The 144,179-nt window shown below is 41.3% G+C and overlaps 2 protein-coding genes and 1 long non-coding RNA gene across 3 annotated transcripts; 2 read left to right on the top strand and 1 right to left on the bottom strand.

Annotated features, from left to right (window-relative positions):
- Nucleotides 1-42,029: 42,029 nt before the first annotated feature.
- On the bottom strand, nucleotides 42,030-125,805 carry ZNF831 (zinc finger protein 831). Its single transcript, XM_058174776.1, has 7 exons — nucleotides 125,750-125,805; nucleotides 107,016-107,140; nucleotides 60,051-64,166; nucleotides 58,957-59,090; nucleotides 51,777-51,937; nucleotides 46,252-46,334; nucleotides 42,030-45,482 (listed from the first exon to the last, which is right to left on the bottom strand). Exons 3-7 carry the CDS (start codon nucleotides 64,128-64,130, stop codon nucleotides 44,865-44,867), a joined length of 5,076 nt encoding a protein of 1,691 aa, XP_058030759.1. The 5' UTR covers nucleotides 64,131-64,166; nucleotides 107,016-107,140; nucleotides 125,750-125,805; the 3' UTR covers nucleotides 42,030-44,864.
- Nucleotides 63,575-73,834, top strand: LOC131194139 (uncharacterized). The gene is made up of 3 exons (XR_009154111.1): nucleotides 63,575-63,710; nucleotides 63,815-63,883; nucleotides 73,620-73,834. It is a non-coding gene; the product is annotated as an uncharacterized LOC131194139 (long non-coding RNA).
- A 2,870-nt stretch (nucleotides 125,806-128,675) lies between the features above and the next one.
- Nucleotides 128,676-142,887, top strand: LOC131194134 (androgen-induced gene 1 protein-like). Its single transcript, XM_058174789.1, has 6 exons — nucleotides 128,676-129,057; nucleotides 130,638-130,781; nucleotides 136,665-136,766; nucleotides 137,799-137,914; nucleotides 139,022-139,173; nucleotides 141,617-142,887. The coding sequence occupies exons 1-6, from the start codon at nucleotides 128,890-128,892 to the stop codon at nucleotides 141,640-141,642; spliced, it is 708 nt and encodes a 235-aa protein (XP_058030772.1). The 5' UTR covers nucleotides 128,676-128,889; the 3' UTR covers nucleotides 141,643-142,887.
- The last annotated feature ends 1,292 nt before the right edge of the window (nucleotides 142,888-144,179 follow it).

Genomic DNA, 144,179 nt, shown 5'->3' with positions numbered 1-144,179 from the left:
GCCCTGCCCATGCCCAGCTGACCCGCGTGATCGTCAGAGGCTTTTTTTTTTTTACTTTTAAAAGCAAAAGTACTTTTCTCCAACCTCTTTGGCCGAATAGGTTGTTAAAAAAATGCTTTTAAAAGTAAAAAAAAAAATTGCACGCCACAGCTGATCACATACCACCACCCCCACATGTGCTGTTCTACTTACCCCATGCCTCCTTTTGGCGTGCACTGCACGCGCACTTTGCATTTGGTAGTAAACCGGTTCAGATTTCACCACTGCTTCAAGTGCATATTAACAGCAAGAGTTCGTTCTCCTACAGTCAGTGAAAACAATAACAAATCTGACAATTATACAAACAAGATTCCAGGAATGCTGCTTTATTGTTCTAGGATATAATTACAGAATCCTGAAGCCTGCTAGAGTATCCATCTACCCTCTCTTACGCTAAAGATCATCAATGTCTTCTCCTTTCCTAGGTCTGAACTGTCATTTATTTTTTCTTAACAGTTCTTGATGATTCCTTCATCAAGGTTATCTCTGTATTCCCCTACACTAGTATCTAGAAGATTCATATCTTGTTTTCAATTAAATGTTTATTTCCCTCACAAACACCTGTTAGTGATCTGAAGATAGTTATAGCCTGGCCAATCCTGCTGGTTATTTCTGCTTCTGACTTCTACCAGCAACTCAAGAAATCTAAACTGCTTTAGATGGGTTCTGTTGAAGAAGAAAGCAGACTGTTATCCATCAATTGACAAAACTTTGTTTTCTTAGCATTAATTTTCAAGTCATATGAATCAGCAATGTATGAGATATCATGCACAATTACTAGTGGTCTCCGTATCATTGTCTGCAAATATAGCCTCATCATTGACAAACATAAAATTGGCTGCATAGTAAGATTCTTAAACTGTTTCAACTCCTACCCTCAAAACGACGCTATAGAGCACTGCACACCAGAACAACTAGACACAAGAACAGTTTTTTCCCGAAGACCATCACTCTGCTAAACAAATAATTCCCTCAACACTGTCAGACTATTTACTGAATCTGCACTACTATTAATCGTTTCATAGTTCCCATCACCAATCTCTTTCCACCTATGACTGTATGACTATAACTTGTTGCTGGCAATCCTTATGATTTACATTGATATATTGATCATCAATTGTGTTGTAAATGTTGTACCTTGATGAACGTATCTTTTCTTTTATGTACACTGAGAGCATATGCACCAAGACAAATTCCTTGTGTGTCCAATCACACTTGGCCAATAAAAAAAATAATATTCTATTCTATTCATATTGCTAGATTCCTTGCCTGCCATCAAAAACTTTCCTTATTATAGTATCAACTGTGACCTTGAATAGCAGGAATGAGATCACACAATCTTGCCTAATTCAGTTCAAACTAGAAATATCTCTAATTATTTAGGGCTTTAAATGTCTTCCCCTAAATAAAAACTACCTTATAGGACCACCAGTGTCAAGGTCTTACTTGTAAGCAGCTATCCACATTCTCCTTTAACTGTTGTTTCCAAAGACATCTCAAAAATAGCTCCATGTACAGCATACTGCAAAGATCCAAAAGGATGTAACTTTTACTGTGCTAGGGCAAGCAAGACTGACTTCATCAAGAAGCATATATTTGGCACATCAATTTAAAGCACTCTTTGCTCCAGGTAAACTCTAGGTACACAACTGTAACCAAACTGTACCTCCAGAGTGCAGATCTGCTGTTCTATTCAAAACTGGTAGAAATCCTATGCGCAAGTCTGCCTGCTTCCTGATAGGATACCTTTTTCTTGCCTGGATCATTTCACTGTTTGAATCATCATCAAGACAGTTACTGCCATCAGAGAATGATTTACAACAACTCAACTATTTCTCTGATAATAAACAAAAAAGAGATATACAGCTACAAGTGAGCACATATCACTAACAACCCAATTTGCTGAGGATTTCTTCCAGGATTTTATCCAATTATGAAATGAAGTGGGAAATAAGAGTTAGGCTTACAAAGGACTAAAACAGACACATAATGGAGAAAATTCAACCAAATCTACACTCCATTACATTTTGGCCACTCTCCTGTCACTATAAACTGAACAGTTCACATTAGTAACCCAGAGTGGAAACAGTACGGCGAAATGGCTTGGGCGAGGCTGAAACCAAAAAAATCATAGCCTGAAGGTTTTCTAGCCCTGAAATAACAGGTAAGGTTGAAATACTAAGATAAATGAAGTAAGATTTAGCTAAGATAATTGCTGATACCATTGCACAGCCCATCATCCGGTTTCTTTCGAAACCCACACCAATTCTCTTTATTTATTTATTTAGGCTTAAAAAACTTGGAACTCCGTCGCCTTCGACAAGACCTAAGCTTAACTCACAGAATCATCTATTGTAATGTCCTTCCTGTTAAAGACTACTTCAGCTTTAATTGCAATAATACTAGAGCAACTAATAGATTTAAACTTAATGTCAGCCGCTTTAATCTAGATCGCAGAAAATATGACTTCTGTTGGAATACTTTACCTGACTCTGTGGTCTCTTCCCATAATCCTAAAAGTTTTATCCAAAAACTTTCTACTATTGATCTCACCCCATTCCTAAGAGGACCATAAGGGGCATGCATAAGCGCACAAACGTGCCTACCATTCCTGTCCTATTGTTTTTTCTCTTCTTCTTCCTATATATATATGCTTATACCTCCTTATATTTACTCATATATGTGTTTATATACTATATAATTTTTTCTTATGATACCTACATATATCGTTGTGACAAAATAAATAAATAAATAAAATAAAATAAATTTGTTAATTGGTTGCAACAGTTGCTGAATATTAAATACATACATTGTCCTAATTATCATAGTGCTTCCAAAAGCCATTACGTAAGAAAATATGAGCTAGTCTTAATACTGAAATTAAGGAGAGGAATGCCACTCTGATATCATTATGGTAACACGTTGACTAATTCAGCAAAGCCGTTGCAGTTTATTTGAGGTGAGTGGTATTTTTAGTGAGCCAAGAAGCAAACACATTAGAGAAATCCATTAAACCAGCATCACACTGAATAAATAATCTTCGTAATTTTGCTCCAGGAAACATACACAGGACTGTCCAAAAGCAATATAAGTAATCTATCAAAGCATTCAAAATATAACAATCTCTAAAGCCATTTAAACTCACTGAGGTGGTCTATACAGAAGGATAAGAAAACCTCAGGACATGGTCTAGACAGTCTCCTACTACAATCTCTTGGAAGTGTATCAGTTCTACTTTAGTTCTACTTTAGTATAAGCTGAAAGTTATGGGGTGTAGTGGGAGGGAGAACTTTCCTAACACAGGAAGAGCAGTTCAAAATGGAGCCAATGATATTCACTGAAGGTGCTCCAGTACAGGCCAGACAGGCTTTTAGATTCCTACCATGAGCAAGGGGATTAAACTGTGTTCCCCATTCCAAGATAGCTAAGTCCAGCTGGGTACGATGGAATTGATTCCCAATTCATTGTAGAACAGAATTAAAATGATTATTTTAGAATTATTGAGAATTGGGCAACATGCAAATTAAATGGACAGGATACTGAGGAGGCTGAATGCGACCACATGTTTATTGGACCTGTGTCCCTCCTGGTTGGTACTGGCCACACAGGTGGTTACGCGAGGCTGGCTCCTGGGAATTATCAACGCTTCCTTAATGGAGGGTGTCTTTCCTACTGCCTTGAAAGAGGCGGTGGTGAGGCCCCTCCTTAAGAAGCCCTCCCTGGACCCGGCTATTATGGCAAATTATCATCCCGTCTCCAACCTTCGCTTTGTGGCGAAGGTTGTTGAGAGTGTGGTGGCATATCAGCTTCCCCGGTACCTGGATGAAACTGTCTATCTGGACCCGTTCCAGCCCGGCTTCAGGCCTGGGTACAGCACGGAGACGACTTTGGTCGCAATGGTTGATGATCTCTGGAGGTCTCGGGACAGGGGTTGTTCCTCTGTCCTGGTCCTATTAGATCTCTCAGCGGCTTTTGATACCATCGACCATGGTATCCTGCTGCGGCGGTTGGGGGGTTTGGGAGTGGGGGGCACCGTTTTTCAGTGGTTCTCCTCCTATCTCTCTGACTGATCGCCGACGGTGTTGGCAGGGAGGCAGAGATCGACCTCAAGGCACCTCATATGTGGGGTGCCGCAGGGGTCGGTTCTCTTGCCTCTCCTGTTCAACATCTATATGAAGCCACTGGGCGAGATTATCCGTGGTTTTGGGGTGGAACACCATCTGTACGCTGATGACACTCAGCTGTACATTTCCACCCCTAACCACCCCAATGAAGCCGTCGACGTGATGTCCCGGTGTCTGGAAGCCGTGCGGGTCTGGATGGGGAAGAACAAGCTTCAACTCAACCCATCCAAGACAGAGTGGCTATGGATGCCGGCATCCCGGTACAGCCAGCTTACACCATCGCTGACTGTTGAGGGCGAATCATTGGCCCCCCGGGGGAGCATTCTCCTGGACGATTGGCTGTCCTTAGAAGAACATATGACGGCCATCGCCAGGGGAGCTTTTTATCAGGTCTGCCTGATTCGCCAGTTGCGTCCCTTTCTTGACCGGGATTCCCTTCGTACGGTCACTCATGCCCTTGTCACTTCCCGCCTGGACTACTGCAATGCTCTCTACATGGGGCTCCCCTTGAAGAGCACCAGGAAGCTCCAACTGGTCCAGAATGCGGCTGCGCGGGTAATAGAAGGGGCACCGCAATGCTCCCATATAACACTGCTCCTGCGCAGCCTGCACTGGTTGCCGGTGGTCTTCTCGGTGCAATTCAAGGTGGTGGTCATCACCTTTAAAGCGCTCCATGGCACAGGACCGGGTTACTTACAGGACCGCCTACTGCCACCTATAGCCTCCCATCGGCCTGTGAGCTCCCATAGGGAGGGCCTCCTCAGGGTGCCGTCAGTCAAACAATGCCGACTGGCGGCCCCCAGGGGGAGGGCCTTCTCTGTGGGGGCTCCAGCCCTATGGAATGAGTTGCCTCCGGGGTTGCGTCAACTCCCCGACTTCCGGTCCTTTAAACGCAAGCTCAAGACTTTCTTATTTCACCATGCGGGGCTAGCTTGATGGAATTTTAAGGGGGTTTTAGGATTGTTTTATTTTAGTTTTAAATCTTAATTGGCCATTTTATAATTAGATTTTTAATATGTTTTTAATTTGTCTACGTGTTTGTTGTTTTTACTTGGCTGTGCACCGCCCTGAGTCCTTCGGGAGAAGGGCAGTATAAAAATATAATAAATAAATAAATAAATAAATAAATAAATAAATAAATAAATAAATAAATAAATAAATAAATAAATACAGGTATTGCTCGATGTTAAGGGTTGTCTGGGTTCACAACCAAGGTTGTGGACTGTTGAGCAGAGTACCTTACGCATGAAAACAACTGAGACTGGTTGTATACAATAACAGTCACTTGCAGACAAACTGGGGTTCGATATTCTTTTACTTTTAGGGAAACAGGCAAAGTCATAGTCCAAAAACAATTCCAGGTCATACACATATAAAGCCAGTCTTTTTACCAAACATAGACTTGCACAACAAACAAGGTCTTGTTTCAGTTTGGCAAAACACAGTTCAATACACAACAGTCAGTATCTTGAGGAATCAGTAACTAGCCATGATCAAGCAACGATCATAAAGCTTGTCATCAGCATGTCATCATGTTACAGTACTGTAGCGTCCCTGCAGATTCCAACAAGCCATAATTTAGTAGCCCTTTTATACATTGGCTACAGAGCTCAACCAATCAGGATGCTTGCACGATGCAGCACAGCCTTAAAGCAATATCATGCCTTTCTACAAATATACATAGTTATTTTATATATTGCCTGGCCAACTAGTTAGGCAAATAACAATTTCCTGACACTCGACTTACCAACTTTCATTTAATCACCATTTGAAGTTACAACAGCACTCAAAAACTGACTTATAACAAGTCCTCATGCTTATGACCACTGCAGCATCCCTATGGTTACATGATAAAAATTTGGATACTTGGCAACTGGCATGTATTTACGATGGTTACAGCATGCAATCTTCTTGGCTAGCTTTCCACAAGCAAAGATAATGGGGGAAACCAGATTGGTTAATAACCATGTGATTCCCTTAAGTTTAGTGATTTATTTAATAACCATAGAATGTGACTCCCTTAACAACTGCTTTGCTTAGCAAAGAAAATTCTGGTCCCAACTGTAATTATAAATCGAGGATTACCTGTAGTAATAATAGTAGTAATATTACCAGCAATAATGCTACTCCATCAGCAAACCAGCTGCCAGTGTTATACTTATTCTAAAGTTCTTCAGACTTCATGGTTTTTAATATCCTATTTCAAAATATAATACTGATTATTTCATCTATTTCAACATCCACTCAAAAGACCACAAGTTTCTACTTTAAAGCCCTATATAATGGAACCCATCGTCAAAGTTTCAGCCTTGTTAAGAGAATTATGGACATATAAGTTTTATAAAAATGCTACCAGGACTAACAGGAATTGAGATGAATGTACTATCCACTCCTCCACATTAATTTCTGTCCTGTTTTAGCGAGTGTGGCCATAAAAATGGTCCCGGGTAACACACTGCCTAAAGAGATCGCATTTAAGGGCAACATCAAGAATGATTAAAGATTTCAGAAAGAACCAAAAAAACCACTGGTAAATAGATAACCCAATATAGTATAACAAATAACATAGCTACTTGACTATGGGAAGTTTTTTTATGCACCCACCCACCCCCAAAAATCCCTATCTGTTTAAAGCTAAACTATTATCTCTGGAGTACACGGTAGCTCAGGGGCTAGGACGTTGAGCTTGTCGATTGAAAGGTTGGCAGCTGGACAGTTCAAATCCCTAGTGCTGCTGTGTAACGGGGTGAGCTCCCGTTACTTGTCCCAGCTTCTGCCAACCTAGCAGTTTCGAAAGCATGCAAAAATGCAAGTAGAAAAAATAGGGACCACCTTTGGTGGGAAGGTAACAGCGTTCCATGCACCTTTGGCATTGAGTCATGCCGGCCACATGACCATGGAGACGTCTTCAGACAGCGCTGGCTCTTTGGCTTTGAAACGGAGATGAGCACCGCCCCCTAGAGTCGGCAACGACTAGCACGTATGTGCGAGGGGAACCTTTAACTTTTATTATCTCTGGGGTCTATAAACATAGCTTTGGCATTTGTATACCATGCTTCCCATGTGAACACAAGCAACGGTGGTAGAACATTTACCAATTAATTCAGGACTGCAGTTTTCACATTGTTCAAAGTCACTGTTTTAGAAGAACAAGGGAAAAAAGACACAGTGGAGTTGTATCCACATGTATATCTGCCCATGCGAAAAGATCAACTCAAGCAAGAGAGTGAGATAGTCCAAGAAGTCACCTATCACCAAAACACTAGTTCAACAGCAAACATTACATTTGTACAACACACTGAAACACTAAGCCAGTTTATTTTAGCCTATCTTGTCATGTAAACTCAGAAAACTGATTTATTGTGTGTTTGTTAACTCTATATAAGCATGCCATGTGAACTCAAGCAAATTTAAAAATGCAAGCTGGAGAGAAAAAGCAAACATAGATGCCCCTCAGGTATATGAAAATGGCCAGAGAAATAAATTGCTTATTTGAAAACATGCAATTATTCATATATTTATGTCAGACATCATAAGATAATGCAAATAATATAATTGCAGAATTTATGTGACGATACTTTGATATCATCATGGCTTCCTACAAAACCTATATTAAGCATAGCAAAATCATCCCTCAGCCCCACTTGAAAGCTTTGATGTTGTGATCTTTAAAACAAATATGCTCATCAAATAAGCAATGCATCATTGCACTAAACCTCCCATTTTGCCCCGAAGTCCTTTTTGAGACTTCTAACAGGTTATGTACCTTTAATCAAAAGCTTCCTGTTTCCATCTTTGGTCTGTTTCTTGACTTTCTATTCAACCCTAGCAGGGTAATTAGACAGGAATTCCCAACTCAGAATGCCATTATTTTATAGTTATTCTGTAATTGTCCCTATTACCAGCTGTGCATAGATGAATCCAATGCAAATAATGGAAGAAAAAAATAAATATGAGTAATTATCATTTGAGAAATGGAGATCATTCAATAATGTGGTATTGTAGTCCTTTGAAGATTATTTAGAATAGAATAGAATTTTATTGGCCAAGTGTGATTGGACACACAAGGAATTTGTCTTGGTGCATATGCTCTCAGTGTACATAAAAGAAAAGATACGTTCATCAAGGTACAACATTTACAACACAATTGATGGTCAATATATCAATATAAATCATAAGGATTGCCAGCAACAAGTTATAGTCATACAGTCATAAGTGGAAAGAGATTGGTGATGGGAACTATGAGACGATTAATAGTAGTACAGATTCAGTAAATAGTCTGACAGTGTTGATGGAATTATTTGTTTAGCAGAGTGATGGCCTTCGGGAAAAAACTGTTCTTGGGTCTAGTTGTTCTGGTGTGCAGTGCTCTATAGCGTCGTTTTGAGGGTAGGAGTTGAAACAGTTTATGTCCAGGATGCGAGTGATCTGCAAATATTTTCACGGCCCTCTATTTGATTCGTGCAGTATACAGATCCTCAATGGAAGGCAGGTTGGTAGCAATTATTTTTTCTGCAGTTCTAATTATCCTCTGAAGTCTGTGTCTTTCTTGTTGGGTTGCAGAACCAAACCAGACAGTTATAGAGGTGCAAATGACAGACTCAATAATTCCTCTGTAGAACTGAATCAGCAGCTCCTTGGGCCGTTTGAGCTTACTGAGTTGGCGCAGAAAGAACATTCTTTGTTGTCCTTTTTTAATGATGTTTTTGATGTTAGCTGACCATTTGAGATCTTGCGATATGATAGAACCTAGAAATGTGAACGTTTCTACTGTTGATACTGTGTTGTCAAATATTGTGAGAGGTGGAAGTATGGAAGGGTTTCTCCTAAAGTCTACCACCATTTCTACGGTTTTGAGTGTGTTCAGTTCCAGATTGTTTTGGTTGCACCACAAGGCTAGTCGTTCGACCTCTCGTCTATATGCGGATTCGTCATTGTCTCGAATGAGACCAATCACTGTTGTGTCATCTGCGAACTTCAGTAGCTTAACAGATGGATCATTAGAGATGCAGTCATTGGTATACAGAGAGAAGAGAAGTGGGGAGAGCAAACAGCCTTGGGGGGGCCCTGTGCTAATTGTACAGGTATTTGATGTGATCTTGCTTAGCTTTATTTATTTATTATTTATTATTTAGACTTTTATACCGCCCTTCTCCCGAAGGACTCAGGGCGGTGTACAGCCAAATTAAAAATATACAATATACAATATTAAAACAACAAATTAAAATAACATATTATATAATGGCCGAAAAATGTAAAAGTTTAAATGTAAAACCATCAACCTGCTGCTTCCTGTTTGTTAGGAAGCTTGTGATCCACTTACAAGTCTGTTCCGGTACCTGTAGCTGGTTTAGCTTAGTTAGAAGAATGTCTGGAATGATGGTATTGAATGCTGAACTAAAGTCTACAAAAAGGACCCTTGCATAGGTCTTTGGAGACTCAAGATGTTGTATGATGTAGTGCAGAGCCATATTAACAGCATCATCTGTTGATCTATTTGCTCGGTATGCAAATTGCAAGGGGTCTAACAGCGGATCCGTGATGGTTTTCAGGTAGGAAAGCACTAGCTTTTCAAAGGTTTTCATGACTACAGATGTTAAAGCAACTGGTCTGTAGTCATTCAGTTCCTTGATGGTGGGCTTCTTCGGCACTGGGATGATGGTAGAGCGTTTGAAGCAAGAAGGAACATAACACATCTCTAGTGATTTATTGAAAATATGGGTGAAGATGGGGGCCAATTGGTCAGCACAGACTTTTAAGCAAGAAGGAGTTATCTTGTCTGGGCCTGGAGCTTTTCCTGGCTTTTGTCTGTGAAATAGGTCCTGCACTTCCTTTTCTGTGATCACTAGGGGTTGTGAACCCAATGAAATGGGGTCAGTTGTAGGAGGCTTGGCTGTTGTTGGTGTGTCTGAGATGGGGGTTGTGGAGATAGGTGGCTTTAGTTTCCTTTCAAACCTGCAGTAAAACTCATTCAGGTCATCTGCCAGTTGTTGATTACCTTCAGCCTGGGAAGGAGGTTTGCCATAGCCGGTGATATTTTTAAGAGTTTTCCACATGTTTGCTGGTTCATTTGCTGAAAACTGATTCTTTAGCTTTTCAGAGTAGCTTCTTTTTGCTGCTCTGATCTCCCTTGTTAGTGCATTTCTGGCCTGATTGTACAGCATTTTATCACCTTTTCTGTAGGCTTCCTCTTTGGAATGTCGTAGCTGCTTAAGTTTAGGTGTAAACCAAGGTTTGTTGTTACTGTGTATTCGCAAGTTCCTTGTAGGTACACATAGGTCTTCACAGAAGCTGACATATGATGTTACAGTATCTGTGAGTTCATCCAGGTCTGCAGAAGTATCTTTAAAAATATTCCAATCAGTGCAGTCAAAACATGCCTGTAGCTTTAATTTTGATTCCTCCGTCCAGGTCTTCACTGATTTAATTATTGGTTTTGTGGCTTTAAGTCTTTGCCTGTAAGCAGGTACAAGGTGAATCATGCAATGATCAGAGTGTCCTACAGCTGCACGTGGTAAAGACCGATAGGCATCTTTTAGTGTTGTGTAGCAATGGTCTAGAGTATTCTTGCCTCTGGTGGGACAATTGACATGCTGAAAGTATTTTGGTAGCTCTTTCCTTAAGTTTGCCTTGTTTAGATCTCCCAAAACATGGCCAGTGAATCAGCCTCCATGATTTGGTCAGCTAGAGTTTGTAATGCCTTGTTTACATAGGCTTGTGGTGGGACATAAACAGCAATTAGAAGAAATGAGGAAAATTCACGAGGCAAATAGTAAGGTTTGCAGTTGATAATTAGAGTCTCTAAATTGTTGTCACAGAATTTGTAAATTATATTAAAATCTTGACACCAGTTTCTATTAATATATAGGCATAAGCCTCCTCCTTTCTTTTTACCAGATGTTTCTGGAATCCTGTCTGATCGTTCAATCTGAAACCTGGAATGTTCAGGCTGCTATTTTCAATTGATTCATTTAACCAGGTTTCAGAGAAGCATAGGACTGCTGAATTGCGAAAATCAGAATAGTATTTGTTTAAGAGGAGTATTTCATCCATCTTATTTGCAAGTGAGCGTATATTTGTTAGGAAAATTGAAGGCAGAGGAGTTTTAATGCGATTTCTTAGCCTGATTAAGATCCCAGATCGCTTACCTCTCTTCCTTCGTTTCGTTTTTTTAGTAATCCATGGCTCCGTGGGAATTGCCTCCTCCTGTGTTAGAATCTCCTCCGTGTTTGTAAAGACAGGCGGGGGTGAGATTAAAGAAAGCTGCTCCTTAAAGAAATGTTCCTTAATTTTTAGCAGATGGTTATTTACACCATATTTACACCATACAGTAACAGTAACAGAGTTGGAAGGGACCTTAGAAGTCATCTAGACCAACCCCCTGCTCATGCAGGAGACCTATACTAGGGATTGGAACTACTGAACTGCCGACCTTTCTGATCGACAATCTCAGTGTCTTAGTCACTGAGCCATGTAGTTAAAATTTTTCTTTTATCCTAGTCCTTCTAATTACTGTACTATCTATGCTGCCTTTTTATTGCAGACCAGATTGGTTCACTTAATATCCCTTTTCACTGGCATGATATGTCCCACACCACGGAAATTTTTCATAAGCATGACTCTGTGCTCTTTTCAAAACTACAACAGTTGATCTTCCCAATCAAGAAAATTAATTTCCTTCTTTGGTCCTATTGCCAAAGGGGTTTTGTTTTTGTTCCGAGGAAAGTACAAGGGAGGCAAAAGGATTTCTTTTCCTACAGTTGCAAACATAGTACAAAGGTGGATAGTTAGCAAAAGCTAAGCTAAACTTCCTTAACCTTAGGGTGAATAGACGAAGTTCCAACATTGCATGTGGTCTTCAGTGGTCCCCAGTTTTTGCAGATTACAAAACAAAAATAGTGGAATGATTTCCCACAATATGAAGTCAGGAAACACATACAAAAGGGAAAGGAAAAAAAATGGGTGTCAGTGAGGGATAGGGGGTCAAAAAAGCTAAGAGGCAGCCATAACCATATGATCAAACTACCCTTCATGACAAAAGTAAAAAAGGGAAAACTGTTTGATTTCATGGTTGAGAGTGCCATTTTGGCTGCCCTTTGTCTCTCTGGGAAAAAAACTCCCACCTTTTATGTAAGTCCAATAAATAACAGAAAATCCTGGCAAGCACTTGCCTCTGACTTAGCTATCCATACTTAGTACCAGAGGTGAAATCTAAAAATTTTCCCTACTGGTTCTGTGGGCGTGGCTTGGTGGTCAGATGACTGGGTGGGCATGGCCAATAACAATAAATAATAAAAATAATAAACAAAGTATACAAAACAATAAGAGGTACCAAAAACCAACTTTCACACTTTACACACACACAACACAACACAACTGACTCACACACAATGTAAAAGCAGCTGCATTTCACCCAAAATGGTCCCTGCAACAAGCAGGAACCTCACACTTTCATACTTTACACACACACAACACAACTGACTCACACACACACACACAAATGCCACATACAGCTTTGTGAGATTTTGTGTGTTTGTGTAGTGAAACGCTACAGAAATACACCAAATCTCAGAAAGCTGCACAAATATTTTATTTTATTATTTTATTTATTTATTTTTTTAGATCAGGGGTCTCCAACCTTAGTAACTTTAAGGTTTGTGGACTTCAACTCCCAAAGTTCCTCAGCCAGCAAAGCAGTCAGTCAGTTGCAAGCTGATGCAACTGATTACAGTAGCTGAAGTAAAGCATGGCTTGCCAGCCCGAAAGGAGCAGTAATTATAGGTAAGTGAGGAGGGGGCATTGGGTGGGCATGGGTGGGGGCTCTTGTAAGTGGGGGCTGTTAAAAATGATTTTAAAAGCCTGTGAGATCAGGAAACTCATCTGAGATCGCCAGAGGAAAAAAGATTTTAAAAGCTCCTCTGACGATCTCAGCTAAAGTTCCCTCATAGCAGCCCAGAACCTCTTAAAATAATTGTTTTAACAAGCTCTTTGGCTGAAGAGCTTGTAGAAAACATGTTTTAAAGGTTCTGGTGATGAGGAACTCATCTGGGATTGCCAGAGGAGCCTTTTAAAGCCTTGTTTTTACAACCTCTTCAGTCGAAGAGGTTGTTAAAAAAAAGAGTTTAAAGGCTCTGCCGATCTCAGCTGAGCCACGGGATCCTCAAAGGCTTTTTTTTTTACTTTTAAAGACACGTTTTCGGCTGAAAAAAAACTGCTTTTAAAAGTTAAAAAAAAAATCCTCTGCTAATGGTGTGGCTCAGCAGAGGCAGGGGGCGGGGCCAGGGATTTTTGCTACCGGTCCTCTGACTCATCTGCCACAATCGCTACCGGATCGGGCGAGCCAGTCTGAACCAAGAGCATTTCACCCCTGCTTAGCACTGTTATTGTGCCATCACCTTCCGAGAAATGTCAGTGTTGTTCATGTTCATCAAAGGATGATCTGCACTTACCAGTAATTAATCTGAAGCCATCTAGGTTTGAAAGATTACAACTCCCATCAGGGGGATCCATGGAGGGAAATGTCCCAAAACCAAGATGGTTCCACAACATATAAAAAAAAGAGTGGGCATTGATCATATAACTTTATTTTTTTAACACCTCCCTATGGCCAGCCCTGATTCCTATCATCCTAACCAGCACAGCTATGCTCATGGATAAAGAATAGAGGTGTAGTTCTGATGCAACTATGATAAAACTACCTGAGAATAATATACTTTGCTGCCTGGAATTGCCAACTTCCGCCTTCCCCCCAAGAGATATTGAAATAGAAACCCATGTCAGAATCATAAAACTGACCCAGACAATTGCTGCAATGCAACTTTTTTATCCTTGAATTAACAGAAAAATACTTAAATATAAATTGCATGGCATGTGGCTGAATTTTATCATCCTTCAACCACAAGGTTTGTTCTTTCCTCCCGATTTACTTATTAAATCCAATTTATATGGTCATCCATCTATCCCAAGATATGCTGGGTGGCAAACAAAACAAACAAAACAAAACTTTCCATTAAATCAAAACAAAAACAAAAAAGTAAAGGTCCAATAAAAACTTCACTAATGATATAAACCCATATTAGAACCCTCATCTCTAAAATTCTGGCCTCAATGTGTGGAGGAAGACCCAGGTCTTCACTGTTGTATTTCAGGAGGAGAGGAGGCTATTCCATAAGACAAGTGACAGAGAAGACACCGTTCCTGGAACCCATGTGGGTTTTTTTCCTATCAAAGCAACCAGGACTACCCAAATATGGGAGGGAGCATACTCTTTCCCTTTCACCTTTCAGCCCCAATCCAAGGAGCCCTCACAGGCAGTTGCTTTCACAACAAACTATTTTGTGTTAAATTTATATTTACTGACAAAGAAATAAATCCCAGAAGGGTATGGCTAGCTGATGAGAACTAAATAGCTTGAAATAGATCTATCGATCTATCGATCTATCGATCTATCGATCTATCTATTTATCTATGTAGGTCTTTGGTTATTCGGGTTTTCTCCCGCGTAAAATTGGAAGTGTCTTGGCGACGTTTCGACGAAGTCTCATTCATCATCTTCAGGCTGGTGTTTACAGCTTCGTGCTTCTAGTAGCAATATGTGATCACAGCTGTTTCTTCCTTTTAACTGCTAGTGGGGGTTTGAACTGATTGGTTGAGAGCTTGGCTGTGTTCTGATTGGGTGGAGGTGTGTTCTGATTGGTTAGGGGTTTGGCTGTGCCCTGATTGGATGGTGGGGTTGGCTGTGCTTTGATTGGCTGGGGCTGTGTTCTGTTTGAGTGGGTGGGGCTTGGTTGTGCTCAGGTTAGTCTGAGTTGCAGGGGGATTTGAGTTGGTGAACTGCATTGCTGTTGTTTGGCTTCACTTTCGTGGTCGTGCTACATCTTCATGGTGGGTGTCAGTCTGCTGCATGTATGGATTGGAGGGGTTTGAAATGATGCTAATGATGCAGCTGCGGTCTGGCTTCATTATCGGCGTGGGTTTGAGTCTGCTTTCCACGTGGATGTGTGGTGGTGACATGCTAAGTGGCACTCGTGAGTGTGGGTCTTGCGTCATTCTTCATGTTCTTTCTTCGTCATGTTTTTGTTCTTTCTTCATTGTCATGTTCATTTTTCATCGAAACGTCACCAAGACACTTCCAATTTTACGCGGGAGAAAACCCGAATAACCAAAGACCTACATACAAACACCTTCTAGGACCCATTCTCTTTTTAATTTACATAAATGACCTTTGCAATCATATTACATGCAGCTGCGTCCTCTTCGCTGATGACGTAAAACTATTTTAACACCATCGACAATACTCCTGCCTTACAAAGCAATCTTGATTATGTGTCAGATTGGTTGAACAATTGGCAACTTCAAATCTCAACCAACAAATGCTCTGTCTTACACATTGGCAACAAAAATCAGAACACCAAACACAAGCTGGGCAGATACAATCTTGTAGATGACCCTCACTCTGTCAAGGACCTAGAAGTACTGATTTCAAAAGATCTAAGCCCCAGAGCTCACTGTAACAGCATTGCCAAAAAGGCATTAAGAGTTATTAACCTAATTTTATGAAGCTCCTTCTCCGGTAACATTGTACTGCAAACTAGGGCATACAAAACCTTTGCCAGTCCAGTTCTCGAATACAACTCATCTACCTGGAATCCACACTGCATATTGGACATCAATACAATTGAGTGAGTCCAGAGGTATTTCACGAGAAGAGTACTCCACTCCTCTACTCACAAACGAATACCTTATGCCACCAGGCTTGAAATTTTAGGCCTGGACAATCTAGAAATACGCCGCCTATGTCTGACCTAAGCTTAGTACACAAAATTGACTGCTAGAACATCCTACCTGTCAATGACTACTTCAACTTCAATCGCAATAATACATGGGCAAACAATAGATACAAATTCAAAGTAAACCACTCCAAACTCAATTGCAGAAAATACGACTTCAGCAACAGAGTGGTCAATGCCTGGAATGCATTATCTGACTCTGTTGTTACATCCTCAAAACCCCAAAATTTTAACCTTAAACTGTCTACCATGGACCTCACCCCATTCCTAAGAGGTCTGTAAGGGGGCGTGCATAAGCCCACCAGCATGCCTACTGTCCCTGTCCTACTGTTTCCATTTATTCATACTCATTTTTTTTTTATTTGAATTTATATCCCGCCCTTCTCCAAAGACTCAGGGCGGCTTACAATATATTAAGCAATAGTCTTCATCCATTTGTATATTATATATAAAGTCAACTTAATTGCCCCCAACAATCTGGGTCCTCATTTTACCTACCTTATAAAGGATGGAAGGCTGAGTCAACCTTGGGCCTGGTGGGACTTGAACTTGCAGTAATTGCAAGCAGCTGTGTTAATAACAGACAGACTTAGTCTGTTGAGCCACCAGAGGCCCAATTTCTTGTGTTTATACTTATATCTTTATATGTCATATTTATAGCTTTACTTGTTTTCTCATACATGCTTGACAAAATAAATAAATAAGTATTTTTAATTCTAAAAGGACGTAACGGTAAAGAATGCAATGACGAAGCAGTTAAAACAAACCTCTTTAACACATTCTTTGGCTCAGTCTTTGTTAACAGCAATGGTTCATGCCCAACATTCCCTACTCGTGCCAATAATGACTACAACCCTCTAACACAAATAGATTTCACAGAAGATAATGTTGAAGAGGCACTACCTAGACTGAAACCATCTCTATCTATTGGACCTGACTATGTATGGACTATGTGCATACTTCTTAATAAAGCTTTCCACTGACTCAGCTTTATTATATAGTCATAGATCCCTGAATTGTCAGATGAGGTGTGCATATCTTCAATAAATCACTAGAGATGTGCTATGTTCCTTCTTGCTTCAAACACTCTACCATCATCCCGGTGCCGAAGAAGCCCACTATCAAGGAACTGAATGACTACAGACCAATTGCTTTAACATCTGTAGTCCTGAAAGCCTTTGAAAGGCTAGTGCTTTCCTACTTGAAAACTATCATGGATCCGCTGTTAGACCCCTTGCAATTTGCATACCGAGCAAATAGATCAATAGATGTTAATATGGCTCTGCACTACATCCTACAACATCTTAAATCTCCAAAGACCTATGCAAGGGTCCTCTTTGTAGACTTTAGTTCAGCATTCAATAAAATCATTCCAGACACTCTTCTAACCAAGCTAAACCAGCTACAAGTACCTGAACAGACTTGTAAGTGGATCACAAGCTTCCTAACAAACAGGAAGCAGCAGGTGAAGCTAAGCGGGATCACTTTAGATACACTTTAGAAGTGTGCTCTCCCCACTTCTCTTCTCTCTGTATACCAATGACTGCATCTCCAACGATCCATCTGTTAAACTACTGAAGTTCGCAAATGACACAACAGTGATTAGTCTCATTCGAGACAATGACGAATCCGCATATAGACGTGAGGTCGAACGACTAGCCTTGTGGTGCAACCAAAACAATCTGGAACTGAACACACTCAAAACTGTAGAAATGGTGGTAGACTTTAGGAGAAACCCTTCCATACTTCCACCTCTCACAATACTTGACAACAGTAGAAACCTTCAAATTTCTAGGTTCTAAAAAGATCTAAAATGGACAGTTAACATCAAAAACATCATCAAAAAAGGACAGCAAAGACTGTTCTTTCTGCGCCAATGCAGAAAACTCAAACTGCCCAAGGAGCTACTGATCCAGTTTTACAGAGGAATTACTGAGTCTGTCATTTGCACCTCTATAACTGTCTGGTTTGGTTCTGCAACCCAACAAGAAAGGCACAAACTTCAGAGGATAATTAGAACTGCAGAAAAAATAATTGCTACCAACCTGCCTTCCATTGAGGACCTGTATACTGCACGAATCAAGAAGAGAGCCGTGAAAATATTTGCAGATCACTCGCATCCTGGACATAAACTGTTTCAACTCCTACCCTCAAAACGACGCTATAGAGCATTGCACACCAGAATAACTAGACACAAGAACAGTTTTTTCCCGAAGGCCATCACTCTGCTAAACAAATAATTCCCGCAACACTGTCAAACTATTTACTAAATCTGCACTACTATTAATCTTCTCATCGTTCCCATCACCAATCTCTTTCCACTTATGACTGTATGACTGTAACTTTTTGTTGCTATCATTAAGGGTTAAATTGCAACCTATGACCATCATTTGTGTTGTAAATGTTATACCTTTGATGAAGGTATTTTTTTTTTCCTTTTATGTACACTGAGAGCATATGCACCAAAATAAATTCCTTGTGTGTCCAGTCACACTTGGCCAATAAATTCTATTCTATTCTATTCTATTCAAACAGTAGTAGTTATCATGTCAAACAAAAACATTAAACTGGTTTGTATTAAAAATAGGATCATGGGTAACAGCTATAAAAACTGTTGTGACAAATGAGTCACAAAGGTGAACAATTAAAAAATATCCATAGGAAAATTAACAAAATCAGAATACTGTTCTTCTGAAACAGATCAGAACACAAAGTATTCAAGAGATACTGCAGAGCAAAGTGCTTCTCATTGAAGCAATCACATCCCCTGGGTGATCTGGTGGGGCTGCTGGAAAGGCTTTTCCAGTTCCATCTGTACGTGCAGTTTAGACAAAATTCTAGGACCGCAGATGATGTGAAACAGATTCCATAAACACACAGGTGGAGACAATTAGAGGCAGCTTCCAAAGCAGCCCTGCCAAGTTTTCTGAATTACTTTTAGTCCTAATTTGGACAGTTTAACTTACTTACACAGCTTCAGGGGTGAAATGCTCCCGGTTCAGACTGGATTGCCAGATCATCAGAGGGTTGGTTTTGTTTTTTTTTACTTTTAAAGTCATTTTTTCTTCAGCCGAAAAAATGCTTTTAAAAGTAAAAAAAAAGCCTGTAATTGCACGGCTCAGTTGGGATCGTCAGAGCCTTTTAAAAGCATTTTTTCTACAACCTCTTCGGTTGAGGAGGCTGTAAAAATGCTTTTAAAAGGCTCTGGCAATCCCAGTTGAGTTGCCTGATCATCAGAGGCTTTTTTTTCTTTTAAAGGCAAAAAAATGCTTTCAAAAGAAAAGAAAAGCCTCTGATGATCAGGTAATTCAGCTGCGATTGTCAGAGCCTTTTAAAAGCATTTTTTACAACCTCCTTGGCTGAAGAGGTTGTGGAAAAAATGCTTTTAAAAGTAAAAAAAAGAAGTTGGCCATACCCACCCAGTCACATTACCCCACAACCACCAAGCCACGCCCAGAGAACCGGTAGTAACAAATTTTACATTTCACCCCTGCACAACTTTATTTACAAGTGGCATTGAGAAGGTGAAAATGAACATTGGACTTACCTGAGCGTTCTTTCTATATGCGCTGTAGGAGAGTCCAAGCATGGGTTCAATTGTTGTAATTACTATGGCCATGCCTCTTCCTCCCGACCGAGCCTCAGTTTTTCAATGAAGACATGGATCTGGAGAGGATGCAGCCAACCCGAAGAAAGCAACTACTCCTGGACCCCGGACCGTTCCAGAATCAGGGTGGGATTGGTCTCTCCTGTAGCACACGTAGAAGGAACGTTCAGGAAAGTTCAACGTTCATTCTCCTGTGCGCTGCTTGGAGAGTCAAAGCATGGGATATACCCAAGCTAAATTGTTGTAAAGCAGAAAACAGATTGGTCCAGGGTCCCCTCGGCCGGCAGAACCTGCTTTAACACACACCGTCCAAATGCTGCCTCAGCTGAGGCAAAAATATCTAATTTGTAATTCCTTATTTTTATTTAATTTATTTATTTAATCATATTTACATACCGCCCTATCTCCCGAGGGACTCATGAATGGTGAAGGGGAAGACCAGGTAGCCACCCTGCAAATCTCCTCAATTGGCCAGCATGCATGTGCATGTTGGAACCCAGAAGAACAGCTGGTGATGGCACATGTGCCCACAGAGAGGGCTCTGCATGCCGCATTTGGCACACATGCCATAGGTTCACCATCACAAACCTATATTATTTCAGACAAGTGGTTGTCCAATCTCTTCTTAAAAACTTCCAGTGTGGGAGATTTATACCTTGTAGAGGCTAGTCAATTCACTGATTGATTGTTCTGTTAGGAAATTTCTCCTTAGTTCTAAGTTGCTTTTCTCCTTGATTAGTTTCCATCCATTGCTTCTTGTCATGCCTTCAGGTGCTTTGGAGAATAGCTTGACTCCCTCTTCTTTGTGGCAGCCCGCCAGATATTGGAACACTGCTATCATGTCATCACTAGTCCTTCTTTTCATTAAACAAGCTATACCTAATTCCAGCAACCTTTTTTTATATATTTTAGCTCCAGCTCCTACAGCTAAACATACGAGCCCTGAGTTACATATGCAGTATTTGACTATTGTCTTAGATCATATTACTCATACATATTCATTCAATATAGCTAGTTACTACTGAGCCAAAATTTCTGTTGCTAAGCAAGAGAGTTATTGAGTTTTACACCATTTTACGATCTTTCTTGCCACAGTAGCTAAGTGAATAACTGCAGTTGTTAAATTAGTAATATGATTGTTAACTGAATCTGGCTTTCCTATTGACTTTGCTTGTCAGAAGGTAGCAAAATGTATTCAGATGACCCTGGACACTGCAATCATGATAAACCCATGCCAGTTGTCAAGCATCTGAATTTGATCATGTGACCATGGAAATGCTACAATGATCATAAGTATGAAATAGTCATAGGTCACTTTTTTCAGTGCCTTTGTAACTTCACTAAACATGGTCACTAAACATGGTTGTAAGTCAAGGACTACCGGGTCTAGGACTTTTCGCCTCGAACTTTTGACGCTGCCTGTTTCTCCATGAGGGTTTCGCCCACATGTCCTTCTCAAAGCATATGCAATCCTGGTGGAGAAACAGGCACCACCAAAAGTTTGAGGCGAAAAGTCCCATTCCGGGACTACCTGTATGGTAGCATCACCATCTTCTCTTCTTCTCAGTGCACTCAGCAGAAACATTATTCTGTAGTCTCAAAATGCATTGACTTACATGACAGCCATTACCTAGTAGATACCAGCCATCATTTGCACACAACCTGATTCAATGCTTTCAAGGAACTGACCCTTCGATCATATATGCACATAGAGAAGGGAGCACAGGATGTGGTTCTTTTTATTTATAAATTAGCTGTGTTTTTGATCATTGTTTTTTGGTTTGTTTCTTTCTGTAATTTCCACTTTATTTGTCAGTCTCATTCTTGTATCTTCAACTGGACTCTTTGAAATAGGAGATAAGCTCTTTCGGGAATGGTGACCTCAATCCCCTTTCTTTCCTGTACATTGTTCCATAGATTACACATGATATAAATAAAACAAAGTAGCTTATTTTTCATTGAGGCTCTTCATATCAGAGATACAATAATAATTTTTATAGTTTTTCTTTCAGTTGTTATAGTTGGCAAATGCTTTTTTCTTAATCCTTTAAACTTCCTACTTTGTTCCTGGATCAAATATCTGCTCTTCCCTTCCTCCCCACAATTATTTCTCCTTTGAATTTACTTCATCTGAAATTTCCATCTTGTTAATCCCACATTCAACTTCAGTGCAATTACGTTTATGCAATCTCTCTACCAGTTTAATCTTAAATGTGCTGGCAGTCAAAATCACAGGAGAAAGCTTGGCACATCAGTTCTACAAATTATTATTTACCTCAGTGATAAGATGCTAATTTTCTTGGACATAGAATATCTAACCAAAAGGGACTTTGTGTGGACTTCTAAGACTGATATTTTTCCAAGCTCGAGATAGGACAACCCAGATTTTTCAGAAGACTCCAGAACAGAATAGTCATAGAATATACCCACCTCTGACTTTCTTCTTGCAATGCCCTAGGTCAGCACCTTCTTTTTCATTCATTCTTTTATGTCTGATGAAATCAGCAGCCCAGGAGATCTGTGGAAAACACAAAGCACTGATTCGGTTTATTGTCTTGAATGAAAAATATGGATCCATTTGATCATTTCAGGGTTTTTAAAGACACTGAGTGGTCTGGAATTGCATGTGGCTGTAAGCCTTCTCCCTTTTTTCTTGTCCCTGCCTCCTCCTCCTCCAGAGATAAGAGGCAATGTGAAAATAGAAATATCTTATTTTTTTATTTTATTTATTATATCTAATTAATATAGCTATGCATATCCTTTACATACATATATATATATATAATGATATGTTTTTCTTTTTTTTACTATGACAATGTTTATGTATTGTTAAGTTCGGGCAATGAAGAGGCAGGAGACTGATAGATCGTTCTCCGTATGGGTTCGAATTTCCCGGCTGGGAGCTCCTCTCCAGCAGATTGGAGCGTTGCCGAAGTATTAGAAGGAATTGAGATCGAAGCGAGCTGCGTGAAAGCGAGGTTTCTTTATTTTTCAGGAAGGCGAATCCAGCAAGCGCAAGGACAGCGTTCCTGGGTGAGCTGACAACCATATACAGTAAGTGTACATTTCTTATACTCTTTTTCCCTTTACATTTCTTTGTTTTGGGAGTACTTGATGGGATTTCCCTTTGTGTGTGTGCTTGCTAAGTTTTCTGTGTTTTGTCTTTCTGATTATGTTAATGTGGGTGGGTTTCGTGTTCGGGCGTGCGTTCCGGCTTTCTAACGATTTGATTTCCTTAAGTGTTCTCCCTTCCGTTAGTTGTTTTCCATATGCTTTGACTGAAGTTAATCTATTCAGGTTTGTGATTGAATCTTGTCCTGATCTATTCCCTTATTTGGTCGGCTATGTCTGTGTGACCTAATTATTTCCTTTCCTGTATTTCTTGGTATTGTCTTTAAATAGCCTTGAGGTTTGTGGGTTTTTCCCTGGCCAGATTTAATTCTGAGCCAGTGTCTTTTGTTATTATGATGTGCCCTTTGCTTGGTTTCCTTTTGCTCAACACTGCCTGGGTGAAGTTCCCTTCCTACAATCCTTCATTTTTTTTTATTTTTTTTTTAATCTTGGCATTCCTCCTTCTCTCCTGTGCTCATTTGGTTGCTATCTGAGTATACCTGGTATTCTTGGTCAATTTGTATCATCATAAGGGCTGCTTGATGTTTCCCTGTGTTTGGTCTAGATGAATTTGGTTTGCAACTCCTTAAGCAGCTAAGGCATAGGGGAATACAGTAACAGAGACAGCACATGAGAGCTCCTAGTACATAGATAATGATTATGCCTGTCAGGACAATTTTTAGCCAAGAGAAGTCTGGCTGCCAGGAGAAGAGCCACGAGAGGTCAAAGGCTGGCTGGTTGTGGCCAATATCTTGGGTCAGCTCTTTTAGGTGGTCAATGTCTTTATTTACGCTTTCTGCGTTTTCTTCTAATTCAAAGCAGCAAAGCCCTCTGAATTCTTGGCAGCCATGATTGTGCTTTAATAGCAGAAAATCAATCGCCGCCCGATTCTCAAGGGTTGCCTCTCTGACTTGTCTTAGTTCTCTATTTAGGGCATCTAAGGCATGGGAGGTCGAATTTAGGCCTTTCACTAGGGTACATGCCAAGCTGTTCAAGTTTCTTGAATTTCGGACTGCCAGTCCTGGCACTCCCACTAGCGATACAGCCAATGAAACATATTCTGCTTTTGTGAGTAGGGACACATGTGAATCACAATCTGGGTCTAGGGTGTGAAATGCTCTCCTGTGTCGTCTCTGTATGGATGACAGTAACATGGTTAGCTTTCCTAGAGTACAAGGCCCTCCTGTTGAATTTGCTGGTAGGTATGAATAGGCTTGTAACCCACACAATATAAACCAACCATGAGGTAGCCTCAGGTAGCTATAAGAAAATGGAACAAGTTCCGTGTGATTGCATCTTAGTTCTGTGTTATTTAGGTTGATGCAATTTCCATTGCCCTTCTTGCTACATCCAAAAACCTCAAAGCACCAGGAGGAGGTGGAGACAGCAGCTATATGAAGAGTGTACATGCCTAGTTCCTTTGATGAGGAGACATTTCCCCAATCATAAATGGTTGAATATGTCATTGTGATAGGAATGTGTCTGAGCTTAGTGTCATTGAGTATAGCTTGAGGTCTAATTGCTACTCCCATTAGGCATGTTTTTAAGATATCTGTCACTGAGTTACCCCCTGATAGGCAAAATTCTGTGGTGTTGAGTATCTCTCTTGCTAGATATTCCCAGATGTTTCCCTTTTCTGGGATGAGGTTTGGTTCAAGGAATGCTGTTATCTGGGTTACAGTTAGCAATATACAATATAGGTTACATATAGTGTTAATAACTGGTTTTTTTCCCTCCCATTATATAGTTAAATCCTCCCCCCTCCCCTCTCTTTTTTTTTTTTTTTTTCTTTTCTTTTCCTCTAAATATTACAAACTTGGATTAAAAGAAAGACAAACAAACGACAACAATATATATAAGAAGAAAGGTGATGGTGGAGACAGTCCGGGTTATATATTTTTCTTCTTCTTCTTATTCAGTGGTGTTGTTAGAAAATGTTTCCAAAGTCCATTCTTTTGTCTCTGGATGTTTCTTCAATTTAATCGGTGGGATAGCTGGGCTGTTGTCCACAACTGCAGGTTTGGCGTGTGTCCAATGTATCCAGCAGTCCCTTTCTGCAACCCGGATGGCAGTCTGGGTTGTCAGTAGAATCTGATACGGTCCTGTCCACTTGGGTGGCAGTGGTGAGTTTCGTGAAGAACTTTATCCACACCCAGTCACCTGGCTCAAAGGGATGTAGATTGTCCTCCAGAGGTAGCGTCTGGGTCAGGCGCTCTGTGCCCCCAGGACCTGTAATCTCTTATGCAGGGCTGAAAGATATGAAGAGAGAACTATGTCCCCCCTATCTAAGCTGAGGGACTGGGGATCGAGGCCCTGCAGGATATCAGGTGGGCGTCCAAAAAGGATTTCAAAAGGGGATATTCCTATATCCTTTCTAGGTCTAGTTCTAATGTAAAATAAGGCAATTGGTAAGACTTGTGGCCATGAGAGGTGTGTCTCTTGGCAGAGCTTACCTAATAAGGTTTTTACCTCTCTGTTTGCTCTCTCTGTTCCACCTGATGAGGATGGGAGTAGGGGCAATGCAGGTCCTGGGTAATGCCAAGTGCTTGGTATATATAGGTGAGAACTTGGGCTATGAAATATTTGCCCCTATCCATATCTAGTACACTTGGTACCCCAAATCTGGGTACAATGTCTTTAATGAGGTGTTTGGCAGTTTCCAAGGCTGTAGCATGGCGACAAGGAAAGCCTCTACCCAGTGTGTTAGTTGGTCTCTACATATGAGGGCATATTGGTATCCATTTGCTTTAGGTAATTGAATATAGTCCATTTGAACCCGTTCAAAGGGTCTTTGTGCCCATGGTCTGCCCCCCTCATGGATGCTTTTTCTGGAGGTACTGTTATTAGCCTGACATGTTTTACAGGTGCTAGTCACTCTGGTTGCCTCTGTATAAATTCCAGGAGCATGCCATACCCTTCTAGCAGCATCCACTATTGCTTGGGTCCCACAATGGCCTTTGAGTGTAGCCTCTGGCAAATTAGGCGTATGAGGCGACGTGGGGCTATGGGTCTGCCATCTGGGACTCTCCAAAATCCATTAGAAAATGTTGCACCTAATTTTCCTTCCCACATTTGGCTTCTCCTTCTTCAAGGAAGTCCTTATATGGGATTTCTGGGTTGGCTCTTATTGCTGGAGCAATAGTGACTTGTGGAGAGGTTTGGTGGCTACCCATTTGGCTATTGCATCAGCGATTTGTTTCCTTTTGTAATCAAAGAGTCATCCGTTTGATGGGCTTTACAATGAATGACTGCTATTTCCTGGTAATTGAATGGCTTGTAATAGTTTGGAGACCAGAGCTGCATGTACGATTTGTTGACCAGCTGATGTGAGGAAACCCGTTGTTTTCCATAGTGCTCCTGTGGCATGGCAAACACCAAATGCATATCTTGAATCAGTATATATGTTAACAGACTGATTTTCTGCTGCTTCACAAGCTTTGGTTAGTGCAATAAGTTCTGCTGCCTGAGCGCTATGTGAGGGGTTAGTGGCTCAGCCCAAATGATTTCATGGAGAGACTACTGCTGCTCCTGCAACCCTTCTGTCCTCATGCATATAAGAGGAGCCATCTGTAAATAATTCAAGGTCTGGATTTTCTAGAGGGTTGTCAGTTAAGTCTGGGCGCGGTAGCTCTGCATCCTGTATTAGGTGGAGGCAATCATGGAGGTTATTATCCGATTGTTCTGTGGGTAATAGGGTAGCAGGGTTTAGGGTGCTACACCGTTCAAATGTGATGTGGTCAGATGTGAACAATTCCGCCTCAGTGCGCTAGACGCTGGTGTGTGGAGGCTTGGGTTTGGGATTTTAGGAGAATAGCAAACACTTCGTGGGGTACTTTTAGAGTCAGCGGTCGTCCGAGGACTAGGTCCTTGGATCGTTTTACTATTTCTACCGTTGCCGCTACTGCCCTCAAGCAGGGGAGTGTTCCCCGGGCTACCGGATCTAACTTTACTGAATAGTATGCCACGGGTGGGGAGGCTTTATGTCCCTTCTCCGCTAAGGCATTCAATAGATGTAAAGTATCACGCTTACATGCCTGCTCACTTTCTGATGCTAGCAACAAATCATCTACATATTGGATTAATATAGATTTTTCTGGTAAGTCTATGGAAGATAGATCGTTCCTCAAAATTTGGGAGAAAGGGTGGAGACTCCGTAGCCTTGAGGCAAACGGGTCCAAGTATATTGCTGTTCCTCCCAAGTAAAGGCAAATAAGTATTGTGATGCTGAATCTACCGGAATACTAAAAAAAGCAGAACAAAGATCCACCACGGTGAAGTGAGTGGCGGAAGCCGGTACTTCCGTAATTATTGTTGCGGGGTTCGGCACTATCGGGGCTCTAGGTATCACGTGACTGTTAATGACCCTCAAATCGTGCACAAAACGATAAATGGGATTCCCGTTCTCATCCACCTTTGATTTCTTTACAGGAAAAATTGGGGTATTACATGGGGAGGTACATTTCCGCAAAACTCCCTGTTCCAGATAGGCTTTAATCAGTTTGCGTATTGGTTCAATGGCCTCCGCTTGGATCTTGTATTGTGGGATGCATGGAGGGCGTCCAGTTTTTACTTTTATTGTCACCGGGGTGGCCCCTTTTAAAAGTCCCACTTCAGTTGAATCCCAGCCCCAAAGTGAGGTGGGCAAAGTTGCTAAATCCGCATGTAGCGGGGTGGGTGGGTGGCTAGTAGAAAGTTTTCTTCCGGGATGTCTAGGTGAGACCCTTTTCCCACATTTTATGGTTGCTCCCAATTTACATAGGAGGTCTCTTCCTAAAAGGGAGACCGGAGATTGAGGGCAGATGGTGAAGCCATGTTTTAACGAAAAGGGACCTAATTCAACTGTTAAATCTTTGGTAAATTCTACCGGGATGACTTTCCCCCCCACTCCTACTATATTATCTTGAGCACCTTTCTTTATTGAGTCTTTGTGGGGTGGGTTGATAATTAGTGAGGCTAATTATCCACTAGGCAGTTATATTCTTTTCCTCTATGAGAAGGGAGATCATAGGCTCCCTTCGGGACCGTCCCTTAAGGGAATTCAGCCCTTGGAGCGTGGCCATGAACTCATTCTCTTCTTTCTCTAGTCATTGAGTATCTGGGTCCCTTTCCAGTTCCCAGTCCGGGTTTCTTGGACCATTGCGGTCATTTAGGTGGGCTGGATTATATCGTGGAAGTGGGGCTGTTGGTGGTTCCCGTGATAATTGTTTCTCCATTCGAGGGATAATGAAAATCATTTTCCCCGAAGGTTTGGTGGTGCGCTATACCGGGAACGGTTTTGGGTCTGATTACAGTGCCCCCTTATGTGTCCCTTCCCTCCGCATCTGAAACAATGTCGGCATTGTTGTGTGGGACTCAATTGTCGCACCGCCTGCACCGAGCCCTTCTATCGCCCCATTGCTGTTGCGGTGGCCTTGTGCTGTCACGCAGAGCCGCAAATATTTGTAATTCCTCATGTCTTTCTGACTTCCTTTTTTCTTTGTCTTTTCCTTTTCTAACTCCTCCTTTCTTTTCCTCCTCCTTAGTTTGTCCCGCTGGTCATAAACGGTTGGCAATTCTGCAACTCCGATATCTCTAAAGAGGACCAGTTAGACACTATTTTGTGGAAATGTTCTTTATATCACGGGCAGATTGGTCAACGGCTGAGGCTAATATCCTCTGGTCCTTCTGGCAGCTGAGATCGAGGTGGGCATAAGTTGTGGCTGCCTCAGAGAGTCGGACCCAAAAGGCGTGTGGGTTCTCCTGCTCTCTTTGGGTTATTCTCTGGAATTCTGACCAATTTAAGGGTTTTTTCCCAATTTCTTCCAGGGCTTCCAATAGGTTTTCCTTTGCCCTGGTGTATGTAGCCCAGTGGTTGTTATCATTATAGTCCCAGTCAGGGCGCTGTAATGGCCAGACTACCCGGGCCTGGGCTACCTGGCCTGGAGCGGCTATAACTGGTTGTTTGGCAATCCCATCAGTTTTCTCAAATAATTTTAATAACTCATCTTGTGTTAAGAAGACATGCAACAGCTGGTTCATGTCTCCCCATGATGGATTATGGCTCTCTATTATGGCCTTGAGAGTCTGAATTACTGTAAGGGGGTCAGCCCTAAAAGATGGTGCCTCCTTTTTCCAAATTACTAGGTCTGAGGCTGAAAATGGGGTGTGCGATAGGATGTATTCTAGCTGACCCTCGGTCTCCCAGGCACAGGTTTACTTATTAGTGGGGCCATTATTTTGCTGTGTTTTCCTTCTCCCCACTGGTTGGATTTGTATCCTCAAAGGTTCCTTATTTTTGGACAGTTCAGCCCAGCAATACCAGTAGGGTATATGGCTAGGCTTTAATCGTGGTCTAAGTGCTATCAGGATTTTCATATCTAGAGTACCGCCATAAGGCCAAATTTGTTTCCCAGTGTCATCTTTTAGCAAAGTCCATTTATTACACAATTTCTCAATTTCTTTTTCCAGATACCAGGTAAAACTGGCAGCCTCCGGCACTCCAGGCCCCAGCAGGTTATCCAGGGATTTCCTCCACCCTCGAGCTACTGCTTCCCATGTTTCCTCCGATGTGAGGTTTTATTTTCACTTTGGCTTAGCCGGTGGATCCTCCTACAGTTTTCAGAAAAAAGGTTCTGGGAAGGACTTCACCCTTCTGTCAAGTATGAGCACCTTCCTGTTAAGGGAGCTTCCGTTTGGATCAAAAAGGTGATCCCAGAGGACCTACTGCCCTGCCAGTAGGTACGAGCACCTCTTCAACACTGCTTCCTGCTTCCTTTTAGCATACCAGGCAGTACTGGCAGCCTCCGGGCATCCAGGGCCCCAAGCAGATCTCCTGCTTCCTTTTTTTTTTCCTTTCTCCTTTTTACTCTCTTAATTGCTTCATTCACACTTACTTTCCTCTCGCCGGCTTCCGCTCCTAATAAACACAAAGTTCCACGTTTGGCTTCCCCTTGCTTTCTCTATCCCACCGGTCACGGCTCGGTGGAGCTAGCAGTAGGCAGAGGTGCGGCTAGAGGTTGCTCAAAGAGGTGGAATCAGCAAGATCCTCCACAAACATAACATCAAGACAGCATTCTGCACAAACCAAAAATATCCACCATCCTAAGAAACCCCAAAGACAAAATTGAGTTAGAAAATCAAGGAGTATATGAAATCCCATGCACCTGCCCCACCACATACATTGGACAAACCAACAGAAGAATAAGTGCACGCATTGAAGAACACAAGAACTCATTCAAAAGAGGAACCAACTTCTTCCCTGGTCCAACACTTTAAAGTCACAGGACACGATATTGACTTTAAAAGACCAGAACTATCGCCAAAACTGAACACTTTAACAACAGAATAATCAGAGAAGCCATCGAGATGAAAACGCCCACACAGCATGAACAAACGAGATGATACCTCCGCCTACCAGCCATTTGAAACCTGCCCTTATTGACAAAGCGTGTCCCTAACACGAGGAATGACACCAGACCCACACTCACGAGGTCCACACAGGATGTCACCACCACACATCCACCCAGAAAGCACACCCAAACCCACACTGATCAGGAAGCACGACCAAGGACCAGAAGCCAGACCGCAGCTGCAACATTAGCCATTTCAAACCCTCAATCCATACATGCAGCAGACTGACACCCTACGAAGATGTAGCGACCACGAAGCCAAACAGCAGCAGTGCAGCTCACCAGCTCAAATCCCCTGCAGCACAGATTAGACTGAGCACAACCAAGCCCCACCAACACAGGACACACCCCAGCCAATCAGAGCACAGAAAAACCCCATCCAATCAGAGCACAGCCAAGCTCCCACCCAATCAGTTCAAACCCCACTAGCAGTTAAAAGGAAGAAACAGCTGCGATCACACATTGCTCCCAAAGAACGAAGCTGAAACCTGAAGATGATGAATGAGACTTCAAAACGTCAAGACACTTCAATTTTACGGAGAAAACCCGAATAAACCAAAGACCTACATACAAACACATATAAAACCTCAGAAAAAATATATATATGTATATATATATATATACTTTGTTGTTCGGTATGAAGTGTCTTGTATGTGTGTCTAAGTCTCATTCGCATCTTCAGGCTTCAGGTTTGGGAGCAATGTGTGATCAACAGCTCTTTGGTTTATTGTGATCCCAGCAAAGCCAACAGGCAAAACCCTCTTTAAATAGTATTTTGGCTGAGGCATCAGCCAATCAGCAACGTGCATTTTCCAAATTTCCTCCTAAAATTCAAATACATTACACTCCTCCTCCCAGAACACATTGTAATATTTACATAGTTTTTTGCATAACATTTGCATGTTATTTTTCCACGTAGTCACGCAGGTAGACAGGGCATCTCCTAACTCTTTCTGACCTGCGCAATTCCTGGGAGTGAGTCGAGCTGGTCGGAGGGACTGTTTGTTCCTCCCAGCTCTCCTCTGGGCCATCCGGCCCTGGATTATTGGAGTTGTCCCTGCTGTCCTCTGGAGGAGCCGGTTGGCGTCGCTGGACTTTCAGACTCAGCTAAGTCCTCCGATCGCCTCGGGTTGAGTTAGCTGTTGGTTCAAATATTGGGTAGTCAGGGTCTGGCTGTTTGGTTTCTGGATTGTTTTGTATTCTTTTCGTAATTGATCTATGTGGCGTCTCCACACTCGGCCATCCCCATGTCCACTATGTATGACTTTGGGCCCGCTACTCTTACAATTGTTCCTTTTAGCCACACTGCCCTCACTATAGTTATGTGCCCATACCGGGTCACCTGTTTCCTTTTTTTTTTCCTTTTCTCCTTTTTTACTCTCTTAATTGCTTCATTCACACTTACTTTCCTCTCGCTCGGCTTCCGTTCCTAATAAACACAAAGTTCCACGTTTGGCTTCCCCCCCTTGCTTTCTCTATCCTACCGGTCACGGCTCGGTGGAGCTAGCAGTAGGCAGAGGTGCGGCTAGAGGTTGCTCAAAGAGGTGGAATCAGACTGTTTCCTTAGGTGGAATCCCACTATCACACACACACACGCACACATACATACATTCGTTTCTCTAGGTTCTGGGAATTATCCTTTTAAAATAGTAAATTTAGGTACTCACCTGCTTTCAAGCAGCTGTTGAGGGCAAAGCTCAAAAACTCCCTTTACTACCCGACACCTCCCGGGCAGGGTCCGTGGATTCTTCCCCGGACAAAATGGTCCGTGCCGGCTGGGTTGGATCTTCGGGCCCCGTCCGGTGGCTGGGTTGGCTGGGAGTCCCTTCGTGGAGGTCGCCAATTGATAGATCGTTCTCCGTATGGGTTCGAATTTCCCGGCTGGGAGCTCCTCTCCAGCAGATTGGAGCGTTGCCGAAGTATTAGAAGGAATTGAGATCGAAGCGAGCTGCGTGAAAGCGAGGTTTCTTTATTTTTCACTTTGGCTTAGCCGGTGGATCCTCCTACAGTTTTCAGAAAAAGGTTCTGGGAACGACTTCGCCTCCCTTCTGTCGCAGTATGAGCACCTTCCTGTTAAGGGAGCTTCCGTTTTGGATCAAAAAAGGTGATCCCAGAGGACCTACTGCCCTGCCAGTAGGTACGAGCACCTCTTCAACACTGCTTCCTGCTTCCTTTTTAGCATACCAGGCAGTACTGGCAGCCTCCGGGCATCCAGGGCCCCAAGCAGATCTCCTGCTTCCTTTTTTTTTCTCCTTTTCTCCTTTTTTACTCTCTTAATTGCTTCATTCACACTTACTTTCCTCTCGCTCGGCTTCCGTTCCTAATAAACACAAAGTTCCACGTTTGGCTTCCCCCCCTTGCTTTCTCTATCCTACCGGTCACGGCTCGGTGGAGCTAGCAGTAGGCAGAGGTGCGGCTAGAGGTTGCTCAAAGAGGTGGAATCAGACTGTTTCCTTAGGTGGAATCCCACTATCACACACACATGCACACATACATACATTCGTTTCTCTAGGTTCTGGGAATTATCCTTTTTAAAATAGTAAATTTAAGCCCGTACTCACCTGCTTTCAAGCAGCTGTTGAGGGCAAAGCTCAAAAACTCCCTTTACTACCCGACACCTCCCGGGCAGGGTCCGTGGATTCTTCCCCGGACAAAATGGTCCGTGCCGGCTGGGTTGGATCTTCGGGCCCCGTCCGGTGGCTGGGTTGGCTGGGAGTCCCTTCGTGGTCGCCAATTGATAGATCGTTCTCCGTATGGGTTCGAATTTCCCGGCTGGGAGCTCCTCTCCAGCAGATTGGAGCGTTGCCGAAGTATTAGAAGGAATTGAGATCGAAGCGAGCTGCGTGAAAGCGAGGTTTCTTTATTTTTCAGGAAGGCGAATCCAGCAAGCGCAAGGACAGCGTTCCTGGGTGAGCTGACAACCATATACAGTAAGTGTACATTTCTTATACTCTTTTTCCCTTTACATTTCTTTGTTTTGGGAGTACTTGATGGGATTTCCCTTTGTGTGTGTGCTTGCTAAGTTTTCTGTGTTTTGTCTTTCTGATTATGTTAATGTGGGTGGGTTTCGTGTTCGGGCGTGCGTTCCGGCTTTCTAACGATTTGATTTCCTTAAGTGTTCTCCCTTCCGTTAGTTGTTTTCCATATGCTTTGACTGAAGTTAATCTATTCAGGTTTGTGATTGAATCTTGTCCTGATCTATTCCCTTATTTGGTCGGCTATGTCTGTGTGACCTAATTATTTCCTTTCCTGTATTTCTTGGTATTGTCTTTAAAATAGCCTTGAGGTTTGTGGGTTTTTCCCTGGCCAGATTTAATTCTGAGCCAGTGTCTTTTGTTATTATGATGTGCCCTTGCTTGGCTTCTTTTTGCTCAACACTGCCTGGGTGAAGTTCCCTTCCTACAAGACGATACAAGTGACAACAGCTCTTTGGTTTATTGTGATCCCAGCAAAAGCCAACAGGCAAAAACCCCTCTTTAAATAGTATTTTGGCTGAGGCATCAGCCAATCAGCAATGTGCATTTTCCCGCCCAAATTTCCCTCCTAAAATTCAAATACATTACACTCCTCCCCTCCCAGAACACATTGTACCATATTTACATAGTTTTTTGCATAACATTTGCATGTTATTTTTCCACGTAGTCACGCAGGTAGACAGGGCATCTCCTAACTCTTTCTGACCTGCGCAATTCATTCCCTGGGAGTGAGTCGAGCTGGTCGGAGGGACTGTTTGTTCCTCCCAGCTCCTCCTCTGGGCCATCCGGCCCTGGATTATTGGCAGAGTTGTCCCTGCTGTCCTCTGGAGGAGCCGGTTGGCGTCGCTGGACTTTTTCAGACTCAGCTAAGTCCTCCGATCGCCTCGGGGTTGAGTTAGCTGTTGGTTCAAATATTGGGTAGTCAGGGTCTGGCTGTTTGGTTTCTGGATTGTTTTGTATTCTTTTTCGTAATTGATCTATGTGGCGTCTCCACACTCGGCCGTCCCCCATGTCCACTATGTATGACTTTGGGCCCGTCACTCTTACAATTGTTCCCTTTAGCCACACTGGGCCCTCACTATAGTTATGTGCCCATACCGGGTCACCTGTTGTCATTGTTCTGGTTCTTCCCTTTGTGCTTTGGTACCCATCAGGGGAGTATGTTGGGTTTAACCGATCTAGGGGGCACCGGAGTCTTCTACCCATTAATAACTCCGATGGGCTGCGGCCGGTGGTCACACAGGGAGTTCTATGTTGGACTGCCAGGAAGGTATCAATTTTGGATTGCCAATCTCCTGGGCTAATTCTAGATAGCGCTTCCTTGGCACTGCGTACGAAACGTTCTGCAAGTCCGGGTGGAAAGGCGCCGAGAGGACATGTCGGATGCCCTCTTCTGCCAAGTACCTCCCAAACTGGGTGGCCATGAATTATGGGCCATTATCGGACACTAGAGTGTCGGGCAACCCGTGTGTCACAAATAGATGTCTCAATACTGTGATTACAGCTTCCGCTGTTGTGGTTTTCATGAGTAAAATTTTTAACCACTTCGAGTAGGCATCTACCACAATTAAGAAGGTCTGCCCATGGAACGGCCCGGCAAAATCTATATGGATCCTGGACCAAGGACCCTGGGGTTTCTCCCAATCCCTTATGGGGGCTGTCGGGGGTAGTGGCCTTGATTCTTGACATGCTTGGCATTTCCCTACCCGGTCGCTAATGTCTTTATCCATTTGTGGCCACCACACGTAACTTCTCGCTAGGCTTTTCATCCTCACAATCCCCGGGTGGCCCACATGCAATAGTTCCAACACATGCCCTCGTAATTTCTCCGGAATAACCATTCTATCCCCCCATAACAGACAACCCCCTTGTACCGACAGTTCCGAATACTTTTTCGTAAACTCTTTGAAACGATCCCCCAGTGCAGTGGGCCATCCCCTCTGCACCCAACCGATCACAGTTGTTACGACAATGTCTTTGTAAGATGCCCTAGTCACTTCCGTAGATGTGACTGGGCCAGAGTCCAAAGAGTCAATTAACAAGACGGGCATCCCTGGGGTCGGGTCTTCAATAGTCTCTGGCAACGGGCATCTACTTAAAGCGTCCGCATGTCCCAAATCCTTGCCCGGTCGGTGAGACAGTTTGTACGAATATGCTGCCAGGAAAATAGTCCAACGGGTCAGCCTGGGTGATAATGCAACTGGTGTTGGATGGTCCCCCGCCAAGAGTCCCAATAAAGGTCTGTGGTCTGTGACTATTTCAAATTGCCGCCCAAACAGGTATTCGTGGAATTTTTTAACCCCAGAAACTATAGCCAGGGCTTCCCGGTCTAGTTGGCTATAGTTCCTTTCCGCTGCGGACATCGTGCAGGAAAAATATGCGATAGGGGCTTCTGAACCGTTCGGTAACCTGTGGCTGAGGACAGCCCCTACCCCGTAGGGTGATGCATCACAAACTAGTACTAGTGGCAACGTACCATTGTACTGAATTAGAAGGCTATCGCTGGACAAGAGATTCTTAACGCCTTCAAATGCCTTAGCCTTAACCCTGCCCCAAGTCAAAACAGATTTTTTCGCTAGCAGTTTATGTAGCGGTTCGGCTACCGTTGCCTTATTTTTTAAAAATACAGTATAGAAGTTTACAAGCCCCAAAAATGCTTGTAATTCTGTTTTGTTTTTTGGGGTTGGAGCCTTTCTAATGGCTCGCACTTTGCTCTCAGTTGGGTGGATGCCTTCCTTATCTATCCGGTAACCCAAGAATTCTACAGATTCAACTCTTATCTGGCATTTGTTGAGTTTAACCTTAAGCCCCGCAGACCTGAAAATGCCCAAAACCTTCTGCAATTTGACCCCTAATTCTTCAAAGTTTTCTGCTGATACTAGTACATCGTCGAAATATGGAACTACTCCCGGTAGACCTTGTAGGAGTCGTTCCATTAGGTTTTGGAATAACCTGGGGGCTACACTAACTCCGAACTGAAGTCGAGTGCATTTAAAAGTGCCCCGATGTGTGACAATTGTCTGCGCTTCGGCCGTTTCGTCGTCAACTGGTAATTGTTGGTAGGCTTGAGCCAGATCGAGTTTGGCAAAAACCTGTCCCTGTCCTAACGAGTGCAACAAATGTTGCACTACGGGAACGGGGTAAGCACTCTTTTGCAATGCTTTGTTAAGCGTTGCCTTATAGTCAGCGCAAATACGGACTGATCCGTCCGGTTTGACTGGGGTCACTATTGGTGTCTCCCATTTTGCATGGTCGACGGGGACTAATATTCCCTGGCTTACTAATTTGTCTAGTTCCCTGTCAATCTTGGGTTTGAGGGCGAACGGGACCCCCCCAGCTTTTAATCTAATGGGAGCCACCTGGGGGTCCAAATTGAATGAAATGGGGGTCCCCATGTACTTGCCCAAGCAGTCTTGGAAAACGTCTTCGAATTCTCTCAACAATTCGTCCTTCAGGTTGACTCCGCTTCTGTGAACCCCAGTTACTTCCATGCCCAAGGCTCTGAACCAGTCCAGACCTAGCAAACTGGGCAGGTTTCCATCTACGATGGTGATCGGCAGGGTTTTCTTGAATTGTCCATATTTCACTCTGACGGACGTGACTCCTCGAACAGGCATTCGGTTCCCCTGGTAGTCTTGCACTCTCAGCTTTTGGGGTTGCAGCTGGCATTTCGCGACGTCTGGCAGGTCCCTTGCGATTGTGTCCCAAGACATAATCGTGATTGATGAGCCGGTATCCACCTCCATTTTATACTGCACTCCTTCGATGTATGTCTTGGTGAATATTTTCTTTTCTAGCCGTGTCGATGCGTGGCCCACTCTCACAGTGGTCTGATTCAACTTCGCGCCTTTTTTGAACTGACCAATCCCTGGCCGCTTCGCGGATCCGGCACCCTGTTGATTGGCCGGTTTGAATTTTGGGCGGGAAGGTTGAGAGGCTCGGCAGGCCTGAGCTATGTGTCCTTTCTTTTCACACCGCCAACAAATTGCGTCTTTGAACCTGCAATTCTGTCGTTGGTGTTGGCCTGCGTAACTCACGCACTCGTCCCGGATGCCTCTCTCGGCCTCCCTGTGTGAAAAACCTCTTCCTCTTCTTCACCGTCCGATTCGGCCTGGATTTCTTTGCTGTGGACTGGCGTTGCTTTCGCCGCGGCATTTGGCGTGTTCGGCTTTTGTAAGGTTTCCGCCGCTTTGGTGGACATCTCGTGTGCCCTGGCCTCATCCAGGGCTATCGCCAGGGTTAGGTTGCTTTTGGACAGCAGCCGCCTCTGTAGTCGGATGTCCCTGACCCCACAAATGAGTTGTTCTAATAAAGAGTCCTCCAAGTCTCTATACTCACAGTGGTTTGCGGCTTTCCTTAATGCGGCCATGTACACGCTTATCGATTCGCCCTCTCGCTGAACTCTTTGCCTCAACTCGAACCGTTGTACAAACTTCGATGGCACCGGCGCGTAGTGTGCTCGTAGCGTCGTCTGTAGCGTTTGCCATGGCACCGACTGTACCGGCATTGGTTCCGACAGCGATTCGGCGTTATCGAAGACTTCTGGCCCACAGTGGCTCAGGAAGTAAGCGCGCTTCCGATTATCCGATACTTTTTGCAGTTCGTTAGCTTCGAGGAAACACTCGAAACGAGCCATATATGACCCCCATTTCTCCTTGGCTGGGTCGAATGGCGCTGGCGGCGTATAGCTAGACATCGCTATGTATCCACCCTTGATACTGGCCGGGTTTGAAATTACGTTGCTCCTTCAGGTCTTTTCCTAGTCTCACTGCCTTCAATATCCCATCCTCGTCACCAGTGTTAAGTTCGGGCAATGAAGAGGCAGGAGACGATACAAGTGACAACAGCTCTTTGGTTTATTGTGATCCCAGCAAAAGCCAACAGGCAAAAACCCCTCTTTAAGTAGTATTTTGGCTGAGGCATCAGCCAATCAGCAACGTGCATTTTCCCGCCCAAATTTCCCTCCTAAAATTCAAATACATTACATGTATACTGTTGTGACAAAATTAAATAAATAAATAAAAAAAAGCCAGCTAGTGTCATGAAAGCCAGCAGTGTGACCTTGGGGCAGACCCTCTCTCTCAACCCAGCCTACCTCACAAGATTGTTGTGAAGAAAAAGAGGAGAAAGGAGCGTTTTGTGCATTCTCCACCTTGAGTTATTTATTAAAACAAAGTGGGATATAAATTAAATTAAAGGTTAAATTCCTGAGATTGAGAAACGTGGTTCTAGGTTACTTCTGATTGAGTCAGGATGACTAAGAAAGACCTTTACTTTCCTAACAATTTCCTGCATTTCTGTAAACGTGAAGGAAGGGGGGCAGCAACGGGGATGGTGCAGCGTGTCAGAAGGCGGAAGGAGAGGAAGTTTACGATAGAGAACCAGATTTAAATTGGTCGGCCACCACTGCGCTCCTCTAACCACTCCTCACATGGGAAATTTCTTTTCTTTTGGGAAATTCTGGGAATTGTTCCGCACACATCTTTAAAGTTGCTGAGTTCGAAAGTCAAAAAAATACCCTCTTTCCTCAGAGGCAGGGAGAAGAAAGCGCCCGAGAGTCACGTGTTTAACGCCTGCGGGGAGGGGGGAGGGAGAAGACGCCACGCCCCTAACGGACATCCGCCGCTGGCGCTCACTGCCGTCTCACGGTGCGAGATTTTCGCAGGAGGTGTCTCATTCGTGGCAAATCTCGCGAGAGGTGTGTCTTCGTTTTCCCGTTGGAGCCCTCTGGAGGGGAGGTGAAGGCCCGCTTTAGGGAGGGCGTTTCGTAGAGCTTCCAAGCGGCGGCTCGCCTCACCGTTTGCGGGCGGGGGGGGGTGTGGCAGTGACCGGGGGTTTCCGTGGTGTTACAGCGTGCCGGAAGGGGAGGGAGATTTTGCTGCCGAGGGACTAAGGAGTGCCGGTATCCCAGTGGACGGGGGACCCGGGTCTCTCCTCTCTCGGTCCCACCCTTGGATTACTTTGCTTTTGTCTCTTTCGCTGAAGGCCGTGCATGTTTATTGTTTTGCGTTGATTGATCATCGCCCCGCTATTTTGTACCAGTCGATTCGACATAACCTGGTAGTCAGCTGGGTTGGGTAGAGAGAGTAGGGCGTTGGAAGTCTCCAGTGCCAGCCCAACCAACACCCTAGAAAACCTTTGGTAGGCTCTTATTTGTTTGATACAGTAATTTCATTTTATGTTCCGCAAGCCACCGATCTCGGCAGCAGCAGCAGCCCAACATGCCTGATTTACAGAACTCGCACTATGCTTCCGTGGGTTTCCTAAACAGTGCGTATTTGGATGGGATTTGTATTATTGTCAATCCTGAGCCTTCGTTATAGATAAACATTATAGACAAACATATTTAACAAGGCAATATGCAACAATAAATCTCGCGAACCAACTGAGGAGCCCTTTCTTGTCTTCTTTTTGATTCAGTGAAGAAAAAGACTGCTGTTTGCAATTATTTCTCTCCAAATTCAGTCTCCCGTTTTCTTCAAAGTAAAAGGGGTTGAATTAAACACCGAAAGTCCAGATACATTTTTAATAGTGAGGGCCAGGTGGGATGACCAGATAACGTCTTCTTTGATCAGTGGAAAGTGAAATACCAGAGGAAAGGTGTTCGTTTGCTTTTTTAGTTGGGAACTGTAAGGAGATGCAATTCTCAGAATCGGTTGCATAGTAAGATTATATTATATATTGTTTCTGAGAATATTAGGTAGGTCTAAAGCATTCAGAGTATTGTTCTTCCATTTGGTAGCACCTGTTATTTTTTCCTTCACTGAAATTTATTAAGCATGTGAAGGCAAGTTTGGACAGGTCAACTTCAAGTCTTGTGTAAGATCTGCTAGTTTCCTTAGCCAAAGGAAATGACTGTTGCTTGTATGAACACCGTTTTAGAGCTTGTAACATCACAAAACCTATGGTATTCAAGCTCATTATTATGCAGAGAAAGCAGGGATAAATTGGGATATAAACAGGCAATGTTCACAGAATTCAAAACTGCATCTAGTGTATTTGTCTCTGAAATAGCTTCACTTAAACTTTATACCTAATGAACGAATAATCAAGGTGGTAAAAATTACCACTCATCTATACATGCTTCAGTAGGGTTGCTTTGGGCTCTGATTTAGTATGTAGCTCTAACTGGAAAGAAGCTTTTCAAAGTAATAGTCCTCAAATTTGACTCTGGATAAAACACACACAGTAGTGGGAGTAATCCCTTTGCTAAATCATTTATTTCTGAGGTTTTGAAACATTTAAGTCAGTCCATTCCATCACACGTAAGAAAGAAGACCACAGATTCCACAGGATGGGTTTGGGTGCATTATACAATACAGCATTGTAAATCAGGGTTAGACTGTGCGTTATTAAAGCAATTCTTTTGTAACAAAATGTTCCATAGCACTATATATGATCCAGTTACCGTACTTAATTCTCAGTTGCAATTGAATTGAGACTAGACTCACAAGTAGATAGTCGCCATGTTTTTTTTTTGTCGTTTTTTATTTTATTTGCATTTATATCCCGCCCTTCTCCGGAGACCCAGGGCGGCTAACACTGTTAGCAATAGTCTTCATTCTATTTGTATATTTATATACAGGGTCCTCATTTTACCTACCTTATAAAGGATGGAAGGCTGAGTCAACCTTGGGCCTGGTGGGACTAGAACCTGCAATAATTGCAGGCAGCTGCTGTTAATAACAGTCTGTATTAGCAGCCTGAGCCACAGAGGCCCCTGTTGCACTGTCATGCTTGGAGAATAATAACTGATTTTGCTTCTCTCATTGCTTTTCTAAGAATCTGGCATCAGGCCCAATACTTGAAATTTGCAAACAATGAAACTGAAAGAACCAAGAATTTTATTCTGGACTACCGAAGTTTGGCAAAAATGTGTGTGCTCCGTTTGGATCAAGTGAAGCTAGATAATCAAAAGCATTATGGGAAACTGAAACAAGATCTTAATTACAGGAGGATGGGGCATGTGTTACACGGTAATAAAGTGGCCTATCATGTGTCATCCAGAGAAAAGGTGCTTCCACAACCTTGTAGAAAACATATACTAACTTTTTTTTCCTTCATGGAATGTACCTAGACCAATTGTACATTTATCTTATCTGATTTCAGACTGAACTTCCTGGCCATATCCATTCTTGTATTTACTCCCAACATTAATGTATTATTTCTACTGTTTCTCTAAAATCAATGAACAGAAATAAGAGGAACAGCTACATGTGCAAAGTGTTGGTATTTCATTTAGAAGCCTTGCAAGATGATGTATTAATGTTGTGATGCATGCTCACCCTTACCACTAATACTACTCAATACTATGGTTCATAGTGCTAAAAGTGATCAGAAATTTCAGGATAATATTGTTCACCTACCTTCGTGGCTCAGATCCACTAGGATAAACAGGATAGTTTTTAACTCATCTACAAATCAAATTAGAGCACATCCAAATAATCAGTTTCAACCTGGAAATGAAATTTAACTTATGGTCATGTATACCAAGATGACATTTTTCTTATTTTAAAAAAGGAATACATTTTCAATGTATTTTTATATTGTCTATTTTTTTAAGTCTTCTTTATTCTTGTGTGTTACAGCTTTAAGTTCTGTCTAAGTATTACGGAAGTGGTTAGTTCAGATGCAGGAAATAAATCTTCGCCGCTTTTCTAACCATCCTGGTTATTTAGGACAGGTTGCTGTATTACCATTTGAAGAGTAACTGTATTTTGTGTTCCACAGACCACCTAGATAAGCTCCAAATGTTTGTTAGTGAGCAGGCAAAACTGAAATATGCCAGAAAGCAAATGTCTCACCTGCTAAGTGTCATTTGCTTCCCTCCCCCCCGCACACACACACATTCTTTTTGAATATATAATGTTTTCGTGTTTTTATGCTTGTGCTGTTATTAATTCCAAACATTGTACATTTGGCCACCGCAGTTATTCTGTGTTGCCTTCTTAAGGGAGAGGTGATGTAAAAATTGTGTTGAACGAGAATAGCGCAGTATCATAACACATTTAATTGTTTTGATATGCTTTGTTTCTCAAAAAGAAAGTTCAGTTACATTTGACTATGATTGCAAGTCTTGTACCACAGCCAAATGGTATTAATTATAGTATTCGCTAATAAGGTTATTTTCTGGAACAAAGTATGGATGAATCACATCAATTCACATTATAATATCTGATTATTGTATAAATGATTTTTTCCAAAACGGGCTACTGCTAATTCTGGAACATTTTTAATTTTTGTAACCATTTTAATTAATAATGTTAATAATTAATTACATCTGAATTTCTGTAGAAGCACAGAAATTCATAAGCATTTTAGTCAGACAAAACATTAGCCAGAGTACAATTAGTTGTATATTAATTGGTATCTTAACTGAAAAAATATTCAGAGGGAAATATTTGCCTGCGAAGATGTGCATGAACAAAAAGAAATTCTTTTAAACTTAGAATCCTTGTGCTTTGATTATTCTGGTAAATAATTTCAAATCAGCAATGATTCAGCAGCAACAAAACCTAAAACATTTTGCGTTGTTGTACATTCTGCCTAAAAAATCCCAAGGGACTCCAGAGTGACTTTGTACAGTGTGATTTTATGCAAAAAGCACAAAGCTGATGCAACACAAAATGTTTCTCTAGATTCCACTATCAATTTGACTCCAAATACCCACATGGAGGCTCTGTGGGCTACCCATCTGTATGCCATCTCCAGGGAAACAACCAGGATCTGCTCATCCCTATTGCCATGGCAACTGAACTCCAACTCACAATTCCCTCTTCTGTATACTCTTGCCAGCCTTCCCATTGCTATGCAACAAGACTGGATCAGCAGCCCATTTGGGCAATCAAGGGCTGTGCTGAGGCTAACAATGCAGATTCAGATTAAAAATTGAGTGCATTAGAAAACAGCTGTGCCTGTGAAATTTTAGAAATGAGGGTAGAGGAATGATCAGTAGTTTTTATGTTGACAGACTTTGACTTTCACATGGGCCTAAGGCTATTAGGCAGTGGTTTCTATTCTGTCCCTACTCTGTCTAGTTTCTCCATCTATGCATGTGGCAAAATAAATATCGCAAAAATAAAGAGTAAATTTCACACTGAGTCATAAGGATATAGAAATTGAAGGTTAAAGAAAGCCAGTCACTGTAAAGAATAATACAGTTCATCCCTTTCCATCTGTATTTCAACACTACAGTTTTTAAGCCATTTTTGTGTTCTGCTGCTATACATATTAAAGTTTCATGGAGTGCATAAAGATAAAGGCTAATTTCAGGCATTATGTAAAAGCAGCCAAAATATTAACTGGAAATCTTTCAGAAGCCATCTACCTGCTTTTCGAAGTTCGTAACAGTCTGACTGTTCTGTGCCATGGACTTTTGACCCCATGTTGCATTTTTTTAAAAAACAAATAGATTGTGGAAAGGCATTTAGAAAATTAGATAATGTATAGATAAGCATAAAGATCAATATATATTGTATAATGGGTCATAACTCCAATTTCAAGAAATAAAAATAGATGGTGGCATTTCAGTAATTTGGATGATCAAACATCATTTTCAGTATTAATACATTCAGCAGAAGGCTCATGCTTTAATTTTGCAGAAATGTTTTTTTCTCTGTTGCCTTACTGGGCTAGCATATTAGGAACAACCTGCAAATTATGCTCTAGCTGTGTCCTGCTCAAAGAAAGACACCTATGAATTTTACATGAAAGTTTTAATAGCTTGTTAAGATATATGAAATATTAAATATAAAACAAATATAATACAACAGTACAGTTAAGCTACAAATGACCATTGCCTCACAACAGTGTTCTAATGCAATGGAAGTGCGTTTAGGAAAGCGCATGATATTCAATTGGACAAATGTTTAACAGCCACCCTAGTGCACAGATTTGACATGTATGTAAAGGAAAGAAAGAAAGGAGTACCTTGTTCGTTTATGCGTTCAGTTCTTTTTGACAAAGCTGCGCATTTTCATTTGGCATAATAAATATTTTCCCCAACTGACCTGAGAAACAAGATTTATTTTTTTTGTTTACATTTATATCCCGCCCTTTTCCGAAGACTCAGGGCGGCTTACAGTGTATAAGGCAATAGTCTCATTCTATTTGTATATTTTTTACAAAGTCAACTTATTGCCCCCCCAACAATCTGGGTCCTCATTTTACCTACCTTATAAAGGATGAAAGGCTGAGTCAACCTTGGGCCGGGCTTGAACCTGCAGTAATTGCAGGCTACTGTGTTCTAATAACAGGCTTTCTTAACAGCCTGAGCTATTCCGGCCCATATATCAAAGAATATCTTTCTATTGTAGAAAAGATAGCATATCAAAGAGATAAGGAAGTATGTACAGGTCTCTACAGAAAAGGCACAAAACAAATCAATGCATGCTTGAGTTGTTTGCCAAAAGAGATGTCGGACTATTTGTGCAATACAAAAAAATGCTGTAAAGTGATTTAAGGACACTGATTTCATGCAAAATTGAGGAAGGGAAAAGTTAGAATAAATAAGCAGCAAAGAGCAGCTGAGAAAACAAGTTGCTTTCCTATCTTCAGGGCCAACTTTCCATTTCTCAAAGGAGGCAAAGTGATTCTTAGTCTACTTTCTGTGGTATAAATAGAGAAAATGATAAAATGGGATTGTATAGAGAATTCGATGAAGAGAGAAATGATGTAGTGAACTCGTTGGGGCTTAAACGTGCAACTAATTGCACATGTAGAGAAGCCCAGATCCTTGGCAAATATTTGCACAGGCGTAGTTTTTGACTTAAGATATAAGAGAAAGGCAGGTTGATGATGAGCTCTCCTTTAAATAATATGTAACTTATTCCTTAGATTTCTATAACTAATCTATCTTCATCATCACTGCTGCTTATGTCATCGTATTCCAAATGAATTGGCTTATTCATTGGTTCCAAGCTTTGCTTTTGTTTAGATGGAGTTCCAGGTAAGGATTTAGTTGAAACTGACATCTCGGTAAGTCTTGATGTGAGCGAAACGGGACACAGACTTTGGCATGTGGGAGCATGTTGCTGTTTCAAAGGATACAAATCTCTCTCCATGAATTGTTCTGTTCTTTCTGAAATAGGAATGGGGGGCTCTAGAATGATAACATTTTTATCCTTTGATTCTAAATTATTGCAGCCTCTTTTTGAACAAACAAAAATAGGTCTAGTAATCTGACATCCAACAAAGTTACATAGCTGGTTCTTCTTTGTATCTTTGAATTCCAATTGATAAGGTTCAGTAGAAGGTCTGTTGTACTCAGAATCCATATCTGGGCTTTGTTCTTTTGGAAAGATTTCCAAGGAGCAACTATCTAGACTGCTAGGTTTTTCTGCTGATACATTATTAGACGATGGACAGGAGTATGTAGGTACTTCTCGGATTGTAGAAATTCTTTGAAGAAATAAGCTGTCACTTGAGCATTTGTTAAGTCCAGGTGTGTCCTACCAGACATAAAGAAGAAATTATCAATTCATCAGTTGTTATAAACTATTAGTAATATGTATGTCACTGAATTCTACTTTCTGGGGGAAGAACAATGAAAGGCATTAATAAATTCTTGACCTGCTTGAGGATTTCTTCACAGCAGCTGATTGGCCATTTCAGGAAGAGAATGTTGAACAAGATCAGTGATTAAGCCAATACGGCTGTCCTCTGGAATACTAATAGCATCATCCGGGAAGAATGACTTCCCATGATATGCTTTGTGTTAAATATCTCATGCGACTTGTAACTAATTGTGAAATATATATTTTCACATAAAATTGGATTCCATAAGAACGGCCAACGTACAATAAATCTTTTTAAGAATTAATTTACTTAATATTAACTGAGTATATTTAGCCATTGACAATTATGAATGCTACAATAACATCATACATACTATTCTTTCTTGGTAATAAATAATTAGTACCAAGCAAAATGTTGATACTAATCATTATCCAATACTTTACAACTCTCTAAAAGTTTTTATTTTTGATAGGCTCTTTAATCTTCTCTTTCCAAGTTCTTCCTAGCAATTTTCTGTATTCTAAAGATCCTATTTTATTTTATTAATATGGTCTATCAATGCAAACGTTTTATTTGATGGATTTTTAAGCAGATGTTACTATTTGTTTGGTGAGCAATCAAGTTAATAACCCACATGTCAGATTAACATGAAGTTACTTGATTTGGCATGGGAAAAAATGTCATGCATAAGTCACTCCTTACTTGTTTCATTTCATCCTCTTCCAAATGGAAAGCTGCTTTATCCATTGTGCTGTAATGTGGCTGTTGCAAATGTTTGTCATTTCCTATTTGGAAAAAAATACTTTTATTAACAAGACTACTGATGCTGATACACTTACCCATTTCTCAGAGAAGGTTAAATGTAGATTTTGTTTGAATCTGATTTCACTGTTAATACATTTGAGAAATTGAATAATTTATAGGCATCTCTTTAATTTTAATTAGTTAACTTTACTAATTTATTTCCAAGGGATAAAAATGGGTTAAGATGTAATTCTAATTGTGACTTCAATTATGGTCTTAAATCAAGGACTACCTGTAAGTACAAATCATACAAAAAGTTTTTTTAAAAAAATAAAAATATTTATTATATTTCCAACATATAAAACACAAAATACAAAAAACACAACAAAAGAAAAAAAACAGAAAAAAAGACACAGCAATAATTTAACACTAATGGCAGCTTTTCCATATCGGCATCTCTATCATAACAAACATATTTATAAAGATTCTAATTCTATACATCTTTATCTTAAATTACATCCTTATTTAAATTAGTAATATGTATTCACAATTTGGTTTCATATCCTATGTTCCTATCCAGTTTTACATTCTCCATATTATATTTAGCAAATTATCCCTTAGGTTTTGCCTTTACTCTCAAGCCAGGAGTACCATCTATTCCAAATTTGATAGTACTCAGTCTCTTCCCTCTCCTTCATTTCCAAAGACAGTCTATCCATTTCTGCACAGTCGTATATTTTTTTTATTATAATTTGGTCTGGAGGAATATCTGATTGTTTCCAATTTTGTACTATAACAATTCTAGTTGCAGTTAATATATGTAAAGTTATATATCATATTTTTTTCTCTATTTTCCCTTCAAAAATCCCCATAAGAAATAGTTCCAGTTTCGTCTCTATCCTCTGTTCTGTTATCTCTTTGACCCATTTTCTTACCAACATTTTTTAATCTTAGGGCAGGTCCACCACATGTGGTAGAATATTTCTTGTTTATGCCCATGTCTCCAGCATTCCAGGGATCTATTCAAGAACATCTTGGCCAATATCACTGGTGGCAGATCCCATCGATAAAACATTTTGTAAAGGTTCTCCTTATAAGCAGCTGATATTGTTAGTTTGTAGTTTGTCTCCCATATTTTATCCCATTGAATACTGTGTCCAAAATTTTTCATCCAACTAATCATTGTCTCTTTCACCATTTCTTCTTCCATTTTAAATTTTAACAAGTAATTGTACATTTTTGTAATCAAATTTTTTTTTGTATGTTCTAGTAATCATTTTCCCCCCTGTTCCTAATAGTATCTTATCAAATTCCAATTGTTCTCTATATATACCATATTGTTCCTGATCTTTTTTATATTTTGTTCTAATTTGAAGGTATGGCCACCAGTCAATTTTTATCTCCTGGTTTTTTAGATCATGTTCTGATTTTAAATTTCCAAGTTCATCTAATAGTTCCGAATACCTTACTACTTTATGTTCAATACATTGGGGTAAATTATGGCCTCCATTGTTGATATCCAAACTGGAACTTTCATATAATGACTTTTCCTTATATTATCCCAAATAGTTATCAAAGCATTTCGCACTAGATGCGAAAGAAATATGTATGGGTTTTATTTTTTCCTTCCCATAAAAATGCATGCCATCCCAATTGAAGGTCGTGGCCTTCCAATGTTAATATTAATACTCTTTTATTTTTTAATTGGATCCAATCCTTAAACCACGTTATTGCTGCCGCTTGATAATATAATTCCCAATTGGGTAGGCCGAAGCCTCCTTTGGTTCTGGAGTCCTGAAGAAGTTTATGTTTTATTCGGGCTTTTTTTCCCAGCCAAATAAATTTACCTATCGTTCTATTTAATTGGTCAAAAAATGTTTTCCCTAATCTTATTGGTATCGTTTGGAAGAGGTATAGCAATTTAGGTAGTACATTCATTTTTATTGCGGCAATTTTACCAACTAAAGGCATTTGTAATTTGGAAATCATGAACTTCAGGGAGAAATTTACAGAGATGATTAGAGCAATTTATTCGAAACAATAGGCTAAAATAATAAATGGGGAAACAATGTAGAAGATTAGTATAACTAAGGGGGTAAAACAGGGTGCCCCTTGTCACTCCTCTTATTTATACTATCATTGGAAATATTATTAATGCAAATTAGACAAAATCAAACAATAAAAGGATTGAAAATTAAACAGGAGGAATATAAAGTCCCAAGCTTTGGGGGATGATCTGGTTTTTATTATAGAATATAATAAATAGAATAAATATATAGAATATAATTTCCGTTTCCTTTGGAGATGGAAACCACCTTGATACATGAAGTTGAAGAATTTGGTAAAATGGCTGGGTTTAAAATAAATAAGGAAAAAACTAAAATAATAACTAAGAATTGTACAAAAAGGCAAGATGAGGAATTGGAAGAGAAATTGGGGATTCAAATTGTTAAAAAGGTAAAATATTTGGGAATTTGGTTAACGGCAAAATTCTACATTAAAAGGGAATAACTATGACAAATTGGTAAAACAAATAAAAAAAGGCTTAGACATTTGGGCAAAATTACATACAAAAAGTTTTAAACATTTAACTGAAACCAGAACTTTTCTTGCTGGAATGAATGGACTCTCAATTAGGAAAAAAGCCATGGAAAATTATGTACAAAAATTGGAAGATTCTGAAATAAATCACAACAGAGGAATGGTTGATGAAGATGACAGAACTACCAGAGATGGCAAAACTAACTTGTTCGATTAGAGAAAAATCAATATATCTTAATCAATGACTAGAAACTGCTTATGTACTTTTTGTCAGAAAAAAAAGGAAAATGTGATTTATGGGTTGATTATAAACAGTAGTTTACTGAAAGAAGAAAATTATGAAGTACTATTAAAGAGACAATGTAAAATATAAATGCATTTATAACCGCTGTCAAAAAGATCTGAAGTTGCTTCTTTATCATCTTTTTTTATTTATTTCTATTTTCTTTCTTATTTTCTATTTACTGTTCTCCTTTATTTTGTTTCTTTTCTAATATTGCTTTGTTAAAATTTTCTTCCTTAAAATTATATTTTAAAATATAAGTATTTTAAAGAGGTTTGATCCTAGAGAATGAATGAGAATTAAATTGTACAATAATTTAATTTAAGGAAAAAAATGATTGAGAGAAAGTGGGGGGGGGGGTAATGGGAGGAGTTCACGGAATGCTTCAGAAGAGAGAGATGAAAAGTATGAAAAATAAAAAGCAAAATGTGAAGTTCAATTCAAATCTTTATTGTCAGTACACAATATATGTGCAATGAAGTTGGTTGAGCTCCCTCAGTGCACCCCCCCAACACAATACAACTCACAGTGAAGACAGAAAATCCCTAACCCAATAAATCATATTAACAAAACACCCAGTCCTATTGTACCAGTATGAACATGTTACACATTGCACCGGCCCTGCAGTCCATCATGCTACATAGTTATGATGTTATTTCTCATTCAGGAGTCTGACAGCCCACAGATAAAAACTGTTCTTCAGCCTGTTTGTATGGCTGGCTAAACTGCTATATCTCCTTCCCAATGGTACTTGTACAGAGATGTGATAGAAGCAAGGATGGATTATGGAATGGTGATGCTCAAATTATTCAACATTGCCTCTAATGCTAGGAAAGGTAGAAGGAAAGAGAAAAAACAGAAAAAAGGACAACCAGGAGCAAGGTGGATAGACTGTCTATGTGGTTACTAAAAATTGATGGCAACTTGATGTCACATAATCAAGAAATAGTAAATGATGCAAATTAGTTGTAACCCTTTGCTATCTCATGCCTATCATATCTTTTGCTGATTATTTCTTACTTTTTTTCTGTTTTTCCACAACTGCTTTCACCAAAAGAAAATAACGCAACGGGGACCTATACATTCTTATGGAAAATTTATATGGCAACAAATGTAAAGTGGCAACAAAGTCCAATTCTTACATATTTCTCCGAATTATTTTTATAACTATGGCAGATAAAAGTAGATTAGTTCATGTTCATAATTTGTCTTACTACTTGAATTCTAAGATCTGAAGAACAATTCTCCATAGAATTGTGAAATCCAGTACAAAAGCTTTTCTTCTTCTTACTGCAGTAGAAAAGCTGGGCCTGGTAAATTGTATGCTTAAAAATTCAAGTTACGTTTTTTACCATAACCTATTATAAATTCAAAGTCTCTAAGGAAATTGACATTAAGGAGCTAATCCAGGATGACTAAAAAGAATTTGAAGCTGGAAAAAAGTGACCCGAGCAAGAAACTGACCAAAGCTTAAAACCAAGCCCCAAGCATAATACAAAGAAAAACTGCACGGGAATCCTGGAGCACATATAAACATCATAGAAATCGAAAAATAATATCTTATAATAGTAGTCATATCATTATATTGATTACTACCAGGCAATATAACACTTCAACATTTCAATTTGCTTTAACCTGCCTTCACATCAGCTTTTAATCCTGGCAACTGCCTGAGCTTGTCCCTGCAGTCTTCTTGCCAAGATTTTAGAATTGGTTTGCCATTTCCTCCTCCTTTCTAAGAGTTGAGAGAGAATGACCAGCCCAAAATCAGCCTGCTGGTTTTATAACTAAGATAAAACTAGAACTCAGGGTCTCCTGGTTTCTAGTTTGTTGCTTTAATTACTATACAAAATTCTCTAGTTAAAAATATCTTAACAACAAAGAACATAGTAAAATAAGTTTAGGATGAACTATCAGGTTCTGCAGGATGACTGTTAAGTCTAAGAAGTCTGGGCAATGGCCTAAGGGTACCCTACAATCTGCTGGGATTTTTCAATGAGGGATTTTTCAGGACAGATGTTGGAGGAAATCCTTAAACTCCAAATAGCTTCCTTTAGTCTTCATTTTCTTTTATTCATATCCTGTCTTTCATTTAATAGATTATGGCAATATACAGAAGACTCTCCCATATTTTTCCCCATCAACAATAACCTTGTGAGCAAAGATGTCTGCAAGATACGCTCAAAAATGTCAAAATGCCACAAGGATACAATTGGAGCTGCCCCTTTTTAAAAAAATCTGTGCTGCATTAAAAGCACAACTTTGATGATACCATTTTGCTAATCAACTTGACTTTTTCAAACATACAATTCTGTCTGTGCGGTATACTGGATCGATGGAGAATGACTGCTGAAATGCAGCCATTGAGCCTTCTATGGCTGCAATTTTTTTTTTCAGGCATATTGATAAACTTTGTTCCCAGGTTAAAAGTCGATCAAAAAAGATTATTCGATTGAAGAAAAATGTGAAGATAGCCAACATCGTGCAGTTTTTATTTTCTATGTTACTCTGTTAACGGCAAACTGAAATATGAATACCAGAAATAAGGGCAAATATCCATGTCAAGGAGCGGGACTTTGCAAACAAAAAGACCCCGCAAATGTTTCCCTTGATATCAGAATTTTTTCTCATTTTCCATTTCCCCTCCTATCTGGCTTACCTAGTGAAGTCGTTGGAAAACAATGGCACTTTCCACAATGCTCCCAAATGCCAGAAGCCTTGATGCGGGAACACTTTCTGGAAGTCCTCAAGGCCCAGCATTGCTTGCTTGACTGGTGGCTTCTGAGAAGACGATGTCTTTGTGCGTGATGATCTTCATGTCTATATAATGAAATCTACAAATTATTATGTCTTTAGAACATCCTTCAAGCTCAAGTTTCATTACAAATATTTAGGATGGCTGTTCTTGCCAAATTTCAGTAATTCAGAAACAATAAAGAATATTCTTTCCTGTACAGTTTGTCTCAATGGGGAAAAAATTATGTTCAATGTCGCCAACCGTAAATTTAACTGTTGTGAATTTTTAAAATGCCAGAAAATATCCTACTTGAAACTAATTATATCTCATTAAAATGTGGTTCCATTTTTATTCCTACTTTAAAATCTCCTTGATGATACAATCTGTTTCGTTTGGTTTAAATTGGTTATGCTGAAAAGCAAGTTCTCATCCAAAACTAAATAGCTGTTCTGTGTTTGGAGATTTCTATATAATTTTAACCACATCTAATATGACATGTGTCTATTATATTTTCAGCTACCAGTACACAAGCCTCACGATCCAACCTGAGCAAGCCTTTTTTGTAATGGTTTTCACATCAACTTTAAACTTTGGGAGAAATAAAATCATTTTTTTCAAATACCAGCCTTCCAATCCCACATTGATCAAATGTAAAAACAAAAGATGTCCTATTTCCGTGATGGCAAACCTATTGCACCTCTCTGTGGACACACGAGCCGTCGCCCCAGTTCAGCTCTGCCAGGCATGCGCGCACATTTCCCACCTGCCAGCTGGTCTTAGGGTGTCTACCATGCATGCGCGGGGACAGGGCGCTTGTGGGGGGCCGTGCGCATGCGTGGTGGTGAGGCGCTGAGGGGGGTCTGCACGAGCATGCTGTGGGGTATGATGGGGTGCACACATGCGTGGGAGGGTGGGGCACATGCAGGGGTGTATGTGCATGCGTGGGGGGCATGCGCAGGGCTGCATTTTGGGGGTTTAGGCGTACACTTTGGGTATTCAATCCAAAAAAGGTTAGCCATCACTGTCCTATTTGATGCTTTCAGTTTTAAATATCCACTCTTCCTTCTCTGTGCTCCCTTTTTTCCTACTAATGTGTCCATTATGATTTTTTGCAAGCAAAGAAAGAAAGTAATGTAGAGAGATCAAATAAGAATACAGGTAGTCCTAGTTCATTTAGGTTGGCTCTGCGCATGCGCAAGTATGGCGTTTCGCTAGGAGAACTAGGAGTCAGCGTTGGATGTTTAATCCAGGATGGCAGCCTTTGGGAGACTCACCGAGCTGTCTCTTTTCCCCGGCCCGTTGGATCATCTTCCCGGCGGCCGCTGGAGAGGTCTTTTGACCTTCTCGGGTTTGCGGCCGCCGAGAACGGGGGCCGAGGGAGGAGCGGCGAACGGAGATGGCGGCCATTTTTGGAGCGCAGGGGAGGCCCGCTGTTTGTCCTTTACGTCGGTTTCGGCATCGACTTTGGCTTTGACCTCGGCCCGCCTTGCCCACTGGCGCTTTGTCATGTGTGGCGAGGCCCCAGTGGGCTGCGAGGCGTTTCGTTTAGGGACGCCCTTGTTCCATCGGCGTGAGGCGAGGCGAGACCGAGGCTGGAGGCGAGGCCTGAGACGCGGCTGGAGGTGAGGCCGGAGACCAGGCCTTGAGGCGTGGCCGTAGCTTGCCCTCTTTAATGGCGCTTTCTACCAGGCGCTTTTCATTTGGTGCTTTCCTCCTGGCACTTTCCATCTACTTTATATGCGTCTTCTTTGGTCGTCTGCCCCCCCCCCCGCTGGACTTTTGAATATCGAAGGGGGGAAGGATAGTCCCCGGCCTGCAGTTGTCGGTCCTCCCCCCTGACTTTCGATCGCTGAAGGGGTGAAGGATCGTTTCCGGCCTGCAGTCGCCTCTCTGCCTGATTTCTATCTTGATGTTCCGACTTGGCCCCCTCGCCACATTGGGATCAGTGGCTTTTGGAGGCAGTAGCTGGCTGTGGACAGGCCTTTGGCCTGGAGCAGCTTGCTCTTGGAGCAGTTGGCGGAGAGGGTGATATGGCAGGCCTCTAAGGAGTAATTATGGACAGGCATCGATGGCGGGTCGGTTTTTATCCAATGGTTTCCTGGACTGGACTTTGGACAGATTGGTAGCTGCCCTTGACTTATTAAGATCTTACAAGGACGTTATTTATGGATTATCTACCATGGATCCCATCTGTCTATCTTCTTTCGTTATACCATCTTTGTCATCTTGTTCCAGCCCCTATTGGTTTTATTGGACAACTGGATATCCATTGGAAGTTCCATTGTTTACTAATGTTCTGCCAACCTGGGTTTTTATCATCTTACCATCTTTCGCCGATTCTCATTTTTTCTATGCGTTACTCAGCACATGAACTCTTGCACCTGTGAGGTGCCCCTGCCTCGCAGGAATGGCCCGCTTTGTTATCAAGGGCCGGCCTCAATGACGGGTTTTGGGACCCACAGAGGTGGCATGCGAAGAGAAAGAGCCTTTGGGGATTTTTAGAGAGGGAATTTTTAAAGGGGGGGAGGGCAAGGGCGGGTGTTGGGGGAAACCCGTCGGGGAGGGTATGTCCAGTCCTAGCGCGTGCTCACGACACTATTTTAGCTGGTCCGAAGAAACGGGGGGAGGGGTCTGAACAGAGCAAAGAGTGTTATTCCATCTGTACGGTAAGTGGGAGGGGCAGATATGGCGGAGGCAGGGGGCCATATCGTTCGTTGGGAGCACGTGGTCGATGTTTAAAGGTGATCACATGCTCTGGCCCCCCAGTCCTTACTCGTTCCCTGGATGGTCAGGATCCTCAGAGCTTGGGTCTACGGCTGATGCTCTGCAATGCCCGGTCCGTGGTTAATAAGGCTCCCCTGATTTGTGACCTGATTCAGAGGGAGTCCGCGGACTTTATGGGCATTACGGAGACCTGGTTGGGCACAGAAGGGGGTGTACCCCTGGTTGAACTGTGCCCTCCGGGTTTCCGTGCATTCCATCAGCCGAGGGCCCAGGGTAGGGGTGGGGGGGTGGCGGTTGTGATTAGGGAAAGTCTGGAGCCGAGGGAGTCCACTGTTCCTCAGATAGCTGGCTGTGAATCCTCCTTGTGAAGTGGGGCCATCGTAATCAGATGGGGTTGTTGATCACGTACCTGGCTCCTTGCTGCGTGGCTACAGCCCTACCTGAACTACTGGAGGTGCTTGCTGGCGTGGCGGTTGAGATTCCCAGACTTTTGGTCTTGGGAGATTTCAACTTGCCATCAGCCGGCTTGTCATCAACAGTGGTTCAGGAGTTCCAGGCCTCCATGACGGCCTTGGACCTGATTCGAGTAACTGATGGCCCTACACACATTGGGGGAGGCGCGCTAGACTTGATTTTTATCTCTGGTCAGTGGGTAAATGATCTGGATTTAGGAGATATAGTGAAAGAACCGTTGTCATGGTCAGATCATTTTCTCCTTCACCTAGACTTTCGAACCGCTGCTCACCACCGCAGGGAGACGGAGCCGATGCGTTGGTTCCGCCCCAGGCGCCTGATGGACCCGGAGAGGTTCCTGACGGAGCTTGGGCCGTTTCCTGTGGATCTTACCCACGGCACGACTGAAGAACTAGTTGCAGCTTGGGAACGGGCCGCGGCTGGGGCTTTGGACCGTGTCGTGCCTTTGCGGCCTCTGACCCGGCGTAGATCTCAATTGGCTCCCTCGTTCTCTGGGGAGCTGAGAGAGATGAAACGCCGGAGAAGACGCCTAGAGAGTGTTTGGAGATCCAGTCGTTCCGAGGCTGATCGGACACTAGTGAGGTCCTTTACTAGGACCTACCTAGTGGCAATGAGGGAGGCGAAACGTTCCTACGTTTCCACCCTCATTGCATCGGCAGATAACCGCCCGGCCGCCCTGTTTCGAGTGACCCGTTCCCTCCTTCAACAGGAGGGACGGGATGACCCCCTGCAGGGACGAGCCGAGGAGTTTAACGGTTATCTATACGATAAAATCGTTCAGCTTCGTGATGGCTTGGATCATGATTGCGATGATTCAGCCGAGGTGGCAGAGACTCGTCTTGTTGAGGTTATTTGGGATGAGTTTGATTCTGTGGCTCTCGAGGACGTGGACAGGTTGCTGGGGAGGTTGCATGCAACTACGTGTTTACTGGACCCGTGCCCTTCCTGGTTAGTACTGGCTGCTCAGGAAGTGACACGAGGCTGGCTCCAGGGGATTATAAATGCTTCTTTGGTTGAAGGGGTTTTCCCCACCGCCTTGAAGGAGGCGGTGGTGAGACCCCTCCTGAAGAAGCCTTCCCTGGACCCAGCTATTTTGGGTAATTATCGTCCAGTCTCCAACCTTCGCTTTTTAGCGAAGGTTGTAGAGAATGTGGTTGCATGGCAGCTTCCCCGGCACCTGGAGGAAGCTGTCTATCTAGACCCGTTCCAGTCCGGCTTCCGACCCGGTTACAGCACGGAGACGGCTTTGGTCGCGTTGGTGGATGACCTCTGGAGGGCCAGGGACAGGGGTTGTTCCTCTGCCTTGGTCCTATTAGATCTCTCAGCGGCTTTTGATACCATCGACCATGGTATCTTGCTGCGCCGGTTGGAGGGGTTGGGAGTGGGAGGCACCGTTTATCGGTGGTTCTCCTCCTATCTCTCCGACCGGTCGCAGACGGTGTTGACAGGGGGGCAGAGGTCGTCCTCGAGGTGCCTCACTTGTGGGGTACCTCAGGGGTCGATTCTCTCGCCTACCCTGTTCAACATCTACATGAAGCCGCTGGGTGAGGTCATCAGTGGTTTCGGGGTGAGTTATCATCTTTACGCTGATGATACTCAGCTGTACTTTTCCACCCCGGACCACCCCAACGAAGCGGTCGAAGTGCTGTCCCGGTGCCTGGAAGCCGTACGGGTCTGGATGGGGAGAAACAGACTCAAGCTCAATCCCTCCAAGACGGAGTGGCTGTGGATGCCGGCACCCCGGTACAGTCAGCTGCATCCGCAGCTGACTGTTGAAGCAGTTAGTGGCCCCAAAGGAGGTGGTTCGCAACTTGGGTGTCCTCCTGGATGGTCGGCTGTCCTTTGATGAACATCTGGCGGCCGTCACCAGGAGGGCCTTTTACCAAGTTCGCTTGGTTCGCCAGTTGCGTCCCTTCCTTGACCGGGATGCCTTATGCACAGTCACTCACGCTCTGGTTACGTCTCGGCTGGATTATTGCAATGCTCTCTACATGGGGCTGCCCTTGAGGTGCACCCGGAGGCTGCAGTTAGTCCAGAATGCAGCTGCGCGAGTGGTAACAGGAGCCGCTCGTGGCTCCCACGTAACACCACTGCTCCGTAGTCTGCACTGGCTTCCTGGAGTCTTCGGTGCGCTTCAAGATCCTGGTTACCACCTTTAAAGCGCCCATGGCTTAGGACCCGGTACTTACGAGACCGCCTACTGTTACCTTATGCCTCCCATCGACCCGTACGCTCTCACAGAGAGGGCCTTCTCAGGGTGCCATCCGCCAAACAATGTCGGCTGGCGGCCCCCAGGAGTAGGGCCTTCTCTGTGAGAGCACCAACACTCTGGAACGAACTCCCCCCTGGCTTACGTCAACTGCCTGATCTTCGGACCTTCCGTCGTGAGCTTAAAACATATTTATTCATTCAAGCAGGACTGGCATAAATAGTTGATTTTAAATTGGGGTTTTAATAATATTTTAAATTTTTAAATGTTTTAATTATCGGCCGTATAGTAATAGTTCATTTTAAATTCTTTTAATTGTATATATTTTGTGTTTTTATTTTGGCTGTACACCGCCCTGAGTCCTTCGGGAGAAGGGCGGTATAGAAATTTAATAAAATAAATAAATAAATAAATAGTGACCGTTCAAAGTTACAACAGCACTAAAAAAGTGACTTATGGCCATTTTTTACACTTACAACCTTGTAGCATTCCCATGATCATGTGATCAAAATTCAGATGCTTGGCAACTGGTTCATACTTACGACCATTGCTGTTTCCCAAGGTCATGTGATCCCCTTTTGTGACCTTCTGATAAGCAAAATCAATGGGGAAGCCAGATTCACTTAATAACCATGTTACTAACTTATCAACTGCAGTGATTCACTTAGCAACTGTGGCAATAGTCATAAAATGGGGCAAAACTCATTTAAATGTCTCACTTAACAACAGAAATTTTGGGCTCAATTGTGGTGGTAAGTCAAAGACTACCTGTAATATTTTGGAGGGAGCATTTTATTTTCCTGGAGAGTGAAGTCCAATCTGCAAAAACTACTGAACAGTTTTTTCGTAATTTTTAACAGAAAGAAAGTTTATCTGCAGAAAATGCAATATGTATAACTGTAGCTGGCTATATTCTACCAAGAATAGAATAGAATAAAAGAGTTGGAAGGGACCTTGGAGGTCTTCTAGTCCAACCCCCTGCTTAGGCAGGAAACCCTACACCACTTCAGACAAATGGTTATTCAACATCTTCTTAAAAACTTCCAGTGTTGGACCATTCACAACTTCTGGAGGCAAATTGTTCCATTGATTAATTGTTCTAACTGTCAGGAAATTTATCCTTAGATCTAAGTTGCTTCTCTCCTTGATTAGAGAGGTTCAAGAAAAGTATGTTTAGGGAACAAAGGCAGGAAAGAAACTCTTGACATTAGCTACCTCTTAAACAAAAAGGAGGCAAAGTAACAAATGTGCTATAAGTAATTAAGTTTTAGCTTTTGCATCATGGCATACATTTTATCATGTGCAACCCATGATTAAAGAAATAGGAAATTCCTCTGCCTACACGTTTGTTGCTTTGGTAGGATAGGATTTCTGTCATGACATTACAGTGTGCAGGTTATTGTATTGAAGATGTCTGTCCCATTGACCCTTGACATCAATAGGTTATGAAGACTAAGATACATAACATCTGAAGTCACAACATAATTTAAGTCTTTTCAACATTAGTAATTGCTTTTGTTAGTGTTAGTACTACTATAGCACGATCCATGTAAGTGTCCTACTTCTTTCTAAAATAAAATTTTGAGAAATTCTCCTCTCAAAGTCTTTCCACCATATCTCGTTCAATTATGAATGCTATTCATAGTCAAAGAAAAATTGCTTTTCTAAGACTAAAAGTAAACCCCAATTTCTTACCGCTTGGAATTGATCTTCACTTTTATCCTTTTTAAGTTTCTCTTTTCTCTCCTTTTGTAAAGTTTTTCTTTTTTCTTTTCTAGTTCTGGGATGCTTTTGGAGAGCTCCTGAGCACCAGTGTTTAAAAAGTACTTCTGCGAATGCAAAAAATGATTAACATTGCATGACAAAAATCAAAATGTAAAGAACAGCACACAACATGAAAATAGTAGAACAGTTTGTCTCCTCTCAAAAGAATGTTGGATATAGTTGTAACTGTTTTATTATGGGCTTGGTTACCATTTTGTATTTGGTATTTATATATTGTATTATTCATTGTAAAGACTTTTTTCACCTTCTTTGATTTTTTTTCTTTGTTCTTATGCTGTATACCACCCAGAGTCATAGTGGTTGACTTGGGCAGCCTTATAAATCTTACAAATAAAGAAAATATCTCCATCTTATGAGAGCCACCGTGGCACTACAATGCTGTCCTTATAATGCCAGAAAAGACACATTTATTCTTCCAATTTTTAAATGTGTTTTCTTTTATTCTAATTACAGCACATATTATTTACAAATATCTCATTTCTCCAAAGGAATGAGAATAATTCTCTGCTTTCCAGAAGAGCACCCAGAAGATCAAAACGATGGGAATCCCTCTTCCCAGTGCTTCACATCTTCTGAAGTGGTTGCAAACTGACTATGGAAGAAATGGGGTATTCAAAGGCATTTCTAATGTGGCAGAAGACTAATTTCTCTAATCAAGGACAGTTCAGAGTGTTTCTGAGATAGATAAATTCAGAGTGTTTGGGGTTTTTCAGCATCACTAATCTCCCTTCTGGCAAATTAGATTTGGGTGGCTAATAAATTTAATATGATCAGGATCGTGATGATAAATACATAACCTTTTTAGCAAAATATTCTCAAAATTCCAAGAAAGATTACCTACTTTGCTCTAACCTAACCCCATAATCATCACACTGAATCCAGAGTCTTCAAATCTATTACTAATAAGGTGCTATAACACATCTTAACCACCATTCCCATTTTATTCTAAAGCTAAATCAACAGCATTCCTCTATCTAGGAATAGGAAAACCATAAAGCCATTACCTTCTCTGTTTCCTGCCTTTGTGGAGAAGAGACCAGTGTTTGGGGTTTTTCAATTCCCCAGCCTTCCCTAGCAGCCTTCCCATGGCTTTTCATTTTGCAGATGGACTGTCCACATTTTGAAATGAAGTTTTCATTCATATACAAAGAAGAATATGCAGAATCTTTCATTTCCTTTTGCTCAATAGGAAGTGGGAGGCTTCTTGACAAGCAACACCAAGTCAGCTGAGGCTCCGCATTTAGAGTTGGAAAGGATAGATTCAGACTTGGGATTTGTAATTTTCCTGCATGAGATTCTATGCTTAATTGGGGCTGAGAGCAAATCTCCTTTGGTTGAGTACACAGCACATGACAATAAAGCATATTGGAAGAATGGCAAAGACATTTTGGACTAACTGAACAGGTGGACAAGTTTTCAAATCCTGGCAAAGGGTTAGTCTCCAATTGCCATTCCTTGACTTCCTTCTCGCTACTTTCACACAAAACTGCCCTTTCCACCAATGAAGAGAGTGAAATTACTGAACTCTTCGCTGATTGTATTAACTTTAAGGTTGAATTTTGCCCAGTCATGTCTGATGATAAGAAAAGCCCTCCTGTATAAATTGTGGTAAAGCATACTTTCCTCCCAGGAACGTGTGATGTGCAAGCAACTATACATTTATCTTCTTTTGTTATCAATCTTTGATCATCTAAGTTGTCTCTACTGTCTCCTTTACGTGTATCTTTAGCTTTCCTGCTTGCACTTTGAAGATGACATTTTTGATCTACCATGGTTGTAATTGTTGTTGCTTCAAGGAGAGCTGGTGCAGGAGCTACCAAAGGTGTCCATGTTGTGTGCATGTCCCATTTTAGCTCTTTTCTTCTGGCTGGATGACTCAGATCCAATTGCAAAGGGCACAAAGTTACATCAATGGAATTACTATCAAGTAGTTTATTGTTACAAGCAGGATACGGGGAAATGGTTGAGCTGCTTGACAATGAAACATATGGTATATTTTCTGGCTCTTTTGTAAGAAACAATGGCACACCTATATTGTTTCCTTCTTGTGAATATTTTAGGATGTACTTTGGAAGAAAATCATTTTTCTTTAGATGAGAAATCACTTGATTTCTTACCACATGCTGAGTGTGGGTTGGTGCTGAGTCTCTACAGTCTGATAATTCTTCTGTTGCTGTGCGAGATGCGAGTTTTTTTATTGCAAATAAATTACTGGTGTGTTCCTCTGTTACATCGGTCTTGAATTGTTCAGGAAATGATGTCGCAGATATACTTGCTGTATCTGTTAGACTTACAATACAATCCCTATCATTAGATACTGTTATAGAATGTTGGATTCCTTCCTCACATTCCATACTGCTACCTGAAGCAGGTGTTCCTACCATTACTGTCCATTTTCCCCCCTTATCTGGGACCTTTGCTGATTCTGCAGCAACTATGTTAAGATTATAACAGTCTATCAGTTTCACAACCAACTCGGTTGAACTACTATTTTTAAATGTTATATTTTCTGTGTTTTTCAGTTCATCCACCTTAGGCTTTTTCCTTTCTGAGGGTAACTTCTGAGATTCATACACCAGCTCACTGGTGTTGCACTGTGGTGCCGATAAAGCTGTGTGTCCAAGGTGGGCAGTTTCTTTCCCCCTGAATCCTTTTCTATTAGCTGTAGTATCCTCATATTTTTGTACACATTCAGCAATGTGTCCATGTGCATCTTCTAAGTCATGATCATGCCGAGTAGCAAAGTCCAGCTGAGTTTGCTTAAGTTGGACTTTCAATTCACAGCCTTTACTTAAAGGCAAAGCTTTATTATTGCCACTCCGGTTGTGTTTTGAAACATGCAAGTCTCGGCATCGCTGTTCAACATACGATGTTTCACTTGCCATGCTATGTTGGTCACAGTCACCAATTGAACACATTTCTCTTATTTCTGCCAACCGTCCTGAATTCTCCTGAGAAAAAGGAGGGTGACCAACAGGGCTAGCTTTGGAATGACTTTCCAATGTGTCAGGATTTGCTTTTGCAGCAATATCTATTAGTGATGAAGTTTCAGAGCTTCGGCCTTCTCTCGACAATGTAATTTCCTTCCCCCAGGCAGTTTCCTTGGAATCTGAATAAATGTTTGAAACATTTGTTAAATTACCTTTTTGTTTTTTGGTTGGTTGACTGCTTTTCACCTTCTGATAAATTTTCTTAAATGTCTCATCCCCATAAACTTGCCATTTTTCCTGAGAAAACATTTTTAGTTTTCTCTGACTGGGTTTCTTATTCTTGCTGCTCGCTCCTTCCATCCCAGCTTCAGATTTCTCTTTACCTTTTTGCTCCTCTAAAGAGGTTGAAGATTCAGTCATATAATTTAATGGCACATCATCTACTGCCACCTGTCTAACAAGTGCCCGGGGGTGGCTGTTAAGAACATTTGTCATATTTGTGTCTAAATTGCTGCTATGCAACAAGCCAGAAAAACCCACATCTGGGGATACTCTAGTGAAAGAAGACAATTTTGAACTATCTGCCTGGTCCTGCATCTTCTTTGTACCCTCAATAAAAGGCAGAGAGTTACTTCTTGTAACCGGCACACAGTCAATTGTTGTTGAGAATTGAGTGGGAACTGAGTGAAAAACCAATGGCTTAGTTTTTTCCGCAGGAGTGAAGATAGACTTGGCTGAGCGCAGAGAAATATTCTTTTTCTTGGTGATGTCTGGAGGCCGTATATCAAAATGGAATGAGTCTTTGTACATGTAAGGCATTGGCAAGTCAATGCTTCCTTGTTTGGATAGAACTGTTTTCCTGGGCCTAACACTATCCAACTGGGTGTCATCCACAACTGCTTTATTATGAGATATTAGCCTTGAGATATGCTCTTCCAACCTTTTTTTCTCCAGGGTTATGGCTCCTGCTGTTTTCTCAGTTGAATCTACTTTTGAGAAACTATAAGTCATGCATTTATTGGCGACAGCTGCATCATCTTCTGACTCTGTGCTGTGTTTACAAAGGCTGTGCAGGAAGCCAGGCGAGGGTGTCTGATGTTCCACACTATCAGAACGTGACAGATAACCAGAGTCGGTGCTCTCGCACTTTTTTAGCTTGGTGTCCACAGATCTGCTGTTCCATAGCTTCTCTGAATACAGAGCTTGCTGTCTCTGTAGCTGACTATGTTTGCTTCCTGTTGGAGACCTTTGATCCTGGATCTTTTTTCTCTGAGGTAGATCTGTGGCATCTCTGGCGGTCTCTTTTTCAAAGACATTCTGATTTATTTCTCCATGACAGGAGTTACCCGTTTTCATCTTCTGACTTTCCGAAACAAAGAGCGTTTCCAATAATGAAGTAGCAAGAATATGTTTGTCACTGGGTTCTGAAGCAACAGAACTAATCCTTGCACTTGGCTGGACATCGTTTTTATCATGAGATTCTATGGTCTGGGAGGATGCAACTATCTCAGTCAGTTTCTCATTCTCTTCTAATAGACTACTGCTATCATATTCTGAAGGCACCCTGGCATTATTGACATGGGTCTGAGTTCTCCTGTGTTTATACAGATTGCTTTGAGTTTTAAACGCAATGCCACACGTTGTACATGGAAAAGGCCTCTCACCTGTATGTGATCGCATATGTTTCTCAAGGACACTTGGCTTCAGACAGTCACGCCCACAATGTTTACACAGGTACTTCCCAGAACTTTTGGCCTTCCCTGGGCTTCCAGCTGGTGTACCTGGAGAAGAACTTTGCGGCAAAAGTGAAAAATGACTAACTATGTTTATTGTACTAGGTTGCTTCTGGATGATTGCCTGAAGTTGATCTGTCCCTTTCGAATGCAAAAGTGGATTGAGGATTAAAGGTAAATTACTATTGTCTATGTTGATATTTGTCTGGACTCTGGAAAATTTATGGTTTGATTGAACAGGCTGGTAAAAAGGAATGGTTAGCGCTTTTAAATATACAGTTTGAGCAAGTGCTTGTTCTGGCTGAAGAATCATGGGACTCAGCAAGAGATCTGATGCTGCTGGAATGGCCTGAAGGCAGGACAGCTGAACTGGTGGGTCTTCTAAGGAAACAGGTGGACAAGGAAGTCTCTGGCCCTCCATTTCCTTTAGATGTTCCAACACTGTATATGGGCCTATCTGTGGGAAACAAAGAACACCTGCATTTGAAATCTGAACACATTTCCCCCCACTTTCAGAAATAGGTCAGGACTATACTGATGCCAAGTCACTATACGGGCACATGTTAACCAATATACACATTCATCCGTGGTGAGATTTTTAAAAGTATTTTCTTTCAAAAGTCATCACAGGCATACAAATTATTATCTAATACACATGTCTACATACTTAGCAACAAATATTTTGGGCTCCACTGTGGTCGTAAATTGAAGACTAACTGTATAAGATTTTATTATTTTTATTCAAATAAAAATTGTATCGTGATATACTATTTAGTTGCTTATAACAAAAACGAAGATAATATCCTACAATAAGTAAACTCAGCCAATCAGCCAACTCAGTAAGCTGAAACTGCCCAAGGAGCTGCTAATTCAGTTCTACAGAGGAATTATTGAGTCTGTCATTTGCACCTCTATAACTGTTTGGTTCGGTTCTGCAACCCAACAAGAAAAACAAAGACTTCAGAGGATAATTAGAAATGCAGAAAAAATAATTGCTACCGACCTGCCTTCCATTGAGGACCTGTATACTGCACGAATCAAGAAGAGGGCCGTGAAAATATTTACAGATCCCTCACATCCAGGACATAAACTGTTTCAACTCCTACCCTCAAAACGACACTATAGAGCACTGCACAACAGAACAACTAGACACAAGAACAGTTTTTTCCCGAAGGCAATCACTCTGCTAAACAAATAATTCCATCAACACTGTCAAACTATTTACTGAATCTGCACTATTATTAATCTTCTCATCGTTCCCATCACCAATCTCTTTCCACTTATGACTGTATGACTGTAACTTTGTTGCTGGCAATCCTTATGATGTATATTGATATATTGACCATCCTTTGTGTTGTAAATGTTGTACCTTGATGAATGTATCTTTTCTTTTATGTACACTGAGAGCATATGCACCAAGACAAATTCCTTGTGTGTCCAATTACACTTGGCCAATAAAAAATTCTATTCTATTCTATTCTATTCATTGATTTCTAAGAAATATAATGAAGTAAAATGAAAAAAAATCTTGTGAGATTTTGGCTATCAAATGCACGAACACTTAAAGGAATGCAGTGCCTTGCAACATTCTAGCAACTATTTGTTCTTTATTTTTGTGTCTGAGCCATTGCGAAACTGCACTTGAACCCAGAAAAAAAATGCCCATCTTTTTGCAACATACTTACTACAAGCAACTGTGTACTGTATTTGAGGCACCATTGTTCAGACACCATTGGAGGGAAATGAAACTGAAAGATGGGGGCAATTAAAATTGAATCAATACATCCTCTTCTGGACTACAAATAGACATTGGCAGGATTCAATTATCAGTACACTTGAAGGGCTGCCTTTCGTAGTAATCAGTTATGAGGACACAAACAAAAGATCCTCAAGAGAGGATCAGGTTTAATGAACCAAAGGTCAAAGCACCTTGTGAAATAAAATGAAGAACAATAAAGGTACAACATAATTAGAATAGATATTTAAAAGTCATGAATATTATATTATAATATTTAATAACTAAGTCGTTCCAAGCTTAATATGCAAAACAATAAAGAATCCAGGCAAATTGTACAGGTGTTGGCTTTTAAATAGAGTGCAATGGGAATGCTTTAAATTAGCTTTGCTGGCTGGGGGATTCTGGGAGTTGAAGTCCACCAGGCTTAAATTTGACAAGGTTGGAGCCCCCTTATTTAAATTGTGCCAGATTCCCATTCAAATGCATACAGATGAAAATGATTCACATTGCATATATTTTAACCAGCATTTTGAACATGAATTACAGCAAATATTTTCCTGATAGGTAAGCGAGAAATGATTCTAAAAAAAAAATCCAATAAAAGGAAATGTTCTTGCAATGGAATTGAGAGTTTCCCGTTTACTCTGCAATTATTGATCAAAAATGTCTAGAAATATTCAAATTTTGAGTAATAACCAAATGCTGGCAGTGACCTGCTGCTTTTCAAAAAGCCTATTATAAATACCCTTACATTATTATTGAGCTGTATATTAACATTCCTGAAGACTTAAGCTTTTCTATTGATATATTGGTTCTTTCTATGAGACCTTTGAACTCTGGTGCTGGAGAAGACTCCTGCGAGCCCCTTGGACTGCAAGGCAATCAAACCGGTCAGTCCTAGAGGAGATCAACCCTGACTGCTCTTGAGAAGGCCAGATCCTGAAGATGAAACTCAACTACTTTGGCCACCTAATGAGAAGGAAGGACTCACTGGCGAAGAGCCTAATGCTGGGAAAGATTGAGGGCAAAAGAAGAAAGGGACGGCAGACAACGAGGTGGCTGGATGGAGCCATTGAAGCAGTAGGTGTGAGCTTAAATGGATTCCAGAGGATGGTGGAGGACAGGAAGGCCTGGAGGAACGTTGTCCATGGGGTTGCGATGGGTCGGACACAACTTCGCAACTAACAACTATTTACTCATAAGGTAGATAAGTCGTGGAGGCCTATGACTGACTATGGAGGAGAGTACTAGGAAAAGGCATGTCCCCCGACTTAGTAACAAACCAGGAGCTATATCAGGGCAGGAAGGCCAGACGGGATGTACAAACTCAGAGGCTTTTAGGAGAAGAGATATACAAACTCCAAGCCAGCCTGTTGCTATGATATGTGGAAAAAATCTGGATGTTTTGGACTTTCAGTAGAAAATTATGTACTTTTGTTTGTCATGGCTGTCAGTCCTAAGAGCTGCATCTGGTCATGGTCACCCATTTAGCACTGTCCAGGGAGCACATGTAGCTTAAGAAATGCTATGGACATCAGTGTATTTATTGACTTTACTGAACAGACTGGCTGTAACATCCTGGGGCGATAATGCCAACACCCTAAGAACAACAGTCTTGGCTGTTTATTCCCCAAGCTGAATATTGTGCCACTGTGTTGCTTAACAACACCCACATTCAAATGGTCGATGTTGAACTCTTCCAGACAATACATATTATCACAGGCACTCAGGTGCACTGGTTATATCATATGTGATATTTGGCTCATATCACACTGCCCCACATTAGAAGACAACAAGCTTTCATTAAGCTACGGTCAAGGATGCTGAATAAGTCCCGCCCTGTTCACCAGGACAATGCGTGGTGCACTACAAGATTGAAATCCCGTAAGGCAGCATGGAAAACAGCTATTCATCAACCCAATTTTACCTTCAGAATGCATGGAGAGAGGAATGGTCCAAGGTGCCTTTTTGTGGCCCTGACCATTGGTGATCCCTCTACAAAACCACTTGGTTTGCGCAACCTCGCTCTGTCTGGGCAAAATTGAACAGAAGTAGGTACGATCCTGGAAGAAGGGCCTCTACCCTGTATCATTAAGGATGGAAAGATTTCCCTTTGTCGCAGTTATGATGCTGATATGCAAACTATTAAATATATTGTGCATGACATGCATCCCCTGGTTTCCTAGAACAGGGGTCTCCAACCTTGGCAACTTTAAGCCTGGAGGACTTCAACTCCCAGAATTCTGGGAGTTGAAGTCCTCCAGGCTTAAAGTTGCCAAGGTTGGAGACCCCTGTCCTAGAAGACTTGCACAAAGCAATGCCAGAGGTGATTATCTGAATAGTTGAATTGGACATCCAGTTATGAGGCCACTGCCATACCCCCGTAGAAGTTTTGTAATTATACTGTAATTACAGGGGTTGTATGTTTATGTTTACTTCCTCTCTGTCAGGTTTCCATCATACGCTAAATAAATAAATAAGCAGTAGAAAATGAATTAACCAGAAGAAATAAAACATTGCTAGCAGAAGCATTGGCAACTTCAAATATGCTGAAAATATTCTGATGGTTAAAAATGAAAATTTCTAGCTAAAAGAAAAAGGCAGTCTGCTGCTCAGTGTTAAAAAAAATATTAGATCATCAAGCAACGTATCTTTTCTTTTATGTACACTGAGAGCATATGCACCAAGACAAATTCCTTGTGTGTCCAATCACACTTGGCCAATAAAATTCTATTCTATTCTATTCTATTCTATTCTATTCAATACCAACCTAGTACAAACAGCTTAAGAATTTGATGTAAAAACAGACTTTTATCTTCCTAGGCTCAAACATTCGCAAGGAAGATAAGTAAAGCCATGAAATAAAGAGACATCTGTTACTTGAGAGAAGGATTATGACAAATCTAGACAAAGTATTAAAATGCAAATACATCATATAGACAACTAAGATATTGTCAAGGACATTATGTTATTATTGTAACATATGGCTATGAAAGTTGGAACAAGTCAGAGTGACAAACCTTTGAATTATGTCCTGAAAAGACGATCTTGGACTACAAATAAAAGAAACAATTTAACACCGGATAAAATAAAACCAGACTTCACTGGAAGTATAAGTAATGAAGTTATAGCTTCAGTATTTTGGACACACAATGCAAAAAAAACCCAAAAAGGTCCTGGAAAAAGAATATTTGGAAAAATGAAGGCAATAATGTTAGATGTCAAGGTGCCTAGATACAAACACTGATGAAACAAGCAAGAGCTTAAAATAATGCAAAGAAGCAGAATGAACTGTCTTCTCCAGAATGAACTGTCTTCAACATGACCTTTTAGGTCTCTCACTGGTGCGTTCGTTGTGCACATATCATAAGAACCCGTTATCTTAATGTGACCAGCTATCATTACAATGAACAATAAGCTATAATACAGCTTATTTGTTGGCTATGCAGTATATACAAACAAACTTGTTTGTATATACTGTATATATACATGACAAACTTATATACATGAAATAGTATATACATACTGTTAAAACAGTATATACATGACAAACTTCTTCTAAAACTAAAATCCTACGGCATCTCCGGACCCCTTCATAATTGGATAACAGCGTTCCTGTCAAACAGACAACAAGTGGTCAAAATAGGCAGTGCCCTATCAAATCCCGCTCCTGTCAATAGCGGTGTCCCCCAAGGCAGCGTTCTAGGACCAACACTCTTCATATTATACATTAACGACCTCTGTGACCATATTATAAGTAATTGTGTTCTCTTCGCCAATGATGTTAAACTATTTAACACTACCAACAATGCAGCTACCCTTCAAAAAGACCTTGACTTTGTGTCCGAATGGTCAAAAAATTGGCAACTCCCAATCTCAATCAGCAAATGCTCTGTCTTACACATTGGTAAAAAGAATCAGAACACTAAATATAAGCTTGATGGACATTACCTTGTAAATGACCCTCACCCCATCAAAGACCTTGGAGTTTTCATATCAAACAATCTAAGTGCCAAAGCCCACTGCAACTACGTCGCCAAAAAGGCTTTAAAAGTTGTAAACTTAATCCTGCGTAGCTTCTTCTCCAAAAAGATTACACTACTAACCAGAGCATACAAAACATTTGCCAGACCAATTCTCGAATACAGCTTGCCTGTCTGGAACCCACACCTCATTTCGGACATTAATACAATTGAGTGTGTCCAGAAATATTTTACAAGAAGAGTTTTCCACTCCTCTGACCACAACAAAATACCTTATGCCACCAGACTTGAAATCCTGGGTTAGAAAATATAGAACTCCGCCGCCTTCGGCATGACCTGAGTATAACTCATAAAATCATCTGCTACAATGTCCTTCCTGTCCAAGACTACTTCAGCTTCAATCGCAACAATCCATGAGCACACAATATATTTAAACTTAATGTGAACCGCTCCAATCTTGATTGTAGAAAATATGATTTCAGTAACAGAGTTGTTAATGCCTGGAATGCACTACCTGACTCTGTGGTCTCTTCCCAAAATCCCCAAAGCTTTAACCAAAGACTATCTACTATTGACCTCACCCCATTCCTAAGAGGTCTATAAGGGGCATGCATAAGAGCACCAAAGTGCCTACTGTTCCTGTCCTAATGTTCCCTTTGACTGTATCCAATTCGTATGGTTATTTCATGCTTATACTTATATATACTGTTGTGTTTGACAAAATAAATAAATAAATAAATATAGCAACTTTGTTTTGACAGTTAGGCTTAGGACTGTTAAATACGCTGTAGGAACATAATCATATTCAGTGTGGATCAATGATGATCTACCTGATCTAGCACAGTCTCATATATATATATATTTGTTTTCTGAGGTTTTCGCGGGTGTTTGTATGTAGGTCTTTTGTTATTTGGGTTTTCTCCCGCGTAAAATTGGAAGTGTCTTGGCGACGTTTCGACGAAGTCTCATTCGTCATCTTCAGGCTTCAGCTTCGTGCTTCTGGGAGCAATGTGTGATTGCAGCTGTTTCTTCCTTTTAAACTGCTAGTGGGGGTTTGAACTGATTGGGTGGGAGCTTGGCTGTGCTCTGATTGGATGGGGGTTTTTTTGTGCTCTGATTGGCTGGGGGTGTGTCCTGTTTGGGTGGGGGCTTGGTTGTGCTCAGATTAATGTGAGTTGCAGGGGGATTTGAGCTGGTGAGTTGCATTGCTGTTGTTTGGCTTCGTGTTTGTGGTCGTGCTACATCTTCATAGTGGGTGTCTGTCTGCTGTATGTATGGATTGGAGGGGTTTGAAATGGCTAATGTTGCAGCTGCGGTCTGGCTTCTGGTCCTTGGTCGTGCTTCCTGATCAGTGTGGGTTTGGTTCCTCACACACCTCAATAGCCTACACCCCAAAATACAGTTCACTATGGAAACAGAAGTTAACAACCAACTTCCCTTCCTAGATGTCTTAGTCTACAAGAAACCCAATGGCTCCCTAGGACACACCATCTACCAGAAGAAAACACACACAAACCGCTATCTGCACGCACTCTCACACCACCACCCAGCACAGATCAACTCCATAGCCAAGACACTCATCTCTAGAACAAAACGCTTAGCTGACGAACAACACCTAAAAACCGAACTACACACTCTCACAAATGTACTAACATCCAATGGATTCCAGAGAAATAAGATTACCAAACTAATCCAAAAAGAACCCCCCACTAAAATCCAAGACAGAGAACAAGAAAACGGCACAGCCCTCCTCCCATATATAAAAGGCACCATAGACAGAATCAGCAAGATCCTCCACAAACATAACATCAAGACAGCATTCTGCACAAACCAAAAAATATCCACCATCCTAAGAAACCCCAAAGACAAAATTGAGTTAGAAAATCAAGGAGTATATGAAATCCCATGCACGCCTGCCCCACCACATACATCGGACAAACCAACAGAAGAATAAGTGCACGATTGAAGAACACAAGAACTCAGTCAAAAAGAGGAACCATCTTCTTCCTGGTCCAACACCTTAAAGCCACAGGACACGATATTGACTTTAAAAGACCAGAACTATCGCCAAAACTGAACACTTTAACAACAGAATAATCAGAGAAGCCATCGAGATAGAAAACGCCACACAGCATGAACAAACGAGATGATACCTCCGCCTACCAGCCATTTGAAACCCGCCCTTATTGACAAACAAGTCCCTAACACGAGGAATGACACCAGACCCACACTCACGAGGTCCACACAGGATGTCACCACCACACATCCACCCAGAAAGCAGACCCAAACCCACACTGATCAGGAAGCACGACCAAGGACCAGAAGCCAGACCGCAGCTGCAACATTAGCCATTTCAAACCCCTCCAATCCATACATACAGCAGACAGACACCCACTATGAAGATGTAGCACGACCACAAACATGAAGCCAAACAACAGCAATGCAACTCACCAGCTCAAATCCCCCTGCAACTCACATTAATCTGAGCACAACCAAGCCCCCACCCAAACAGGACACACCCCCAGCCAATCAGAGCACAAAAAACCCCATCCAATCAGAGCACAGCCAAGCTCCCACCCAATCAGTTCAAACCCCCACTAGCAGTTAAAAAGGAAGAAACAGCTGCAATCACACATTGCTCCCAGAAGCACGAAGCTGAAGCCTGAAGATGATGAATGAGACTTCGTCGAAACGTCGCCAAGACACTTCCAATTTTACGCGGGAGAAAACCCAAATAACCAAAGACCTACATACATATATATACATACATACATACATACATACATACATATATATATATATATATATATACATATACATACATACATACATACATATGTATGTATATATATATTGATTAGCGTATAGGCCATATTAACGAACACATTATTACCAATAAAATTCTAAACAAACAATTTAAAATGAGAGTAGGGTAAAATACAATAGTAATTATCGCACATGGAGTCATGTCATAGGCCTGTGATGACAAACCTATGGCACGCATGCCACGGGTGGCACACATAGGCCTCTCTGCCGGCACGTGAGCCCTTGCCCCAGCTGAGCTGTATATACATCAAACAGAAACAGGAAGTGCCTCACAGGAGCAGATAGAGGTAAATCCTAGAGAGGCAGGAAATGCATCACTGAACAATGGAGATGAATGCTAGAGAGGAATAAAGCTGCATACAAGGCAGACATAACATCTGTAACAGTGTAGGCATGCGGGGGGGAGGGGGAGCACAGAGGTGGGTGCCACGTGCTCTCCCAACCCCATTTTGGGTCCCAGGAGGCTTCAGGGAGGCCTGCTAGGCCCAAAATGGGGTGCAGGGGGGTGGCGCACACATGCACGGGGGGGGCATGGGGAGGTCGCGCACATTGTATTATGGCTGTGAGCATGTGCGCGCTTTCGGCACACAAGGACAAAAAGGTTAGCCATCACTGCCACAGGCCAATGTACAAAACGGCGAAGATAACTCAGCAAGATTAGTGCCTCATTTTAAGTACTTTGCAAAATATAGTACATGCATCAAATCTGTATCATTACAGGTCATATATCTTATACACACACATAAAAGCAAATTATGCCTATTAAACAATAATCAATACAGATAATTTAGGGATCACTTCTTTAAGTAGAATTTATCTGGCTTCAATTCAGGGAGCGGATGCTAAAGAAACTATCTCTATGAAAATTCAAGGGGATATGGACTGAAGTTTGCCATCTCTGCCCAGAGATGTACCTAACATCCCACCCCCCACATCACCACATCCCATTAGCCTTCTGCAAGGCAGTCAAATCTGTGTTGTTCAGAGGTTAGCATTCAGAGGTTAGATCCATTGGGGTTTGTCAGACCGGGTGGTCATCTGCATTCTTAATGTATTGTTTCTGTTCACTTGATGTTGGCTTTTACATTTACAGTTAAATTGCCAGCAGTCTCATTAAGCTGAATATAAAAGATCTTCTAATAAATATACCAAATGTGTGGATGCTAGCATTATATATATATCGTATCCTAAAATCGTTTTCTGATGAGCAATACTGTTCATGGATAGCAGTTTTAGGACAATGACAATCTTAATGAATGACCCTTGTGGTTACTCCGGCATATGCAAGCTTTCATGTAACTGAAAAGTCAAAAGCGTACAGTACTTGAAAATAAAAAATGATGCATTTCATTTGTATTAACAGACTCAAGCTACGGTAATGTGTTTCCAAAGAGAAAACATTGAACTCAGTAACAATACAGATGGTGTGAAGCAGCCGATGACAGTACGCTAGTGTTTTTCATAACAAGCTGATTTTATCTTCCTTTGTGGTATCTGGTGTTTTGCATATTTCAGTGTCTGAGCCTCTGACTCTGTAAGTTCTGAAAATTCTTCTATGGGACAGTCATTTTCTTTGCACGCACATGCACTTTGCACGCCCACTCAATTCTTAAATCAGAATGTGCCAGTTCAGGAAACAGTAGTCTTTGCAGATATAAGGCATGCTGGTATTGAAAGGTTTCCACTGAAGGTAACACACCTTATTTACTAGTCAAACAGAAAGGCTCTTTTCTGGTGCATTCATTTTCCGCTTAGTTTGGTGTTGTTTTTTGATATAAAGGGATATGTTAAAAAGTATAGTTGAAGCAGCATATTCTGTCCTATCACTATATTTGATCCATTAGGCTTATCTATGATAACTGAATGGAACCTCATGATCTAATGATGCCCTGCCAGTGAGAACTAAAAAGAGAAAACTATTGCAATTTACTAGTCTCAGCTAGTAAAATCACAGTGTTGTGCACTGCAATGCAACAAACCTGAAGAGCCAGAAATTAACTACCACTGGATATGAAAGTCTATGGAGATTCTCAGTCACCCATGTCATGGTTGTCCCAAAGGTGTTTTTCCAAAAGGCAACTGGACTTTCTGGTTTTACTTTGAAGATGTTTCGCTTCTCATCCAAGAAACTTCTTCAGCTTTGACTTCCATTCTTCCATTCCTCACCATCCAATCAGAGCTGAAGAAGCTTCTTGGATGAAAAAGCACCTTTGGGACACTGGATATGAAAGCGGTTTTTCTATGTTATTAAATGAAGTCAAAATTACTTATCCCGACTCATTTTTAAACAGCATTAAATCAGGCTTATTGACTTCAAAAGCAATGAAGAATCCCTATGAGGAATGAATTAAATGGCACTACTAAGGTTGTAAATATTTTAAAAATTGCTTCTAATAAAGTATTTTGTTGTTGGAAAAACTGTTCGATATGCCCATTCAATTTTTTTCTCATTCCTCTTCTGCATTAATGAGAACTCTAAGAATATCTATTCTTTTATCGCAAAATCCAGTTTACAAGAATAGTAAGGTGCTGAAAGTCACTTAATAATGAGATAGGCATCATATAAATGTAATAAATAAAATAAAATAAATTTGTGAAAAAAATATAGCCAGGAGAGGTTGTAAAGAGAAAATGCTGTTCCATGCAACATCTAGAAGTAAAAAGGAATGAATGCCCATTTTGAAGTACATCTGCTCTTTATTTTTAGCAAGAGAATGAGCAGGCTTAGCAATAATTGGCTTTATACAGTACACATTAGTATTTCTCTGGCAGCAAATTATTGCTACCATGCAGAACAACCTACAACTTTTGATGTACCTGTGAATAGACTGTAATGTGTTCTACAACAGCAGAAATATTTATTTATTTATTTATTTATTATTTATTTATTTATTAAATTTTTATACCGCCCTTCTCCCGAAGGACTAAGGGCGGTTTACAGCCATAATAAAAAACAACAGCAATATACACATAAAACCATAATTAAAAAACTTATTATACAAATGGCCGAATTAAAACATTTAAAATAAAACCCCGAATTATAGAATATTAAAACATTAAAACTAATTAAAATCCTATTAAAATCCTATGCCAGCTGCGCAAACAAACAAATAGGTCTTCAGTTCTCGGCGGAAAGTCCGAAGGTCCGGCAGTTGCCGAAGTCCAGGGGGAAGCTCGTTCCAAAGGGTGGGAGCCCCCACAGAGAAGGCCCTCCTCCTGGGGGCCGCCAGCCGACATTGCTTGGCGGACGGCACCCTAAGGAGTCCCTCTCTGTGTGAGCGTACAGGTCAGTGGGAGGTATTTGGTAACAGCAGGCGGTCCCGTAAGTACCCTGGCCCTAAGCCATGGAGCGCTTTAAAGGTAGTCACCAACACCTTGAAGTGCACCCGAAAGACCACAGGTAGCCAGTGCAGACTGTGCAGGAGAGGTGTTACATGGGAGCAACGTGTGGCTCCCACTATCACCCGCGCAGCTGCATTCTGAACCAACTGGAGCCTCCGGGTACTCTTCAAGGGGAGCCCCATGTAGAGAGCATTACAGTAGTCCAAGCGAGAGGTAACCAGAGCATGAGTGACCGTGCATAAGGCATCCCGGTCAAGGAAGGGGCGCAACTGGCGGACCAGGTGAACCTGGTAAAAAGCCCTCCTGGCGACAGTCATCAAATGATCTTCGAAAGACAACCGTCCATCCAGGAGGACGCCCAAGTTGCGCACCCTTTCCACTGGGGCCAATGATTCGCCCTCAACAGTCAGTCGCGGCTGCAGCTGACTACCGGGGTGCCGGCATCCACAGCCACTCCATCTTAGAGGGATTGAGTCTGAGCCTGTTTCTCCCCATCCAGACCCGTACAGCTTCCAAACACCGGGACAGTACTTCGATGGCTTCGTTGGGATGGCCTGGGGTGGAAAAGTACAGCTGCGTATCGTCAGCGTACAGTTGGTACCTCACCCCAAAGCCATTGATGATCTCACCAAATATTACAGTAGAACTAAAGTTTCTAACTTAGATGCTTCTTTTTAATATTGATTTTTAGAAAGAATCTCAAAACTTAATGTCTCAGTTAATACAAATGCCTATATTTCATTTTATACATTTTAATTTTGAGTCACCCAGTCATTTTGCAGAGTGAGATGGGCAGCATAAATTTCACCATTATTATATAAATAAGGAGCATGGTGGTTTGCGTGGTTAGGATGCTGGGATGGAGGTTAGCAAGCCCACGTTTGGGAACCAAGTGCTGCCGTGAGGCGGGGTTGAGCCCCCTTCCTTCACTCCAGCGTCTGCTGGGGCATCGAAGGAGCCCCCAACTGGGCATCTCCCAGGCAATGGTGATGCCACCGGCTAATCCTTTTAACCCAGAAGTGCTTTTGACACAAATGCAATGTAATTATATAAATGATACAAAAAACCAGAACTGTGCTTAAGAAACTGATTTATATGAACCTCGCCAAATAATCAAGCATAGTTACGTTTAGTCCTTAATGGAACTGCATCTACATGGAGGAAAGTATGCAATGGGGTACCCCAAGGCTCTGTCTTAGGCCCAGTACTCTTCAATATCTTCATCAATGATTTAGATGAGGGGATAGGTAGAATAGAATAGAATAGAATAGAATAGAATAGAATAGAATAGAATGGAATGGAATGGAATGGAATGGAATGGAATGGAATGGAATGGAATGGAATGGAATCGAATCGAATCGAATCGAATCGAATCGAATCGAATAGAATAGAATAGAATAGAATAGCATAATAGAATAGTGATGGCGTTCGGGAAAAAAACTGTTCTTGTGTCTAGTTGTTCTGGTGTGCAGTGCTCTATAGCATCGTTTTGAGGATAGGAGTTGAAGCAGTTTATGTCCAGGATGTGAAGGGTCTGTAAATATTTTCACAGCCCTCTTTTTGACTCGTGCAGTATACAGGTCCTCAATGGAAGGCAGGTTGGTAGCAATTGTTTTTTTTTGCAGTTCTAATTATCCTCTGAAGTCTCTGAAGTAGATGGGAACTCATCAAATTTGCAGATGACACCAAGCTGGCAAGAATAACCAATACTCCAGAAGATAGGCTTAAAATACAAAAGGATCATGACAGATTTGATCATTGGGCCCCATTAACTAATTGAAATTTAATGGTGAAAAAAGTAAGGTTCTACATTTACGCAAGAAAAACCAAATGTACAGGTATAGTATAAGTGTACCTGGCTCAGCAGTAGTAACTGTGAGATGGATCTTGGAATCCTAGTGGACAATCACTTAAACATGAGCCAGCAGTGTGTTGCAGCTGCCAAAAAAAGCCAACACAGTCCGTCCTAGGTTTCATTAACAGAGGTATAGAATCAAGATCAAGTGAAGTGTTAATACCACTCTATAATGTCTAAGTAAGACCACACTTGGAATACTGTATCCAGTTTTGATTGCCACGATGTAAAAAAAGATGTTGAGACTCTAGAAAGAGTATAGAAAAAAGATAATTAGGGGACTGGAGGCTAAAACAGTTGAAGGAATTGAATATGTCTAGTTTAATGAAAAGAAGGACTAGGGATGTCATGGGAGCAGGGTTCCAATATCTCAGGGACTGCCACCAAGAAGAGGGAGTCATTTTATTCTCTAAAGCACTTGAAGGCAGGACAAGAAGCAATGGATGGAAATTAATTAGAGAGCATTTCACCTTCGTTGGCGCCATCTTGGCTATTTGTACCTTGATGAACGTATCTTTTCTTTTATGTACACTGAGAGCATATGCACCAAGACAAATTCCTTGTGTGTCCAATCACACTTGGCCAATAAAATTCTATTCTATTCTATTCTAGTCTATTCAATGGATGGAAACTAATTAGGGAGAGAAGCAACCTAGAACTAAGGACAAATTTCTTGACAGTTAGAACAATTAATCAGTGGAACGGCTTGCCTCCAGAGGTTGTGGATGCTTCAACAGTGGAACTTTTCAGACAAAATTGAACAACCATTTGTCTGAAATGGCATAGAAACTCTATGCCTGTCTGAGCAGGGGGTTGGACTAGAAGGCCTCCAAGGTCCCTTCCAATGCTATTATTCTGAAAGGTTTTAACTCACAAAATAAACTTAAAAATTCCTCCATTACCTCCATAATATGCCCAAAACACGCCTTGGGATCAATCACCCCAAGTTTAAAATTCACTGCTATAGCTAAAGCTTTCATACATTCTGGACTTTAGAATTAGCTACTCCCAAAATCCAGAACCAATTCCCTGGTGACCTTATGAGCCTTATCAGCATCAGTCCATCTTTGAGGAATTCCTAAGAAGTTTTCACCAAGCTTTCAATTATCTCCTTATAAATCAGAATGTGTCCTTTAGAATGCACAGGCCTTTAGAACAGGGGTCTCCAGCCTTGGCAACTTTAAGACTTGTGGACTTCAACTTGTGGAGTTGAAGTCCACAAGTCTTAAAGTTGCCAAGGTTGGAGACCCCTGCTTTAGAATGCAGTCATCCAATCTTCTGCAGCTCAAACATTTGTTATATGGGTCTACCTTTCTTCTGCAAAGGACTGAAGAAAATTAACGTGGGGTCTCTTTATGAATAAAAGTCCTTCGAAGTTAGAAGTTAAATTACAAAAAAGTGCTCTATGCTGACAGATGTTTTGCTGCTCTCAGGTTCACTATCCATATGTTGCTAGGCTAATCTTAGCACTTTAAAAGAAACAGAGGGCCTCATTTATATTTGGAAGCTTATTGAAATATTTCTGAATACAACAGGATACCGTGACTTCTTTGCTAAAATTACTTTCAGTGAACTAAGTTCTTGAAATATAAGGCTTGCGTAGATCAGAAGGCCAGATTGCCCACCCTTCATGTTCCAATCAGCCCAAGAATCAAATGACAGCGAAGATGGGCCCTTCAACCTTTAGCTTAGTTATTGATAAAGCATGTTTTTTCTGGAGGCAATGGATGACTCAGCATACTATATATTAAGGAGAAATGATGGAGATTTCTCCAAGCCCTGTTTGCCAGTCAATCTGTGATATAGCATGCTTAAGTTGATGGATAGGAATTCTGTGTGACATTGAATATAAGTAGTATTATCTCACTGACCAGAACATTCAACCAACTCCATGACTATTTGAAGCAGGGGTGTCAAACTCACATTGTCACGGCAGCATCACGTGACATATCAGGACTTTTTTTTCCCCTTTGCTAAACCGGGCGTGGGCATGGTCAGCACAGGCCGGGAGTTTGACAGCCCGATTTAAAGTGTCTGTTGCTTCAATTGAGTGGCTGGATCACTGTAAAGTTACAGGCTTATAAGTAGCATCTGTGCCAAGGAGAATATTTGCATGATTATAGGCACATCCCATATTAAGTGGAAATGCCCTCAAAGAATGTCCAAAATTACAATTAGCACAAAATGTGGTAGTTAAGCTATTAACTAGCGCAAGGAATAGGGATTTTTATTTTATTTATGTCCCAGTTTTATTACTTTTATAAATAACTCAACAACAGACATACAAAATATTCCTTCCTTCTACTTTCACCACAACTCCACTATAGGTGGGTTGGATTGAGAGAGAGTGACTAACCTAAAGTCACCCAGGCAATTCACAGTCTCCTGGTTTCTAACCTGGTGCCTTAACCACTAGATCAAAATGGCTATTTTAAAGATATCTTGTCAGGGTTCCAAGTAACACCCCCAACGAAATCAAACTCCGAGGCTTGAAGTTCCTCAAAGCTAACTTTTATTAGAAATATTGGCACATCTGGGAAAACCCGAATCTGAGACCTTCCGGGTTTTCCTCACCCAAAAGAATGTTCAAGTCCTTGCCTTTCATCCACATGAACCAATCAGGTACCCTCCAGAACAGAAGATACCTCCTCATTCTTCTCAGCACAGCTACAGGGCACAATGGCCTTGACTTTCTAGAAAGAATTTTATTTTGACTACCTCTTTACTCTATATAATCCCCTCTCCCAGTTTCCCACAGTAGAATTTGTGGCAGGCCTGAAGCCTGAAGGCTCAAAGGTAGAAAGATGGCTTCCAGGTCTGACAACCCTGCTTTTAGAAGTTTATCTATTTGGTGTACAGGAGAAAACCTTCTTTGGTATTCCCTGGATATTAAAGATACTCTTCAAGGAGATGTCTTTGGTTCATCTAAATATTCAGGAAATGGGTGGAAAGATCATATCTTGCCCAAACCTTTTCCATGTAACTGAAATAATTTTCATTTTACTTCAGATTTTAACTTCATTTATTTCAAACGTTTATATAGCCACCCACCTTACATCAAACTCTGTTCCCAACCAATAGTTAAAGCAACATTAACAATAAACAACCTAATACATACATCTATCTATTTATTTAAAACTTTGCATATAGTTTTATGTTTTATAAATTTTTCTTGTTAGCAACTGTTGTAAGGCATTTGAGTGTTCCATGCTTAGATAGATAGGATGCAAACTGAACAAATATTCATCAACTACTTAATAAAAAAACCCCAAGATATACTTTATCCTAAACCACAAACAAATTACAGAATAAATGTTATGGTAACTGTAAAATAAAATTGTGTAATGGACCACTTCAATCCAGATTCCTAGAAATCAAAATGGGAAAAAGTATTCCTAAAATCCACATAATTTTAGCATCAATCCAACTTTCTTGCAGTTGAATACTAGCCTCTTATTTCTTGCATTTGAATGGCACAGATTTGAGGAAGAAGTACTGTAATTCCAGTCTGAGGTAAGAGATTCACAGATGTAAGTGCTTTTTCTATTCAACTATACTACATCCTACAACATCTTGAGTCTCCAAAGATCTATGCAAGGGTCCTCTTTGTAGACTTTACTTCAGCATTCAATACCATCATTCCAGACACTCTTCTAACTAAGCTAAACCAGCTACAGGTACGAGAACAGACTTGTAAGTGGATCAGAAGCTTCCTAACAAACAGGAAGCAGCAGGTGAAGCTAAGCAAGATCACATCAAATACCTGTACAATTAGCACAGGGGCTCCCCAAGGCTGTGTGCTCTCCCCACTTCTCTTCTCTCTGTATACCAATGACTGCATCTCCAACGATCCATCTGTTAAGCTACTGAAGTTCGCAGATGACACAACAGTGATTGGTCTCATTCAAGACAATGACGAATCCGCATATAGATGAGAGCTCGAGCGAATAGCCTTGTGGTGCGACCGAAACAATCTGGAACTGAACACACTCAAAACCGTAGAAGTGGTGGTAGACTTTAGGAGAAACCCTTCCATACTTCCACCTCTCACAATACTAGACAACACAGTATCAACAGTAGAAACTTTCAAATTTCTAGGTTCTATCATATCGCAAGATCTAAAATGGACAGGTAACATCAAAAACATCATCAAAAAAGGTGCAAAAAATGTACTTTCTGCGCCAACTCAGTAAGCTCAAACTGCCCAAGAAGCTGCTGATTCAGTTCTACAGAGGAATTATTGAGTCTGTTATTTGCACCTCTATAACTGTCTGGTTTGGTTCTGCAACCCAACAAGAAAGACACAGACTTCAGAGGATAATTAGAACTGCAAAAAAAATAATTGCTACCAACCTGCCTTCCATTGAGGACCTATATACTGCACAAATCAAAAAGAGGGCCGTGAAAATATTTACAGATCCCTCACATCCTGGACATAAACTGTTTCAACTCCTACCCTCAAAACGACGCTATAGAGCACTGCACAACAGAACAACTAGACACAAGAACAGTTTTTTCCCGAAGGCCATCACTCTGCTAAACAAATAATTCCCTCAACACTGTCAAACTATTTACTAAATCTGCACTACTATTAATCTTTTCATCGTTCCCATCACCAATCTCTTTCACTTATGACTGTATGACTGTAACTTTGTTGCTGGTAATCCTTATGATTTATATTGATATATTGACCATCATTTGTGTTGTAAATGTACCTTGATGAAGGTATCTTTTCTTTTATGTACACTGAGAGCATATGCACCAAGACAAATTCCTTGTGTGTCCAATCACACTTGTCTAATAAAAAATTCTATTCTATTCTATTCTATTCTATTCTATTCTATTCTATTCTATTCTATTCTATTCTAAAAAACTATGTATTATCCAACCTCACAAAAAAAGTCAATTTCATACAAATACATCTGTTTCTTCATTTTTCAAAGTTACATTTAAATTAGGTCCAGGCAATCTTTTCTGGAATTGTGATTCTCAGATATGAAAAGATAAATCTACAAGAAACTTGAAAGCAATTTGAAAGACTCTAAAAAGGAAGGGAACTGATTAATAACGTGTTTTTTTACTTACTTCCAGATGCGGTTGACTTTAAGCATTTCCAATATGGGTGTTCTCAAAGACATAAATCAAGAGGGTTAGACACTAGTTTACAATCTTATTTATCATTGTTCTTCAGTATAACAATATCCTTGTGTCCTATTTTCTGATTGTTTTAAATAATGCAGAAACAGACTGGATATTTTAGAGATGAAAATAAAACTTATCTTTGTAAATTTAATATGCTTAATTTCAAATGATTTATTCCTTTACTTATTTACACATTTCGGTTGAGTATATGTAATTATTCCAAAGAGTTTAGGATATTTGATTTCCCATCCTCAACTTGATAATCTCCAAATATGATTCATAACAAACAGGAGGCAGCAGGTGAAGCTAAGCAGAATCACATTAGATACCTGTACAATTAGCACAGGGCCCCCTAAGGCTGTGTGCTCTCCCCACTTCTCTTCTCTCTGTATACCAGTGACTGAATCTCTAATGATCAATCGGTTAAACTACTGAAGTTCACAGATGACACCATAGTGATCAGTCTCATTTGAGACAATGATGATTCTGCATACAGACAGGAGATTGAACAACTAGCCTCGTGGTGCTACCGGAACAATCTGGAACTGAACACACTCAAAACTGTAGAAATGGTGGTAGATTTTAGAAGAAACCCTTCCATACTTCCACCTCTTACAATACTAGACAACACAGTATCAATAGTAGAGACCTTCAAAGGAACATTGGCTTACCTGAAGGTTCCTTCTATGTACGCTGTGTGAGAGTCCAAAGCAATGGGTTGTTAACTTCAGCTGATTGGCCAGAGACTGAGTTGATTTTGTTTAAACACGCCTCCTCTTCCTGCTTAGCTCCAGTTTATTAATGAAGAACCGGTACTTGAGAAGACGAATTCAATTGGGAACGGAAATGGACCAAAAACCTCCAGACCCCTGGATAGAACAAAGAAAACAATAAAGGAACATAGGGCGGGGTTGGACTCTCACACAGCGTACATAGAAGGAACCTTCAGGTAAGCCAATGTTCCTTCTCCTGTACGCTGCTTAGAGAGTCCAAAGCAATGGGATATACCCAAGCTAAATATCCCTAGGGTGGGGAACAGAGGAATTCAAATTGTCAGCGGCAGGAAGAACTCGCTGCAGGACCCTCCGTACGAATGAGGCCTCGGCTGAGGCAAATTGGTCCATCTTGTAGTTTTTGATAAAGGGCGAGGGAGAGGCCCATGTGGCCGCTCTGCAGATGTCCAAGATAGAGGCTTGAGTGGCCCAGGCGGCTGTGGTAGCTGCACTGCAGGTGGAATGAGCCGTGATGCGGCCTGGAAGATGGTGTTTCTGCTGGTCGTAGGCCATGGAAATACAGGCTTTTATCCACCTGCCTATGGTGGATGGAGATACTTTGGTGCCCAGAACCCTTGGTTGAAATGAAACAAACAAGGATTCTGTCTTCCTAAACGGAGCTGTTCTGTCGAGGTAGATACGTAAGGCCCTGCGTACATCCAGCGTGTGCCATCGACGCTCTGAAGGATGTTTGGGATGAGGGCAGAAGTCCGGCAAGATGACCTCCTGGGACCTATGGAACCACGTGTTTATTTTTGGAAGGAATGTAGGGTCTAAACGGAGAATGACTTCGTTAGGGTGAAAAATGCGTAAGTCCTTCCTGACTGATAGAGCAGCCATTTCGGAGATCCTGCGGGCGGAGGTTATGGCTATGAGAAAAGCTACTTTAAAGGTTAAGATCTTGAGGCTGGAGGAGCTCAAGGGTTCGAAAGGGAATGAAGTAAGCATCTGAAGGACCAGGTTTAGATCCCAGGTCGGATACCTGTGGACCGGAGGGGGACGCAGATTATAGGCTCCCCTTAAGAAACGGCGGATACAGGGATGTTGAGAAAGTGTGGAGGTCCCATCACAGAAAAGGACAGTGGCAAGAGCTGCAACCTGCTGACAGATAGTGTTGGTGGCCAAGCCTTTGTCCAATCCGTCCTGGAGGAATTGGAGGATCTGCTGAATAGAAGCAGAAGTGGGGACTATTTGATGTCTAAGACACCAGCGGTGGAAGGATGACCACGTGGCCTCATAAATGCGCGTTGTGGATGGGCGTCTAGAAGCCAGGAGGGTGGAGATGACCCCCGCGGAATGCTTTTCCTTCCTTAGGATATCCCGGTCAAGTGCCAGGCAGCTAGTTGATAACATTGAGGCTCTGGATGAAGAATGGCTCCTTGGCGTAGTGAAATCTGATCTGGTGGAATTCGCCAATGTGGAGTGATGGATAGGCTCATCAGATTCGCAAACCAACTCCGACGAGGCCAGTAAGGGGCTATGAGGAGGACCTCCGCCTTCTGTTCCAAGATCTTCTGAATGACCCTTGGCAGAAGAGGGGTCGGAGGAAAGGCATAAAGAAGACCCCGGAGCCACTGACATCGTAGGGCATCTGTTCCTTCTGCTCCTGGGGTGTGGAACCTGGAGAAGAATCTGGGCAGTTGGTTGTTGGTCAGGCTGGCAAAAAGATCTATTATGGGCAGGCCGAATTTGTTTGTGATGGAAAGAAACAGACCCGGATTTAGTTGCCACTCTGATTGGTCGATGGTGGTCCAGCTCAGCCAATCCGCTTGTGTGTTGGCGACTCCGGATATGTGTGCTGCCTGTAGTGATAAAAGATGCCTTTCTGCCCACAGGCCCATCGCTGCTGCCTCGTTCATCAGGAGGCGAGAGCGGGTTCCCCCCTGACGGTTTAAATGAACCTTTGTGGTTATGTTGTCCATCAATAACAACACATGATGGCCCGCTAACTGTGCTCGGAAGTGTCTTAGAGCCAGATGGGCTTCCCTCAGTTCCAACCAATTTGTGTCGTTTTTGAGGTCGTTGGGAGTCCAGCGACCCTGGGTCATCTGATCTAGGAGATGAGCACCCCAGCCGTAGAGACTTGCGTCCATGGTAAGGACGAGGCGGTGATGTTCCAGAAACAAGCAGCCTTTTGCTAGTTTCTGGGAACATCCACCACTGCAGGGATTTCCTGACCTTTGGGGGCAGGAGGATCCTGGTTTCTGTATGACTGGTGCCTGCCCTTTGGTTTGGCAGAAGTAACCATTGTAAGGGTCATGAGTGGAGGCGTGCCCAGGGAACGATTGCAAGACAAGACACCATCTTTCCCAGTAACTGGGATAGCAACGATAGTGGGACCCGTCTGAGTGCTCTTACCTTCTTTATCAAGTCTCTGATGTTGTTGAAACGGTCTCGAGAGAGGAACACCTGGCAAGATCTGGTGTTGATTCTCGCCCCCAGATGGACTATGTCGAGTGATGGCACCAGATGGCTCTTTTCTCTGTTCACAGAGAATCCGTGACCCTGTAGGGTTTGAATCGTTACCTGTTAGTCCAATAGCGCCTGTTGGAAGGAAAACGACTGGATTGATATATTGTCCAGGTAACACTGTATTCAGATGGGAATTGACCGTAGGTGGGCCGCCACTGCATCCAGAATCTTGGTGAAGGTGCAAGGAGCAGATGAGAGGCCGAAGGGAAGAGCCCTGTATTGAAAATGGGCCCCTGCATAGCTGAACCTGAGAAAGTGTCTGTGGGCTGGCCTGATGGGCACATGTAAATAGGCCTCTTTGAGGTCGATGGATGTTAGATAATCTCCCTTTCTGATGCTTCCCAAAATTGAACTGAGGGAGTGCATCTTGAATCTGCGATACTTGATGTGCAAATTTAGTTGTTTTAGGTCCAGGATGGCTCTGCTTCCTCCTGATTTCTTCTCTACTAAGAATAGAATGGAATAGAAGCTGGTCCCCTGATGAGGTAGGATACCGGTTCTATGGCCCTGATGGACAGCAGGTGCTGAATCTCTGCTTCCATTTGAGCCCTTTTGGTGGACTCCTTGGGAATGGAGCACTGGATGAACCTCCTTGGGAGTTCGGAATTGAATTTGAGAGTTTGGCCTAGTGTGAGTGTCTGGAGCACCCAGGCGTCGGTGGTCGTGTTGTGCCAAATGGAAGCGAATTTGGCGAGGCGACTGCCGATAGGATCCTGATCGGTATAGTCATTTGTTTCTGCGATAAGGCCGGAAACCGGATCCACGGAAGGGGCGTCTGGCCTGTGTTTGTCTGGCCCTCTCTCGGAAAGACTGTCTGTCAGGTGCTCTATCAGGGGGCAACTGGAAGGATCGTTGGTAAGCCGGGGATTGAAACCCGGGATCCTGGGAACGAAAGGGCTGCCTGCGATAGGGGAGAGGAGCCCGTCTGTCAAATCTTCTGGACATATAAGGGAGGACCTTCCGCTTGTCCTTCCCTTCGACTAAAATTGGGTCTAGGGCCTCCCCAAAGAGGGAACCGCCCTTGAATGGGGCAGCTGCCAACCGCCACTTGGTTTTCATGTCGGCTTGCCATTGTCTGAGCCAAAGCAATCTTCTGGAAGTGATGCTGGAGGCAAGGGCTCGAGATGCAAATTTTGCTGAATTCAGCAGTGAATTCAGCAGCTGCTACCAATTTATTTATGTCCTGATGCAATCTGGAATCCTCTTGAGGAATCCTTGCTTGCATTTGCCTAAGCCAGAGTAAAGAGGTCCTTGCGAAGAATGAGGCTGCTGTGGCTGATCTAATGGCCCATGCAGCCGCTTGGTGGGTCTTATGGGTGGAGAGTTCCGCCCTGCGATCCTCGGTTCAAAGTCCCTCTGCTGCATCTGAAGGAATTATGTTGGAGGAGGCCAAGGTGGCTACGGGGGTATCTATGGTTGGAACCTTAAGAAGGTCCTCGAGCTCCTGATCTGTTGTGTACTTTTTCTTGTCTGAACCACTAGGGGTGGGAATGGTACCTGGGTGACCCCATTGACACTGAATGATGTCTAAGAAGAGCTTAGGTGATGGAATTACCCGTTGCTCTGAAACTGGTTCAGTGAAAAGGAATTTGGTGGGGTCAGATGTATCTGAAACACCTTCCAATTGGCGTGAAACAACCCCCATGTTGGCTGTGATTTTGGCCTTGTGTAATAAGATATAAAAAAGTTCATGGCGAAAAAGCCCAGTGGGGGCAGGCTTGTCTGGGGCAGATTCCTCATCCTCTGATAAGTTAAAATCTGCCATGTCTTCTTTTTCCCCAAAAAAGGAATCCTCACTGTGGTGGGAAGGGGTGGGAGAACGTGTGCGTTGAACGCGTTGTCTGGTGTGATGGTTTTCAGAGTGGGATCTCTGGCCTGAAGATCCAGTTGGAAAAGGAGCTGGAAAACCTCTCTGAGTAAAGGCTGAATTAATGCCTTGAGAAATAGTTTGAATAATAAGATGGCGTATGTCCTGAGGAATACTAGGATTGCTGTCCACTCTCTGAAGGGTCTCCGCTGCTGTGGGGGTAAAGGTGGCAGAAGGTGCCTGATGAGGTGGTTCTGGCATGGGTCTGGAAGTGTCCCCAAATACTGCAGTGACTGTCTCCTGGTTTTCTCCTGAACCACTTGGGAGAGTGGGGGACCATCCAGGCTGGTTTAACAGGGGCTGATGAAAAGCCTCAGTCTGCTGAGGTGAGGTAGATTCTCTGATGCCCACTGGGGGGACAGGATGTTCCCTGCAATCCTCTGCTAATTTTTGTTTGGCCTTATCAAATTGCCTATCCAGGGCACGCTGCCTTCTTAAGGCATCCCTTTCTGCAGCAGCAGAGGTATGATGAGAGGCAAAAGATCTGGATCTGGTAGAGGGTACCCTAGATTTGGATCTGCTTCTATGAGGGGCTGGGGCCACGTTGGAATGGTGTCCCTGGGAGGGTGAAGAAGCCTGGGAAGAAGACCTGCTGCGGTCAGCCATCTTGGAATAGAGGCCTGGAGTCAGTGGAAGCCTCAAATAAATTTTCAAGTCACTATAGGCTCGATTCAAGAATCCTGGAATGAGATGAGAGGAAAAGGGCTGATTAGCACCAAGCCGACACCACGGCTTGAAAAGTGCCTTTAAGCTGCGTGGAGGGGTGCAAGGGGGGACACCACTGCTTCTCAGGTGCTTAGTCACCGCAGCATTGGCAGGGAGAGCTTGCATCCGACAACACGGATCTTTCTCCACCCCTGCAAGCGCGATGCCGACACCACGGCTTCTCCTGCACTCCGCTGGCTACAACTCACGATTTTGAAGGTCCAGCAATGTCCCAGGCAGTCCGGACGATCCTGCGAGGCTTGGATTCGGCAAAATGACCAAAAAAAATGGCCGCCGTTGCTCTAGCAGCTCATTTCAGGCTCCCAGCAGCAAGGAATAATAAAGAAAAGGGTTTTTTGTTTGTTTGTTTTTTGGGGTTTTTTTGGACAGGTTTTTTTGGAGAGGTTTGAGAATTTTTTTCTTTTAATTTAAGGTCCAAATATGCTGACTGAAGAGTCAAAGCTAAAGGAGGTAGTCTCTCTATGGCCGACTGAGTTAATAAACTAGAGCTAAGCAGGAAGAGGAGGCGTGTTTAAACAAATTCAACTCATTCTCTGGCCAATCAGCTGAAGTTAACAACCCATTGCTTTGGACTCTCTAAGCAGCGTACAGGAGAATTTCTAGGTTCTACCATATCGCAAAATCTAAAATGGACAGCTAACATCAAAAACATTATCAAAAAAGCACAACGAAGAATGTTCTTTCTGTGCCAACTCAGAAAGCTCAAACTGCCCAAGGAGCTGTTGATAAAGTTCTACAGAGGAATTGTTGAGTCTGTCATCTGCACCTCTGTAACTGTCTGGTTTGGTTCTGCAACCCAACAAGAAAGACACAGACTTCAGAGGATAATTAGAACGGCAAAAAAAACAATTGCTACCAACCTGCCTTCCATTGAAGACCTGTATACTGCACGACTCAAAAAGAGGGCTGTGAAAATATTTACAGACCCCTCGCATCCTGGACATAAACTGTTTCAACTCCTACCCTCAAAACGACGCTATAGAGCACTGCACACCAAAACAACTAGACATAAGAACAGTTTTTTCCTGAATGCCATCACTGTGCTAAGCAAATAATTCCCTCAAACTATTTTACTAAGTATGCACTAATATTAATCTTCTCATCGTTCCCACCACCCACCTCCTTCCACTTATGACTGTAACTTCGTTGTTTGTATCCTTAAAATTTATATTGATAGTTTCCTGATTGCTTATTTGTACCCTATGACTATCATTAAGTGTTGTACCTTATGATTCTTGATGAACGTATCTTTTCTTTTATGTACACTGACAGCATATGCACCAAGACAAATTCCTTGTGTGCCCAATCAAACTTGGCCAATAAAAAATTCTATTCTATTATCTACAAATTTGAATGGTAGCATATTGAGTAGGACTGGTGTGCAAAATTATTCTTAACTTCTAGATTCACAAACTATGCCATACTGACTAAACAGTACCCATTAAAATGCTACCCATTTTAAGTAAAACAATCTGGGGATTATAGAAATATCATCCTCCCCCCAAAAAGCATTTCCTCATAGGTAGACTACTGGGCAGGGTATGGCAAGGGTACCACAGGGTATCGTTAAGTGTGGCATGATGTATTTATACATTGTTTCCATTTGTTCACATTACATATGCATCCACTTATATTGTTTCACATTTGCATATTTGAGTTCATCAGGGCCAGAGCTTTCATTCCTATTCAGCACCTTTTCCCCTAAAAAATACTTTGCTAAGATTCTCATGGTGCTTCTATATACCAAAGTTATCTCCTCACTTAAGGTTAAACATTAGATTTTTCACTAGAAGGGTAAATTTGTTTTCATAAATCATCTTCTTTTAACGACCCCATAATCTCTTGTGGGATGGAGTCTGGGCAACTGAATGGAGAGGAGTGTTTTCTGGCCAGATGCCCTTCCTGTCACCAATGTGGAGTTATATTCAGCAGATACATTCTCATTATGCCCAGAGAGAGAAATATCTGCCTCGACCTAGGATCGAACACACAGCCTCCTGATTGTAAGGCGAGAACTCCACCACACTGCACCACTCAAGTTTGTTTTCATGAATGATGTAATAGATGTGCCATGGAAGCGTATCAAAGGATCCCTCACATCAAGCTTAACTCTTGATGAGCAGATGGGTAATGTCCATGTGATTTGCCCTTGCTTTCTTCAACTTCTCACACTAGTCTTTAGTCTGAAGTTCCTGGTGTTTCCTATCCAGCTAACAAGGTGCAATTTCACTGAGTTCCTCTGAGAACTATGACTGGTTGTTTGCCAATGCAGTATGGGTTACATAAAATATCATCTTAAAATGTAAGCCATTGTTAAGAGATGAAGCATACTTAGCTTTTAAATTAATACAATCTGACTTCATCCAGCAGCCTTTTCATTTTGTTGCAATTTGCAAGAAGCGAAATTACCATTCATTTATACTTCCCCATTCCATCTTATGTCCTGACAGAAACACTGGATGTCTTCAAGGACACGGTCTGCTGTCTGCTTGATATAACATGACATTTTTAAATTCCTATCCTGCCTTTGTTTTACTAGAATGTCAGACTTGTACATCCAACCGTATTTGTGTAAGCAACCTTTTGGAAAACCGTTCATATTTGCATACAGTTCTTATTAATAAATTGGAAAAAAATGGTACAACTAAGAAAACTCCCTGCTGAGCTCTGAACATCATTTATTGGGCTAGTCTTCCTTGTGGTTTTCTTCTTCCTCTTCTCCCCCCAGCGCCATGATTCTTCTTTTCCAAGCAAATGGCATCATCATGAAGCAACGGGGGGGGAAAAACCAAGAGAATTTTCATCTGAAAATGAACTTTCATCTGAAAGTTCCATGGCTACATTCCATGTAGCTATGGAACTGTTTCTTCTGCCACGACAAATTGACAGCATCTACACTGGAGCTAATTCATTTAGTAACTTATACTATAACACATCAATTATTATTTCAGGGCAACAGTATGAAAAATGCCGAAAGATTTTTTTCAAAACATCAAATTATTTGAACTTCATAATAATGGAAAAATAATAGAATACTGTTTTATTTAAAAATAACATTTTCAAAATTGAAAAAAAAAACATAATTATTTTTCTACAAATATGGCTTGCATTAGGCTTCTGTCAATAGGTCTAGAACTGAGGAATTGGGGTTCAAGTCTGTCCTCAGCCATAAAGTTCCCAGCATGAGTTTGGGATTGTTGGTTATCTCACACGTGAGATACCAAGAAAATGTGTGTGTGTGTGTGTGTGTGTGTGTGTGTGTGTGTGTGTGTGTGTGTGTGAAATTGCTATTGCCTGCAGATTTAAAACGAACTCTCTCTGTATTAGAAAAAGATCAGAAATTTAAAATCCCAGACTTTATGCATTTTAAATTTTAAATTATTAAAAATAAGTAAGGAATACCATTATACAATGGTATGCTTTATCTATTTTTGTATTATTATAAAGATGGACCAAAGGTAAAACAAAAAAATCTGGGATGCTGGAGCAACTCATATAAAATTAGGGTATCTAAGAGTATTCAGCTCTGAAGTTAAAGAAAGTAAAAATGTTTATTGTGAGGAAAGAAGTAAGGCATTATTATTCTTTTCTATAAGTGTAATGCTAGAAGCAAGATTCATCCCATTCAGATGAATGGTGAGAGACTCAAAAGAAGTAAAAATAAACTGGCTAATAACCAAAATTCTATAGTGTTTGTTTTGTTTCTGGTAAGCAGCCCAAATGAAACTACTACCAAACGTATTAAACAAATACATAGAGAATGAGGTTATTCTGTATTATTTCCAATATCATAGGCTTTTTAAAAAAGGAGGGGAGCAACTAAGTTTCAAGCAGCTAAACAGGAAGTCTTCCATAAAGATTTCTAGCTGGAGAGGAAAGTTGTGAAAACATGAATGTTTTTTTCTATATACCAGGGGTGTCAAACTCAAGGCCCAGGGGCCGGAGCCGGCCCATGGGGTGCTTAGATATGGCCCACGGTGCTGCCCTGGAAACAGCGAAGGACCAGCCCTCAATGCCACTGCCAGTGAAAAATGGAGCTTGAGAGAGCTGTGTGCAGCCCTCCTGAGCTCCATTTTCACCGGCCGAGGGTTTCAGGAGGTCATTGAAGCTGAAAACGGAGCTCAGGAGCCCATTTTCACTGGCAGAGCGCTTGGGCAAGCACAGGTGACACGAGTGACATCGAGCTGGCCGCACCTACATAGTCATGCCCACCCCAGCCCCCAGAGATCAAACACAACCCTAATGCAGCCCTCAATGAAATCAAGTTTGATACCCCTGCTATATAGTATATCTTGACAATATAAATATACATTCTAGGGACAATTGCTTGGCCCAAGTTAAAAGGGCTTCCTAATTGCAGAAAACTTCTTTATCTTTTAAAATATTTTTAACAAGAAAAATATGGATAAAAGCCATCTGAGACCATTCACGTTTTAACAAAATGAATACTATACCCAGACAACTTTTCTACTTGAACCTCAAGTAGAAGTGTATTTAAGCTGCTATGTTCGGAAAAAGATAAGTTTGGCCATACAACAATTCAAACCTTAGGAATTGAGTTTCCATAGCAGCTTAAATACACTTGGGTTTGTTTTCCTTCTTGAAAATCTAAATCAGTGGTAGTCAACCTGGTCCCTACCACCCACTAGTGGGCGTTCCAGCTTTCATGGTGGGCGGTAGGGGTTTTGTCCGATACTGAAGCACTTTCTTTCTTTTTTATTTGACTTTTTAAAAAAATTTCATAGCATTATTTAAAAACATTTTCATTAGGTTTTCATAAAATTCCCCGTGACAATTTAAATTTCTGAAAATATACTATTTGTATCACCCGCGCATAAGTTTAATTCACGTTACGTAAGTGAAACTAAATGGTGCTATAGTGCGACCGCAAACAAAAGAGCCTCGTCCCAGAATAGCTCGCGCATCTCCCCCCATACCACCCAGCTGTAACAGACAAGCAGAGCTGGTAGCCAGCGCCCCCCCAAACCCAATCCACGATGCGCGAGAGGCACGCGCAGACGAGCTTACATGACGCATTACTGTGGAACCAGTGGGCGGTTAGAAAATTTTACTACTAACAGAGATACAAAAGTGGGCGGTAGGTATAAAAAGGTTGACTATCCCAGATCTAAAGCAATTCAGCTTGCTGCAAACATCCTTTGAGTTTCTTCCAGAAGGCAGCCCTGTGGATAGATTTATCATAATACTTTCAGCATCACAATGAAAACTTCCTATATAACTAAAAGGGCTCCTATGTGCGCTTGGCACCAGGAATTCAAGGTCTTCTATCAATAGCAAGCTTTGTGAGACATTGGGATTATCCCAACAGCTGATCCAAAATAGGGTTATGTAAATGCCCATAGCTAAAAGGATAAACAAGCTGATATAAAATAATCATAAAATACTCTAGAAGGAGAAAACCAAAGACAATTGACCATTTGTATAATGCTTGAAACCGTTGTATCCTGCATAACTCTTGATCAAATATAATGAGCCTAATAGCAAACCATGTACAGGTTATGACTCTACTAATGTCTTTAATGGATAGTGATGAAAGATAAGTTTGTCCCTGTGTACAGTATTTCCAGACTGGATCATCTAATGGCAAGACCTATTGCATTAAGGAACATTAATGTTGTTCTGGGACAGTGAATAGTATCTGTCCCTGTGGGCCTTTGCAAATCATCCCAAATAAGCATAAAAGCTTGAAGAGCTTGTACACTGGCAGTGACAAGATTCCATACTACTTCCATGCTACTATTGACCTCACCCCATTCCTAAGAGGACTATAAGGGGCGTGCATAAGAGCACAAAAGTGCTGACCGTTCCTGTCCTATTGTTTCCTTTCATTATATCAAATTAATATAGTTATTGCATACTTTTGCTCATATATATGCTCATATGATATGTAGTTATTTTATGTTGATGCTTGTGTATGCTGTTGTGACAAAATAAATAAATAAATAAAATAAAATATCTTTTGGCAATGGTCCTTCCATAGAAAGAAACCTGGTTCTCCACTTTACTACCATAGGAAGGGGGGGGATGGGGATGGGGGACATCTGTTAGAACAAGATTGTTTTCCTAACTTGTGTTACAAAAAGATAATTGCTTCAACTTTTTAAATGCACTAAAAAGATTCTTGTGTATGAAAAGACATATGGTTATGATTTGGATATTTGAAGGCATGAAGCAATCTATCATTTTGCAGAAGCAGAGTTTTACATAAGCCAGAATGCTATTATAAAAGCTACCTGCTGAATTATAGGATCCTCTGGTCCAGAAACTTTAGGATCATTTTTAGCCCCAGATCAGAATGTCAGCTCTTCAGACTGACAAGCAGCATAGAAGGTCAGGTTTTGCTGAAAAGGATACTATCTTGGTTCATTCTTCACCCAGCTGTTATTGTAATATCTTTGTGCAATTACATAACATAACCACATTTCTGATAATACATACAGATCAAGGCAGCACATCTCATAAACACTATTAAATGATTGAGAAAAATGCCAAGAAGATCATTTAAATTATCAGGCACAGAAGTCATGCTTTGTGCCAAATATGTCAATTAGATATTTTTTTTTATTGAGTTTTTACAATTAAACAATTCTTATTCAATTCTTGTGCATGACTGTAACCATTTACATATCATCACACTAGTATTCACCTATACTCTATACATTTTTCCTAAATCTACAATCTATTATTTTCCCTTTTTTCTAATTTCAATCCAATTGTACCATCTCTCCCATATTACGTAAAAATCTGAGTCCGTCAATCCTTTCAATTCAAGTGTCATTTTGTCCATCTCGGCGCAATCCAATATTTTTTTAATTATTAAATCTTTAGAGGGTATATTTGAGCTTCTCCAACACTGTGCAAAGGCCAATCTTGCCGCAGTTGTCATGTATAGAATAATATATGTTGGTTTTTTTTCATATTTCCTTTTCATTATTCATTATAGAAGAAACAATTCTGGTGTGCATTCTATCTGGAAGCCTGTTACTTCCTGTATCCAACTATGTATTTTCATCTAATATTTTTTTGTTTTAGAACATAACCACCATGTATGAAAGAAGGTACCTTGCTTTTGTCCACATTTCCAACAATTGGGATTTAAATTTGGGTATATTTTTGCCAATCTAGAAGGTGCCAAATACAAACGATAAAACATTTTATACTGATTCTCTTTATATTTTGCCGATCTGGTTAGTTTGTAATTTCTTAAATGTGATATACCCCCAGGAATGTTTCATAGTTGAATCATAAAGGAAGTAATATAAATTGTATTGTGATCTTTATACCAGGTAGGTAGCATTTGATAATACTACAGGATTTCTCTTTCTGTCCTAGTCACTTTTTACAGAGGCACAATTGAGAGCATTGTATCACTGTTTGGTTTGGTGGCAGCAGTGCCTCAGATAGAAAATCCATACAGTGAGTGGTAAGGACAGCCGAGAAGATTATAGGAAGTTCACTTCCTGTTATTCAGGATACTGCTTATAAGAGCTATGTGCTTAGAGTTGAAAGCATTGACAGAGACCCCACACACCCACTTTACGGTCTGATTCTGTTGCTCCCCTCTGGGAGGAGATTTCGAAGTACTTCTAGCAGGACTACAAGATTCTATAACAGCTTTGTTCCCTATGCCATCTCTGGTCTGGTAAACTCGCAAGATTCATTTTTCTCACCATGTACATCCAAACTAGACTATATACATCCAAACTAGAGTGTGTTATTTCTCTGTGTCATATTTGTGGGTATATGCATAATTTTGTATCTAATTGTTTATGTATATTTTTTTTAATGTTTATGTTGGAGGTGGTGACCCTTTGAGAGCTGTATGCAACGGAATTTCATTTTAATGTATGCCAATTAATTTTCATTCAAAGTGACAATAAAGTTAGTCTAAGTCTCAGTCTAAGTATGGCCTTACTACAGCTATCCAAGTATCTCTTGATTGTTTGATACTAACAGGACTCTAACCCACCCTAATTACAGGTACAGGCATATTTCATTTTATTGCACTTTGTTTTACCGTGCTTCATAGATACGGCATCTTCTTACAAGATTCTCCACCAGCAAAAACATTTCGACTTGCTAAAAGATGAGATGATGATTATCATTTTTTGCAATAAAGTATTATTTTAATTAAGGTATGTAATTATTTTAGACATTATGCTACTGCACACACAATAACTACAGGAAAGGGTAAACATAATTTTTATATGCACTTGAAAACCAAAATTTTGTATAACTCATTTTATTGCAATATTTGCTTTATTGCACTGGTCTGGAACCAAGCCCTAAATATCTCCGAGGAATACTTGCATTTGTTGTTGATGACATTTATTGTATCCACGTAACATCTCCCCTGACACTAAACAAAAAATAAAATTCTTCTTTTTGTTATCTGCCTCCTCGTTCTCCAGGCTCATCAGGTGGCTTTAGTTAGCTTGCTCTTTGATATTTCTGTGCCTTTCCTCCTGTTCGTTTATGTATTTATCGATATGGCTGCCCTCTCACACATGTAACCCTGAGCAACTTGCAATATTAAAAATAATAAAAACAGATACAAAATTATAACATTCACAGCCGCCAGGAAAAAAAACACCACAGAACGACACTTCAATATTCAATAAAGCCAGGCAATATGTAGCGAAATACAGGTAGTCCTCGACTTACAAACATTCATTCAGCAACCATTCAAAGTTACAACAGCAGTAAAAAAAAAAGTGACTGACAACTGATTCTCACACTTATGACTGTCGCAGCAGCACCACCACCCCGTGGTCAAATGATCAAAATTTGTGTTCTTGACAAAGTCGTGGATTTACATCCCAACATCAACATTCCAAAACCTCACGCTCCACAATTTGCGACCTAGCTGGTTTCCTGCAAGCAGTTAATGGGAAAGCCAGATCTGTTTAATGATTGCAGTGATTTATTTAACAAAAAGACTGTAAAATCAGATGTGATTCACTTAACAACCATCTTGCTTAGCAACAGCAATTCTGGTCCCAATTGCTGTTGTTAAGTCGTACTAGTCTTAACAAGCTTATTGTCCACCTGTACAAGCCACCATATATGACACCCTTTCATAATCTGAAAGTATTTAAGAGAATAATGTGGACCTCTCATAGCTTGTAGTAAATCTGAACATGGAAAAAAAAATCTAGCAAATAGAATAATGTTGAGAAATAAAATTCCCATTCATTTTGTCTCATAGGAAGAGCAATTTATTTTTACATGCAGAAATTATACTCCCATAAAAAATTTTAATGGACAAAATTTTTAATGATCAGAGCTGCCAAATGAATGACTGTAGCAACTGGCTTGAATTAAATAGTAAAACCAATATAATTTATCTAATATTTACAGACTAAAAGGCTAGAATTTAGCGGCTTATATGGAAGAGTGGCTGGTAGTGCTGATATTTTCTGTTCTATTGAGAGTACCTTGCATTCCGGAGAATATCCACATACAGACATCTGTCCACAACTATTAAAAGCCATTATTGTATACTGTATACAATATATACTGTATACATTATTGTACTGTATACCGCACAAATCAAAAAGAGGGCTGTGAAAAGATTTAAACATATCTCACATCCTGGACATAAACTCTTTCAACTCCTACCCTCAAAACAATGCTACAGAGCACTGCACACCAGAACAACTAGACACAAGAATAGTTTTTCCCCGAACACCATCACTCTGCTAAACAAATAATTCCCTCAACACTGTCAAACTATTTACTAAATCTGCACTACTATTAATCTTCTCATCGTTCCCATCTCCTCCCACTTATGACTGTATGACTGTAACTTTGTTGCTTGTATCCTTACGATTTATATTGATGTTGTTTCCCAATTGCTCATTTGTACCCTATAACTATCATTAAGTGTTGTACCTTATGATTCTTGATGAACGTATCTTTTCTTTTATGTACACTGACAGCATATGCACCAAGACAAATTCCTTGTGTGTCCAATCACACTTGGCTAATAAAAAATTCTCTTCTCTTCTCTTCTCTTCTCTTCTCTTCTCTTCTCTTCTCTTCTCTTCTCTTCTATTCTATTCTATTCTATTCTGTATTAAATAAAAGACGCAATGGAGAGATTATTTTTACAACCAGTAAGAGAGACACAAGCATCCTTTATAACGTGAAATCATTACAAATGCATTCATTGAAAAACAACCTAGTGATTTCCGTAAATGACTTATGGAAAGTTCTGGCTATTCTAATGAGCAGACCCTGTACTTTACAACAAAAAGATAGTGAGACAGAACAATATGCATCTTCGGATTTTCTGTTTCAGTTTACAACATGAATGCTAACCAAAATTAGGAACCACGAGACTCAAACAAACTCCATGTGAGAAGATGCCACATGAGGAATGTGCAAAAGACATGCTCTTCACAATTAGGTATTTACAGTATATACATTATATCACCTAAACCTTTTATGGTACAATACAAATTATGTGAAACTGCATGAACAGAACTGCCTCCAAATAAGATCAACAGTCATCCAACCAAACCCATACCTCTTTCTAAAAGTGTTGACAAGGCTGCATTTTTAGCACCTCAATTGTTCAATTTAATATAAACCTGATAGTTAGAAACCAAAGGGATCTCTTCCTTTTCCCACTAGTTGTGCATTTAATTTCCTTTTAGATTACTGGGTTTTTTTTTCTCCCATTCAATCGTGTCTGATTCTTGAAGACTGCCTGGGCAAGTCCCTGCCATTTTATTGGCAAAGTCTTCAAAAGTGGCTGGCCATTGCCTTCTGAAAGAAAAACTAGCCCAAGGTCACTCATTTGGCTTTGTACCCAGGACGTTTCTGGCCTTCTGGTTTCCAGACTGATGCCTTAACCACTAGACAAACTGGATCTCAGATGTTTTTTAAACAAATAATAAAAAAGAACATACAGTATTTTTCTATATTTTGCTCGATGACCATGAATAGTATAAACTATAACACTTAAACATTTTATTTCAAATCAATATCACCTCTTTTAAATATATAAATTATATCTCACATATAAGTTTATTCTCCAAGCTCCATGTCTGTGTAATTAAGGATCAGCAAATAGGTATTCAAATTTATTTACATGCAAAGTAAATTAGTAAAGATACTGCCAATCTAACTTGTTCTATAAAGAGCAGATTTTCTGCTTTAATTTCTATTTTCTAAAGAGAAGGGATTTATCAGATTTATCTGACGCGGTGGCTCAGGGTCTAAGACAGCTGAACTGTCGATCGAAAGGTTGGCAGTTCAGCGGTTCGAATCCCTAGTGCTGCCGTGTAAGGGGGTGAGCTCCCATTACTAGTCCCAGCTTATGCCAACCTAGCAGTTTCAAAAGCATGTAAAAAATGCAAGTAGTAAAAATAGGGACCAGCTTTGGTGGGAAGGTAACAGCGTTCCATGCGCCTTTGGCGTTGAGTCATGCCGGCCACATGACCACGGAGATGTCTTCAGACAATGCTGGCTCTTCGGCTTTGAAACAGAGATGAGCACCGCCCCCCTAGAGTCGGAACGACTAGCATGAATGTGCAAGGCCTTTACCTTTTTCTTAATACAATGCTGAAATCGGTATTTATTGCAGGGAGGAGGTGGTAATAACAAGATATCGCAGCTTTGGTAAGAAAATGTGAACATTTTAAAAAAAACCTTCAAGAGAGGGCCTTCACTAGAAATATACCAAAATATAAATTAAAAATCCACTAACAGTCTGAGTGTACTAAGAATTTAAATGTTTCCTTTGATGCAGGAAGCCTTTTGTTCTGTTGACTGCTAACACTTATGTATTAACCAAATGCATACAATTTGTCCATATTATCCTGGTACAGGGAGAAGCTGGTCTACTTTCACTTCTTGCCTGAAGTTGAGTAAAGCATATGTATTTTCTACAACAGCAACCTAGAAGCACTATTTGATTGAACAGTTTCAGTATACTTGACTGACCTTCAGTACAGTGTAGTGACCCAAGGCAAAAAAAAACATAAATACTTTTATGTCAGTACCCAGTCTTAATGAAGCAGCTTGAAACTAAATAGAAATTTGATTATTGATTATTGCTGATTGTCAAAGCTTCTTCTCCAATAACATTGAACTGCAAACTAGGGCATACAAAACCTTTGCCAGACCAATTCTCGAATACAGCTCATCTGCCTGGAATCCACAGTGTATATCGGACATTAATACAATTGAGCGGGTCCATAAGTATTTCATGAGAGGAGTCCTCCACTCCTCTGTTCACAATATGTTGGATGATACCAGAAACAAGAACCCTGAAGTAACACACTGAATCATACTTGGCATTCATGAAGCTACATTTAAAACATATTAAGAAATCAAGATTGATGTTTTGATTGTGTTAATATGCCTGGTTTATGCTAAAAGTCATTTTATTAAAGTATAACTTAATAGAAATAATATTAAAGATCTGGTTTCTTGCAAATTAATATTTGTTCCTATGATCACTGGATGACATTTTCATGCAAAAGTTATTAGCAAATATATTAAAAAAAACATATTTTTCTTTTACTATTAGCAAAATCCTGTGGTTATCCATAACCCACACTGATATAGGCGGTCCTCGACTTATAAAAGTTCATTTAGTGACCATTCAAAGTTATAACAACACTGAAAAAAGTGACTTATAACCATTTTTCACACTTATGACCTTTGCAGCATTCCCCAAAGCCACCTGATCAAAATTCAACTGTTTGCTAACTGACCTATTAATAACAGTTGCAGTGTCCTAGGGTCATGTGATCACTTTTTGTGACTTCTGACCATCAAAGTCAATGGGAAAGCTGGATCCACTTAACAACCGTGTAACTAACTTAACAACTGCAGTGATTCACTCAACAATTGTGGCAAGAAAGATCATAAAAATGAGGCAAATTCCACTTAACTGTCTTACTTAGCAACAGACATTTTGGGCTCAATTCTGGTCATAAGTTGAGAACTACCTGTAGTCTGCTGAGAGATTTGGTCACTGAGAGTAGAAATCCAACCAATTTCGTTTCTCATATTAGTTAGCATTAGTATTTCAAACATGATTTAAAATATGTACAATTACCACAGAACTAGGGGAGACATGAGAGCAGTGTTCCAATATCTCAGGGGCTGCCACAAAGAAGAGGGAGTCAAACTATTCTCCAAAGCACCTGAGGGTAGAACAAGAAGCAATGGGTGGAAACTAATCAAGGAGAGAAGCAACTTAGAACTAAGGAGAAATTTCCTGACAGTTAGAACAATTAATCAGTGGAACAACTTGCCTGCAGAAGTTGTAAATGCTCCAACACTGGAATTTTTTAAGAAAATGTTGGATAACCATTTGTCTGAAATGGTGTAGAGTTTCCTGCCTGGGCAGGGGGTTGGACTAGAAGACCTCCAAGGTCCTTCCAACTCTGTTGTTGTTGTTGTTGTTGTTGTTGTTGTTGTTGTTGTTGTTATTATTATTATTATTATTATTATTATTATTATTATTATTATTATTATTATTATTATTATTATTATTATTAGAGAAGTCCTCTTTGCTCCAACCACAGGAATACTTGGTTCATCCCTTGTGAAATATATTTGTTCAATTTGGATAATTGAACAAATGAGATGTTTAGGATACTAAAACACGAAATCAGAGTAGCAGATTTGTGAATGTTTAAGACAGCATACTTATTCTCAGTATGAAATATCATCATAGTTAACATTTGCCTTCTCTTCGAATATGTCCCAGAGATGTTTCCATTTGAATCAAATACTACATTGTAAGAAAAACAAGTAATTTAACTATGCTCAATTATTCTCCCAAATATTTCTGCTTTTCAAAATGAAGGCACTAACAAGCCTTCACTCAAATATTTCACTGTAGTTAATCAACTTATGACTATAACTGAGCCCAGAATTACAATCACAGGTCATAAAGGTAAAGGTAAAGGTTCCCCTTGAATATATGTGCTAGTTGTTCCCGACTCTAGGGGGCGGTGCCCATCTCTGTTTCAAAGCCGAAGAGCCAGCCCTGTCCGAAGACGTCTCTATGGTCATGTGGCCAGCATGACTCAACGCCAAAGGCGCACGGAATGCTGTTACCTTCCCTCCAAAGGCGGTCCCTATTTTTCTACTTGCATTTTTACATGCTTTCAAACTGCTAGGTTGGGAGAGGCTGGGACAAGCAAGGGGAGCTTACCCCATTATGCAGCGCTACAGACTCGAACCGCTGAACTGCCGACCTTTCGATCAACAAGCTCAGCGTCTTAGGGTTGTTAAATGGGTCACCATGTGACTGTGCCCAATTTTCTGGACTTTTTTGTGGTGGATGTTAAGCCCTGTTCTTCATATGCCTCTGTCCCTCAACTAGCAAGCTGGCTGAGGAACCCTGGGAGTTGAAGTCCACAAGTCTTAAAGGGACCAAGCTTGGAGACCCCTGCTGTAAAGAACAACTGTAAGTTCATACAGAATTGAGTAACTATGCATGCAACAAGCTGACACCTGGGAAACTACAGAGATAAACATAACAACTTCAGGAGAGTACTTCCTGAAAGCAACATAGGAATTAACCATTGGTTTTATATGTACAAGCTTATATACAAAGCAATAGCCAGATAATTAGCCTAGAAATAAGACACTTACTGAAAAAAATTAAATTATCCAGATTAAACGAGTTATGGATAGCCTAGATTCTTTAGAAGTCTTTTTAAAAATGCTTTAATATATTTTAATTTACAACTTTAATTTACAAGCAAACAATGGATTGTGGTAACAACAAAACCACAATGCAACAGCAAATAACAGCAATTGCTAATGTGGAGGAATGAACTACTCCTATTTAGCAAAACTCCAAGTTGGGAGTTTGAGGGCTAAATGAGAGTTTGTCCATTACATTGTAACTAGATCATTGTATCAAATAAATTACAACTGTATTATAAAATAGATCTCTATGACTTTGACAATAAGATATCAATAAGATTTCCTGATAGAAAGCTATCTAAAAGAGTGCAGATTTCTTAGTTTCAGCAGAAATTGCAAATAATTATAAACTGCAAATAATTACAGCAACATTTTTGGTGTAATTAAAAGCACCCTCCAGTTCCTGTTGTTTAAGTTTCAGTTTGGACAATTCTTATTGTTTTCAACCCAACAATATGTTGGAAAGAAACTATGTCAAGGAGCTTAGGACTCTAACTGTCTATTGGATAAAGCAGAACACAATGGGACCTAATTGGGTAATAATACACAAAGGAAGGGCCAGCAAAAGGAAAGAAAAAAAGACTGAATTTAAAACTGGGCCAGATCAGAGGAAAATAGGAAAACTCTCTATGGGAGAGGCAGATGGGCAGCAGCTGGGAATACTACCAATTGCTCCATTCCAAGCTTCTCTCTCTCTCCTGGTGACCTAGAGCAGGGGTCCCCAACCTTTCGGACCTCACGGATTACTAAATTCATAATTTTAAATCTCACAGACCACTAATATGATCTGCCGAATGACTGGCTGAGTGGGCATGGCTAGGTGGGCATGTGACTGGGTGGGCATGTCCAACTCGATGGCCAACTCAATGTTACTTACATCGAGGGGCGCCTCGCCGCCTCTACTCACCTCTCTCCTGCCATCCACTCCTCACCTCCCCACCCAGGCTCCTTAGGGCTCCAACAGGAAGCAGTTGTTGGAGCTAAGCAGTCACCATGAGAAAGAGTTGACAAAACAGCTGGCTCAGTTCAAATTGGATCTGACTGAGAAGGTGGCTCAGCAGAAACACCTCACTGAGGACTACAAGCATAGGCTTTCCAAGCAGAGGGAAAACCTGCAGGAGTGCAAGGCCAGGTACCAGCGCCTGGAGGCTCAGCAGGCTGAGATGATCAGCCAGTTCCAGGCTATGATGCAGTCTGTCATGCCCCTGTTGGAGTCTGAATCCGAAGAGGAAGAGGAACAGCTGACAAAGAGTGCGAGAGGGGATCCGTTGGCTTTGGAAGAAACTGGAGAAGTGCAAAGTCAGGCTGGGCAGAGCAGGGGAGAGGTAGAACAGTTTTAATTCTCGGCCATTTATCGAATATGTATTTTAATTGTTATTTTAATTTTGTATATTGAATTGTTTTAATTTTGGCTGTACACCGCCCTGAGTCCTTCGGGAGAAGGGCGGTATAAAAATCTAAATAATAAATAAATAAAATAATAAATAAATAAATAAGAACAAGGGAGAAGGGGTTCAGATGAAGACCAAGGCCCACCCCCTCCTCATCCTAGGCAGCGCAGGGAGGAACGGAGAAGAGAGCAACATGGGTTGCGTAGCTTATGAGGGAGAAAAGGGACCCAATCCTCTTTACAAGGCACAGCTGCTGATGATGTTTAAAAGGAAAGGCAAATGGGAGGGGCGGTTGTGGGGAACAAATGCTGAGTTCATCTGGTGTTTAATTTGAGTTCCTGGCATCCTCTCAACTGGTTTGATTTACTGCCGTGTTACTTCACTTCTGGAATTCCCTATTTTGCTTGCCCTGCTGGATTAATTACCTTGTCTTGCCTTTGGATTTTTTGTTAGAAGTTCTGCTTACAACATTTGAGATTGAAGTATTGTCAGCCAAAGACTATCACAGGTTGATGAAAGAGCTCTCTCCAGGCCGGAGAGTTGAAAGAGAAATTGGGGGCACAGTTGATGATAATAAAGGGACTCATACTGGTTCTCTGGCTGTGTTGCCTTTGTGCCCCAGGTCATCACACAGTCCCACTGGAACATGGCCCTCCGGCTCCTTGCCACCAGCAGCACTTCCTTCCAGCCTTTGCCCAAAGCCCTGCACCAGGAGGCTGAAGCAGACCCCAAGTCAGAATTTCTGCCCCCCTCCAACCTGCACAAAAAGACCCCAAAGGGGGAGACACTCTGCAGCAACACAAATGTTCATTGCACGTATCTGGCCCAGGGGCCGTAGTTTCAGGACCCCTGATTTAGTGCAATATTTTAAAAATTTGAATATTTTTTCTGCGGACCACCAAAGTTTTCTCGCGGACCACCAGTGGTCCACAGACCACCAGTTGGTGACTGCTGACCTAGAGTGAAGTAGATGCAACTTAGCCTGTGTTTCCCAGTATACAGAGAAACACAAGAGAAATGCAAATGCAACACAATGGGAGAGGAGAAACAAGGAAGAAAAAAAATGACTTTCTGTTGAAGTCATTTGGGCATAAGGTACATATATTTTTGGAAATACTAATAACTATCTTGCAAAAAATTCACTACGGATATTTACTTACATAGAATTATGTAATTAGAGAACAGTGTTATAGTCCCTGTGGCCCTCGAAATATGCAGTCAAAACTAACATGGCCAAGAACACCTGGCTTTAATTCAACAACATGTGGAAGGCCAAAAGTTAATTACCCCTATAATAAAATAGCAAGGATTAAGAAAGCTTATAAAACATGTGGTTAGCGGTTTTTGGGTGCTGAAGAATAAACATTTTATGGTGTTTTTATTGTCACAGGTCATTACCTATATTGAGCATGAGTACTTGATGCATCTTTGCTCATTATAATAATAAAATAATAAAAGCCATTTTATAGTTCATTATACATGAGAGACCAAATTATTGTGATTAGTACTGAGGGCTCTAGAACAAACTTTAAAGCTTCTTATTTAGATTCCAAAGCAAAAGAAACAAGCATCTCTTATTCATTTACACACACAAGACAATTTAGATTTCCTGTCATATTTTTGCAAAGCTAAAATATTACAAAAACTGTTATAAGGAAAACAACCCCTTCGTTATACGTAATAAATAAAAATTTCCTTAAGACACTATCATTTTACTATGAATATACTTTCCTTTTTCACCTAAGGTGAATCATATAACAGAAGTACAATACGAATTATTTTGCAGAAAATTATTTTTTTATCAGTACTATCAGTGGGAAAGGAAAGATACTCTTCTGCTTTTCCATAACAAGCTGCAGAAAGATGTTCTTTCAAGGGATTTGCTATAAAATTGTTAGAAATGTTTCTAATGTACTTTGGGCCAGAAAAGTGTAGTCTGACCATAGTTTATATACCATCATCATAAGAGACAGGCCTTTTCTATGACCATATCTCGTATTTTAAATCTGGATTTCAACCTGTGTGCGGCTGAACCAAAGAAACTAAAGATCCTGATGACAGAGCCCTTTTGCAGGTTCTTAGGGAATTAAATTATGTACAATAGAATAGAATAGAATAGAATAGAATTTTTTATTGGCCAAGTGTGATTGGACACACAAGGAATTTGTCTTGGTGCATATGCTCTCAGTGTACATAAAAGAAAAGATACGTTCATCAAGGTACAACATTTACAACACAATTGATGGTCAATATATCAATATAAATCATAAGGATTGCCAGCAACAAGTTATAGTCATACAGTCCATAAGTGGAAAGAGATTGACGATGGGAACTATGAAACGATTAATAGTAGTGCAGATTCAGTAAGATTCAGTAAGCAGATTCAGTACAAGCAATTATTGTAGCCAGAAATTACAGTAAAAAGCCTATTCCTTGCAGATTCTCACTAAAATTTCTAAATTTTAAAATCAATGAAGCTTTTGCTAACCTTTAAATGACCAGGTCCATAGGCCAAGGAGGAGCTTTAGGTTTCTTTGAGACAGCCCAGGATGAACCACGAAAAAGAGTTATCCGGAATCATCATCCTTTTTCTCCAGCTTTCTTTTTCTTAATCTGTAAAAACATCAATCCACAGAAGGTTAGGAGGCATTAGGTGAGCTCTGGGTAGGGAAGAAAGATGAGGGCTGTTTCTACCCACATTTGACGTGGGAAGAGTTTTTTAATGGCTCTCACTTGTAATTCGGTTTTCTAAGTACTGTACAGTGTCTCACTACTGCAGCTCTGTGTGGGCGTAAAGAAATGAAACGACTGGGTTTCAAACCATCAGAGAAACATTTGAAAAACAGATAAATATATCTATAAAAAAACTCAGCAGGTAACTCAGCTATGTCATTTTCAAGACTTCAATCTACCAAAAGCCTTATTGCCATGTATAACTCAAGCACTATTTAAAATATAAAGGAACAGGTTGGATAATACTCTTGCAATAAACTTTTTATTAATTACTTCTGAAACTGTTTTGTATGATTTCAAATTGACAATGAATAAAATGCTTGAAATGCCAAGATTGCAGGCAGGGTTATCAAAATATCTCAGACTCGCTTCTAATTCACATATATATAAAGGAGAGAAGAAGTAAAGCATGTTCAGACTTTGCAAGGTTCTGTTACTATAGTCAATCTTATAGTAGTTTTAGGCACATACAGTGTCTTTTTGTTGGGCTGGTCTACCTTGTAGGACTGGCAATGGGAAAGGAGACTAGGAAGCAAGCAATGTCTACTCCCATCCTTAAGGGTCCCAAACACTCTCAAAAAAAAAAAATCATTGCTGAAGTATAAGTTAAAGTACAACCGAAATCAGAGACTTTTCTTTGGGGACTAATGGAAGAGCAACAAGAAAAAAACATAATGGGACTTTGTTTTTATATATGACATCTATAGAAAAACTACTGTGTTTCCCCGAAAATACGACCTACCCCGAAAATAAGCCCTAGCCTGATTTTGAGGGTGGGCTTAATACAACAGGACCTACTCCAAAAATAAGCCCTGGTGAAGGGGTGGTCATGGCCAGCACAAGAGGCATCCCTTCCCTTCTCCGGTCACCTCATGGAGGCTCGGCCCTTTAATTGCGGCCCAGGGATCAACTGAACCAGCGAGGGCCAGTCAAGTCGGCACAGATCTCCGGAGCACTTCCCCAACCGCCGGCCTGGCAGGGCCCCTTCGCCAGTAGTCGCTCTGCCCTGCACAAGCTCCATGGTGGCCCTGAAGCAGGAGGGAGTGGGAGATCACTCCAAAACCCCATCTTCCATGGCCACCTTCCTGCACCCCTCTCACTGGAGCAAAACATGCAATTCAGTACCAGTATTACCTGTGGAGGCCTCCCAGTATGACGCTCTGGAACAAGAGCGTAACTTAGGAACAAACCTCCACATTCCCTGCGCAGGATTGCACAGGAAAATCCCCCCCCCCATTTTCCTACCAATCGGTCTTTATTTGGGATCATAGGACACCCTCTCTCTCTCCCTCTCCCCTCTCTCCCTCACACACACACAGAGATCCCTCACACACCCCCAAGGCAGCCATATCCCTTCACTAACCTGCTTTTCACTCTGTTCTCTGCTGCGTGTGCAGGCCAAGAAGTCTGTGGGACTACGGTTAAAAACAAAAACTTTGCAATATTTTTTTTTCATGAGAAGTTGGAAGGTCTGGACTATGGTATTTTGCCCTACCTGCGCAGCGGTGAACGGAGGTGGAAAGCAGGTTAGTGAAGGGATGTGGCTGCCTTGGGGTGGGTGAGGGACCTGTGTGTGTGTGTGTGTGTGTGTGTGTATGTGTGTGAGAGAGATCCAATCCAACCTCAGAGGGCTGGTAGCAATGTGCTCTCTCTTTACTGAATGTTGACCATGTGACACCCTGGCAATGTTGCCATGAGCATCTGGGTGAAAAACGGGCAAACGTCACTTTTCTTTCAGTGGAATATTTGGAAAGAGGAAATTGCAAATATAATATAATAAACAACAGAGTTGGAAGGGACCTTGGAGGCCTTCTAGTCCAACCCCCTGCCCAGGCAGGAAACCCTACACCATCTCAGTCAGATGGTTATCCAACATTTTCTTAAAAATTTCCAGTGTTGGAGCATTCACAAGTTCTGCAGGCAAGTCGTTCCACTTATTAATTGTTCTAACTGACAGGAAATTTCTCCTTAGTTCTAAGTTGCTTCTTTCTTTGATCAGTTTCCACCCATTGCTTCTTGTTCTACCCTCAGGTGCTTTGGAGAACAGCCCGACTCCCTCTTCTTTGTGGCAACCCCTGAGATATTGGAACACTGCTATCATGTCTCCCCTAGTCCTTCTTTTTATTAAACTAGGCATACCCAGTTCCTGCAACCGTTCTTCATATGTTTTAGCCTTCAGTCCCCTAATTATCTTTGTTGCTCTTCTCTGCACTCTTTCTAGAGTCTCAACATCTTTTTTACATCGTGGCGACCAAAACTGAATGCAATATTCCAGGTGTGGCCTTACCAAGGCATTATAAAGTGGCACTAACACTTCACGTGATCTTGATTCTATCCCTCTGTTTATGCAGCCCAGAACTGTGTTGGCTTTTTTAGCAGCTGCTGCACACTGCTGGCTCATATCTAAATGGTTGTCCACTAGGACTCCAAGATCCCTCTCGCAGGTACTACTATTGAGCAAGGTACCACATATACGGTACCTGTGCATTTTGTTTTTTTGCCTAAATGTAGAACCTTACTTTTTTCACTGTTGAATTTCATTTTGTTAGATTATATCTCAGGCAAGAGCACAGAATCCAAAATCTCCTGCAACGAGGGACCTTTTCTTGCAAAGAAAAGGCAACTCTTCTTTGCTGTGCCGGGCCACGTGGGTTGGGACAAAATAAAACCGTTTTAAAAATTGTGGATGGCTTGTGCGAACGTTAGTTCAGGAAGCACGAGGCATGTGGGGTGAGTTGCTTGGCCTCCCACTCTTTGCAGGCACAAAGGAAGCGGCCTGGTGGGCAGCTTTGTTGGGAGTGGCCACCATAAGGCTGTTTCAGGTGGATGGCTGGGGCTGCCATGAGGTAAGGACATTTAGGGCAAGTTCCTCCTCCCTTTCCACCCCTTCAGCCTCTCTCACTTCGTGCTGTCTGCCCTGCAAGCAACGAGGAGGCCCAGTGACGCGTGGGGTGCGTCGCTGGGCCTCCTGTCACTTCTGCAGCTGCAAAAGTGGCCACACCAGCTGGAGGCAGCGGCTTGAATGGCACTTGCAAAGCAGCTGCTTCATGGACAGTGGAATGGCCTGCTGCAGCCCTTCAGGAAACTGGCACAAAGGGCCACTCGCACCCCCCCCCCGCCTCTTACTGGTACATGGGGGGCGGAATTAAGACACCCCCCAAAAGGAGCCCTACCCGTTTTTTCAGGGGTCAAAAAGACTGGGTAGATCCGGACGGGGTGGGGGGGGGCAGGTCTTGATGTTATTATCTGGGATGAGTTTGATCCTGTGATCCCTGAGGACATGGACAGGTTAATGGGGAGATTGAATGCGACCACATGTTTATTGGACCCGTGTCCCTCCTGGTTGGTATTGGCCACCCGGGAGGTGACACGAGGCTGGCTCCAGAAAATCGTGAACGCTTCTTTGATGGAGGGTGTTTTCCCTGCCGCCTTGAAAGAGGCGGTGGTGAGGCCCCTCCTCAAGAAGCCTTCCCTTGACCCAGCTAGTTTAGCAAATTATCGTCCGGTCTCCAACCTTCGCTTTTTGGCAAAGGTTGTCGAGAGTGTGGTTGCACGACAGTTGCCCCAGTACCTGGATGAAACTGTCTATCTTGATCCATTCCAGTCCGGTTTCCGGCCTGGTCACAGCACGGAAACAGCCTTGGTCGCGCTGGTTGATGATCTCTTGAGGGCTCGGGACAGAGGTTGTTCCTCTGTCTTGGTCCTATTAGATCTCTCAGCGGCTTTTGATACCATCGATCATGGTATCCTGCTGCGCCGACTCGAGGGACTTGGAGTGAGGGGCACTGTTCATCGGTGGTTCTCCTCCTACCTCTCCGACCAGTCGCAGACGGTGTTGATGGGGGGACAGAGATCGACCCCAAGGCGCCTCTTATGTGGGGTGCCACAAGGGTCGGTTCTCTCGCCTCTTCTGTTCAACATCTATATGAAGCCGCTGGGTGAGATCATCCGTGGTCTTGGGGTGAGTTGTCATCTATACGCTGATGATACTCAGCTCTATATTTCCACCCCTAACCACCCCAACGAGGCTGTTGAAGTGATGTCCCAGTGCCTGGAGGCCGTACGGGTCTGGATGGGGAGGAACAGACTCAGACTCAATCCCACCAAGACCGAGTGGCTGTGGATGCCGGCGGCCCGGTACAGTCAGCTAATTCCATCACTGACCATTGGGGGTGAACTATTGGCCCCCACGGAAAGGGCTCGTAATCTGGGCGTCCTCCTGGATGCACGGCTGTCTTTAGAAGATCATATGATAGCCGTCACCAGGGGAGCCTTTCATCAGGTTCGCCTGATACGCCAGTTACGCCCCTTTCTGGATCGGGCTTCCTTATGCACGGTCGCTCATGCCCTTGTTACATCCCGCCTGGACTACTGTAATGCTCTCTACATGGGGCTCCCCTTGAAGTGTGCCCGGAGACTCCAACTGGTCCAGAATGCGGCTGCGCGGGTAATAGAGGGAGCACCTTTTGGCTCCCATGTAACACCCCTCCTGCGTAATCTGCACTGGCTCCCAGTGGTCTTCCGGGTTCACTTTAAGGTACTTGTCATCACCTTTAAAACGCTCCATGGCCTAGGGCCGGGCCGCCTACTGCCACCATTAGCCTCTCACCGACCAGTGCGCTCTCACAGAGAGGGCCTCCTCCGGATACCGTCAGCTAAACAATGTCGGCTGGCGACCTCTAGGGGGAGGGCCTTCTCTGTGGGGGCCCCTACCCTCTGGAACGAGCTCCCTCTAGGGCTTCGTCAACTCCCCGACCTCAAGTCCTTCCGCCACGAGCTGAAGACGCTGCTGTTTCGAAGAGCAGGACTAGCCTGAATGTAGTTTTAAATTGGGATTTTTTAAAAAAGGGGTTTAAATGAGGTTTTAAATTTATATTTAAAAGTTAGAGCATCAATTGAATTTAACTATCTATTCTTTAGCTGTTTTTTATCTATTATATGTTTTCTGTTGTTTTTTTGTCTGTGAACCGCCCTGAGTCCTTCGGGAGATAGGCGGTATACAAATATAATAAATAAATAAATAAATAAATAAATAAATAAATAAATAAATAAATAAATAAAAGAAAATAAGACCCGGTCTTATTTTCAGGGAAACACTGTATTATATTCTCAAAAGTCAAAAACGTCAGCACTACCCATCATGGAGGAATGGATGGTGAAGATGAAAGTTGTGGAGATGGTTAAATTAACCTCTTCGGCTAGAGAAAAAATAATATCTACATTTATGACTGACTGGAAACCCCTTTTAGGAAACCCCTTTTTGCATAAAATGGAAAATGCATTTTCTGATTTGTAGTAGACTCTGAGGGTTGAAGCGAAGAAAAAGAAATACTGCAGTACAGAAGAGAAAAACAATGGACTCCTAAGGACAGGAGCTGCAACAACACAGCCCCACAAGCAGGCAAGAATAGCTCTGGTTATTGGTATTTCATTATTAAAAGCAACGGAAACAGATGGATGATGACTGGACTCATCAGCTCACGAAGGGAGATGTATCCCAGGTCCGTGGACATGACCAAACGATTTTCAAGATTTAACAAGTTCACTGACAATTATCTCTTCCTGTTGATACAGGTGGGGACAAATGACACTGCAAAGAACAGCTGCGACTATCACATTTAATAACCTTGGAAGAAAGCTCAAGACCCCAGGGCATTCTCATCCAACTATGAAGATAAGTGAAAAGGGAAAGAACACTAAATTGGCTACACAGATGCTGTAAACAGAAATTTGGGTCTGGGACAAAGTCTTTTTGACCTATATAACAGACTGCTAAGACAGGATGGGCTGTATCATATATAGACTGGTATAAGCGTGTTTGGCCAGTGCGTATCCTTATTAGAAGGGATTTACAATAAATCTTTTGGAGAAGCAAAAAAAAGCCACAGGTAAAGATTTTAGATAAACTTGTGCATTGCAGAAAATATAAGCAGTACTAAAATGAGACCTCTTAAGCCATTCAAAGAAAATTGGTTCATAAAATTCATGGAAAAAGGAAACATTAAAAGCACAATTGCAAAAAAACAAGAACTAGTAAAAGAAGCCAGTGTGGCTACTCATGTGTCTAATGAACATATGAAAACTACAAAGAAATGGGAAGAGAAGTACAGACAGGTAATCCAGAACTGTATAGTGTCAAGAAAGTAAAAGCTTGGATAAATTGAAGTTAGTGAGAGATGTTAAGAACAAGAAGGATTTTTTTCTAACTTTCAGAAGAAAAAGAACCAGTAAATCCAGTATTCAATAAAAACAAAATACTAACAGTAGAGAATCAAAACTATTCCATTTTGAGTATTCAAGAGAACTACATCCAAAGATAGATTCATTATTTTTCAGTTGTCTCTGGTGAGTTGTCCTTGAACTTTACATAGTTCAACTTATTACAATCTATCAAAGTTAATATAAAAGTGTTCCTTTTCTTCTAGTTTTAATTTTGGTTTCATAGGAAATGGCAATAATTATGCTCGATGCTTTATCAGATTTAATTACTTGGGCTTTCAGAATTTTAAGTTCTTCATATCTCATATATGCCCCTTTCCAAACTCTGCAGTCCATCTGTTTAGACACTGACTGAAGTTTCATCATTAATTCAAAGGTTGTTCTTCTCTTCAAGACAGCCCTCCCTACATCTGGGGCTAATACTGCTGTATCTCACCTGGCAAAGTCTTGAGAGACAATGCATAATCTCGTTCAGCTTTCCTCCTTCTCCAATATTTGGAGTGGAGCTCTTTGCTAAGCATGACTGAGGGGTAACTATCTTCCTGACTTTATACATTGTGTCTTTGAAATAATGTAATATAAAGTTTGTTAATGCAAATTGTGAAAGTTTTGGGATTAATTGGGCAACATTCATCAGGGTCCAAGTGAAATGAAAGAAAGCAACCATCAAACCATACGTCAGTAACAGCCACCATGAGTACTAGGCTGCCATCCAGAAGACATTTTATGTAAATGGTATAAATCAGTCTAAGTTTCCTCATATGCCATACTTGGCATTAAAGAGATTGGAAAATTTATATTTATATCCCGGTTTTTAGTCACATTCTGTAAATTAGCTGATCTGAAGTATGTTGGTTCAAAAACTGTTCACCTATGATGCAACATTTCACCCAATTGAATATTACAAACCAGCAGGTCCAAGAGGTTTTATAATAGCAATACCACTTAGACTTATATACTGCTTCACAGTGCTTTACAGCCCTCTCTAAACTTTTTAAAAGTCAGCATATTGCCCCCATACAGATATTCTGCAAAATATAATCTCTGAGAACATCAAATTAGCCCAATCCAATAGTATTACAACTGTCAAAATTGTTGCCTGCTATCTCTGACTATTCTTTAAATTAAGATGAATATAGGAAAATATCACAAATTAAAATTACTATTCTATTCACAAATATAGTGGGTCTTAGACCTGAACAGAATTTACATGGTACAATTTTAAATTCTTTTGAAAACAGAAATTTCCATTTCAAGAATCAGTTCAGCAATCTTGTTTTTCTCTAAATAAAGCAAATGATGGTAGAATCCTATAAAGCTCTTAATTACCTTCTTCTGTTTTAGTCATATATCTTTGGGACACAATAAACGAACGACTAGCCTTGTGGTGCAATCAAAACAATCTGGAACTGAACACACTCAAAACCGTAGAAAAGGTGGTAGACTTTAGGAGAAACCCTTCCATACTTCCACCTCTCACAATACTTGACAACACAGTATCAACAGTAGAAACCTTCAAATTTCTGGGTTCTATCATATCGCAAGATCTAAAATGGACAGCTAACATCAAAAACATCATTAAAAAAGGACAACAAAGAATGTTCTTTCTGCGCCAACTCAGAAAGCTCAAACTGCCCAAGGAGCTGCTGATCCAATTCTACAGAGGAATTATTGAGTCTGTCATTTGCACCTCTGTAACTGTCTGGTTCGGTTCTGCAACCCAACAAGAAAAACACAGACTTCAGAGGATAATTAGAACTGCAGAAAAAATAATTGCTACCAACCTGCCTTCCATTGAGGACCTGTATACTGCACGAATCAAGAAGAGGGCCGTGAAAATATTTACAGACCCCTCGCATCCTGGACATAAACTGTTTCAACTCCTACCCTCAAAACGACGCTATACAACTAGACACAAGAACAGTTTTTTCCCAAAGGCCATCACTCTGCTAAACAAATAATTCCATCAACACTGTCAAACTATTTACTGAATCTGCACTACTATTAATCTTCTCATAGTTCCCATCACCAATCTCTTTCCATTTATGACTGTATGACTATAACTTGTTGCTGGCAATCCTTATGATTTATATTGATATATTGACCATCAATTGTGTTGTAAATGTTGTACCTTGATGAAGGTATCTTTTCTTTTACGTACACTGAGAGCATATGCACCGACAAATTCCTTGTGTGTCCAATCACACTTGGCCAATAAAATTCTGTTCTATTCTATTCTATTCTATTCTAAATCTTAAATTTAGAGTTACTAATTTAAGCCTATCTAAAATTGCTTCTATTTTGTGGACAAGGTTGTATCATAGTGCTGCTGACACAAAGCACAAAGCCATATGTACTAAACTCGGTCCATCTGCTTGACTCGCATGTTTGCCTTAACCTTAAATAACTCATTTCTCCTTCCAATACTTCTCTTTGGCTCCCTGACTCACAGAAAGTGGATTAATCACATCTGCAGCTTCTTGGAGAAATGAGGGATGATTTTTTTGTACTATGAGCCCCCATGATGTTTCAACCAGTGTCTCAGAAGGAATGGAATGAAATGACCAGGACTCTTTCCTAACAGGGCGCGCAGAAGAGGCATGCAGAAGAGCACATAAGTGCATAAGTGCATAAGGGGCGTGCATAAGAGCACAAGCATGCCTACCGTTCCTGTCCTATTGTTTCCTTTCATTATAACCAATTAATAGTTATTGCATACTTATGCTTATATATATGCGTGTATATTGTGTAGTTATTTCATGCTTATGCTTATATATACTGTGTGACAAAATAAATAAACAAATAAACAAACAGAAATGAGAGATTCGTTTGTGCTGTTCAAATTGTGCTGCAATACTTCACTGTGCCACCCCAGCTGGGACACTGCAATTGTCATAAATATGAACCATTTGCCAAGTATCCGAATTTTGATCATGTGACCACAAGGATGCTGCAATGGTCCTAAGCTTGAAAAACAATCGTGTCACTTTTTCCAGTGCTGTTGTAACTTTGAACAGTCACTAAATGAACTGCTGTAAGTGGAGGACTATTTTCCCCTGGGGTTATTTCTTTTTCAAGAGCTTCATCCACTCAATTTCTCCTATTTTCATGAGCAAAGATTACTTTTGCATGACTGGCAGCTAAATAATCATATAATAGAGCAAGTCAAGACCTTTAATATCTGGAGATTGTCTTCCATGCTACAGACAACCATAAATTGTACACATTACATTACCCTAAATGCACAAACCAGCATTGGCTCTATGATTTTTATTTCTGCAAAGAAACTCAGCATATGCCTGCTGCAATTAAGTTTTCTTGGCTAAAATCCATGCCCAACTCTTTTTAGATTTCAGTTGGACCCCTAAAAGTCATTCCTTTCCCTTAAAAAGAGTTCAATCCAAGTTTTTGAGATCTATATTTTAAGTACCTCATTACATTACATTACGAAGAATGTGAATTGAAGCTAGCCCTACTCAAAATAGAAACTTCTGCCTGTCTTTTTTTTTCAGCCAGCTTGACCCACTTAATTATGACCAATAGCTCAGTCTTCTAGATGCCAGACAATATATGCTGAACAGCAATTTTATGGATTTTCATGGCCAGCCCTCACCTTGATAGCCTATGATCACACAGTAGCTGATATTAAACAATGGGCCATTGATTTACAGCTGCAAACAGACTTACCCATTCTACCAAGGAATATCTTCCGGAGAAACTCTGCACACCATCTCCAACCAGATAGCCACATAACAATTCTGCAATTTAGAAAGACCTTAGCCCTGACTCCATTCGATGTCTTTCTAGCAGCTGTAACTGAAGGGAGATACCAAAGGATCTCTTTTGAATACTGTGTGCATGCCATGAAAGAAAAACTGAAACAATGGAACATGTTATTTTGCAATCAATGTTGTACCTTGATGAACGTATCTTTTCTTTTATGTACACTGAGAGCATATGCACCAAGGCAAATTCCTTGTGTGTCCAATCACACTTGGCCAATAAAAAATTCTATTCTATTCTAAACTGACACTCACCAGGAATTATTTCCATTCTTTGCTTTGCATCCTGGCCATCTTAACTTGTTTTGTCTTATTATCAGAACAATCTGATTTTACTTCCTCACAGTTAAGTACCATTCTATAGTCTCTGCAGTAGGCCAAGATATCTCATCTAAACCTTCTTAAGTTATTGTAGAATTTTTTTTTTCTTTCTTATCCTAATTTTGATTTTGTTTTATTTCCTAGTTTTATGACCAAATAAATATTTCCAATTCTAATTCTTAAAAGGAGTATAGGAAGTTAGCACCCATCCCTCTCCTAGAAGAATGAAATATTTTAGAAAATATTTAAAAGGCAGAATATATTTCCCTGGATGAGAAATGGAGAAACATGTTTTAAAGACAAAGCAGCTTCCTGACTCCCCCCCACCTTTGTCAATGGGTCAGAGACAGAAACTTATTCTCCCCACCTTTGTCAATGGGACCATCATCTGCAACATAATAGGACCCATCTAGCAACTGAAACTCACCACATGACACCTGGGAAGATTACATCAGCCAGCAAGGCTAGCTAAGAGCCCCATCCCCTGGGAGTCTGACAACCAATCAGGATACTTTTCTTGTGACCCAGAAAGTTCAAAGCTCAGAAAAAGCATAAAGCCAGGGAGTGCACAGGATCTTACCCCTTTTCTGTTCAGGAACTCAAGCCATGTGATCCTGACCACCATTAAACCATCTTTCCAAGCAGCCTCCATGTTTCCAGTGTCTTTGTCCCCACTTGGAACTGAACCCAGATGGACATTTCTTCCAACAGGAGCCAATCAATGTACATATATGTACATGTGCAGAGTGGTCTTATTGTTGTGCTAAACTGCTGGATTTAAACAGACTTACAGCACTTTTTCTTAAACAGGAAAAAAAAAAGCTGTGGAAAGGAGCTGTTATTTTCCAGAGATTCAAACATTACATGCAGATGTGTGTTTGTTTAGGCTAGAGTTTAATGATTCTTATAAATCAGACAAGTAGAGCTGCATATTGCATATGTGGCACACAGGGTCTGTCATCTTGTCCCAATTTACTGCACAGGGTTGGAAATGCAGAAACCTTCCCACTGCAGTTGTCAGAATCCATCTCAAACAAAAAATGTTAGTAAGGATCCACAGGACGCTGATTTTCATTTGTGAGCTCCTGTGTTTTCCTACTGCTGCTTCGATCTCTCTTATCTTGATTAGGAATGCTAAAAGTGCTCTTTTTTGTAACCAATCAAATTTATTTTAAAGATGTTCCTCAATTTATGCCCGCAATGGAGCCTCAAATTTTAGTTGCAGGTCATTGCGTAACCACTTTTACAACAGTTGTTAAACAACTCACCGCTATTATTAAGTGAATCATGTAGTCATTTAGTGAATTGGCATATACAATTGGTGTTGTTTTTTTTACCATTTTATGTTGGAAAATGGAAAAATGTTACAAATTGTGTTCAAGTGATTGTGGGACACCGCAATCAGTCATAAATGCAAGCCAGTTGCCAAGTGCCCAATATGCAAACATTGGGGGGGTTGTCAATGGGCAAAAGTTGTAACTTTTGAGGATGGGTCATAAGTAACTTTTCTTGAGTCCATCATGAGTTTGAATTGTCATAAAGTGACTGGTCACTAAGCAAGGACTACCTCTACTATAACTACCTGTAGTGTAACTAGTCAGAACTTATTTTTATTTATTTATTTATTTAGTTTGTCAAGCAAGTATGAGAAAACAAGTATAAGTATTTAAGTATAAATAGGTAATTAGTATAAACAAAAGAAATGAGTAGGAATAAATGGGAACAGTAGGACAGGGATGGTAGGCACGCTGGTGTATTTATGCACACTCCCTTACAGACCTCTTAGGAATGGGGTGAGGTCCACAGTAGACAGTTTAAGGTTAACATTTTGGGGGTTTGAGGATGTAACAAGAGAATCAGGTAGTGCATTCCAGGCGTTGACCACTCTGTTGCTGAAGTTGTATTTTCTGCAATCAAGTTTGGAGCAGTTTACTTTGAATTTGTATCTACCATGTTTCCCCAACAATAAGACAGGGTCTTATTTTCTTTTGAAGCCCGAAATAAGGGCTCAGCCTTATTATCAGGGGGGATGTCTTATTATTTTGAGGGTGAAAGAGGCCCCAGGCAGCCTGCGCACTCACAGCCGGGAGTCCGGCAGAGAGAGCCTCCCTTCGCGCACCGCCATCAAACCCCTCCCCCCCGGGATGTGTGTGGAGAACACGAGCAGCCCGAAGGCACCCAGTCACACGAGTGCCTGTCCCCACCCACCCCCGCTCACCCCGTCAATGTGGGCGAAGATGGTTAGCACCAGGTCCTTGAGGAGCTCGTAGCCAATGCCGCCTGCGCCCACCACCAGCACCCATGCAGAAGCCACGGCCTGGGCCAGCTCTCCCTGCAGGGTCCAGCTCCAGCCGTCACCATAAAGTGGGAAGCCCACTCCCAGAGCAGCCGCTGCCCTGGCTGGGGTTTAGAAGCCGCAGAGGCAGAGTTTGGAGGAGAGAAAGACTGACTTCTGCTGCTTCTGCTGCTTTCCTTGCATGCAGCCAAAAGCAGCAGCAGCAGAAATCTGCCTTTCTCTCCCCCAAACTCTGCCTCTGTGGCTTCCAAACCCCAACCAGGGCAGCGGTTGTTCTGGGAGTGTGCTTTCCACTCTACGGTGATGGTCGCTGGAGACCTCCCCTTTACCCCCTGCTCCTCTCCACTCCAATCACTCCGCAGTCGTCCCCCCCCATCCAAGCACAACTGACCAGAACACCTGCCGGCGATCCCAGGAAGCCCCTCCACCTCAGGAGTCATTGGACTGAATGGTGATCAGGCCAGACTCTTCCTGGGGAAGCGAGTCTCACAGGACTCTTCCCCACCCTCCCTTTCTCCTGCAGGTCATTTACTCTTTCCAGGTGCCCGAAAGCGAGACGCTGGGTAGCCATACAGAGGACAGCCCCAAGACACAGCTTGGCCGGCCCGGCCACAGCCAACACTCCCCAACCGCGGCTGATCTTGGCCGTAGGGAGCTGCTGGGCCTCCGCAGGCGGCGGTGGCAGCAGCAACACCTGCAGCACCTCAGCCATCCCCGCACCCAGCTGGGGGACGCGCCAGGCCTGCTGTTGTAGTCCCCCACAACTGCCTGCCGCACATGGAGGCCTCTCTGCCACCAGTGGCCGCCCTATCAAGGAAGTCCCGGAGTGGCAATGCTTGAGCTGTGGCTGCTGTGGCGGGTGCTCAGTAGCATGGGATATGCGGACGCAGCACCTGAGCGCAGAACGAGAGCAGGTGGGCTGCCATCATGGCACAGGAGCAGGTGCTCGAGGTCTACGGTCAGTGCTGCAGGTGGTGAAAGGGGCGGGGGTGTTCACAGGAATGTGGCTGCCTTGGGAGGGTTGGGGGTGAGGGATTTCTGTGTGAGAGAAAGGGGGCTTATTTTTGGGGAAGGGGGTATATTTAGGCCCACCCCAAAAATCAGTCTTGGCATTTTTTGGACATTTCCTATTTTTGGGAAAACACGGTATTGTTTGCCCGTCTATTATTGTGGTTGAAGTTGAAGTAGTCGTTGACAGGTAGGACATCATAAGAGACAATTTTGTGTACTAAGCTTAGGTCCGACCATAGGCGGCGTAGTTCTAGGTTGTCCAGGCTTAAAATTTCAAGCCTGGTGGCATAAGGTATTTTGTTGTGAGCAGAGGAGTGAAGTACTCTTCTCGTGAAATATTTTTGGACTCTTCAATTGTGTTAATGTCTTATATACAGTGTAAATTTCAGGCAGATAAGCTGTATTCAAGAATTGGTCTGGCAAAGGTTTTGTATGCCATGGTTTACATTAGTTACCAGAGAAGCTTCACAAAATTAGGTTAACAACTCTTAATGCCTTTTGGGTATTGCTGTTACAGTGAGCTGTGAGGCTTAGATCTTTTGAAATGAGTACTCCTAGGTCCTTGACAGAGTGAGGGTCATCTACGAGTTTGTATCCGCCCAGCTTGTATTTGGTGTTCTGATTTATTTACTTATTTTGCAACTTTTACAATGCTCAAAATATTCTGAAAGGATTTACTCAATGCTACAGGTGAAAAGTTGAGAATAGCTTCTTTAAAACAAGCCAATGGTTACAGGCAAGTATCAGTCATGGGTTACTACCAGTTCTCCCCGGTTCAGGAGATCCGGTAGTGGAAATGCAAAGTGCGTGCACGAAGCAAACCGGTGGTAACACCGGTTAGAACCCACCACTGGCAAATATATATGTCAAGGAACAAGGCATATCTTTGGCATCAATTAGGCAAACATATTGAATTCATCAACTTTACAGTACAAGGAAGCAATTTCTGCATGTGCAGATAACATATGGAACTTGTATCAAAGCAATAAAACTACAGATGAAGAACTGTTGACAAGGTCTTGCTATTCTGCATATTCATCTGAAGATAATTAAGATGGCTGTATTAATGTTAAAAGTCTACACACTAAGGGATTCATTACTTAATTACTAAGGGATTAATTTAGCACTGGATTCATTGCTTTTACTCGTTCTCAGTATATATCATATAAAAATAGACAATGAATTCTATAATATTCTCCAAAGGCAAATGTAAACTCTATTGAACACAGCTGTACTAATAAAAGGACAAGGGCCTAGAGGGAATGCTTCTCTGTAACCTTTCAAAGATTCTGAATAGGCAGGCTTATTGCATGGAAAAAAATGAAGTTAGGCTGCAGAATCTTGAAACAGAGTTCAACAGGGAGTATATTAAAGCAGGCCTCCCTATTGCATGGGGCTCCTTTTTCTGGGTCTTGGTTTAATAATGATTCTAACAGCATATTTAATACTACAAAAAAGGCCCATCTGTTCTCGTTCTGCGGTATTTTGGAATGCCCATTTTTTGAAATGCCCATTTTTGTGCAGAAAATTACATCACGGTGCAAGCAGTGGTAAGAAGATATGAGACAGGCTTATTTTATTGGAGTTGTTTTGCAATACAAAAGATAAAAGGCTTTGGATAAAAAATATTTTTGCTTTATGTTTCTTTCAGAAATTTCCTTATGATTTCGTAAAGTAAAGTAAAGCAAGAGTCTACAGTTGCATAAACATATGCACATCATTTAAATATTGAACAGGGATAGTAAAGAGTAACTAATCACAGAACTGAAACATAAAATTCAATAATGTCACCAATTGCTCTTATGACTGTGATACTTTAGTATGGTCTCACTGACTGCAATGTGTCTTTATATATATACAGGTAGTATTTGACTTACAGTAGTTCATTTAGTGACCGTTCAAAGTTACAATAGCACTGAAAAGTGACCTATGACCGTTTTTTACACTTACAACTGTTCCAGCATCCCCATGGTCACATGATCAAAATTTAGATGCTTGGCAAGTGGTTCATATATATGATGGTTGCAGCGTCCCAGGGTCATGACTTCCTGATAAGTAAAATACGTGAGGAAGCTAAATTCACTTAACAACCGTGTTACTACCTTAATAACTGCAGTGATTCACTTAACAACTGTGGCAAGAAAAGTTATAAAAAGGGGCAAAATTCACTTAACAACTGTCTTACTTAGCAACAGAAATACTGGGCTCAATTGTGGTCATAATTCCAGCACTACCTGTATGTTTTTTATTTGAGATCTGCCTGAAATTGTTAGGGCAGGCAAAAGGAAAATTTAGTAAATAAATAAATAAATCTTAAAACTGAAACTAGAACTAGAGAATGAAAATAATTACTTTAAAATTTAGGAGCTCTAAAATAATTTTTTTTTTAAATTACCGTATATACTCGAGTATAAGCCGAGTTTTTCAGCACGTTTTTTGTGCTGAAAAACGTCCCCTCGGCTTATACTCGAGTATATACGGCTTATACTCGAGGTTTTTTTTCTTCTTCTTTTTTTCACATTATACCGGATGGCGCAAACTTGGCGGGCTTTTGCATTAGCGCGGGGAAGCCCTGCCGGTGCAGTGAGAGGGCGGGGCGGGGGAGCCGCCAGCCTTCTCGGCTGAGGGAGGGAGGGTTTCCCCGACCGGTAGCTGCCTCATTTCCCACCCTCGGCTTATACTCGAGTCCCCAGTTTACCCCAGTTTTTTGGGGTAAAATTGGGGACCTCGGCTTATACTCGGATCGGCTTATATTCGAGTATATACGGTAAATACTATTAAACAGAAGACAAAATTGACATCATTGAATAGTGTTAAAGATAACTGGACTGCTGACAACTACGCAGAATTTTTGTTGAAAAATAAAGCACCATGGAAACTTGAAAAACAACATCAAAGCTGACCCATTTTTAAATATCCGAGTAAAAAATTCAAAGGAGTAACAGGCCTTTATTTAAAATTAGTGAAATGTGGTTCACATCATTCTTTTTTTTTTAACAGAATCTAGGAGCAACCTATATAGAAGAACATTCTATATGGTATTTTCCTAACAGAGTTGAAATTGGTCAGCTACAATATAAAATACTACACTGATCCATTTTGGTTATAGTTTTATGATCTGGCATGTCAATTCCAGTTTAACAATAGTGGCATGAGGTTAATTTCCTTACATTGCAGGTTAAACCTCAGAGATGTTATTTTTTTAAAAAAGGAGAAATCTTCTAGGCAACCAGTTTAATTTAAGGTTGTTGTATTATTTGCATAATGGTTAAAACTTGAGTTTATTCATTTTAATTTGTACTGTGAAAACCTTTGATTCCCAAGAAGCTTGAGTAGCTCTCCCTTTTCGTCTATTTTTTAATAGATTATTATGTAATAACTGAAGGTTTTTAACCATAGCATATACAATCCATACAGAATCACGTCTTCTACTCTACCTGATAAGTATTTTTATGACACAACATATTCATGCGCTATTCTTTTAGAAGTGTGTGTGTGAGTATATATGTGTGTATATATATGTATACACACAATTTTTACATGCTTTTTTAAAAAAAGAGCTATATGAATGCATATAGCTGTGCAAACATACTTGTAAAAGCTTCTAAATTTCAAAACAAGTCAATTGTTTTTTAAATTGTTATCTTCATGGACCACTTCTACAATTTTAAGGAAATCCTACATCAATACAGAATTTCTCTCCTTTTACATCTGGAAAACTGAAAACTACTCCTGATTCATCAACTGCAGATTTTATAACATTTGTCTAATTTTCTTATCTATTCACCTTGTTTATATCTAGGAATTTTCAAACAGTGAATATATTGTATAAAATCAAAGATGACCTTCCATTAAAAATAGAATTTTCATTTTTCAAGAGTTATCACTGCTTAATATAAGATTAGAAAAACTGAGAAACTAAGCTCTCAAATAGCTCCATTGCTACTAAAGATAGAACTTTTAAGCTATCAGTTACAGTTACATTTCATACTGGAAACTGTACTTAGTTATTAGCACAACAGGTATGCATAGGTATGTACCCTTCTGTCAGTAATCTTGTTATGGAGAAGATTAACAAATAATTGATAGTTGTGGAGGTATAAAAATCATCACCTTCTTGCTATGGATATACCAGCTGCAGTTATTGATTCCTTTTGGATGAACTCATTACAATTTTTTGTAATTGCAATTTGCATTTTTTTAAAGTTTATCTGGAGAAATTTCTTCTATCAGTTACCATTTACAGCATAGGTTTTTCACAAAATATCAAAACTGCTGCAGAGCATTAAAATTTAACAGAAACAAGCATTGTTTTCCAACGTTATATAATTCATTATGCTCAAGTGGAGTATTTGGTTCCAGAAGTTTAGATTTTTAAATCTGAAATCATTTACATTAGATTCTAAATGGCAACATTCTTCGTTATTACTTTAAAAATTAAAAATAGGACAAACTTTATAAATGCAAATTGAGTGCCAATTGTTTGCAGAATATTGAAGAAAATACCAAATTCCTTTTCTGTTCAAGGAATTTAGATTTTAAAAAAAAGCAGTTTTGGACTCATGCATGCCTTCATTTCATTAATTCCTCCTGACCATAAACACTTAGTAAAAAATCTGCATTCTTGTAAGGACAAGGATTAAGAAAGGTTGAAATTTCAAAACACAGTAAGAATTTAAGAATAGCCAATACAAATACAGATTTATAAAAGCAGAAAAGTGTGATTTAATATGAACTACTGGATGCTTCCATATGGACACCAAAAAGAAAAAAAGCATAAACAAGGAACATGACTACCTCAAGGTACACTGGCCATGAATCTTTCTATATATTAACATGGAACAAAAAATTCAAGCATACCTTAAGCATACCAAATCATACTCAAGATTTGATCACTCTTGCTTCCTTGATTTTTTGTAGATCCAATCCAATTGCTACGAAGTTTATAACTGTACTTCTCACAAGTCTTTTCTCTCCTTACTTTACATGTAACCTCAACAGATTAAGCTACTGCTGTCCCAACCCACGCTATTTATGAGTGCCGCATCCTTCTATCTTGGTTTTTATGCACTTGTGTTTTTATCAGTTGTCAAGGAAACACCAGATTTCTACTACTGCAGCTTGTGTTTAGATCAGTTATGGTAAAGACAATATCATCTTGAAATGTAGAAGTAACTCATCTAATTTGCCCAATAGCCTTGAGATCACAATTTGTTGCTAACATTGAAGCATCGAGCTTTTTTTAAAAAAAATATTTTTGCTATTAGACATCTAAATTTATAGAAAAGGTAATTTTAACCTGTATATTGTATTTATACGTGTTATTACTCCCGAGAAATGGATAACTTGTAACTGCTCATATCCTCCATGGCAGCCATTTTGTGAAAATTACCAGGATGTTTTGTCAATGTTCCAAATATTTTACTAGCCCCAAAAGACTTCTAAATTTGGGCTTCACTTGAAAAACCAAGTTGTCCAATCCTACCCACTACTACCACCCAACAGCATTTAACTTTTAAAGATTTGTCATTTGCCTATTAACAACTATTCTATTATTTACTGCAAAACTGGAACTATGACTGAATGCACTTTCTTGCACAGCATAAAATGTTGTGTTTCCTTGTGCACTCAGCTGTATAATGAAACAAGAACTGATGCTTTTCTAATAGCTCCCCATATGTCAGCCAGCTGCATTTTGTTAAAGTACAACAAAGCTGTTCTATACTTTACATGCTAAATATACTTAAAGAGCAATCAGGATATAAGATTCTGAGGGCATAACTCTTTCAATGCAGCCACTTGGAAGAACTTATGATTCACCTGCCAATGGGTTATTCATGTCAGCTGAACTATTATGAATGTATTCAGATCTTTTTGTTTTACTCAAAGTAAAATCCATTGCCACAAGAAGTTGTGGTTATGATTACTAATTTACATACTTTACAGAAGCATCACATAAACATAGCAGTAGATGTTTAATTTCTTGTTAACAGATATTCCAAAATAGTCCATGGGACAATTACACAAAGGAAATATGAGGCACTTAGTCTAAATCATCAACTTACCAAGGAAAATAATTCTTTGCACTGGAAATCAATCACAATTTCTTTGATCTTCAAATAGTGATTTAACATATTTTAAATATTTTATTTCCCAATATCCCTTGACTGAGTTCTAAGTTTGCAAAAGTACAGTATTTCCCTGGAAACAGATCACAGAAATTAGTAGAATTCACTTTTGAGAAGACACATACAGAAATAAGCATTATAATAATCTAGTATATTTCATTTTTTTAATTTATCTTATACAAATATACAGTATTTATTATATATTATATTATATAATATATTATATATTATACAAATATACAGTACAGTATTCAATCGCAACAATACAAGAGCAAACAATAGATTCAAACTTAATGTCAACCGCTTCAGACTTGATTGCAGAAAATATGACTTTTGTAACAGAGTTGTTAACGCTTGGAACTCACTACCTGACTCTATAGTTTCTACTCAAAACCCCAAAATCTTCAACCAAAAACTGTCTGCTATTGACCTCCCCATTCCTAAAAGGACTATAAGGGGCGTGCATAAGAGCACAAAAGTGCCTACCTTTCCTGTCCTATTGTTCTCTTCATTATAGTATTATATGCATACTTTTACTTATATATACTTTTTCTCTCATGATGGATTATTTTTATGTTGATGATTGTATATACTGTTGTGACAAAATAAAATTAAAAAAAATTTAAAAAAGTATTCCCATTTAAAGTTACATATCCTTGCACACAAAACAATTTTGAAATGGCTTACAGATAACATAACACACAAACATAAGCTATCACCATTTTTTTAAAAAGACAAAAAATAAAAATTTTAAAAATCTGTGGTAGATTTTTTAAAATCTATTTGAAGTAAATATAAAACTTGGTTCCTTCTGTTTTTAAAGGCATGTCATTCTGGTTTTCTTGGCTGCAATACAAAAATCGTTTACTATTGCCTTCTTTTGTAATATTTTTCCACATCCTAAAAGTTTACAGCCTAGGATTTATTTCCTAGTGGTCTCTCATTCAACATTAACCAGGTCTCATTGCCATCCGTGCCCACCCCCTCAAAAATAATACCATTTCTAAAAGTGTATCCTTTTCCACAACCTGAATCTGGACTATCAACTTTCCTAACCAAAATAGTAAAAAGTTAAATTAAAATAAAATTTGGAAGGAAAATCTCAACATTTTCAACTTCTCGTCATTTATTCAGGACAAACGTTAAAATCAAGGTCTGCATTCATAAATGCATAAGCTGGTATAAATCTATATAATTATATATAATTATAAGTTGGTATAAACTTATGCATAAATGCATAAGTTGGTGCATAAGCGCACCAACGTGCCTACCGTCCCTCTCCTAATGTCCCCTTTTATTCGTATCCATTTCATGTATTCATAATATGTGTTATCTAATACATGGTTGACAAATAAAATAAATAAAATAAATAAAAATGAAGCAGGCTTACACCTTTGACTCCCACCCATATGCTTAGGCCCCTCATCTCAGTCAGGTCAGTACCATTCAAGGTTATCTCACGGGGGGGAGGGGAGTTAACAAAATATCCCCTAACAAGGGAAGGACTATCTAAAGGCAGTTCCTATCAACCTAAAGCTTCAGAAATATCAAATATTCTCAATTCTACCTGCACCAAATCCTTATCGAATAATGAAACTATTCACTATTCTTCCTTTCCTTTCCCTCCCCCCCCCAAACGTAGAGACATAAAACTGTCCATCACGGCCCACTGTGAGGCGAGGAAGCGTCACGGTCCAAAATTCGCCTTTTAAGCTTCAAAGGCAGCCAAGATGGCGGCGGGCGATTGAGCGCCAAATTCCCTCTCAGCGCCTGCGCGGAGGATCCGCCGGCGCGTGGCGCCGCCGCCGCGCCTGTAAAAACTTCATCCCCCTATTACCCCTTTTTACCCGCCGCGGCGTGAAATGAACGACCATGCCGTTGGCCGTGCGAGGTCAGAGAGCTGTGGCGCTGCTGCACTTCCTCTGCTTCCTCTGGGCGATCTTCGCCCTGACTCAAAATCTGGGGTTGCCCAAGCCGGTCCGGAAAGTGCACGACGACAGTTATGGCGGCCAATGGAAATACCTGACCTTCCTCAACCAGGTGGGCGCGCGAAACGGCAAGCGCGCGGCGCTTGCCCAAATCAGTCTTGGGCCCCTTCGCACGTGGCGGAGGAGGGGCTTTGGGGAGGGTGAGCCAATGAGAGCGAGGCTAGGCGGGGCGAGGGGGAAGGGCGCTTACCTGAAATCAGGGGTCTCCAATCTTGGTCACTTTAAGCCTGGCGAACTTCAACTTCCAGAAGTCCCCAGCCAGCAAAGCTGGCTGGGGAATTCTGGGAGTTGAAGTCCGCCAGGCTTAAAGTTGCCCAGGTTGGAGACCTCTGCCTTAAAGGGTCAGTTTAATCCAGGTGAAGCCAAATCCTGGGGATCCTTTCTTAGACCTGCTTTTGGATCGTAATGGAGATGAACCCCTCGTTCAATCTGACAAGAGTTGGGCTACAAAATTCCCAGGCGGCCGTTCTGGCTGGGAATTCTGGAAAGTGCAGCCCAGAACATGGGGAAGTTAAGAGGCAGAGCGAAGAATCTCTTACCTCAGTCTTTTCCCCGACCTGGTGTCCTCAGAAATAACGAAAGGAAAATCAGTCCCAGCACAAGTCTGAATTTTGGCAGCCAATAATGACTGCGGGAGGTGGTTTTTTAGCAATACTGAGTGATGAGTGGAATAAAAACTCAGGTTGGGTTCATTTGTATTGCACTTATAAGTAAGCATTTGAGTTTACTTTTATGTGTAATATTGTATGATTCTTTAATTCATTGGTGTTTTGCAAGAGATGATTTTTAGCAATACTGAATGATGTGGTGTGGAATAAATACTCCAGTTGGATTCATTTGTATTGCACTTACAAGTAAGAATTTGATTCTTTAATTCATTGATGTCCTTCTCGGTACCTATCACCTAACATCCTTAATGGATTTTTTTTTTCATATTGTGCTGTCAGTGACTAATTGATGGCATATGTGCATTAGAAGAACTTATTGTGTTACCATGGCTCCTTATCTCTTTCTGCTGCTAAAATCAGCCTGCCAGAATAACCATTGGGATCTTAGCTCAACTTGCCTAGACATAAAAACTGCTGCATTGCTTTTCCACAAAAGTCTCTACTGGATTTTCAAACCATGATGGGTACCGAGGTCTTCCTTTGGGGCTAGATCAGTTGTAAAGCAATTATTTCTCTAATATGGATCCTCTGCTAAATGCTCAGACCGCCCTTGATCAACATAAAAACTAGGTAAACTTATGGCTTTTTCCTTGGTGATTCTGGGAGCAAGAGACTGGAGACTTATTGGAACCTGCTAGCTTGCAATGATAAATTGTTGATCCCCTTCAGTTGTTGCTGAATTACTTTTGCCACCACATTGGAAATTCTACAAACTGCAATCCAAAATGACAGCAAAGCGCTAGGTGAGGAGTAATTGATTTAGATGTAGATTCACAGTTCTCACTTTTGAGGTCTTTTCAAGTAACCTGGTATAGTGTACAGAAGAAATCTTGATTAAGGGACTTAGATACAATAGGAGAGATTAAAAAAATATCCCATGGCTTTTAACTTTAAATATTATTCCTGGAATAATGGAAAGAAAATGCATGCTTCACCTTTTAATATAACTTCTTTGAATTCATAGCTTCTACAGACATTGCTGTACTTATTGTGTGTCACAATTGATGCTGTAGCTCTGTTTGTCCCTTCCCAAGAAAAGAAAGTGTCATCTATAGTGCTGCCTATTAGAGATTTCATCTTCTCTGCATATGTATTTCCTGTTGGCTTAGTAAGTAATTACAATATCTGCTATTATTTAAATAATTCCATACTGTACTATAAGTCCATTAAGTTGAGTCAGATTTGCTTAAAGCAGAGGTGGGGAATGATGGCCCCTTTATGACTTGTGGACTTCAACTCCCAGAATTCCTGAGCACAGAATTTTTGGGAGTTGGTCACCAAGCCATAAAAGGACCATCGTTCCCCCACCCCTGGCTTAAAGGTGTATGAGATTTTAGATGGTTTTCTTAAGAACCACATGATATAATCACAGTAAAAAAGTATGTTGACTTGCTTACTGATAAAATCAACAAAAGCAACATTGATTTCTCAATATTCCTCATCATTGTGGATTGGTTATGATTTATTTTGTCCTCCCATATAGCACCAAAAAAAATTCCATTGTAGCATTTGCCTAAGAAAACGGGTGGTTTTGTTCTTTAAAGCAGTCATTTGAGATCTTGGCTTGTTGAAGAACAGAAAACAGATAGTAGTCAGCAAATGGTCAATTTTCATAATGAAGGGGCATAAACGAAGAGATATGTGCAGAGCTCAGTGCTAGCAAACATTAAATTTGAAAAAGGTCTAGATTTGGCTTGGGAAAAACTTTTCAGAAAAAAAATTCTCAAGTGCAGCTCTATAAGCCAGGGGTGTCCAAACTTGGCGTCTTTAATACTTGTAGACTTCAACTCCCAGAATTCCTCAACCAGCAAAGTTGGGAGTTGAAGTCCACAAGTCTTAAAGTTGCCAAGTTTGGACACCCCTGCTATAAGAGTTGACTCAGAAGTTGGTGACTGCTCCATTCTATGACCCTGTTTTTCTTCCTAGTTACATGTCCCACAGCACTGAATATGGAGTTCCCCCTCTGCTGCCCAGTATTCATGAATATACTACCACAGCACACAGGGAGATCATACACAAACGCACACACAACATGCTACTTACACAAAAGCAAATGGCCTCAGTGGCTAAGACGCTGAGCTTGTCGATCAAAAGGTCGACAATTCAGTGGTTCGAGTCCCTAGTGCCGTGTAACAGGGTGAGCTCCCAGCTTCTGCCAACTTAACAGTTCAAAAACACATAAAAAATGCAAATAGAAAAATAGGGACCACCTTTGGTGGGAAGGTAATAGCGTTCTGTGCGCCTTTGGCGTTTAGTCATTTTGGCCACATGACTACGGAGACGTCTTCGAACAGCGCTGGCTCTTTGGCTTTGAAATGGAGATGAGCACTACCCCTTAGAGTCAGGAACGACTAGCACATATGTGCGAGGGGAACCTTTACCTTTACCTTTTTATGACCATTATTGCTAAAGGGGTTAGAAAGAATTTTCTCTGCAGGCTTTTATTATATACAGGTAGTCCTTAACTTACAACAGCTCATTTAGTGACCGCTCAAAGTTACATCATCACTGAAAAAGGTGACATGACCATTTTTCACACTTATAAACCACTGTAGCATCCCCATGGTAACGTGACTTACATTTGAATGCTGGACAACTGACTCACATTTATGACAGTTGCGGTAACCCGGAGTCATGTGATCCCCTTTTCTGACCTTCTGACAAGCAAAGTCAATGGGGAAACCATATTCCCTTAACATCCATGTTATTAATTTAACAACTGCACTGATTCGCTTAAGAAATGTGGCAAGAAAAGCTGTAAAATGCGGCAAAACTTAACAAATTTCTCACTTCACAACATAAATTCTGGTCGTAAGATAAGGACTACCAGTATTAAACCATATTGCTTCATTCCAAAACTGTTCTAATAAAGATATTGCCATTTGAGGTATATAAAAAGGAGCTCAAGAAGGAGGAGTAAGATAGCTTTTACTATTCTATTTTACTTAGAAGTATCATTGAAGAGCCAGTTTGATGTAGTGGTTAAGGTACTATGCTAGAAAGCCAGAGACTGTGAGTTCTAGTCTCTCCTTAGGCACAAAACCAGGTAGGTGCCCTTGGGCCCCTGACACTCTCCTAACCCTAGGAAGGAAGCAATTGCAAACCACGTCTGAAAATGTTGCCAAAATTTGAGAGCCCAAGCAGTTGCCAGGAATCAGCACTGACTAAAAGACATTAAGTCTTTATAAAATACCTCTAGCATCTAGCAGTAAAGATACAATCATGGATAGTTTAAGTAAAAAATGGCAAATAAAGTGGGATTTCCATTCAAGTAGGTAGGGACCGGAATACACTGAGCGGGGTTCGTTTGTGGAGAGTCCTAAATTGGGATTTTTTAATGTTTTTAGGGAGTTAATTCCTGATCAAAAGACAGGGCTCAACTGATAAAAATGGGCAATGAAGTGAAACTTGTACCCCTTATCATTTATTTATGAAACTTTATGTGTTAAACTTATTTGCATGTCATAAAATTGAATAATTATAATAATAATTAAATAATTAAATAAAATAATAATTAAAAAATAATTGAAATTATTGTTTCTGAAAGTTCCTCCACTTTTTTTAAAAAAAGAAGTATAAAAAGTAACCTGCTTTCCAGTATGCAAAAATTATAATTTGAATTTTATAATTATTGTACTTGGGCGGTTCAGTCAAGTAAATCAGTGTTCTGTGCCTATTTCTTTTCTTTATAATAATAATAATAATTTAATTTTTATACCGCCCTTCTCCCGAAGGACTCAGGGCGGTGAACAGGCAGATAAAATAATACAATATATTACAATAAAAACGCTATTTAAAAAACTTATTCAATATGGCCTAAATTTAAAATACAATACAAAATATAAAATAAACCCCAATAAAATCCATGTTTAAAAACCCTATTTAAGCCAGTCCTGCTCGGAAGAATAGATATGTCTTCAGCTCATGCTAAAGGTCCGGAGGTCAGGAAGTTGTCGAAGTCCTGGGGGAAGCTCATTCCAGAGGGTAGGTGCCCCCACCGAGAAGGCTCTCCCCCTGGGGGTCGCCAGCCTACACTGTTTGGCTGACGGCACCCTGAGAAGACCCTCTATGGGAGCGCATCGCAGGTGGGAGGCATGTGGTAACAGAAGGCGGTCCCGAAGATATCCCGGTCCTATGCCATGGAGCGCTTTAAAGGTGGTAACCAGCACCTTGAAGTGCACTCGGAAAACCACAGGTAGCCAGTGCAGCCTGCGCAGGATCGGTGTTATATGGGAGCCACGAGTGGCTCCCTCTATCACCCGCGCGGCTGCATTCTGAACCAACTGAAGTCTCCGGGTGCACCTCAAGGGGAGCCCCATGTAGAGAGCATTGCAGTAGTCCAGGCGAGAAGTGACGAGGGCGTGAGTGACCGTGCATAAGGCATCCCGGTCTAGAAAGGGGCGCAACTGGCGGACCAGGCGAACCTGGTAAAAAGCTTTCCTGGAGACGGTCGCCAAGTGATCTTCAAAAGACAACCGTCCATCCAGGAGAACACCCAGATTGCGCACCCTCTCCATTGGGGCCAATGATTCGCCCCCAACAGTCAGCCGTGGTTGCAGCTGACTGTACCGGGATGCCGGCATCCACAGCCACTCAGTCTTGGAGGGGTTGAGCTTGAGCCTGTTTCTCCCCATCCAGACCCGTACGGCCTCCAAACACCGAGACAACACTTCGACAGCTACATTGGGGTGGTCAGGGGTGGAAATGTACAGCTGGGTGTCATCCGCGTACAGTTGATAACTCACCCCAAAACCACTGATGACCTCACCCAGTGGCTTCATGTAGATGTTGAACAGGAGAGGCGAGAGAACCGACCCCTGTGGCACCCCACAAAGGAGGCGCCTCGAGGTCGATCTCTGCCCCCCTGCCAACACCGTCTGCGATCGGTCGGAGAGATAGGATGAGAACCACCGAAACACGGTGCCTCCCACTCCTAATCCCCCCAACCGCCGCAGCAGGATACCATGGTCGATGGTATCAAAAGCCGCTGAGAGATCTAGGAGAACCAGGGCAGAGGAATAACCCCTATCCCGGGCCCTCCAGAGGTCATCCACCAATGCGACCAAAGCTGTCTCCGTGCTGTACCCGGGTCGGAAGCCGGACTGGAATGGGTCTAGATAGACAGATTCATCCAGGTACTGGGGTAACTGGTGTGCCACCACACTCTCAACAACCTTCGCCACAAAGCGAAGGTTGGAGACTGGACGGTAGTTGCCCAAAACTGCTGGGTCCAGGGAGGGCTTCTTGAGGAGGGGCCTCACCACTGCCTCTTTCAAGGCGGTGGGAACAACACCCTCCCTCAAAGAAGCGTTGACAATCCCCTGGAGCTAGCCTCGTGTAACCTTCCGGGTGGCCAGCACCAACCAGGAGGGACACCCGTCCAATAAACATGTGGTGGCATTCAGCCGCCCCAGCAACCTGTCCATGTCCTCGGGAGCCACAGGATCAAACTCCTCCCAGATGGTCTCAACAAGACTAGCCTCCGTCACCTCGCCTGAAACTACCCAATTTTGGTCCAAACCGTCCCGAAGCTGAGCGATTTTGTCAAACATACCTGCTGAAATCCTCAGCACAACCCTGTAAGGGATGTGCTTTAAAAGATTGCTAGAAATGTGCTTTTTTTCCTCTCTCTCCTTCCTGGAATGGTTCTGGAAAAATTGCCTCTATAGATCAGCGGTCACCAACTGGTGGTCCGTGGACCACTGGTGGTCCATGAGAAAATTCTGGTGGTCTGCAGAAAAATTATTTGCATTTTCTATATTGCACTAAATCAGGGGTCCTCAAACTACGAGCCCTGGGACAGATACATGCAATGAACATTTGTGTTGCTGCAGAGAGTCTCCCCCTTCGGGGTCTTCTTGTGCTGGTCAGAGGGGGGCAGAAATTCCAACTTGGGGTCTGCTTCAGCCTCCTGGTGCAGGGCTTTGGGCAAAGGCTGAAGAGAAGTGCCATTGGTGGTGAAGAGCCGGAGGCCTTGTTCCAGTGGGACTGCATCATGGCCTGGAACTGTCTGACCATCTCAGCCCACTGAGCCTTCAGGCACTGGTACCTGGTCTTGCACTCCCACAGGTCTTCCTTCTGCTTGGAAAGCCTATGCTCCTAGTCCTCAATGAGGTGCTTCTGCTGAGCTTCCTTCTCGGTCAGATCCAATTTGAACTGAGCTGTTTTGCCAACTCTTTCTCGTGGTGGCTGCTTAGCTCCAACAACTGCTTCCTTTTAGGGCCCTAAGGAGCCCAGGTGGGGAGGCAAGGAGGGGCTGGGAGGGGAGGGGTGAGTAGAGGCCAGCGAGGCACCCTCGACATGAGGGACATCGAGTTGGCTATGCCCACCAAGTCACATGACCACCTAGCCACGCCCACCCAGCCGGTCATTAGGCAGATCATATTAGTGGTCCCTGGGATTTAAAATTATGAACTTAGTGGTCCCTGAGATCCAAAAGGTTGGTGACTCCTGCTATAGATCAGCTATTAGATGAGAATTTCATTGGCAACAATAGCAGATTTAAAGCGCAAATAAAATTTGACAGCAATTTTTATTAACAGAGTAGGAAGAAAGGTTTAATTTTTCCCATCCATCCATCCATCCTACTTTTTACTTTCTTTATTTTATTTTATTATGTAAAGCTATCTTTACATAACAAAATATAATGTTAAAAATTACATAATTTTGATTCTTTAAAGCAAAGCGGGTTGCTCTGAAATTGAGAAGGAGAGGGCTTATAAATTAAACAACTAATAATTTAGCAAATTGATATGCTACCTGACTGCCTGCGACCTTACAGGTGCAGATACAATTGTATGTTGCGCTGCATGATCCAAAATATGTTTGAAGGTTAAATTTTTAATCATATGTTTATCCGGAGAAATTAAAACGATAACCATCTTATGTTCATATATGTACAAAGGCAGTTTGTAAGATGGTGACTACCAGATTCCTAAAAAAAGATTCCAACATTTGAGGTTCTCATTAATATTCAGATGTTTTCTCTTAGTTTGTAGCTGTTGCTTTCTGGGGCCTTTATGCAATTGACAGAGAACTAGTGTACCCTAAAGAGCTGGATGAGATTAATCCGGATTGGCTTAATCACAGCATGGTAAGTATTTGAAGCTCTGGGTCTTCTTTGGGCACGTGCAATTTGTTATCAGTTAGATCAATCAACCTGGTCCCTACTGCCCAGTAGTGAGCATTCCAGCTTTCATGGTGGGCAGTAGCGGTTTTGTCCAATACTGAAGCACTTTCCTTTTTTTTAATTTAATTGACTTTTTAAAAAAATTTCATAGCATTATTTAAAAACATTTTCATTAGGTTTTCATAAAATTCCCCGTAACAATTTAAATTTCTGAAAATGTACTATTTGTATCGCCAGCGCATAAGTTTAGTTCACATTACGTAGGTGAAACTAAATGGCGCTATAGTGCGACTGCAAACAAAAGAGCCTTGTTCCAGAATAGCTCGCGCATCTCCCCCCACATCACCCAGCTGTAACAGACAAGCAGAGCTGGTAGCCAGCGCCCCCCCAACCCAATTCACAATGCGCAAGAGGCATGTGCAGATGACGATACACAGCGCATTACTGTGGAACCAGTGGGCGGTTAGAAAATTTTACTACTAACAGAGATACAAAAGTGGGTGGTAGGTATAAAAAGGTTGACTACCCCTGAATTAGATGATCGGTATTTTAAATGGCCGGTTGTATCTCAAGGACCATCTGTATTCGCATAGGCTTTTCAAAAGGAACACTATAACTTGACAGGATTTTCTGCTTTCAGAAAAAATATCTTGAAAGTATTTTTCTTGCAATAATATTGGAACAGAAGAGCAATAGCAATAAAACTCAGAACTATATACCACTAGAATAGTGCTTTACAGCCCTCTCAAAACAGTTTACAGAGTCAGCATATTGCCCCAAATAATCTGGATCCTCATTTTACCGACCTTGGAAAGATGGAAGGCTAAGTCAATCTTGAGCCGGTCAGAATCGAACTCTAGGCTGTGAGCAGAGTTTGCAATATTGCATTCTAACCACTGCCACCATGACTCCTAGGGGTCTGAAACCAGAATAAGAAGCAATACGACTGATTTTGTTTCCATACATATACTTTTATGTTCTGCTTTTGCTTTTTAGCACACTACTATCCTGCCACTCCTTTTCATAGAACTGGTTATATGTTCACATAAGTATCCTCCTAGATGGAAAGGACTATTGGGACTTGGCATCTTTGCAGTTGTATACCTATCATGGTAGGTATTCAATCTTGTTTGAGAAATGTATTTGAATTTAAAACTTTTTTATTCATGTTGTTCAGATATTTGTTTTGTATTAACTGAAAGGAAAGAGGAAGGGAAGAGAGAGGAGAGGAGCAATTGCTTCTCTGAACAATTGAATAATTCTTGTAGAATATTTAAAAATCACTATACAAGTTTGCAGGCAAAATTACAACAGTAATATATATGGATTCAATGCAGGGGTGGGTGGGCTTTAAAATTTTTTAGCAAGGGGTTCTCTGCCTGGTTGCTTGGTGGGCGTGGCCATGGTGGGTGTGGCCTAGTTGGCCTCCTGCAGAATGGCGGGGGGGGTTGCCCTCCCCAGGCTCTGGAGGCTTTCCTCGAGCCTCCAGGAAGGCAAAAATGGCCTCCCCAGGCTCGGAGGCCCTTCCCAAGCTTCCAGTAGGCTGGTTTTTCCCCCTCCCCAATCCTCCGCGCGCACCCTGCACTTACCTGCATCCAAAACAAGCCGTGTAGGGACTCCTGGGTGGGGAAGGGCAGAATGGGCGGGGCCAGCCTGGAGTGGGATTTGGGGGTTCTCCGAACTGCACAGAATCTTAGTTAGAGGTTCTCCCGAACCCCTGTGAACCCCCAGCAGCCCACTCCTGATTCAACGCCACTTACGTATCTTTCATAAACCCAGTATCTCAATCTCTCATGAACTATGGAACCTGTAGCATGTAGATATTGCTGACTTCAACTCCAAGCAGCCCAAATCCATCTTTCACTACAGTAATGGAAGTTGGAAAATGTATTTTGAGTAATAGTATCTGGAAGATAACAGATTCGCCATTATACAGTAGTCATTGTCAAACATTTTGTGCCCTACTGATTTAAATAGGAAAGTTAAGAGCATTTAATTTTTCCTCATAATACACTGAGCTTTTCAAAGGCCTAGGCCTAGCCTTGGAGATCGCATTGTAGATTTTTAATTATCTTCAAGTTCATGTAATATTAACTTTTGAATCTGTGAAAACTATCTATCCAACTGAAATATTTTCCAGCAGCCTCGAAATAGGTGCAATCTTTAACCTGTTCTGGCTTCTTGTATTTCATTATGATGCTTCTCTTCCTTTGTTTTAGGATAATTTGGATACATCATGTAGCAGGGATTTGGGCTTATCCAGTTTTAGGAGTGCTTGGCCTCCTTGGGAAGGCGATGTTTTTCTCTGTCGCTGTGGGCATAATGTTCATCTTCTATTTCCTTGGAGAGCACCTAACAAAATGGTTGTGGGGTAAATTATGCTTTTTTCCCACTTTTTCTACACTTTCAGTGCCCTGTCTGCTTACGCTTTTCCAGGGTTTAAGGTATTCACGAGAGAAGCATTATTCAGCTTGTTTTTCATTAAGAAAGAACCTTGTAACAGTCATAATGATTACCAGTGCAGTCCAAGGTGCTGGTTATCATCTCTGTAGCCCTTCAAGACATAAGGTCTGATTAGTCGAGGGGATGCCCGTCTTTTATAGTTGCTACTTGTGCCGTCTAGCAATCAGCATACGTTGGGCACCTTTGATTAAGTGAGGACATCTGACGGAACTCAGGAAATAGACTTTCTCTGTCCTAGCGGTTGCCTTCTGAAATAACATCCTGTTAGAGCAGAGGTCTGCAATCTTAAAACACTCAAAGAGCCATTTGGACCCATTTCCCATAGAAAACACCAGGAGCCACAAAACCTGGGTGGGAGTGGCCAACTCGACGTCACTCACTTCCACCAGTCACATGACCACCACCCCCTAGCCATGCCTACCCAGCCGGTCATTAGGGCAGAGAACTGATTGTTAACAAACACAATCCACAAACAAATCCACAAACCCTTTTGACATCTCTCCCTCCCTTCCCCCCCTCTCGCTGTATCTCTCTACGTCTCTCTTGCTCTCCCCCTCTCCCTGTATCTCTCTGTCTCTGCCCCAGCCACTTCTCCATCCCCCTCCATCGTCCTTACCTTCTCAGGCCAGGCAAGGAGTGACTGGGAGGGGAGGGTGAGTGGTGGGGCCAGCCAGTGGTGGGATCACCTGACAGGGAGCCACAGCAGAGAACCCAAAGAGCCACATGCGGCTCCGGAGCCACAGATTGCTGATACCCACGTTAGAGTCTCTGCCTGAATCTTATTAGACAAACTCTTAAGGGTTGCTCTTTTCCTAGACCAGTAATTGCAAACCTTTTGGGCTCAGCGTGTCAAAGCTGCAGAAAATGCCTATATACTCTGTTGGTATGTGTCTCCCTTTCTCACATGTACCTGAACAAAAGAGAAACAATTTTCTATCACTCCTCTATCATCTAGAATTCTAGGTCACTCTGAACAACATCGCTCAGTGGCAGTGCCAAGGCTGGGCCTGAAGTAACTACCAAGGGGTCTGGAGGCTGCATGAGGGTGCACACAATTCTCATGTGACCTCTACAGCCTCTGAAAATCGAGAATGGTGCGTGCTTTCAAGAATAGTTGTCAGGCATTAGTGCATGCTTGGGACACGGTGGCTCAGTGGCTAAGATGCTGAGCTTGTCGATCGAAAGGTTGGCAGTTCAACGGTTCAAATCCCTAGTGCCGCGTAACAGGGTGAGCTCCTGTAATTGTCCCAGCTTCTGCCAACCTAGCAGTTGGAAAGCACATTAAAAAATGTGAGTAGTAAAATAGAGACCACCTTTGGTGGGAAGGTAACAGTGTTCTGTGCACCTTTGGCATTGAGTCATGCCGGCCACATGACCATGGAGACATCTTCAGACAGCACTGGTTCTTCAGCTTTGAAATGGAGATGAGCACTGCCCCCTAGAGTCGGGAACGACTAGCACATATGTGCGAGGGGAACCTTTACCTTATTAGTGCATGCTGGTATGTTACCAAAACGTCAGGGCGTGTCACCTTTGACAGGTGTGCCATAGGTTCGCCATCACTATCCTAAACCTTGGACTACAGTGAGTGGCAGACCCCCTGTGACTATGTGGTCGTTTCTCTAGACACTCTTTATATACTATTGTGTTTAGTTTAAATTTGTTTACATTTTGTAGATTGTACACCACCGAAAGTTCATAATTGATCTGGGTGGCGTATCAATTTCATAACATTTTTAAAATAAAAATAAAAAATGATGGGTTAGGAGGACTTTCAGCTACCTGAATGTGAAGTGGTTTGGCTAACACCCCATCTTCAATTACACAGATTTCACTCTCCTGGCTCTCTCAAAATCACCCTAAATTCAGTGGGCACTACTAGAACCTTGGAGAAGACCACATCCTTACCTAATTGTTCATGGTGCAACGGGTGGCTATCACGGAAAGAGTTCCCTTCTTTGAAGGGCTTTCTTTGGAGAGACCCCTTAGCATCCTCAGTGAATGTCCTTAGAGGCCAGGCTTCCTTTTCTGGTAGGCATTGAATTTTTAATATTTTCACTAGTTTACGTAAATATTTGTGAAGTATAAAAGGACCTCGTTTATCGTGAGCAGCTGAGCCAAACGCAGTAGTCCTTGTGCATTTCAGCAATTGTGAAGAAGGAAAGATTTAGCCATAAATTTGCAGGGATCTCTTCTATAATATAGAAGGAAACATGCCAGGAGTGCTGTATATCTATGCCCCAGTGACATAAGTTATTATGCCAAGTTTATTTTAGTTATTTATTTGTCGATTTTAAAAGTTTGCAGAATAGCCAAATAGTTTATTCTGTTTATCTTTTATTCCCTTACAGCAAGGCGTAGAAAGAAGTGCATGTAGAGAGAAGACCCCGAGAAAGACATCAGTTCATTAAAAGGGCAAGCTCACCCAATGCAATACAGTGCAACTTGAACCTAGAAAACATTGTTGATTGTAACTGGTTCTTAATGTTTACAGGGGGAAAAATACCATTTTCTCAATCTCATCATTTGGAGCAGAAGTGAAGAATCTTGGGTCTTCCAGATGTTGTTGATACGCAGTTCCCAGCAATGCCAGTTACTGTGTCGTGGGTTCAAGAAATGGGATTTTTTTTTTTAATCAACAGCAGTTTGGAAGACCACACGCTCCCTATTCGTACAGTAAAAAGCGATCCAAGTAGAAAGAGAAAAATGGCAAAAAAGAAAAATGCTGCTACTGATACGGTAGTGTTGTGACCCCGGCCCAAGTAGGTGGTAATAAACTTAGTCCGTGGAAAAACAAACTTTATTCGAACAGCTGGGAATTACTTCATTCCCAGCATCGTTCAACTCAAAGTAAAACAAATGCCTCCCAACACAAATTCCTCAGTTCTCTCGCAAACCTTGGTCCAATTAGGCAAACTGCCAAAGGCTCTTCCTGGGAAATGTCCAGAAGCCACAAAAACAAAGATGTAGATGAAGCAGAAGACGAAGCAGAAGATGCAGCTACAACTTTGTTTTCCGGCAAAGCTCAAATGCCACTGCTGGTCTGTTTTAAGCCTTGTGGGAGGGGCCAATCATCTCTTGGCCCTACTCCCGAGTTGTGCTTTTTGCTTGAGCTGCTCTTGCCTTCTGGCAGCTCTTCTCATGCACGCATTAGGAACAGGCTCCTCTTTCTCCTCTGCCTCACTACCATCAGTCTCTGGAGTCTGCACCTCACTCTCCGATGGCCCTGGCCCCACCTCAGGCTCATCACTGTCCGACTCCGTTGCCAGCTCCGTAAGCTGCTGACGGACCACAACAGGTAGCAATACTCCCCCTGAATGTAGATAATGCCCTGTGTGTAATCAGAAAAGTGATCCTGCAAATAAGATTATTTCATTAATGATGTCAGCAAACGAAGCACTTTACATCTCAACTTTCTATTTTATTTTTTAACAGGCTAAAAATTAAAAATAGCATAAACCAAGCCTTTGGGAAGAACAGTTGTCTCCCCAGCAGCCAATAGGGTCACATACTAGTAAGTAAAATCTATTTAAACTTTTACCCAATTATAAACCTCTGCCCAGAAAGAGGTCTTAACTCTTGACATCGTAATCATCAGGTTCAAGCAATAAAATAAAATCAAGCTGCTTCATCCTTCCTTCCTTCCTTCCTGCCATATTTTGAAACAGCAGAGCATGAATCTTTATCTGGGATACCTTCTGACTTTTTAAAAAAAAACAAACAGGTAGTCCTCGAGATACAACAGTTGCCCCACATTGCATACAGGTAGTCCTCCACTTACAACAGTTCATTTAGTGACTGTTCAAAGTTACAACAGCACTGGAAAAAAAACTGACTTATGACCATTTTTCGCACGACCATTGCAGCGGCCCCGTGGTCGATCACATGATTTACATTCGGACACTGAACAGGTGGTTCACATTTGTGACCGTCGCAGTGTCCCGGAGTCACGCAATTCCCTTTCACAACTTTCTGACAAAGTCAACGGGGAAGCCAGAGTCGCTTAACAACCGTGTCACTGATTTAACAACGGCAACGATTCACTTAAACATCGTAAAATGGGGCAAAGCTCTCCCTTAACACATTTCTCACTTAGCAACATAAATTTTGGGCTCAGATGTCGTAAGGCGAGGACTATCTTGTACGACTCTATTTCAAAGTTACAACTGCTGCAAGCATCCCCATGGTCGTTCGCCCTTACGGCCCTCGTGCCATCCCGCCCGGGCCCAGCACTGCTCGGGCCTGCTCCCCATACTTCTTGGAAGCAGCGGTCATTTTCAGTGGGAAACGATAGCGCCTTCCTGAGCTTTTTGGCTCCAATCAGCCGGCCCTCAGGAGATTGCAAACCTTCTCCTGGCTCTTGGCTAAGCTTTGGGAAGTCAGACCCCACATGCAAAGGCAGCAGCTTCAGGGTAAGGTTTCCAAACAAAACCTTACCCTTGCTTTAACCCGCTCTCTCCCCCAATAAATCTCTTCAATAAATCAAAGTTGGGTGGGACAGACTTGTTGATCTTTCTCCCCCACCCTAACTCTTCCCCTCTGCCCTGCAACCTCTCTCGCTTTCAAAAACCTTTGGCTTGAAGAGGGAAGGAAAGGAAGCAAGCGAGCAAGCGAAGAAGAAAATCTTTCTGCAGCGTTTTGCCTTGAGCAAAAGTGGCTAAAGCAGAAGCATGGAGCAAACAGCCATGGCAAAAGCTGGCTCCTAAAGATTGTCAGAACAGGCAAGTACAGGTAGTCCTCCACTTACAACAATTCACTTAGTGACAACACTGTTACAACAGTGCTGAAAAAAGTGGCTTATGACCATTTTTTTCACACTTGGGACCTTTGTAGCACCAGCTTGATCATGTGATCAAAATTCAGATGCTTGGCAACCGGTTCACACTTATGACCGTTGCAGTGTTCCAGGCTCAC

Source organism: Ahaetulla prasina, chromosome 3 (genome assembly GCF_028640845.1).
Source record: "Ahaetulla prasina isolate Xishuangbanna chromosome 3, ASM2864084v1, whole genome shotgun sequence".
Taxonomy (NCBI): Eukaryota; Metazoa; Chordata; class Lepidosauria; order Squamata; family Colubridae; genus Ahaetulla; species Ahaetulla prasina.
Note: the sequence above shows the minus strand (reverse complement) of the source record. Positions and strands in the feature narration are given on the sequence as shown.

Coding starts and splice junctions, on each gene's coding strand:
- LOC131194134 (XM_058174789.1), top strand. CDS start 128,890: ATGCCGTTGGCCGTGCGAGGTCAGAGAGCTGTGGCGCTGCTGCACTTC. Junction 130,782..136,664: donor ATGTATTTCCTGTTGGCTTA/GTAAGTAATTAC, acceptor GTTTTCTCTTAG/TTTGTAGCTGTTGCTTTCTG. Junction 136,767..137,798: donor ATTGGCTTAATCACAGCATG/GTAAGTATTTGA, acceptor TTTGCTTTTTAG/CACACTACTATCCTGCCACT.
- ZNF831 (XM_058174776.1), bottom strand. CDS start 64,130: ATGGAGGGCCAGAGACTTCCTTGTCCACCTGTTTCCTTAGAAGACCCA. Junction 46,335..51,776: donor TTTTCCAACGACTTCACTAG/GTAAGCCAGATA, acceptor TTTTCCAAATAG/GAAATGACAAACATTTGCAA. Junction 45,483..46,251: donor AAGAGGATGAAATGAAACAA/GTAAGGAGTGAC, acceptor TATGTCTGGTAG/GACACACCTGGACTTAACAA.